Source organism: Pongo abelii, chromosome 5 (genome assembly GCF_028885655.2).
Source record: "Pongo abelii isolate AG06213 chromosome 5, NHGRI_mPonAbe1-v2.0_pri, whole genome shotgun sequence".
In the NCBI taxonomy this organism is placed as follows: domain Eukaryota; kingdom Metazoa; phylum Chordata; class Mammalia; order Primates; family Hominidae; genus Pongo; species Pongo abelii.
In genome coordinates this window covers 115,029,262-115,172,124 of record NC_071990.2, presented here as the reverse complement: position 1 = coordinate 115,172,124, position 142,863 = coordinate 115,029,262, and the positions used below count along the sequence as shown (strand labels likewise).

Here is a 142,863-nt window from a genome sequence, read left to right as displayed (position 1 = left end):
CAGCTTGTTGAACATGGAGAAACCCTGTCTCTACTAAAAATATAAAATAAGCCTGGCATGGTGGCGCATGCCTGTAATCCCAGCCACTCGGGAGGCTGAGGCAGGAGAATTGCTTGAACCTGGGAGGCGGAGGTTGCAGTGAGCTGAGATCACGCCATTGCGCCTCCAGCCTGGGCAACAAGAGCAAAACTCCGTCTCAAAGAAAAAAAAAAAGAACAAATCTGGTGCTTTAGTCGGTAGCTGTTAAATCTTCGAGGAAGTCTGGGTCGTTCTTTCATCATAAGTAAACTCATACCAACAGATTGTGAACCACAAGAAGGATTCTGCAGATGATTGTCCTGCAGGGCTTTTTGGCTGAATTTATTTTCCACAGGTTTACTCATAAAGTTGCCTTGTCATCTTAAATATTCTGTTTATGATGGATTTTCTGGTTTAATGTAATTTCATTGCCTTTAACTTCTTATGTTAAATTTCTTTTCTCTCAAAAATAATCACTACAGATTAATTGAAAATGGTTCTTGTATGCTTTACAAGCAGTCTATAAATATTGGAGCATATACATATTTGTTGTTTATTATTTCCTTTCTCAGTTTGATTGTTCCAGTCTCAACTTCTAAGATGAATTCAAAATTGGATCCTTCATAGTCTTTCACTCTTTTCAAAATGTAGTAAACAAATGCCAAACTTTTTATTATAGAATATTCTCTAAGATCAGTTTAATTATGTATTTTAGGATATTGGTGCTGGAAAAGGCAAATACTATGCTGTCAATTTTCCAATGAGAGATGGTATAGATGATGAGTCATATGGGCAGATATTTAAGCCTGTAAGTATTATTATTTTCAAAATTGGAATGGAATTTCAGAATGTTATTGGAATGATGCTAACTAACATTTGTTACCTTGTGTGTAGATTATCTCAAAGGTGATGGAGATGTATCAACCTAGTGCTGTGGTATTACAGTGTGGTGCGGACTCATTATCTGGTGATAGACTGGGTTGTTTCAATCTAACAGTCAAAGGTAAGCATTTCAGAGGGTGGTATTTCCAGAAAAAAATGGTTTTTCTTCCACCCAAGAACTTCCCGTAAAAGTTCTCATTGTAGTTTCTTGCCTGCTGTTTTAACACTGTACTCTGCATTTTTCATGGGGTTTTGTCTGTTGTATGTATGACTAGAGTTATTCTTGTTTCATTATGGCAGATTTATATATACATTTATACATGACTAGTTTTTTAAGGTTTATTGTAGTTTGAACCCAAGGCAGCTATTTTTGAATGGTTGTTGACTCAGTGTAAATAAAACTTGCATACTTTGTTACTTAATTGGATTATTTATTTCTCATTAAGGAAGAAGAGGGTTTAGCTCTCCTCACCACTTTGCCCACAACATACTTGTACCCTTCCCATATCTCTATTTTTACAAATCAGAATTTGATTGTGATACTTGGTGTTTACAGCAGCATCTTTAAACACTTTTCAGCTTATCCAGTTTTTCTTTGCCACATAATTGTTGCTGAGTTTCTCATTTGCTTAGTTTTCTCTCCACTTATTGCTAAACTACTGGTGTCTCAGTATCTTCATGTGTTCAGATTCATTGAATATTCTGTCACTTTCACCTTCTTGAAAAACAGCCTTCTCATCTGTTCATGTTTGGATGACTATCTTTGGTAGACCTGGCAGGACATATAGCTGTTCTCTGCTTTTTTTCTGTTGTATTGGTTCTCCCTGGTGGCTCTGTTCTCTGTCCTTAATTTTTTTCTCATGTTTTGGTGGAGCGCCTTCTCAAGTAGCTTCCTGATAAAAAGTGTGTGGGGGATTAGGAGTGCTGCAGTACATACTAAGTTTTGATCATGTGTTGAAATCAGCATATGATTGAAGGCTAGGCCAAAGCAAAATATCACCATTCTGGAATGAACTTCTGGGGTGTAAGAATAAATCTGAAATTTTATTTAATAAGGTATTATAACTTATATGTAGATTAGAAATGATTTTTATCATGAGTGTTTGTGTATGATTTTAGAGGTTTTTTTTCCACGTGAACTTTTAGGTAGCAAGTTGATAGTGTGCTTTGTATTCTCTAAGATGTGGAGAATTCTCAAATAGAACTTTTTCCAGAACAATTGCTGGTCTTAATGGAATTGGATAACTAAATACAGATATTAAAAGCTTATTTATTAATGTTATGATTGCTACTATACCAGCTATATTAGAATTATGGTATAATCTGTTATTCTATATTAAGTGGAATGATATTAAATTAATCGTCCCTTTGTAGGTCAACAGTGGTTGAACCGCAGTTTCATATTGTAACTTAATGTGTTAATAACCATCTTTTGCCTCAAAATGTTTATAAACTTTCTAAAATGATCTACCTAATGTACTCTTAAAAGTATATATTAACTATCAGTTTTCCTGTTTGACTTGAAAGTCCTTAATGTTTTTGTACTTAATATTTTTTATAATCATAAACTGCAGCAGTTCACTCTTAGAAAAAAATTTACGTTGTATTTCAGCTAATAGAGTTTCGGTTGCATAAAGCGTGTAAGGATATTTGTAATTCCAAATTTTAAACTTCATTCTGAGTTTCTCTACTGCCAACTTTGATTCAGCTTTTTCAGATCTGCTGAAGTTAGTTATCTCTTTTCCATCTCCTTGCTGCCATCAGCTATGTTCTTCTTGCTCTTGTATTCTCTCCCATTCTTCATTTTTACAAATTTTGGCCTTTAAAAAAATCGCTTTCCAGTCATTTTTGTCAAGTTTTGGGATGAAGGAAAAGTAAACATCTTTGTTTAGCCAGCTATCTTTACTTGGAAGCCTGTAAGTTAACTTTTTGTATATTTGTTTTGTCTTTAAAAATATCCAAATGGTTTTTATCTGTTATAAGAAACTTTTCTAGTAGCAGTAATAAAAATTGAGTGCTAGAATTATGTAAATCACATAGTGCAACTATTGAAGAATGCTTAATGAAAATTCCCACAGTATACAGTTACATGAAGAGAACAGATAAACTTTGTAAAATTAGCTCTGAAATGGAAGGAAATATAGAAAAACGATTTTTGAATAATGTCGTTTTTATAAGGTTAGTTTTTTCATTGTCCCTTTTTAATTTTTTCCCGAATACTCTTCAGTATGCACAAATGTCTTTTATAATTGAAGGATTTTCTTTTCTTCTTTAAAGGTTGAGTTATGTGCCTAACTGGTAATATTCCAGGAAAGGAACTTACTGGTAACTTATAAATGATTATTGAATTATGACATTTATCCGCATAAAATATTTACTTTTATGTTAGGTTTACTATTAATATTAAATTTCTACACGTAGAAGTTGAAGTTTTTGAAAATATTAATAGATATTTTTAACTCTTAAGTTATGAAAATTACTCAGTACCACTACCTAAAGTTAACTCAGGGTTAAACTATGTTGTTTAGCTTTCCATAATTATTTTACACATGTCCATAGGGAAAGAAATGTTAATAAAAATTAATTTAGATTATACATAATGTTTTATTGTAACCTGATTAATTTCACCATGTAACCCTACATGAACATCTTTCTATGTTAAAATAGGTGTATATTCATATTATAATCTTAATATAGTTGTGTACTTGACTTTTCCATCAGGGACACTTGCTAAAATGGCTAGTTATATCTTAATTTTTTAGTATGTATTATTGTGTAACATGTTCGGAAAGGAGTTTTAGACTTGAAATTTTTTACATTTTTATTTGTTTTTAAAATATTTAGAAAACCCATTTTGGTTGATTAAAATTTGCACTTATTGTCTTTTTAAAATCTATTTTTCAAACTGTTGCAGTATGCAGATTTTGTTGTTACCCAAATCTTCTTGTCTTAGGTCATGCTAAATGTGTAGAAGTTGTAAAAACTTTTAACTTACCATTACTGATGCTTGGAGGAGGTGGCTACACAATCCGTAATGTTGCTCGATGTTGGACATATGAGACTGCAGTTGCCCTTGATTGTGAGATTCCCAATGGTAAGTGTTCTCATTACAATATCTTTATTACATGAACTGTCAATACAGATGCTCCTCCACTTATGTTGCAATTAGGTCCTGATAAGCCCATCATAAGTTGAAACTATGGTAAGTAGAAAATCGATACAATACACTGAACCTACCAAACATGACTTAGCCCAGCCTACTTTAAACGTGCTCAGAACAGTTAGGTTAGGCTACAGTTGAACCAAATAATCTAATACTGACCCTGTTTTATAAAAATAAAATGTTGAATATTTCATGTAATTTATTTGAATACAAGACATTGAAGTTGGGACAAAAAAGCCAGAAAACTGTAAGTCAAGCTGTTGAAAGTCAGAGACTGTCTGTATGTAGAAATAGATGGATGAATGATTAGAGTAAGCACTATTCTTTATAAATAGGAGAACATTCACTTTGTGTTCACTTTTAAACGTTTTCTTTGGAAATATTTCACCACCTAAATCTGGATTCTGTGCATGGATTTTTGTGAAAACTGAGCTTGTAATATGTAATTTTATTGTTTTCATTAGAGTTGCCATATAATGATTACTTTGAGTATTTTGGACCAGACTTCAAATTGCATATTAGTCCTTCAAACATGACAAACCAGAACACTCCAGAATATATGGAAAAGATAAAGTAAGAAATCATTGAATTGTTTTGATAAACATTTTATCTTGACAAAGATTTAGGATGCTTTAGAGGGCCAAGTATGATGGGTCTTTTTAACTTTATTAGATATTTTGTTTTTTTCTAAAGGATTTGAAACGTTACTGATTATTCTTTTTTTTTTTTTTAATTTTTAATTTTTTTGTCAGGATGAGGTATTGCTTGGTTGCCCAGGCTGGTCTCGAACTCCTGGCTTCAAGTGATCCTGTCACCTCTGCCTCTCAGAAGTGCTGAGCTTACAGGCATGAGCCACCATATTCAGCCATTTAATTTCTTCAGTTAATGGAAATAATATTTTTTATTAGTTGAAATGTATTTTAAAATTGCAAGGTGCACTATAAGTTATTTTCGTTGTCTGAAACATTTTGTTAAGGCTTTGTCTCCACAAGCAAAGTAGAGACATTATAGTACATAGCATGGGTTTGAGTCACCTCTGTACCACAAACAAGCTGTATGATGTTTGATAAGTTCACTTGCCTTTGTGCTTATGTTTTCTCATCATTCAAATGGCAGGCTAAAATAATGCCTCCTTGGCCAGTCAAGGTGGCTTATGCTTGTAATCCTAATGCTTTGGAAGTCCAAGGTGGGAGGATAGCTTTAGACCAGGAGTTTGTGACCAGCCTGGGCAATATAGTGAGACCTCGTCTGCAAAAAATTTAAAAATTAGCCGGGCATGGTGGCGTGCACTTGTAGACCTAACACGCAGAGGCTGAGGCAGGAGGATTGCCAGGAGTTCAAAGCTGCAGTGAGCTATGATCTTGCCACTGCACTCTAGTCTGGGCAACAAAGAGAGACCTTTTAATTAATGTATAGGTTTAGCTAGACCAAAGATGAAATTTTTTGCTAAATATTTTCTCTTGCATGTAAGAACTGCAAAGAAATTGAATTTTGTCTAATAAACTTTGCATGTGTAATTTAGACAGCGTTTATTTGAAAATTTGCGCATGTTACCTCATGCACCTGGTGTCCAGATGCAAGCTATTCCAGAAGATGCCGTTCATGAAGACAGTGGAGATGAAGATGGAGAAGATCCAGACAAGAGAATTTCTAGTAAGATAATGCCTTTATTTTTCCAGTTTGTCAAAATGATACTTGAAATGGAAGGTTTTAGTGGCCTAAGAACTTCAATATAAAGTCATGTTCACGAGCACACTATTATTATTGTCATTTTTGCCACTTTCAGAGGTTTAGCTTCCTGATGTCTCAAAACCTGATTTGAATGTCAGCAGTTTCAGTTTGTATGGCTGGATATACATATATGATTGAAAGTTTTCAAAAATTAGCCACTTTAGTATATTTGGAAATTAATAAGACATCTCATTTATCTAAAGTAGGGTGAACTAAATAACTAAACATCTGTTTGATTTTACAACTTGTCATTACACTTAATGTGATGATTAGATTGTAGCATAATGGTATGTGTAATGGTATAGACTGTCTAACATATTTGGTATTGGTACTTTTTTTTTGGTCTACTTCACCTCTCAGCTCTGAAATAAAATGCTACTTTTTAAGTAATGACATTATTCCCATCCCCATTAGAAAAACACACTTTTTTCCTTCAGAGTTTCAGCATTTTTAAAGAAAAAGAGATTCCCCCAGTTTTTATTATGTGTTTTTGAGCCATTTCTTCATACATGAAAGCAAAGTTTTCAATATTTAGTAAACCATTCATTCCATTCAAATTTTAAAATCATTAGGCATGTTATCCTTTATCTTCAAATGTGGTAACTAACTGCTTAGTGCATTTGTATAAGTATGCTGTAATGATTATAAAACCTGTGACTGTTTTTGTCAAAATTTATTAAAATCTTTTGTGCAGTTCGAGCATCAGACAAGCGGATAGCTTGTGATGAAGAATTCTCAGATTCTGAGGATGAAGGAGAAGGAGGTCGAAGAAATGTGGCTGATCATAAGAAAGGAGCAAAGAAAGCTAGAATTGAAGAAGATAAGAAAGAAACAGAGGACAAAAAAGCAGGTCAGATTTGTTTCTTGGTTTGTGTTTTAATTGTAAATTTTAAAAATTGAGCTGCATTGTAATGTTTATGCTATCGAGAAGTCAGTTGCACAAGTATCAGGAGGAAGTATGCTAGGTAGGTGACTCTTTTTTCTTACATATAAGTGGTACTTAGCTCTTAAAGCTTTTATATAAATGTTATTGTTCCTGTTTGCTTTAGTAATACAGGAAACCTTATTTTCTTGATAACCTAAGTTTAAAATAGTGAACATTGCACTGTGATATAGATGGGGTAAGAAAGAGGACAAAGTAATTATGAATCTATTGGTAGTGCGTGGTCAGAACTGAACTTTTAAGGTAATTTTTAGCTACCTAAAGCTTATTTAATGGGAGAAAACACAAAGAAGAGTTACATAGACCAGTTTTGCCATTTTGAAAAAGGTCAAATAATGGATTTTGTTCAGAAATTGAAGAAAACATTAAAAACTCTGAGGAAAGCTAGGAGGGGATTTGGGACCTGGGTTAGGGGGGAAAAACATACTTTGATACATTGCCTTACTTTAAAACGCTGTGTTAGCTTTAGGCAATTGAATTTGCTACCGGAATCTGTTACCTTTCATCTGACTTCCCAGAACACTTACACATGCCTCTGCCATTTTATTTAACACATCACATTATAGCACCTCATAGGATTTTGTCTCCCTACTAGATTGAGCTGCTCATGGCTAGGGAACACAGTATCTTAAATATTTGTATTCTCAGCACTTGATGCATTTCCTAATGCAAGTAATGGTGATGAGCACACGTTTTAGTTAACCTGTTAATTTTGATCCTGTAGTGTGTGAAAAACTGATTTAGAGATAGGGATCCAATTTTTCCTATATCTATCAAATTAAAGTTATGTGAATAAGCTGGCTTTTTTTTTTTTTTTTTTTTTTTTTAAACTAGAGAGTTGGTAATCTATAACATCTGACACATTTAGTTCTGTTCTTTTACTTGTGGATTCACTCCTCAATAAGCTACATACAGAAATGTATAATTTTAACTTCCCAATGTATTACAATGATGGCTTCAGTCTGTATTTGTAACTGATTGACATCCAAAAATTCAAGCCATGACTGAGGTAAGAAGGACTTAACTTTAGCTGTAGGATTTTCCTAACTTTTTTTCTTTCATTTTCACTATGTCTTCTTGTCTGTTTTTGGTGTTCTCATTTTTAAAAGCTTTATCTTTTCTGTGCTTAAAAAATAAACCCTCTATTTGGTGATGAGGCTCTTCTGATAGGGCCTTGCAGTTGTTAAAATTCTTCAGCCTACAGAAAAATGAAATACTACCACAGAAAGCTTTTTTTAAATCTATAGGTCAAAACCCAGAGTTAGGGCCACCTTTTCTCCCTCCCCACCCCAATCCAGTGACTATTCATAGCTTGTACTGCCATCGTTTAGGAAACACCCAACACAAAGCTTATTTGGACCGAATTCATTAATAATAAGATTGCATAACTTTTTATATTTTAAAAATAAAGTATATTTTGAAATAATATATACATTTTATATTTCAAAATAGGTTTTAATCTTTTCCCAATCTTTATTTTTAGACGTTAAGGAAGAAGATAAATCCAAGGACAACAGTGGTGAAAAAACAGATACCAAAGGGTAAATGATGTTCCTTATCAAGTACTTTTTACGTACTATAAAAATACTAAACATGTTTATTGGTGTGTGTTTGTGTACACACTTCAGAAATACTAGACTGAACCTTAGAACATCATTATGAGGTGCTCTGAATTTTAGTTTGTATTGGTACATAAGACAACATATGCCATCTTACCTATTGGTTTATCAGTATAACTAAATCAGTCAGTTTGTATTCTTGTACGTAATTTATCTGAGACCCTTTTTTGCTATTGTCTTTTATATATGCACTTAATGGTTTTCATGGTGTTCTTATTTCTGTGTACATGTTTTTTTAGTGTTGTGAGATAGGTGAATTTAAGAAACAATTTTAAGTAAAAACAGTTGAGGATTTTATTGTCAGAAAGCATGTAAATGTTTGGGCACACATAATTTTGTGCCAGCCTTTACAGGATAACTTGGCATAGTTTATTAAATCACTAGAAAAATTAAGGCATTAATTACTCCAGAAACACTTAAGACATTATCAATTAATGTGTTTCTTAGCATGAGCCTACAGGACCTGATCAATATGATAGGTCAGTGCATTTAAACCAAGATCGTGCCATTTTTAATATTTCACATTGCCTCTTTTAACAGAACCAAATCAGAACAGCTCAGCAACCCCTGAATTTGACAGTCTCACCAATTTCAGAAAATCATTAAAAAGAAAATATTGAAAGGAAAATGTTTTCTTTTTGAAGACTTCTGGCTTCATTTTATACTACTTTGGCATGGACTGTATTTATTTTCAAATGGCTTTTTCATTTTTGTTTTTCTTGGCAAGTTTTATTGTGAGTTTTTCTAATTATGAAGCAAAATTTCTTTTCTCCACCATGCTTTATGTGATAGTATTTAAAATTGATGTGAGTTATTATGTCAAAAAAACTGATCTATTAAAGAAGTAATTGGCCTTTCTGAGCTGATTTTTCCATCTTTTGTAATTATCTTTATTAAAAAATTGTACTTGGATTGTCTTTTGTCTGTTTATTACTACAATATGAAATCTTGTTTCAGTGGCTAATAACATCATTTCTGTAGACTTACAGTACACTCTAGATGAAAGATAATGATTACAGCTTGAAAGATAACTATTTGCTGTTTCTTTGGGAAGAGTATTTATAGTAATTATTACTTATTTTTGCAATAGAAATTCTACCACCTTGCCCTCTATAGCTTAGCCATTTAGTGAAGATTAACATCCCATTACAATTTATGAAATAATAATACAGACGCTGCAATTGAGATACATGAGTTCTTTGAGCTGACCCAAAGATTCTCAGAATTGAAATGGAAATTCTGAATTGAAAGAAGAAACTGACCAGAACTTGTGTTGACCAGACTTGCCTATAGTATATTGCTGGTTTAAAATGGAACCTGCTATTCAGACAAAACCTGTTTCTTTTACTGCATTTACATGGCATCCAAGTTCCATTATTATTTACATGACATCCGGATTTCTAACTCAAGGAAATAAATGCAAGTGATTTATCATTCAACAACTACTTATTGTGTGTCTGCCCATTTTAAGACTGTAGGAGTGTAACTGAATATAATGGAAAAATGCTTTCACTCAGAGCTTACATTCTAGTGGCAGGAAGCAGACAAGTGGGGCTAACTCCTGCTACTAAGATGTGCAAAGAAGACAAAACATTTTAGGAACTCGCCAAAATCAGTGAAATCTCCCTTTTTGTCAGGCCCACATTGATTCTTTTGAGATTAAAGATTACAGAATGCTAGAAGATAATCAGTCAAAAATATTTCTCTTCAGTGGAGTAAAATATTAAAAGAAAAAATATTTCTCTACAAGCCTCTTAAATATTTCAGACATTCACAATAGCACCGAGACTTTTGTAATGAACAGCTGTGCACCCATCCAGACTTAACAAATATTTTAGCTTTGCTATATTTGTTTCAGTGTTTTTTTCTTATAATACACCGAAATTGAAGCTCTCTTCATGTACTTTGTCGTTTGTAATCCTCCCTCCCTCCAAGCCTTAAGTAATCACCATTGTGATTATTTTATCCATGTTTTTGTGAATATTTTACCCATGTTTTTGTACTTTTTGCTACATATTTGTTATCAATCTGTAAACCTTTGTGACATTAGGAACTAAGGAACTTAGTCCCTTCGTTAGGAGGATAATGAAATGTATTTAGCGTTTGTGAAACACATAGATGGTATGTATTTGGACAATTCTGTAACTGCTTTTTTTCTTTTTATTATTTTTCCATAGCTTATTGGGGAACAGGTGGTGGTTGGTTACATGAGTAAGTTCTTTAGTGGTGATTTGTGGGATTTTGGTGCACCCATCACCCAAGCAGTGTACACTGCACCCTATTTGTAGTCTTTTATCCCTCGCCCTCCTCCCACTGTGCCTCCCGTCCACCATGATGATCCTCAGTTTTAAATAAGAAAATACCATTTCCCAGGCTCCAGATGTTCCGGCATCCTCTCTGTGGATCTCCCAGTACCTGCAGCTCACAGGACAACAGGGGCTGTGGTAGAGTCACCTAGGAGATCCTGGAGTAGTGGATGGAGGAGATGGAACAGTAAAGACAGGAACTGAGCTCAGTACCCGGGTGCTAGGAGACAAAGGCCCTTTGCTTTTTTTCATTTAATATTCTGATCTACCCCTGTTGACATGTGTTAAGTATAGTTCATTTTGACTGCTATGTATTATGTTCCATTGTGTGAACATACTGAAATTGTACACTTCAATACTATACTGAATCTCCTTGGGTGTATTTAAGAGGTTTTGTTTTTCTCAGTAGTTGATTATATACAACTAAAACCTCAAGAGAATTATCTAAAGCAATTTCAGCAAGGTGATTTGGTACAGCATTAATATACAGAAATCAGTAACACTTAGTGACCAAGTCTGTTGGAAGAACAAAGACCCCCATTTGTAATAACAAAAATTTTTAGAAATAATGTGTAAAGAAACTATGGTTCTGGTGTCTAGTAAGGTCAATGTAACATAGTAGGATGTCAAAATACCCTAATACTTTAAAAAATTCATGTAGGATAAAAATGATATTTGAAATTGGCAAGGAAAGACATTATTTTGTAAGCGGAATTGGGACAACAACTGGTAACCAAATGGAAAAAAAACCAGTTTTCTGCCCTCCACTAGAAGATTTAAATAGGAAAAGATGAAACTACTAAAAACCTAAACTCTTAAAGCAAATGGATTGGAGAAGGCCTAAGTGTGACACCAAACTCATCTATAAAGGAAATGATATATTTGATAACAACAAAAAAAATTAGTTCAGTGGACCAACAAAAACTTAGAAGCCAAGTCAAGAAAAATGACAAAAGACAGAGTGGGAGGCAGATTTGTAACTCATCCAGGTCAAAAGTCTCATATCTAAAGATAGTAGAGGAACAAAATGTATAAGGATGTGAACTGGGAAACAAATACATATAAATTGTAAATATGAAAAGATCTTTAACCTCAGTAAATAAAAAGCTATAGAGTTATTTTTTAACCTAGTTTTTTAAACCTATTATGTTTATTTTTTCTTTTTTTGAGACGGAGTCTGGCTGTCGCCCAGGCTGGTGTGCAATGGCGCAATCTCGGCTCACTGCAACCTCCGCCTCCCGGGTTGAAGCCATTCTCCTGCCTCAGCCTCCTGAGTAGCTGGGATTACAGGTGCCTGTCACCACGCCCAGCTAATTGTTTGTATTTTTAGTAGAGACGGGGTTTCACTATGTTGGCCAGGCTGGCCTCGAACTCCTGACCTCATGATCCACCCACCTCAGCCTCCCAAAGTGCTGGGATTACAGGCGTGAGCTGCCGCGCCTGGCCGTTTATTTCTTTTTTTTAAGAGAAAGGATCTCGGTCACCCAGGATGGAGTGTGGTAGCATGATCATATCTCACTACATCTTAGAACTTCTGGGCTTAGGGTATTTTCCCACCTCAGCCTCCCAAGTAGCTGGGACTACAAGTGTGCACCTTCACACCTAGCTGATTTTTACATTTTTATTTTGGAGAGATGGTGTCTCCCTGTGTTGCCCAGGCTGGTCACAAACTCCTAGACTCAAGCAATTTTCCTGACTCAGGCATGAGCCACTATACCCGGCCTAAACCTATCATGTTACAGACTTAGAAAGCAACTATTGGCAAGTGTTCGAGGAAACTCATGTCAGGTTTGGTAAACTAAGATATTAACTCAAGTAAAGCTCTTTAATTCATTTAATGAAGGTGCCACATTGTCTCAGTTCTCTATGGCATGGGTGAACGCTGTTCTAAGTCAGCATTGGTACTCTAAGCTAGTTACATCATATCTAAGCTTTGCCCTTCTACCAGAGCTACTAGCATTCTGTCAATGGGTGATTATTTGGAGTTCTTACATTGAAGTTAGTCACCTGCATCTTCTGTTTTTTATGGTTTTGATATAGTAATACTGCTGAAGTTTTTTTGATAACTGCAATTCATAATATTTGTTATTCATATTGTGATATAAATGATAGGGGCTTTTGAAAACAAGTAGTAATCATTTCAATAGCTTAGGGTCTCTCCACCATAATCTTAGGAAAATTACTAACCTCTGTGCCTCAGTTGCTTCATCATTTAAAATGAGGAAAATAATAGTCCCTACTTAATAGGTTTGTTGTGAGGATTGAGTTAATAACATAGTTAATGCTCAGTAAGGGTTAGCTGCTATTTTTTTTTCTTTTTTTTTGAAACAGAGTCTCACTCTGTTGCCCAGGTTGGAGTGCAGTGGCATGATCTCTGCTCACTGCAACCTCTGCTTCCTAGGTTCAGGTGATTCTCATGCCTCAGCCTCCCAAGCAGCTGGGAGTACAGGCGTGCACCACCACACCTGGCTAATTTTTGTATATTTAGTAGAGACGGGTTCTCATCATATTGGCCAGGCTGGTCTTGAACTCCTTACCTCAAATGATCCACCCGCCTCGGCCTCCCAAAGTGCTGGGATTACAGGCATGAGCCACCGCGCCTGGCTTGCTATTGTTATGAGGTAAAGGTGGATAGATGGGTGAGAGTGGTGCCAGGGGAAGTTTTAAATTTTTGAGTGTTCCTTTAGATGCCAGATGGGTTGTATCTGAGCCTTTTATTGCAGTTTGATGCCTACTAGTGTGAAGACTACTAGGTCATAGTGGATAGAGAAGCAATCTTGGAGACCTGATTTTAGCAAGGATATGAATAATATTTGACAACTTTGGGGGGATCTTGATGCCTCCGTAATTTACTCAAGGATAATCTCAAGAAAAATGGCATTAAGTAGATTACAGAAAAATAGAACTATCATATTGTTATTATTGGCTATTTACATGAGCTGTGTGGAGAAATGTTCAGGATTACAGCATTTAGAAGCTTCTCAATTGCTGCATTTCCTCACTCTACCACAAGATGGCAGATACTGCATTAAAAAAATTTTTTTTCTGTGTTTTCTCTCATAGTCACTTGGTGGCCATGTAACAAGCGCAGCAACATGTATTAACAGATTCTTTTTGAATGCATTATTGGATTAAAAACTATTTGAATTAAACTACAATTAAGGATACTGATTTAGGTTTTCCTATAAGAATTATAACACTAATTTCTAAGTTTTACATCTGCAAAACACAGTAGAGTGTATCTGGTAGTCATTGACTAATTGTGACTTTGCTAGTCAGACAAAATGGAACTGAATATTAGAGCCAGAATAATTTTCTATTTTGACTGGTGGTAAGAGTCAGTTAGTATACAGAATGGGAAAGAATTGAAATTTATTTCTAGGAATTATAGCTTAAAATAGTGAAGTTAATATTCAGGGGCATTGGGTGCTTGTTCCACGACTTTTGTTTACTGAACTAAGTACCTAACCCCTTTGGTCTTTGAACACTGCAGAGTTATGATTAGGATTATAAATGAAAAATTCTTTTTTAGTAGAATAAACGGTTAAGGACAGAAGACACTTTGATTAGATTCTGCTTATTTGCTCTTTTTATTAAGATTGTTTTTACTCTAAATGTTAAAGAAATGTATAATTATTTCTAAGGCAAAATGAGTAGCAGGATTCTGAAAAGGAAATTTTTTTGGCCAGACCCATTTTGCAACCAGTGGTTTGTATTTAGGAGTGAGTTGAACAAAGAAGACTCTAATCTGTTTTTGTGTTGTGGATTTTTTATTCTATTGATAAATCAGTAGCTTCCAGCTTCTCTTGTATCCTCTACTAGTCATCTTTTTTGTTTCTTCAGAAATAAACATCCAGGGTCACTTCCCTGCACTTGCCATATACTTGCTAGGATGATGTACAGGTAAAACTTTTAAAGGAAAGTACAGACAGGCAATTCCTAAAGTAAAAGCACATTATCAAAACTGGTTGTACTTAACAAATACCAACAAAAAGTCATTACACTTCTGGCAACAAATAATGTTTGATTTAAAAAGACAAGAATTTCCCCTTTTGCTCTTATTTTTTTAATATGCTATGTCCTTAAGTGAGAAATGCACTTCAAAAATTTTCTTATTCTGAAGTCTAGCCGGAAAGTTTGAACTTGTGTTGCCTTTGGCTAGACTAGGTGAAATTAAGGTGCTCAAGAGGGCACTGTTGTGTGGCCCCGTGGTAGATAATAGCCCTCCAAGCATGAGGATGGGAGATCTACCGTTCACCAGTATTTCCAAAGTTATATTCTTAAAAAGGCTAGATTTCTAATTTCCATAGAATCTAGGTATGTTCTTTTCAACTCAGCATCTGGTAAGAAAGTTTGGGCAAGTGGGTGCGAAAAATTTACTCTAAATACCATTTTCCAGGAAAAAATATAATTCAAAGCCCAACTTATTACTAGCTGTCACCTTCCCCAACAATCAAATAAGCATTATTATTGTCAAACACATTTATTTGTATAGTTCAGTGTTTATATGTAATGGGCTTAGGTATAATTCCTGTGCTATTCCCTTTTGATGCCAAACACCCTTTTGTAATCCGTTTTGTTTGAAATCCAAATTAATATGTCTTAAAGTAAATGACAGCATTGGGCTTTCTTAATGTAATGACTCTTCTGCCATCCTATTTCTAGAGTTAGGCAGAAAATTCTGTAAGTCTATCTTATTTCCAGTCTGTTTGTGACTATGGTGGGCAATAAATCTGATTTCCTAGAAAAACACATCTGGACCCCAATAGGTAAGTTAAACAAGCCTCATCTTAAATTGTTTGTGCTTCCGACCTGACCTCAAAACACCATCATCATCTAGAGCAGCAACAAGTTAAAGAACAATGCACTGGAAATCACATATATGGGTCTAGCACCAGCCTTTACATTACACAACTTTGCTTTGGGCAAGTCATTTAAATTTCTGTGCTTCAGTTTACTAAATCTATGAAACTGACTAGGTAACAGCTGACATGCTTTTCCACCACTCTGTCTTTTACCTGTCTGATGTCACAAATTGATCATGCCTTTCTGGCCTTGAGATGCATATCAACCAGATAGCCATTAACCCAGATAGTAAGAGTTGGCATTAAGAATAAAATGTTTTTGCCTTTCCTGTCCTGCAAGCTCTTTGAAGTCCAAAATATGCCTTTATATCTTTATGTGTAATAGGTATGAAATCTATTTCTTGGTTGTTGAATAGGATAGGCTTATTAGACATTCTAAAGTCAACTTTTTTCTCATATTTAAACATTTACCCATAGAAATTCATTTTTTAAAAGTTTTAAATCAGTTGATTATACCAAACATTACTATTAAAAAAAAAATCAAAGTCAGAGACCAGAATTTCCCTGCATCAGCGTTCAGTCAGGAGACAGGAACTATACTAATTTGAACATGTAAAGTTAAATATAATCCTTAATAATAACAGGATTGGAATAAGGGATAAAAGAAAGAGAACTCCTTCTATATATATATGTATACACACATATATACACGTGTATATATGTGTGTGTGTGTATGTATATTATATATATTATACATATATACATATATAATATATATAATATACATATATACATATATTATATATATTATACATATATATTATACATATATAATATATGTATTATACATATATAATATATGTATAATACATATATAATATATAATATACATATATAATATACATACACACACACACACATAAGAATGTCAGACAAGGAGCAGCCACCATTCCCAAGGCTGAGGAGCAGCCACCATTCCCATTCCTTCTACCCAAGGAAGAGCCTACCTTACCTTCCCTGTCCAGCACTGAGATAGAAACTCTAGAGAATCCACATTCATGGGTCACTGGGTGGCAGAGAAGTCCTCAGGGCATTGCACAGGTGTAACTTGTTGAAAATTCACTCTCCAACATTTGCTGGATATCTGCCCTCTAGAGTGTTAGGGAAAGCTGTTCATTGAAAGGTGTCTCACAGGAGGAACTCTATCATGAAACTCCCCGAGCTGGTGCAGGGGAAGTTACCGAGTGCTGCTGATCACACAGCAGGAGCCAGATCCTAGAGAACTGGCTGGAGATGTTAGAGTAAGGAGCTAAAGAAGCCATGTGTGTTTCAGGGACCTGATGAGAAGAGCACACCTGAAAGTGAGAAAAGAAGCTTCTTCCTCCGCTAGCAAAGCAGCTTGACATCATGCCATCTGGCAAAACAGAAATATTTAAAGGGTTCAACTCCAACACTGCAGTGCAAGCAATAAAGAAGATACTTGAAATTGAGAGGCAATAAAATGTTAACTAGCCTATTCCCCTTTCCAAAGGACTCTGGTGTTAGCTTTTGTGTGCAATGAAGTAGTATGTCAGCTATTATCTCTGGCCTGGGCTTAGCTAGACCTGAGTCTTTTGCTTTGCTCTCCATTCCCTAAAAGTGAATCCATTCTTCCTTCCCGCACAACTATCAACATCTCTCCCAGACATTATCACCACTATTCTAAGGGTGAATTTGTTGATTTTTACCATAAAGAACAGAGGGAGCTCTAAAACAAAATGTGATTTTGAACAGTGAAGTCAGATGATATTCAGGCAAATTGTGTGTACTTATTCTCAGGGAGGCTATATAGGGTAATATAAAGACCATTGAAACGAGGCTCCATCACTTATTTGTGACCTTGGACAAGTTTCCTACACCTCAGTTTCCTCATCTATAAAACGGTGAAAATACCAACTTCAGATAGCTATGAAGTTAAATGAGATATGAGTTTATCCCTGGTCCTTCCCAAAGCCTCACTAGTGTATTAACAGGAGGTAAAAATTCAGAAGGAAAATGGAAGAGGAAACCACAGCAGAAAAGGGAAATGACCATTAAGGAAAATTAACAAGCAAGTGGTGACTAAAACCACCTGCAAGGGGAAAAGCCAGGGAGCAATCAGTTCCCAGGCCAGAACTCCGGAAAGGTCTAGAAATGTGAGGCATCATAGAAAACCAGTGCAGATTGGAGTTGAAAATAGGAAGACTGACTCATGTCATTAAGAGGAGTATTTGGACCCCCAGATACCCTCCCCTACACTGAGAAGCCTAACAGGCACCCTCCTCCACCCCAATAGAAAAGGTGTACCCTCTGCTGAAGTTGAATCAGATTGGCTCTGGGCTCAGAGACAGAAAGTGAGGCAACACACTGAGAAAAAAATAGTCTTCATGTTGAACTGTGACACCTCATTGAATCTCAATATGGATCTCTTTGTGTTTGTCCTTGGATGTTGTTGCTCCTTAGCTTTGTAGATTCATGTATTTCATCAAACTTGAGAAGTTCTTGGAAAAGATCAACAAAATTGACAAACCACTAGGCTAAGAAAAAGACTATGTAAATAGCTAAAATCAGAAATGGAAGTGGAGATATTACTACCAACATTACTGAAATAAAGATTATGAATACTATGAAGAATTATACACCAACAATTCAGTAGCCTAGATGAAATGGAGAAATTCCTAGAAACACAGAAGTTACCAAAACTGGCTCAAGAGGAAATGGAAAATCTCTATGGACTTATAACAAATAATGGGATTAAATCAGTAACCACAAACCTCCCAACGAAGAAAAGTCTGGGACCAAATGGCTTCACCGATGATTTCTACCAAACATTTAAAGAATTAACACCAATCCTTTTAAAACTTCTGAAAAATAGAAAGGAATATTCCTAACTATGAAGCTTTCCTGATACCAAAGATAGTCAAAAGCACCACAAGAAAAAAACAAAACAAACAAACAAACAAAACCTACATACCAATATCTCTTATGAATATAGATGTAAACCCCCAACAAAATACTAGAAAACTGAGCCCAACAGCACGTTAAAAGGATTATAAATCACAACCAAGTAAGATTTATCTCAGGAATGCAGGAGAAGTTAAATATAAGATAATCAATCAATGTAATACACAGCATCACTAGACCAAAGAGAAAAAAACCACATGACCATTTCAAGTGACACAGAAAAGACATTTAATAAAATCCAGCACCCTTTCATGATATATTTTTAAATGCTCAGAAAACTAACAATAAAGAGAACTTCTTCAACATAATAAGGAACATTTATGAAAAACCCATAATTAACATTCTCAATGGTGAAAAACTGAAGTTTCTCTTAGATCAAGAAGAGAGAAGGATGTTAGCTTTCATCATCCCTATCCAACATTGTATCGGAATTCTAGCACAGCAATTAGACAAGAAAAAGAAATAAAAGCCATCTAAATTGGGAAGAAACAAGTGAAACTATCTTGATTTGCAGATTACATGATCTTATATGTAGAAAATCTCAATCCACAAGAAAACTACTAAAGTTAATTAATTCAGCAAAGTTGCAAGGTGCAAGATCAGCACACGAAAATCAGTTGGTTACTATATACCTAACAATCTGAAAAGGAAATTAAGAAAACAATTATATATACAATAGTACCCAAAAGAATAAGGTAACTAGAAATAAATCTAACCAAGGAGGTGAAAGACTTAATACACTGAACATTACAAAGCACTGCTGAAAAAAATTAAAGATCTAAAAAAATGGTAAAACCTAGATAATACCAGGCTCATAAATTAGAAGATTTATAATTAAAATGACAATACTACCCAAAGCAATCTACAGATTGAGTGCAATCCCTGTCAAAATTCCAGTATCAGAAATGGAAGTGGAGATATTACTACCAACATTACTGAAATGAAGATTACAAAGAATACTATAATATTTGCAGAAATGGAAAAGCCAACCCTCAAATTCATATGGGAATTGCAAGGGATCCTGAACAGTTAAAACATCATATACATGACAAGATAGTCAACACCATTAGTCATTAGGAAAATGCAAATCAAAACCACAGTGAGATATAACTTCACACATGAAGTGTGTAGTAAGGAAAAATATGTAAATATAGAAGAATTGAAGAAAATACACCTAAATGTTCATGTGAATGAGATTATGAATACTTTTTGTTTTACCCGTATATTTATCCAAATTTACTTTGCAAGCTACTGCTAAGAGAAGCTTAGAAAGGAGGCATGGAACAGGCGTGGACAATCATTAGTCCTACAGGGAGTGACTGGGATGAAAGGAAGTGATGCTTTTTATTGAGTAGTTCAAAAGCCCTGAAAAAATGATTTTTCTGCAACATTATATATTTGTCAGCAAACTTGTAAAATCAAAGCTTTGGGGAAAATTATGGAATAGGGTCACTCTTTATGCTTCACTCTCCCCTTAATTCCTTCTACATTTCTGTTTGTACCCTAGTAACAATTCTATCCTCTATATTCAAACTGATTATCTGTCATTGAAGATGATAGCATCCTAGTTATCTATTGCTACATAATGAATCATTCCAAAACTTAATGGCTTAAAATGACAGTAATCACTTTATTATCATTTTTCATGGTTCTGCATGTTGACAGGGTTCAGTCACGTAGTCTGATTCTGAGTCTCAAGTCTTTTTAGCCTGAGGGTGGCTGGATATGGCGTCACATTGAAGGCTTCCTCACTCACAGGCAGGTGGTTGGTGTCTGGCTGATGACTGGGCCCTTAGCTGGGTTGCTGGCCAGAACACCTAAATATAGCCTGTCTATATGGCCGGCTTTCCTCATAGCTTTGACAGAGGTGTCTAGGTTCCAAGAGCAAGCATCCCAACAGAGAGACCCAGGAGGAAACTGCATGACCTTTGCTGGCCTAGCTTCAAAAGGCATGCAACTTCCATCACATTCTATTTGGGGAAGCATCCACAAAAGCCCACCCAGCTTCTAAGGGAGGGGACATGGATTTCACTACTCTATGGAAAAAGTCAAAACTTTTTCAGGCAAATTTTTAAACCACCACTGATGGTAAGTAATGTAAAATCATATTACAAAGCTTAACAAATACCTCATTTTTATTTACTCTGTGGCATTTTTTCAATTTTTAAAATTAGCTTATTTCTGTATTTGTGGAATGTCTGCTTACTTCCACTGGATAAAGAGTTTCATAAGGGCAAGGGTTTTGTTTGTCTTACACTCTACTGGGGATTAATCTCCAGTGTCTAGAACAGTGCCTAACACATAAAGCCTCAATTATTATTTGTGGAATGGAATGGAATTTGAGTGAAATGGAATGGGAATAGAATGGACTGGAATGGAAATAGAAGTGGGAAGGGGAATGGAAGGGGATAGAAGGGGATTGAAGAGGATAGAAGGAGATGGAATAAGATGGGATGGGATAGGATCGAATCTCAGGTCCAGGAGTAAGAATAACTGAATCTTATTCCAGTTCTGCCATCAACAAGTCCTGTGAAATTTGGAAAGTCACTTAACCCTCTGGCCTTGTAGAATATCTCAGTTTGGGCATGTCTGATGTTTCTTCATGGTTAGATATAGGTTGCATGTTTTGGGAAAGAATATCATGAGAATGATGCTGTGTTCTCAGTGCACCCAGTCAGGTAATGCATGATTTCAATTTCTCTCATTACTGATGATGTTAACTTTAATCACTTAGTGAATGAGAATATGAGCATCATTTTGAAAGCAAACTGCAAAGTTTTGATGACAACATTTTAGCAATTATGTATAATTTCCCCCAAGGATATTGGCTTTGGGGTAATGTAAACATACATGGAAAAGACAATGCTCAAATAAAGGAAAAAGACCCATCTCTTTTCCTGCTGATCACATGTGTGAAGATGGACTATTGCTTCTCTCTTCTCCATGCTTCCTCAGAGAAAAGGGTGTTTGTAAATATGGAGGATGTATGGAACTGTAAATTTTATAAGCATATTTAAGCCTAAGCCTAACTTTAAAAATTGTTGACACACACACAAAGTTAGTTTCAAGATATTTATTTTAGTGTTGTTTACAATAACAGCCTAGATATTTACCTTCAAAAATTTCTTTAACCAAAATGGCAGGGTAGAAGCAAGCTGGCTTTACTCCCCCTAGCCCACAGAAAAACAAGGACAAATACACAGTGCTTTGATTATCACCAGCAATATCCCACTACTCATATGTGAGGATAAGCCAGTTCTTGAGGCCGCAGAGAGGTGAAAAATTCTGAGCAGATGGTGATAGAATTAGATGTCCATATCTACAATGCCCCTCCCCTCATTTTGCTTGTCACCAAGCACAGGGAAAATTTTCTCCAAACTCAGAATTTCTACACTTGAAAAAGTGAGATTGAGGTGGACAACCAGCTTCCCCCAACCCCATATTGATTTTCTTGGCAGGAGACCTGTCCCTGCCTCAACCCATAGAAAGCATTAGGAGTGCTTGAAAAGAGAAATATCCCCGAGGACAGCCAGAAACAAAAAGGAGAGGCAGGACTACCATCACCAGCCCTGAAAACTCTGCTGTGTTACTCAGCCAAAGGAGATGCCAAATCAGGGTGCCTCAGCAGCACCACACTGTAGGAAGTTCATTCCACAGGTGCCTTAGGTACAAATTCCAAGCCAGCCTTTCCACACTATCAGGATATCCCCTTTGGGACCTCCTCCATTTGGGACAGGTGGCACTCTGATTGTTTACTAAAACCAAGGCAAACCTGGGCTTAAGGTCCTATCTAGTGCCAAAAAGGAGGTAGCAACCTAGAAAAGAGAGAGAGAGAAAGAAAGAGAGAGAGAGAGAGAAAAAAAAATAGAAAGAAGAAAGAAAGAAAAGAAAAAAAGAGAGATGAAAGAAAGAAAGGAAAGAAAGAAAGAAAGAAAGGGAAACAAAGGGAGAAAGACATGGTTTGGCTCTGTGTCCCCACCCAAATCTCATCTTGAATTGTAATAATCCCCATGGGTCAAGGGTGGGACCAGGTGGAAGTAATTTGATCATGGAGGTGGTTTCCTCCATGCTGTTCTTGTGATAATGAGTGAGTCTCAAGAGGCTTATAAGTTTTTATAAGTGTCTGACATTTCCCCTGCTGGCATTCATTTTCTTTCCTGCTGCCCTGTGAAGAGGTTCCTTCTGCCATGAATCTAAGTTTTCTGAGGACTCCCCAGCCATGCAGAACTGTGAGTTCTCTTTTCTTTATAAATTACCCAGTCTTAGGTATTTCTTCATAGCATCATGAGAATGGACTAATACAGAATGAAATAGGAAAGGGAAGGAAAGGAAAGGAAAGGAAAGAAAAGGAAAGGAAAGGAAAGGAAAAAAGAAAGAAAATCAACAGGTAAATTAGAAAGAATCTCTAAGTAAACATATCCAATAAAAACCAAAACAAGCCAGAAAATGAAGACTGAAATAAATAATCAACCCTTCGATGCAAAGACATAGATGTACATCCACAAGAAACAACAGCCAACAGGGAACTATGACCTTTCTATACAGAAAAAGCAAGGAACCAGTGACTGACCCTAAGGAGATGGTGATATGTGAGCTCTCTAACCAACAATTTAAAGAAGTGGTTTTAAAGAAACTCAGTGACCTCCAAGATAACACAGACAAGCATTTGAGAAATTTATGAGAGAAATTTAACAAAGAGATTAAAATAATTTTTAAAAAATCAGAAATTTTGGAACTGAAAAATATATTTGCTGAACTGAAAAATTTATTAGAGACTCTCAAGAGCAGAATGGATCAAGCAGAGCTTGATAATCAATGAGCTTAATGACAGGCTATTTGAAAATACACAGTCAGAGAAAAAATAACATAAAAAGGAAAAAAGATCGCCTACAAGATATAGAAAATTACCTCAAAAGACCAAATCTAAGATGTATTAGTGTTCAAGAGGGAATTGAGCAAGAACAAGAGGTGTAAATCTTATTCAAATAAATAATAACAGAAAACTTCCCAAAACCTAACTTACATGATCACAAGGTCCCACAATAGGCTGTCTGCAAACTTGAGGAGCAAAGAGAGCCAGTCTGAGTCTCAAAACTGAAGAACTTGGAGTCCAATGCTTGAAGCAGGAAGCATCCCGCACAGGAGAATGATGTAGGCTGGGAGGTAGGCCAGTCAAGCCTTTTCATGTTTTTCTGCCTGCTTTATATTTGCTCTCAGCTGATTAGAGTGTGACCACCAGATTAAGGGTGGGTCTGCCTTCCCCAGTCCACTGACTCAAATGTTAATCTCCTTTGGCAACACCCTCACAGATACACCCAGGGAGAATACTTTGGATCCTTCAACCCAATCAAGTTGACACTCAGTATTAACCATCACACTGAGGCAGAGATACATATCTAGGTACAGGAAGGTCACAGAACACCAAACAAATTTGATCCAATAAGACTATCCAAGGCATATAATAATCAAACTCTCAAAAGTCAAGGACAAAGAGAGGAAGAGCGAGGGAAAAGAAACAAATAACTAACAGCTCCCATTCACCTGGCAACAGACTTCTCACCAGCAGCCATACAGGCTAGGAGGGAGTAGGATGACGTTTTCAAAGAACTCAAAGAAAATCTTTCATCCAAGAACACTGTATCCAGCAAAGCTGTCCTTGAAATACAAAGGAGAGATAAAGTCTTTCCTAGATAAACAAAAGCTGAGCAAATTCACCACCACCAGACCTATCTTACAAGAAATACTAAAGGGAGTTCTTCAATCTGAAAGGAAAAAAAAAAAAACAAACAAAAATCAAAAAGCAAACAAACAAAAAAACCCACCAACATGCAAAAATAAAACAATTGAAGATAAAAAAAAAAAAAAACCCCACTGATGGAAATTCAGTATATTGACAAAGCCAGAATACTTTAAAGTCAACATCTGGTGGGGGATGAAGTTTACATTTAGAGTTTAATTTTTTTCTTTATTTTTATTTTATTTGTGATCTATGATAAGTTGTCATCTTTAAAAAATAACTGTATATCTACATGTTGTTTCTTATAAGTATCATGTAACAACAATATAATATAATCACTAAAAATGAAAACAACAAATTAAAACATGCTACCAGAGAAAAATCACTTAACCACGAAGGAAAATAGTAAGAAAAAAAGAAAGGAAAAGAGGAGATACAAGACAACCCAAAAACAAGCAACTAAGTGGCAGTAGTAAGTCCTTATTTATCAATAATAACACTAAATGTAAATGGACTCGGTTCTCCAAATAAAATGCACAGAGTGGCTCAATGGATAAAGAAACAAGACCTAACTATATGCTGACTACAAGAAGCCCACCTTACCTGTAAAGACACAGACTGCAAGTAAACAGGTGGAAAAAGATATTCCATGCAGCTGGAAACCAAGAAAGAAGAGGAGTAGCTACATGTATATAAGATAAAATAGACTGCCAATGAAAAACTGCAAAAAGAGACAAAGAAGTTCCCTATATAATGATAAAGGGACAAATTCAGCAAAAGGATATAACAATTATAAGTATCTATGTGCCCAACACCAGAACTCCCAAGTGTTTATAAGTAAGCAATAGATCTAAAGGGAGAGACAGACTACAATACAATAATAGTAGCGAACTTCAAAATCCTACTCTCAGTAATGGACAGATCATCCAGACAGAAAATCTATAAAGAAACACTAGAGTTAAAATACACACTGAAATAAATAGACCTAACTGACATTTACAGAACATTTCTCCCAACTGCTGCAGAATACACCTTTGTTTTATCAGCACATGGAATATTCTTCAGAATAAACCATATCTTAGGCTACAGTACAAGTCTCAACAAATTCAAAAAAGTAGAAATCATATCAATATTTTTTCTGACCACAATGGAATAAAACTAGAAATCAATAACCAGAGAAACCTTTGAAAATACACAAACACATGGAAATTAAATTATATACTCTTGAGTAACCAATAGGTGAATAAAGATATTTAAAAAAATTAAAAATTTCTTGAAACAAATGAAAATTGAAATGCAACATACCCAAATCTATGGGATACAGCAAAAGCAGTACTAAGAGGGAAGTTTACAATACTTCCCAAAGCAATTTACAAATTCAATGCAATTCCTAGTAAAATACCAATGAAACTTCTCACAGAAATAAAAAAAATTTGAAATTTATATGGAACCATCAAAGATCTGAAATAGCCAAAGCAATCCTTAGCAAAAAGAACAAAGCTGGAAACATCACATTACCTGACATCAAAATATACTATAAAACTAAAGTAACCAAATCAGCATGGTACTGGCAGGAAAACAAACACAGACCAATAGAACAGAATAGAAAATCCAGATATAAACCCACCATTTATAGGCAAATAATTTTCAACAAAAGTGCCAAGAACATACTATGGGGAAAGGACAGCATCTTTGATAAATTGTGCTGGGAAAACTAAATAACCATATGCAGAAGAATGAAACTAGACTCCTATCTCTAACGATTTACAAAAACCAAACCAAAATGGATTAAAAAATTAAATCTAGCTGGGTGCAGTGCCTCACGCCTGTAATCCCAGTACTATAGGAGGTTGAGGCGAGCGGATCACCTGAGGTCAGGAGTTTGAGACCAGCCTGGCTAACATAGTGAAACCCCATCTCTACTAAAAATACAAAAGATTAGCTGGGCATGGTGGCAGCCACCTGTAATCCCAGCTACTAGGGAGGCTGAGGCAGGATAATCACTTGAACCCGAGAGGCAGAGGTTACAGTGAGTTGAGATCACGCCATTGCACTCCAGTCTGGGCAACAAGAGTGAAACTCCATCTCAAAAAAATAAAAAAATCAGTCAATCAATCTAAGATCTGAAATTATGAAACTACTAAAAGAAAACACTGGGATAACACTCCAAAACATTGGTGTGGATAAATCTTTTTTTATGTAAGACCTCAAAAGCACAAGCAACAAAAGAAAAAACAGACAAATGAGATTACAGTAAGCTAAAAGCTTCTGCACAGTAAAGGAAAAGTCTTCAGTAGTATGAGAAGACTACCCACAGAATGGGCAAAAATACTTGCTAACTATCCATCTGACAAATGAATAATAAGCAGAATGTATAAGGAGCTCAAACAACTCAATTGCAACAAAAAACATTGGATTGAAACATGGGCAAAACATCTGAACAGACATTTCTCAAAAGAAGACATACAAATGGCCAACAGATATATTAAAAATGCTCAACATCACTAATCATCAGAGAAATGCAAATAAAATCTACACTAAGATATTATCTCACCTTAGTCAAAATGGTTTGTATCAAAAAGACAATAATACATACTGAGAGGATGTGAAAAAAGGGAACCCTTGTGCACTGTTGGTAGGAATGTAAATTTGTATAGCCACTATGGTGAATAGTATGGAAATTCCTCAAAAAACTAAAAATAGAATTACCATGTGATCCGACAATTCCATTACTGGGTATATATCCAAAAGAAATAAAATCAATTTATCAAAGGGATATCTGCACTCCCATGTTTATTGCAACACTATTCACAATAACCAAAGTATGATTAACCTAAGTGCCCATCAATAGATGACTGGATAAAGAAAATGTGGTACATATACACTATGGTATACTATTCAGCCATAAAAAAGAATGAAATCCTGTCATTTGCAGCAACATGGATGGAACTGGAGGTTATTACGTTAAGTGAAATAAGTCAAGCATAGAAAGACAAATATTGCATGTTCTCAATCATATAGGGGAAGTAAAAAAGTGGATCTCATGAAGATAGAGAGTAGATTGGTGGTTACCAGAGGCTGGAAAAAATAGAAGGGAAGAGGGAATAAAGAGAGGTTCATTGATGGGCACAAATATATAGTTGGATAGAATAAATAAGACCTAGTGTTTGATAGATCGGTGTGAAACTGATCTATGACTATAGGTTACAATAACCTATTGTATATTTCAAAATAACTAGAAGATAATAATTTGAATGTTTCTAGCATAAAGAAAAGACAAATATTTAAAGTGATGGATATCCTAAACACACTGATTTGATCTTGACAAATTATGTAAATGTATTAAATTATCACATGTACCATGAAAATATGTATATTATGTATCAATTTTTAAAACATTAAAAATATCTTTAAGAAAGTATAGTTTATTAATTCAATTAAATACTTATTCCATAAAAGTTATAATGTAAAACTATATTCTTGACATGGAAATATATTTATATATATATTAATTAGTGAGGGAAAGCAGATTATATAACAAACATATAAAGTGACCACATTGTTGTTCAGATGATAACAAAAAAACAAATACATACACTGAAAATAAACTTGACAACATTTAATCTATTAATAATACTTCCCCAAATTCTTTGAGCATAGAACTCTTTCCTGTTTTAGCAACTGCTAATAAAATTGGGACCTAGTATCTGCAGACCAGATTATGGAAGATTTGAGCTTAAGTGGTGATCCAGACTCTATATATGTATATCAACATAAATAGAGTCTAGAGGGTTAAAAATCAGAATATTAACAGTGATTTTTTTCGGTATGATGGGATTAATATGTTTTTTAATTTCTTCTATTTATTTCTCAATTTATCTTCAGTGAAAACATACATTACTTTGATAGTTTCTTAAAACAACTCATTGGTTGCAAAACGTGATTAAGTTTCTACCACTGGAATATTGTTAACATTTTCTAACTTCCAGATAAGAGGAAAGCTGGAGATGAAAAATTTACACAAAGAAGCAAACTTTGGGATTCTCTGTATTTTTGTCCTTTTTTTCCAACTAGAATCTTGAAGAGATCCAAAACTACAACTATAAAATACTTGCTGACAGTGTACAACCTGTCATTAAATAAGCCTGATGGAGACCTACCACAGAACAAAGGGAAATATTAGATTACTGACCTGTCTCTTGGAGAGATTCCAAGGGAGTCTAGGAACTGCACGTATTAGCTGGTCAAACTGAATTTCACTCAAGAAAAGCTGAAAACTCCATAACAAAGCACTGGATCACCATTTAAGCTCATGTTTCTCATAATCTGCTTTGCAGATACTAGTTCCATGGTATGTTAGCAGTTGATAAAACAAGAAAATAGCTCCCTCCATGCTCAAAGAATTTGGGGAAGTATTAGATTAAATGTTGACAAGTTCATTTGCAGGAGCCCCTTCACAGATACTTGAATGTGCAAGTGTGATTGGTGATCTCTTAAAGTGAGGTATCACATTCACAGTTCTCTAACCTATTGACCACACAACGCTTTTTCTCCACAAAGCACCTCAAAGGACAACACCAGTGACTTTAACTAATGCTAACTAAAGAGCTAGGTAGGTCCAATCAGTGAGACAACCTGCAGAAAGACACCCTGAGGCTGAGTAAACGGCCTGCAAGTGGCAGAAAGGATTCAGTGTGGACCAACAGATAATATAAGAATATAAAGTCACAATACCAACTTCAGTAGTATTCGTTCTTTTCTAAAAATACTTTGTTTTTGAAGTGATACATGATCATTGTAAAAAAAAAAAAGTAATGTAGAAACGTACAAAGAAAAAGTAAAACTCACCTTGGATGCCATCGTAGGTAATTGTTAGTAGAACTCAGAAAACAATTTTAAGGACTTTCTCTACCTACTCCATATGTATTTATGTATTCATTTTTATAGGATTACATTCTACACATGGTGTTCTTTAACCTATGGTTTACCATTTGTTTTAAAATATTTTCCATGTCAATGAATATAGATCTACCATTCTCTAAAGGTTGCATAGTTTTCCTTTATGTGGCTGTGCTATAATTTGCTGAGCAAATCCCCCTTGATGGGCATCCATGGTCCTTCCAATGTATTGACAATGTAATAGTATCAATTATCCATTCATTGAGACTTTCCCATTGGTTTCCATGGATGAAGGCTTACCTAGATCTCCTCCTAAGTTTTTAAAAATTGATCTTCTAACTTCTTTTGCTTTTCTCTAAATTATGGATGTTCTCCAAGGTTCTGCTATTTGTCTCTAGTGAGTTTGTCTGTTCTCATGGATTCAAATATTATTTCTCAGTACATGATTTTAAAATTCGTATCTCTAACCCTAATACGTAGCCCCCCTGTAACCTCTCACATATGTTTCAGTACTGTATTTCCAACTACGTTCTGCACATATTTACTCAGATATCCTGCCATTGCTTCAAGCCCAATGTGTTCAATGTTAAATTCATTAGCTTTTACTCCAAATTGACTCTCTTTCCCAACTACAATATGTGTGTCAATAACCTAGTTACCTCCCCATCTTTGAGTATCTTTCTCCCTGGTTTCCTATATTCAGTCCATTATTCATTTGTTTCTTCCTTTATAATATCTCTCAACTAAGTCCATTTAAAATCATATATTAACATTGAACATCTATTATATACTAGGTGTTATAAACTGAACGTTTTTGTTCCCTCCCATAAAATTCATAAGTTGAAATTCTAACCTCCAATGTGATAGTATTAGGAGAAGCCTTTGGGAGATAATTATGTCATGAGGGTGGAGCCCTCATGAATGAGATTAGTGCCTGTATGAAAGGGACTGCAGATTGCTCTCTTGCTCTTTTTCTGTTAGGTGAAGATAAAGTGAGAAGATGGCCATCTATAAACCAAGTAGTAGGCCCTCATCTAACACCAAATCTCTTGATGTCTTTATCTTAGACTCTCTTGCCTTTAGAAGTATGAAAAATAATGTTTGTTGTTTAACACAGTCTATGGTGTTCTGTTGTAGCAATTCAAACTGATTAAAACACTAAGCATTTAAAAACCTTTATAATTTAGTCTTTACAACAATTATGTATGCTGATTTCACATCCATTTTATAAGTAGAGAAAATGAGGTTTAAAGAAGTTGGGTACCTTGCTTGAGGTCACAGAGTTTATGAGTTGTTGGGCTGGGATTCAACTCCAATTTTTCTGATTTTAAAGCCCATGCTTTTCCCAGTAGCACATGGTTTTTTTTTCACTGAATTTTACAGCAGTGATCTTCCTCATTTCCTCCATGCATGGTGGCCAGAGCCTCCAAGTTTGTCTTTCCCCCTTACAATGTCTTACTGCTTCAATCAACCCTTCTCAATGTATCTCCCCTGCCAGGTTAATTTTGCTTAAACGTGTATATCTCAAAGATATAGGTCCTCAAAAAAAAAAAAGCTTTTTATTGAAACTGGCAGGAGAGGGAGCGGTGAGTTTCCAGTGGCTTCACAGAACTTCAATTATTCTACTCCCAGTAACATTTTCAAAAAGAAAAAAAGGAAGTTATAAATAATCAGAAGAGGACAAAACAGTTAAAATCTTCGAGTACTTGAAAGAGACCTCAAGTCAGGTGAAATCTAGAGAGGAACAAGATGTGGAGAAGAGACAAGCCCATGGTCCAGATGTTGCTTCCTTTCCCCTCTGTTCCTTCCTATGCACCAAGAGGAGGAGGGTCCCTCTGCACAGCACAAGAGAGCTGGTCTGGGAAACCTACCAACAATCCACAATGGAAACTGGAAAAGGAAACTGATGTTTTGATTAAGTGAATACTTGAAATTATTTCATTTCAAAGAAAAATATCCCAATGAAAGTGCCAAGCATTCAATATTCACAAACAGAAAACAGATGCAACATGTGTTCAGTTTGAAACTGAGTTGGGAATAACTCTCATGAAGCTGAGTGAGGACATATTTAAACAATATAATTCATAATAGCTTTGGAGAGGTTTCATAGAGGATACAAAGGGGTACTATACACACATTTAGCTATCCCTAGAGCATGTGCATGAACCAAATGTAATAAATATATGTCTGCTATTTAGCTTTGCAATTTCCACATGCTTTTTAAATGATGGATTTACACTTACCATATAAGACACTAAAATATTTTTTAGCAATATATATACTGGTAATGTTTTTAGAACCAAATTATCAAAATAATTAACCAGTGGAAAATATTTTTTTCTGCTTCCCTAGTTCAATCCTTTCCTGAAAAAATTTCCTACTTCCTGATTTGGAAAATGAATTTGGAGCCAAGATTTACATTCTCTTAGAAAGAAACCTTCAACAAAGCTTTCTCACCCTTTGATCCTCTTAGAAAAATGAGGCTATCTCTCTTCAGAAAACAAAATTCTTTGATAATTCATTTTTCAGTAACTTAAAAGTGTGTTTGGAGTGCAAAAATAAAATCATAGTTTTAAAGTGGTAACAGAATGGCTAAATTTTAGCTAATCTTTCATCCAAGTAGATCAAAAAGTTTTAACAGGCCTGTAAAATGCTTCCACATGTTTCTAAGAAGAAAGCTGAGGATGGATACTAAATTGTGACATTTTACAGTTTATACTGTCATCAGTATTTTGTATGTATTTTTTATTGTTGCTGTTGTTCTTTATTTCAAAAAATGAGGTTTTCCACATTTTGAATGTGTTGTTTTAGCAACAGTTCCCACATTCAAAACAAATTCACATAGAGTCTATTCAACAAACATGATTGAGGGCTTGCTATGTGCAAAACACTATACTGTGCTGTTATGAAATTTTCCATTTGAATTAAACTTTTATATTGGTTTATTTATGTGTTAATTTTACTGACTAATTTTTTGGAACAAATTTTCAATGTGATTTTCCTTATTCTAGTTCCTCACTATCCTACCGTGCAATTGACCATGCACCTCTGAAGTCTCAATTAATATATATATTATGCATTTGATAAAATAAAAAAATGAATTATGTTAAAAATGTGACATAAGATTAAATATTGAGTGAAATTGGAAATATATAGTTACAGTATGTGGACTAAGAATGCTGCAATATAAACAGATATGTGAACACTAAGGTATCATGGTAGATTATATCATTGGCCCCACTCTCCCTCCCCTGCATCTACACTCTTTACCATGCCACTTTGCAATGCTTTCCCATAGTAGGCACAGCATAATTCTCTATCTTAGGCTTAGTCATGTGAATTGCTTAAACCAATAGAATGAGACAGAAGTGACAGTGTGCTAGCTCCAAGATTAGGCCTCAAGAAATTTTGCATGTTTCCACTTTCTCTCTTGTGTTCTTGCCATCCATGAGAAGGATATGCCAGAGCTTGAAGTTCACAGGTGCTTGAAGAAGAAATTTAGACATTTGGAGATGAGTTGCCCCAGCTAAAGTACCCTAGACAAATCTAGCCTAGAGCAGATCTCCTAGTCAACCCAATGTTGACTATCAATGTGAGCCCAGTTGATAGCAGCTTGTGAGTTTGCTAGGGCTGCCATAACAAAGTACCAGAGACTATGCAAGTTAAAACAACAAACATTTATTTCCTAACAGTTCTGCAGGCTGGAGATCTAAGATCAAGGCGTCAGCAGGTTTGATTTCTTCTGAGGCCTCTCTCTGTGCCTTGTAGATGGCTGTCTTTATGTTCACATGGTGTTTTCTCTATGCTCAGGTTTGGGTCCAAATCTCCTCTTTTTATAAGGATACCAATCTTATTGGATTAGAACCCACACTTATGACCTCACTTTACCTTAATTACCTCTTTAAAGACCCCATCTCTGAATACAGTCACATTCTGGGGTACTGGGGATTTGGATTTCAACATATGAATTTTGAAGGCCATAATTCAGTCTATAATGTCAGTGAAGCTCAACCTAAGTCAGTCAATACTTAGTCCTCAGGTGTCCCACAGATTCATGGGCCATAATAATAAATTAGTACTTCAAGGCTTTGTTATAAAACATTAGCTAACTTATACAGATAATATGAAAAGGTATTTAAATAATTATTATATGATGAGATTTTTAGTAATTAAAATTTTTTTAAGATTGCTGCTACATATTATTTTAAGCTAGTTACATTTATTTCAGAATGTAAACTAATACTTTTTCATTACTATAAAAACAGAAAATATAGTAATATATAAAATATAGAAACAAATATCACTTATCATCTGCCTCCCATCTCATCCATGGAAACCTGTGTTGAATATCTTCCAATTATTTCCTATTTACAAACACACACATATCCATACACATTTTTACACATATACCCATACATATTTTTTTAAGAAAGGCATTATGTTAAACATATTTTAAACTGTTTCTATTTTTTAAATAAGTTTTTTTCCCAAGGATAATGTTCTATGTAAATAAGTATAGAGCAGCATCATCTCTTTAATGACTGCATAGTGTGCCATTTTACCATAATTTACTTTTTAATGACTATTATTTAGATTGCATTACTTTTTCAGAATTTTCTTTTTTCTATTTTTTTTTAAAAGATGAAATAGTGTTTCTTCCTAAAATGCTTTGAGGTTTGGAGTTGAAAGAAATAACACATGCAGAGACTATTACCATCTCTTGTTTACCGTACAGTTCGACTTCAGCCAGCTTTACATAGGTGGCTTTAACAAAGCCTAAAGTATAATGTATTTGGCTTTGGTGCAAAGGTCAGTGAATCAAAATGAGGATGATGATAACAGCAGAGCTGGTGTTCTTGTTTTATTAAACATCAATTCAATCAAAATCTATGAGTTACCTACAATATCTTTGAGTTACCTACAAAGTATATGACACTGCCCTACCCGTGACAGAAATGAAGTAGACACATGTGGTTTCAAATCTCCTCCTGCCTAACAGGCGGAGCAGACAGGGATGTTCCTGGGTAATCCTAAGGACTCTCCACCTTCAATCCACAAGGTTGCATATGAGATGATGAAAGAATCTCAATGTAAATGGTCAAAAGAAACATTTGCTTTTCAAGGTTTTCTAATTTTATAATGGATAACATTAAAATAGCTTTTCTTAAGAGCACTAATTTTCTTTTTGTTTTTTCTTTCTGAGTAAGAGAAAGATAAAACTCTCGTTTTCCTAATAACAGGATATGTTTAACAACCCTGAATATCTTTCCAAGTAAGAGCTTCCTAGGCAAGTATTTTCTGAGAAGTCTTTGGTGTAGTCTCTGTCCCTTCAACTTTGGCCAGCCATCTGTCAGTTGCAGCTCTGGTTTCTTTCCTGCTTTCTGCCGTCTCATCTCTGCCAGCGTGGCCAAAACAGGAAGTCAGTGCTGATCACACGAGGACAACCTCTACTTCTACAGCCCACCTGAACCAAGGCTGGCTGCATGGCTGCTGCCATTTGTTCTATAGTTTTGGAACCCCACCTTGGTTGTGATTTTGTGCCAGAGAATCTTTACCTCTGGAGAATGCAGTGGAGACATTCTTGTGTCATTTCACTTCCAGAATGCAAGGCCACCCAGCTACCCATTGTGTTAAGTAATGAACTAAACAGAGGTATTCTTCTCTGCAAAATTGGAAACCTCATGGGAGGAAACAATATTTTTATCTGAGCACACACTGTCTGAATTCAGATCAGTGTGATCCATAAATTGTATAAACTCCATGCCAACCTGCTTTCTTCACTTCCATCAGTAAATTTAGAAAGCACAGATTACTGCAGCTATATTGAGTCTTTATTTCATTTAATGCTTTTAGCAGTGCTAAGTGTTTTCAATATTAGGTTTCTAGGAAACCAATACTCATGCCGACAGATAATGTAAATGACAAGCATACTTACCACATACTTACCTCTGGATACACACTCAGTGGATCTGAGGTTCAGAAGAGTGAGGCTAGGGACCAACAGGTAAACATCTTTTCAATCAAAATGACAAAGGTCTGAGTCAAGGAGCAGGATCAGATTTTATATTGAAATATTTGTTGACAGATGAAATACAGAAAGTTGTAGATGTTAGTGTCATAATAACAATAATAGCAACAACAATAATGATAAGCCAACCACAACTAATTATTGAATGCTTCCTGTTGCTATGATACTATGTTGGCCTGATACTATGATAAGTAGTTTATCTATATTAACTTGTTTCTTCTCCACAAAAACATCACGAAGGCAAACATTATTACTGTTATTATTACCAGTATTATTTCCACTTTTTAGAAGATTGAGGCACAAAGCTATTAAGTGATTTAGGTTATTAAGTGACAGAGTTGAGATTTTTACCAGGCTCTTAATTACTGCATTATACTACTTATGTGCATTTATCTTTCACTGTCCTTTGCCGTACGGTCAAACTATTATCACTTTTATAATAAAATAATGACTATAAACACTTATTTAACAGGAAGGGTGGATTTTTGGCTCAAGATTTCTTATTTGAAGAGGATCACCATTGGAGGGAGCTAAGACCCAGCACTGCCAGCGGGGGCTTTTAATACCCGTTACAGCTGTTGCCACATTTCCATATTTGAATCCTTCTAAATTAATAATGAAACAGGATCTAAAGAGTTGCTTTAAGACTTTTACATAGAGCTTTCTGTTGACAAAATGCATTGCATGCGCGGAGTGCACCCTCTATAATGTAGGCCCTGGGTTGTGCAGTGTGGTGTGCTCACCACAGGTAAGAAGAGATCCAGCTTCACCATCCATACCTTCTACATAAGTAACCCCCCATGCTTTTTCCTAGGCCCATGACTAAGGCTCCCTTTCCTCCTTTCCTCATCTTCTCTTGGCTCATTCTAGGGGTGTTGCTGGTACTAGCTGTGCATACACCTCTGCCTTCACCCTCCTTGAGAGTGGTGTCAGCTTCAATCCACAGATATCAAACGCAGCAATGCAGGCAGCCAGGGAACTGGAGGCAGATGACAAAAGACACATTGCTACTCTCTTACCTGATCTATCAGGTCAGCAGAAAATACCTTCTTGGGAGCACAGCAAGATAACCAACCATTCGGGAGGGAGGGTGCAGTTTCTGTTGCAGCTGAAGAAACTTGAGAGTGATGAACAAACTCGACATTTCCTACTGAAGCCATGTCCACACTCATCTGTATCCACATTTGCTTTTCCAAGTTGTGAATAGAACAGAGTTTGGTGTAAGTGTTGCATGTCCCAGTAGTTAAATCCCTCTCAGCCTCCTCATTAAGGCCAGTGAAGTCTGTGATAACTGGTATTTTAGTTGACTGTAGACGAGTCTTTCAAAGTGCATTGTAATTTGTCCTTCTGTGAATCCAGGCAGCGATCAACTACAAGTAGAAACTATGTCAATAACCCCATGTTTTCAACAGTAACCAATGCCTCACCTGCTAAGGGCCAAGAGTGCACAGTAAGGTGGGCTTGGCTGCCAGACACCAGAGCTACTACACGATTCACTGAATGAAGATGTGAATTCTAAAGCCACAGCCACTGCTCCTGGCCTGGATCTGTGCACATGTCTAAAGCCACGTGTTGGGGCTTGGAATCTTAAAATTCCCTAAAGGAAATTCTCTACAGAAATCAACCTTTCTCTTATTCTGAGAGTTGTTTTCATTTTGCTTTTTTTTTGAGGCAGGGTCACATTCTGTTGCCCAGGCTGGAGTGCAGTGGCGCAATCTTAGCTCACTGCAGCCTCAACCTCCTGCGCTCAAGTGATCCTCCCACCTCAGCCTCCAAAGTAGCTGGGACTACAGGAAAGTGCCACCACACCTGGCTAATTTTTGTATTTTTTGTTGAGATGGATTTCACCATCTTGCCCAGGCTAGTCTTGAACTCCTGAGCTCAAGAGATCCAGCCAACTCGCCAACTCGGCTTCTCAAAGTGTTAGGATTATAGGCATGAGCCACTGTGCCCAGCCTAAGAACTGTTAACAATTGCTTCCTCAATTAAATATGCAAATTGTTTTTCTATTGATTTATAATACAAGCCATTATTTTAATATAGAACTTCATTGTTTTTACTCAATACTTTGAATGTAGTACATAATATATTCACATTGTCTAAAAATTAAAAAAAAAAGAAATATATAAACTTTCTTTCCTATTTTGCTTTCCCAACTCTTCCTTACCACCATGGCTAAGCATGTTTTTCAGATCCTTGTATTGTTGCAGAGAGTTTTAATGTGTAGAAAAGTAAATACAAATACATAAGCACATAAGCACATAATCTTTAAGAACAAATAAGGTAGAATTCATTCATTCATTCACTTGTTAGTCAACAAAAGTGGCATCATCACGTGGCTAAGAGCATGGACTTTAAAGTCAGGTAGACCCAGGTTTGGAGTCTGGCCCTCTCCCTTACCAGGTGTGCAACCTCAGTCAAGCTACGAAGCCTGTCTGTGGCTTCATTTACTCAACAGAGAAATGAGGATAAGAATATCTACTTACAGGTATGTGAGGATAGAATGCAAACAAAAATTTGAAGCACTAATCACAGTGACTATCAAATAATTGGTCTCAGAATGTTACTAATTATTGTTACCAAATATTTACAGGTGCCTGTTATATGCTACATACTTCAAACACGTAAGTCACAATTTCCAACCTTAAGGAGCTTGCAAAAATAACAAGGAAGATGGATGTCATTTCAAAATTTTAAAAAATTCTTAGAAAAGCACAGTTAAGAAAACAAAAAGGCAAGCCATAGAGTTGTAGAAAATGTTTGCAAAACATCTGACAAAGGACTTGTAACCAGATTTATAATAAATCCTTATAACTTACTAAGACAAATAACACAATTAAAAAGAAGGCAAAACATTTAAACAGGTATTTCACCAAAGAAGATATAGTAATAGTTGACAGACACTGTGAAAAGAAGCTCAACACAATTAGTCAGTAGGGAAATGCAAATTAAGACCAAACGATACACTACTACACACCCCCTAGTATGGCTAAAATTAAGAAGACTGACCAATATTAAGTGCTAGTGAGGGTGTAGAGCAACTGGAACTCTCTGATATTGCTGATGAAATATAGTCTGGCATTTTCATGTGATCTAGCAATCCCACTGCTAGGTATTTACTGAAGAAAAATGAAAACATAAGTTTATACAAAGACTTGTATGCAAATGTTCATAGCAACACTGTTCATAGAAGCAAAAGAGAAGCAATGCAAATGTCCACTGACTGGAAATTCAATATATTATAATAAATTTTTATACAATGAATACACAGCTGATATAGACAACAACTTGGATGATCCTGAGAAATGTTGTGCTAATTGAAAGAAACCGTATAAAAAGACTACCTGCTGTAATTGATTTCACCTATATAAAATTCCAGAAAGGACAAAACTATAGCAACAAAAAGAAAATTAGTGGTTGTCTTTGGCCAGAATTTAGACGGAGTTGATTGCAAAGGGGCATCAGGAAAGTATTTGAGATGATGAAAATGTGCTACATCTTGGTTGTGGTGTTGATTATATGACTGTATGATATAACAGATATAATCAAGTTAGGAAGAAGTCATATTGGATTAGGGAGTGTCCTTAATCCATTGACTGGTGTCCTCATAAGGAGAAAATGATTTGGAACAGAGAAGACACACCCAGAGGGGAATATGGCCATGTAGAGACAGAGGCAGAGATTGAAATGATGCAGCTAGCTACATTGCCACCAACCACAAAAGCTAGAAGAAACAAGGAAGAATTCGTCCTTAGAGCCTTTGGAGGGAGTATGGTCTTACCAATAACTTGATGGTAGGCTTTTAGCCTCCAGAACTGTAAGACAATAACTTTCTATTGTTTTAAGCCACTTGGTTTATGATAATTTGTTATAGCAGCCCTAGTACACTAATACAGTAGTTGTACTGAATTCTATTCTCAGTAGCCTTGTATGAATATTTCTTTTTATTTGCAACTCATCAATAATTGGTATTATTGAACTTTTTACTTTCTGTAATTAAGACCATACACAACTGGTCAGGAATAAAACATCAGACCAACAGAACAGAAAAGAGGACTCAAAAATAAACTGTCACATTTATGAACACGTGACTTATTATAAGAATGTACTTCATAGCAAAGGGAAAAGTAGACGGACTTTTCATCAAATGTTGCTGAAACAATTATATATCCTTATGGGAAAAAAATGTAATTGGACCTCAATCTTACTCTATGCTCAAAAATCAATTCCACATGAATTGAAAACTTAAGCAAGAAAGGCAAAACTATAAATCTTTGAAAAAAGCATAAAAGAATATCTTCATATCTTAGGGTAAGCAAGAAAAGGGTTAACAAATTTTAGTACTTCAAAATTAATTGTTTCAGTCTTCTGCTTCCAACCAAGATGGTATAATATAGTGCCAGATTTACCTTCTCCCCCAGACCAACTGAAAACTAGGTAAACATATGAAACAATAGTTATCAGACATTGGGCTGTGCCGAAGAATGATCCATGGGAGATAGCAAAAACAGAATGAGAGCAGCACTACTGTTGTGGACTGAACTGTATTCCTCTATAATTAGTATGTTGAAGCCTTAACCCCCAGTACCTCAGAATGTGATGGTATTTTGAAATAGGGCCTTTAAAAAGATGATTAAGTTAAAATGAGGCCACTAGGCTGGGCCCTAGTCCAGCCTGACTGATGTCTTTATAAGAAGAGAAATTTGGACAAATAAGGAGATTCCAGGGGTGCACACCCACATACAGATAAATGATTATGTGAGGACACAGTAAGAAGGTGACCATCTGCAAGCTGAGAAGGGAGACCTTAGCAGAAACAAAACCTTACATCTTAATCTTGGGCATCTAGCCTTCAGAACTGTGAGAAAATACATTTCTGTTATTAAAGTTGTGGTTTTAATACCCAATCTGTGGGTATCTTTTTTATGGCCACCCCAGCAAATGAATACACCTATGATTGCTCCAGCTTACTTTCTGGAGAGAGTTTGCAGGCCACAGTGCATGGAAGGAGGAATTCAGATGAAACCCAGTGGTCTTTCTGAGCTGAGGAGATGCAGCTGGGAGTCTGAGAAAATCAAAATGGCTTGACTTCATAGAACAGAGTACTGGAGAGGACAGAGCTATACAGAGAGAGAGTTTCAGATATCTGTAGCTAAATCTTCGACTATATACTGATCAGCATGTACATGTAACCTAAAGGCTGAGGTTGGAGAAAGAACCATCCAAAAGTATCAGAGGGAACAGTACTTGGATCTCAAATAGGGCTGGAAGTAGTTTGTGTTTTTATCAGTCAGATTACAAAACCACATAATTAATGTGGCAACAGGTAGAGTTCTCAGAAAGGCATTGCCTATAGTTGGAAAAAATCAGCTCTAGACTAATGGCTGCTTTGATCTCATATAACAAAACTTAAAAGGAGGTCTAGAGAACGTCAAGCTGTTTCTGTAAATTAACTGGCTTTTGGAACAAAGCTTAAGATTTTTTATAGATATACAAAAATCTAGCCTCTAACAAGATAAAATTCACAATGTCTGGCAAATAAGACAATGAAAAAATAAGACAATTTTCTTCTTATTTTGCATCCAAAATAAGGAGAAAAAAAATCCAGTCAGTAGAGACAGATTCATAAATTATACAAGTGGTAAATTAGATGTGTAAATAGGGACATTAAAATAGTTATCATAACTATATTCCACAGGTTTAAGAAGATAGAAAATGGCTTTTTCAATTCAATAAGTGAAAAAAAAGTAGAAGCAAGATTGAACATGTTATATGATGACACTAAAGACATAAAAAAGATCCAAACATAACTTCAACAGATGAAAAAATACAATGTCTAAGATAAAATAATAATGGATAGGACTAAAATCAGATTAAATATGGCAGAAGAAAAGATTAGTGAACTTGAAGATACAGCAATCAAAACTACTCAAAATGTGACAGAGAGAAAGACTGAAAAAAGATAAAAGAGAGCATTATTGAACTGTGGGATAACATTCAGTAGCCTAATACTGTGGTTTGGCTTTGTGTCCCCAACCAAATCTAATCTTGAATTGTAATCCCCATGTGTCAAGGCAGAGACCTAGTGGGAGGTGACTGGATCATGGTGGTGGTTTTCCCCATGGTGTTCTTGTGACACTGAGTGAATTCTCAGGAGATCTGATGGTTTTATAAATGGTAGTTATTCCTGAGCTCTCACAAGCTCTCTCTTTCCTGTCACCATGTGAAAAAGGTCTTTGCTTCCCCTTCGCCTTCTGCCATAACTGTAAGTTTCCTGAGGCCTCCGCATCCATGCAGAACAGTGAAAAGAACATCTTCTCTTTACAAATTACCCAGTCTCAGGCAGTTCTTTATAGCAGTGTGAAAATGGACTAATACACCTAATAAACCTGGAATAATAACTCCTGAAGGAGAAGAGTGAGTGTAGAAAAAATAATGAAAGAAATATAATAACAACTGAAAAAATTTAAAATGTGATGAAAACTATGGGCCTACAGACTGAGGAAGCTCAAAGAATCCCTAGCACAAGAAACCTGAAGAAAATTTACAAGAAACATAATGATCAAATTGCTTGAAACCAGTGAGAAAGATAAAAATCTTAACAGCAGCTAGAAAGAATATACATCATGTACAGAGAAACAAATATTATATGAAAATGACACCAGATACCACTTTAGAAGCAATGGGAACCAAGAGACAGTGAGGCAGCATCTTTAAAGTATTGAAAGAAAAAGACTATCAAGCTAAAATTCTCTACCCAGTAAAAATAGCTTTCAAAAGCAAAAGGCTACATACTTTTTTAGATGGTAAATTTAAAATGTCTGTTTCTTTAAAAAATAAAAACAAAAACAAAAATAAAAACAAACAGAACAGAGAAAATATTTATAGCACATATATCCAAAAGAGCCCTGGTCTTCAAAATATATAAATACTAGTATAAATCAATAAGCAAAATGGCCAGAAGACCTAAATACGTATGGTACAAAAGAAGAAATCAAATGGCTAATAAATATATAAAAGACACAAAAATCTTTTAGTAGCCAGAGAATTACAAATTACAACCATACCATTAAATACCTATCTTATTGGCTAAACAATGAAAAGCTCACATCTTACCTTTTCTTTTATGATTTATAAGGAGAGAGTGACAGCGATATTATTTTAAATACGTTTCTATTCAGTAAAAATAGATTCTTATTTATCTCCCTGATATGGGATAACAATGTACTGAAATGATTGAGGCAATTTGTATAAAAACAGTTACAAGTTGGTTTTCTTATTAATGAGTTTTCAGATGTCTTAAATTAGAACCAATGAGTCAGAATATTATATAAATTAAATTATGTTAACTTTTATTAATAATGTTAGCAATCACGGAACTAGAATATCCAAAGGAATATTCTTAATCTGGTAATTAAATTTGAAAGAATTGTTATAGAAATGCTTTTGTATTTTTTAAGCTAATTAATTTTATGAGACTAGAGAAGATTGTGGTTTCATTGTGTGAGTTTATCTTATCAAAAATAACTGTCACTGTTGGAATGCAAAAATTTCTCATTTAGAGTAAGAACTATATATTACTTATTTCTTTGTCCCTTGTGCTTCTGGGAGTGCCTGGGAAATACAAAGTTGCTCACAAATGTTTTTTTGGATAGAATTTTGATGTTCTAAGATTTTTTTTGTAACCTTTAGGATAGGTTAAATTAAACTCCTACTAGAGAACTTAATTCTCTCCTCTCTCCCTTACATTATCCAGTATGTTTATCAATATTGATCAACATATATAATTAAATGCTTGTCTTCAAAGTTCAAATAAGTGAAGCTATAATTAAAGTCTAGCATGTGCTCATTTAAGCTGAGATTCACTTTAGAAACCCCAAGTAAGAACAATTCTACTCAGCAAGATGGAAAACTAACGATCAATGTCATAGGGTATGAAGTTGTATTAGATCATTCTTGCATTGCTATAAAGAAATACCTGAGACTGGGTAATTTATAAGAAAAGAGTTTTAATTGGCTCATGGTTCTGCAGGCTGTACAGGAAGCATAGTACCAGCAACTGCTTCTGGGGAGACCTCAGGAAGCTTCCAATCATGGTGGAAGGTGAAGGGGAGCCGCTTCTTACATGGCAGGAGCACGAGCTAGAGAGAGAGTGAGGGGGTAGGTGCCATACTCTTTTTTTTTTTTTTTGAGACGGAGTCTCACTCTGTCACCCTGGCTAGAGGGCAGTGACGCGATCTCAGCTCACTGCAAGCTCTACCTCCCGGGTTCACACCATTCTCCTGCCTCAGCCTCCCGAGGAGCTGGGACTACAGGCGCCCGCCACCACGCACGGCTAATTTTTTGTATTTTTAGTAAAGATGGGGTTTCACCGTGTTAGCCAGGATGGTCTCCATCTCCTGACCTCGTGATTCGCCCTCCTCAGCCTCCCAAAGTGCTGGGATTACAGGCGTGAGCCACCGCACCTGGCCGGTGCCATACACTTTTAAATGACCATAACTCATGAAAACTCACTCACTATCATGAGGACAGCACCAAAGGGATGATGCTAAACCCTTCATGAGAAATCTGCCCTCATGACCCAAAATCATCTTTCACCAGACCCACCTCTAACATTGGGGATTACATTTCAACATGAGATTTGGAGGGGACACATATTCAAACCATATCAAAGTTGATTGCTATTCAGTGGAACCACCCATGAAATGCCAACTAGAAAGATGGAAAGAAAGGTGGCCAAATTATTTTCTACAACTTTAAAAAATGTGAATAAGGGCTTATGAAACAAGATTCAAATCAAGTACAGGAAGTATTTATTGACCATCTACCATGTGACAGAAGCTGTGCAAGTTATAGCTCTTGTTTGATTCTTACAATAGCAACAGTGTATCTGTCCTAAATTAGTGATATGGTTTGGCTGTGTCCAGACCCAAATCTCATCTTGAATTGTATGCCCATAATTTCCAGGTGTTGTGGGAGGGACCTAGTGGGAGACAATTTGAATCATGGGGGTGGTTTCCCGCATGCTGTTCTTGTGGTAGTGAATAAGTCTCATGAGATTTGATGGTTTTATCAAGGGTTTACACTTTTGCATCTTCATTTTCTCTGGCTGCTGCCATGTAAGAAGTGTCTTTAGCCTCCTGCCTTGATTCTGAGGCCTTCCCAGCCATGTGGAACTGTAAGTCCAATTAAACCTGTTTTTCTTCCCAGTCTCAGGTATGTCTTTATCAGCAGTGTGAAAACAGATTAATACAGTAAATTGGTACCAGTAGAGTGGGGCGTTGCTGAAAAAATACCCGAAAATGTGAAAGTGACTTTGGAAGTGGGTAACAGGCAGAGGCTGGAACAGCTTGGAGGGCTCAGAAGAAGACAGGGAAATGTGGGAAAGTTTGGAACTTCCTAGAGACTTGTTGAATGGCTTTGACCAAAAGCCTGATGGCGATATGGACAATAAGGTCTAGGCTGAGATGGTCTCAGATGGAGATCAGGAACTTGTTGGGAACTGGAGCAAAGGTGACTCTTGTTACATTTTAGCAAAGAGACTGGCGGCATTTTGCTGCTGCCCCAGAGATTTGTGAAACTTTGAACTTCAGAGAGATGGTTTAGGACATCTGGCAGAAGAAATTTCTAAACAGCAGAGCATTCAAGAGGTGACTTGGGTGCTATTGAAGGCATTCAGTTTTATAAGGGAAGCAGAGCATAAACGTTTGGAAGATTTGCGGCCTAATAATGTGATAGAAAAGAAAAACCCATTTTCTGAGGAGAAATTCAAGCCAGCTGCAGAAACTTGCATAAGTAATGAGGAGTAAGAGGCGATGTTAATCCCCAAGACAATAGGAAAAATGTCTGATGAGGGTGACCCCTTTCTTTAAGAAATGATGGGATCTAGATGGGAAATGTACATCTTTGGAGTTGTTTCAACTTGAACTAATTTTGAGAGAATATGCATTTATCAATGAGGACTTTTTAAAGTGTTTATTTATTTAGAGACAGAGTCTCACTCTGTTGCCCAGGCTGGAGTGCAGTGGCTTGATCATAGCTGACTGTAACCTCAAAATACTTGGTTCAAGTTATCCTCTCTCCTTAGCCTTCCAAGTAGTCAGGGCTACAGGTGCACTAACATGCTCAGCTATTTTTTTTTCTTTTTCTTTTTTTTTTGTAGAGATGGGGTCTCAGAATGTTACCCAGGCTGATCTTGAACTCCTGGCCTTAAGTGATGTTCCTGCGTTGGTCTTCCAAAGTGTTGGGATTATTGGCATGAGCCAAGGATCATGGACCAGTGAGTACTTTTTATAGTGATGAATAATATTACTTCCTTGGAACATTTATAGTAAATTAGCTGATACATTAATCAGGTGATAATTGCATTTTGGTGCAGTCAGAAACTCAATAAACACATTATTGAAAACTGATAATTACTAATTATAACAATAATACTAGATCCTAGATGTTGAGATTCATCATGAATATTATGGAGCCTATTTGGTAACATGGAAGAAAAAAATTGAAAGTGTGAGTTCAGTTGTAGCGGAAGATAAACTACTCATCAAAATAAATATAAACGCGTAGCAGATTTGATAAAGCAGTAAAGATTATTTTTGGCCACTAGAGGGAGCTCATACTTTAAAAACTGTTTGGAGCATCCATCGTGTTTCAAGGATCACTGCAGGTTTTAAAAATCAGTAATGATTTGCCCTCAATTGTTTTTGGAGGCTTCTTACACTCTAACATACCAGAGGGATGGGTAAGTAACAAAAATTGTAAGTCAATGTGACTATTTCAGAACTGGCTATAAATGTTCAAAAAAATAATCTCTGATCATACTTATTTAAAGTTAGGGATTTAATTTACTCTTCTCCCACTAAAGTATTTCTTTGAAAATGTATTTTCTTTGAAAAGCCACATTTCTCCCAAAAGTAAAATCTGTGGAATTATTTGTTTTCACTTATTCAGGGAATAGGAGAATATGGGTTATAATTTTGTCATTATGTGTATTTCACAGTCTTATCTACCTCTGGAATGTCTCTCAGGCCTCCTCCCTTTAACCTCAGTCCCATGGCCAGCCTTATTCATGGGCTCATTGCTTCTCCTCTGGTCTGTCATGATAGTTTCTTCACTGGTCTCCCCATCCTCACTGACCACCCCGTCTAGTGTCTCCCAAATGCAATTGCCTTTTACGTCCATCATTTTCAGAACAATGTTTTCATGAAACATATTTTTGATCACATTCTTTTCTGCTCAAAACTTCTTAGTAGCTCCCTACTTCTACAAAACAAGTCCACAAACTTCTACTTGGCATTCAAGGTCCAATTCATTTATTTTCTTTTATTTTATTTTTTGAGACGGAGTCTCACTCTGTCGCCCAGGCTGGAGTGCAGTGGTGTGATGTCGGCTCACTGCAAGCTCTGCCTCCCGGGTTCACACCATTCTCCTGCCTCAGCCTCCCGAGTAGCTGGGACTACAGGCGCCCGCCACTCCGCCCAGCTAATTATTTTTCTTTCTTTTTTGTATTTTTAGTAGAGATGGGGTTTCACCACGTTAGCCAGGATGGTCTCGATCTCCTGACCTCGTGATCCACCCGTCTCGGCCTCCCAAAGTGCTGGGATTACAGGCGTGAGCCACCGCGCCCGGCCTCAAGGTCCAATTCAATGCTACCTCCTTTTCAGGCCCACTGACTCCAGGCTGGAATAATTCTGTCCCTCTCTTTTCTGAGTTCTCATGGTAGCTATTTTCTGTACAGACCTTGTGGCATACCTCCTTACTGCTTTATTTTATAGTTGCTTATGAGCATGTCTTATATCACCTCTATGGCCAACTTCCTTAAAGCATGCCTCCTTGCTCGGAAACCAGAGAGGAAGCTTTGCTTCAGCAAGGAAATGATGTTGAAGGGCAATTTAAGAGATCCAGATTTTGGAGAAATTCTGATGTGGAATTGATAGAACTGGATGCTCTGGCTGCATAACAAGCCACCGCAAAATTTAGGAGCTTCAAATGAAAGCTTATTATTATCTCTGAAGCTTCTGAGGGTTGACTAGACTCAGGTGATTCTCACTTTGAGTTTCAAGTCTGATTGCAGTCAGATGGTGGTTGGACTGGGGTCCTCTGAATGCTCAGCCAAGCTCAACATCCAACATGGCTTCTTCACTTACGTGTTTGGACCCCTGGGCTGGGATGGCCAAAATCTCTGGGATTTGGCCAAATATCTTGCTTTCTCCACGTGTTCCCTCCATGTGGCTAGCTTGGGCTTCCTTAGTGCATGGTGGTCTCAGGTTAGATGTCTTATGTGGTGGCTGACTTTCCCTAGAATAAGGAGTGAAAGAGCCCTATTCCCTAGAATAAGGGCCTTTCAAAAGGCCCGGGTAGAAGCAGCAAGGTTTCCTATGTCTTAACCTTGGAAATCCCACAGCATCACTTCCTCCAAGTGCAGCCCAGACCCAGTGTGGGAGGAGACTGCACAGGAGCATGGGTGCTAGAAAGGGTGCTTCCTCAGGAGGCCATCTCTGAAGCATGGCTACCTCGCATGCTAACATTTTCAACGGGAAAAACATCCTGCTCTGAGGAACAGAAGGGATAAGCTAAAGACACACCAATCAGAAGAATGGGAATAGATCAGGGTGACAGAAACTTAGTTTCAAGAGAAAAAAAGGTGGTCATTCACTACTGTTTAACATGTCTGCAGACCTTTTTACACTCTTCTCACCAAGAGGTGGGGCTATGTTTCCTCCCTTTGAAACTGGGCAGGCTTTTCTGAACGTTTTATCCGGTAGAGTATAACAGAATTCATGCTATGCAGCTTCCAAGATAAGGTCAAAACAGGGGATGCAGTTTCTACCATGCTTTCTGGACTATTTGTTCTTGAAACCTTCAGCTGCTATGTGAGCAGTCTGATTTTTCTGAGGCTGCCATGTTGTGAGAAGCCCAAATTAGTCCATGTAAAGACCACATGGAGAGGTTTTGAGACTACATGAAGAGAGAGATGCACAGCCAACCCTTTCCAAAAACCCTGACCCACACAGAGGCCATGAGAGAGAGCGTGACTGTAGCTGTTTTAAGCTGCTATGTTTGGGGGCAGTTTTGTTGTTGTATTTTGTTTTTAAAAGACAGGGTCTCCTCTCCCTCTGTTGCCCGGGTTTGAGTGCAGTGGTGCAATCATAGCTCACTGCAGCCTCAAACTCCTGGACTCGATTAATCCTCCGGCTTCAGCCTCCCAGGTTGCTAGGACTACAGGCATGCACCACCACAGTTGGCTAATTTTTTTAGTTTTTAATTTTTTTGTAGAGAAGGGTTCTCGCTATCTTGCCCAAGCTGGTCTCAAACTCCTGGGCTCCAGTGAGCCTCTCACCTCGGCCTCCCAGAGTGTAAGCTACTATGTTTTGGAATGACTTTTCATGCTGCAAAGTATAATTGGAACAGGTGAAGACTGAAAAAACCTTATATATAATAACTATGTGATTGCCTTCCTGTCCTTCTTTCTGTCTTTGTTTTTAACAAGACAGAAGCTTCTCATGATGTTGCTGTCATTCCCCACCTGCCTCCTCCTAGACAGGGACTGGGGCCCTCCACATGAGGCATGCTGTCCATGGGCCCTCCACGTGAGGCCTGCTGTCCCCCGGCCCTCCAGGTGAGGCCTGCTGTCCCCGGGCCCTCCACATGAGGCATTCTGTCTGTGGGCCCTCCATGTGAGACCTGCTGTCCCCGGGCCCTCCACGTGAGGCCTGCTGTCCTTGGGCCCTCTATGTGAAGCCTTTTGTCCTTGGTCCTGTGGCTGCACCTCCTGGCGGATGCAACCATGGCCACGCGTCCATCTCATCTCTACCACATCTGAGTTACAGTTTCCAGAGCAGAAAACTCTTGCTAACATTTAGGATTTAGACGCATCTCTTTGCTTCTCTTTTCCCATTTTAGACTTCCCTTGTAAGGAATGAAAACCATTATAATTCTGAGAAACTCAGGCCAGACAAAGCCTTCTGAAGCCTCATGGCCATTTTCCTCAGCTCATAGTGCCCTGCTAGGCCAGGGGTAAGGTCACTCTCCCCGCAATCCACCCATCCTGCTCCAAGTCAGGAGCCCTCACAGAGTTTTTCAGCTTCCCACTAGTAGGTCTTTGTTCATCCCATTCTCCCACATTGAAGCAAATTGGAGCTACCTTCTTTTTTCCCTCCTCTTGGGAGTTGCTTTATTTTGGGTTTCTTTGTACAAATTGTTGACATAGCCCTTGATGGGAAGGATCAAGACGGATCCTCTCATCCTTCCCCTTACTGAGCAGAAGTGTCTGACCCTCTGGCCTTCTATGAACCACTGGGACCCACAAACAACATGTCAGATCCAAAGAGCACTGGCCTCCGAACACGGAAGTAGGTGGGCAACTGAAGGAAAGGTGAATAGTGAGAACAAGGGAGGGGAGGACAAAGGGAAGAAGGGAAGGGCCGGGAGATAAGACATTGACATGTGCAGTCAGCTTAGCTGGGCATGGTGGTGTGAGACTGTAGTCACAACTCCTTGGGAGGCTGAGAGGAGAGGATTGCTGGAGCCCGGGAGTTCACGTCTATACTGGGCAACATAATGAGACCTTGTCTTTTAGAGAGAGAGAGAGAGACCAGAAGTCCTGGACATAGCCAGGCTGTGGGCAGCCCACGGATGAGGTGAGATGTCAATGTGATCATCCCTGGAAGTGTGAAGGAAGGTAGGGCGGGGTTATTGAATACACTGTGTCATTCAATTACTGTCATCATCTGGATTTTATATGGGATGGGGGCTGGGAGTTCCTGGTCTACTTGTGCTGGAGAGATGTTTAGGTTTTCTCAGATGGTTAATAGAGGGCACCAGCAGTTGTTTGGTGGCATTGGAGGAACAGCTTTTTGAATCCCAAATGACCCTTTTCAGATAAAATTGAAGCTGAATTGAGACTTCGGGAGGATAAGTATAAAGTTGTAAGTGGGTGGGATAGAGAACAGCCATGCGAATGTCAAATCTTCTGCCTTTTCACTCCTGTCTTAGGCCGAATGTGAAGTGCCCCGTTCTTTCCTTCGGTGGAGCCTTTGAAGATTTTTCTTTTCTTTAAAGCTCACTTAGCGGTTAAAGACTTGAGATGGGCTGTAAAGCTGTGAAAAGCCTGGGAGGAAATGGTGTTGGCATGAAGGGGTAAAGCCAAGCTTGGAGGGGTGCCAGTGGCAGGGACCCACACTAATTCCTCTTGTTCTTATGCCCTTCTAAATATGTCTCTGAAGCACAGGAGAACATTCCTAGGGAAAAACAACGTCCACTCACCTCATTCCAAGAAAATCTGTAACAACATCCAATTGTCTTTGAGAGGAAAGAAGATGACATTGGGAGACATGGCATCTAGAGGAAAAGCGAGAACCACCAGTCTTCCTTTCAGACTTCACAGTGGGATCTTGGCGCCTCAGATAAACAAAGGCACTGGCAGGAAGGAAAGCGAAAATCAGAGGAGAGGTCTGGCAGGCCACAGCCAGAGCAGGGGCAGTGGGTGAGAAAACCCTGGGTTTGAGGATCCTGATTCTCTTCCCTAACAGCCTTTGGGTCCCTCTTTCTGAAACAAGGTTGAGAGCATGTCCTCTGGCCTGGGGTACTTGGGTAAATCTGAGGCACCCCAGGTAGCAATGATGGCAGATTTTGCACTTGAGCTGGGGAGAAAGCCAGTGGTGCTGAAAGCAATGGAGACTGAGGTACAGAGATCTTCCCGCCAAACCCATTCCCAGGCTTTCTGCCTCTCTAGGAATGGAGAGAGAGAGAATGCCTTGGCTGGTTTCCTGAAATCCAGTTCGTGGAGCCACAGCCCCAGTGAGTGCTCACTCAGGAAACAAATGCTCAAGAGAGGACAGGCATCAGCTAGGAAACTCCACTCCGAAAGGGATCAGCTGTTGCTCTCACAGGCACACTGCTTTGGTCCAGGAAGTCAGTAAAACGCAAACAGGATCCCAGCGAGGTCATTTGTTTTGGAAAAGACAGAGGGAGGAGGAGAGAGGGGCAGCCATGTGAACGTGCAGTTATGTCAGGGCCTCCCCAGATCCCTGGAACGTCCTGCCTGAGCACACCAGGGAAAACCTCTCCTTGCTCACTAGCCCTCGGGAAGTACAGCTCTCACTGAAAATCTGTCAGCATAATTAAAAAATGAACACCCCTCCAATCACAAGATCAACGCCAAGGGTTACCTTCCTGGGGAGCTGCCCAGGGGGAGCATGGTTTCCTAAGACAACTTTTGTGATCTGCATAGAATATTTTTGCTCCTATTTTTTTTTTTTTTTTTTCTGAGACAAGATCTGGCTTTATTTCTATCGGGACATGTTTGGATGTTCTTCCAAAAAGTCTACTGGTAAGAGAGCTCAGTTGGTCTTCTAGGAGAGATAACTGTTGACATATCAGGGGCCAAAGGCTCATCTCTTTATTCCCTGAGCTTGGGGAAGAGGTGGCATCATTTCACCCTTAGAGCACAGGATAAATATTATGATCATTCAAGCAAAAAGACATTCTACTGGCTACTTTTGATTTAGCATTACAGTTTCTAATTTATCCCAAAGATATACTGACAGAAATGGAAAGATGTATTCACAAGGCCACCTATCAGAGCATGATTTGTGTATTAGAAACAACTCAAATGTCCATCAATAGGGGACCCTCAACTATGGTACATTCACACAATGCAGTAGTACACAGCTGTAAAAAAAAAAGAAGAAGGAGAATATCTCTACATGCAAGTACGAAATATATAGTTGATAAATATTAAGATATAATCATTAAAACTCAAAACAAAATGAAAAAAGTCAAACCTAACTAGATATTGAGTTGGTGGCACATCCTCTTGGGAGAAAGTATTTCAAGTGACATTAAAACCTGGGAATTGACTGTAGACCTCAAGTGGGATATACCCTTAGAACAAAAGGAACTGCAAAAACACACACACACACAAACTTCAAATGTTTCCAGTAATTACATTTTCACGGAAAGTTTTCCTATTGTTATTCTGAGACTATTGTATATGTTTCCCGGTATAAAACAAGTGAGTAATATGTAGGTGTTGTTGGGAACCAGAAATTTAGGTTGAAAAGAGATGTAAATTTAAGTGAGATCAAATAAAAGCCCCATAGTCCTGAATCAGACTTTGAATTGGAAACATTCAATTATAAATATGATGTTTTATCTACATTATCTATCTATCTATCTATCTATCTATCTATCTATCTACAGATCCATTCATTAACCTACCTCTAATCTCCTAGCTTTGTTCCCTGAAAATGCCTAGAAACAAAGAAAAACCTGTTAGCAGTGATCATCCCTAACATACAGATAATGCTCCCCTAAGAGTCGGGGCTCCTTAGAGAAATACCGAGCTCCAGGTCTTAGCGAAAGATGTGCAAGATGCACCTTTAACACGTGGTCCTACCTGAAAACAAGTATACTGTTGAAGACTACCATGGTTGTGTCATAAAGAGTCAAGAGCCAATTTTCAGGGATTCCCATTTGAATATCAGAAATAATAACTGCAATAAGTTAAAGCACATCAATTAAATTTAAATTTATGGGTTTACAATGAGTTTATTAAAAAAGAAGTTCCCTGGGATGTGATATCCGTGTGTCAGTGACAAATCGCAATGATAAGTCCAGAGTAATAGTGTGACCACAGCAATACCAGCAGCAAGGCAGCAGAGCAGGATTCAGGGATTGACACTGGTGTAGCTGTGGCAACAGGAGCCTGAAGGCCTTGAGGAGAATGGGTGCATGATGCTGGGGTCTGGCCAGTGGACAGGAAGGCCGAGAAGGGCACAAGTGGGACTGAGGTCCAGGGAAGACTGATGGAGACTGCAATCTACAGGGAGGTCTCACTATTACATTCACCTCCACGTTGTTGCCTTCCTGGTGCTATGACCCAGGAAATTTTGTGTTAGCATTAAGGAAATTGAAGTCTGTCACCCCAAGAATCTCATATTATTGTAGAAAAATCTAAACTCAGAGTTTTATTATTAAAATCAATCAATTTTATTAGAAACCAAAATGTTTTTCTGCTCTTTTATTTCAAGTAGAAAATTTGTTTGAAAACTAAGATCCTCTGCAGCCATCTCACTGGGATTCATATCTGCAAGAGGGTTTTCTCTTGTAATTTAAACTCTCCACAGTCCACCAATAATTCCTCTTTGCTCCTGCTCTCCAAGAGCTAAGTGACTGAATTCAGTTTGGCTTTAAATTTTCTGTAGATACTATCAGGTCCTTCTGTGGGGGTGTGCCTGAGCAGTGATTGAGGCTAATCTTTCTTGGCTTAGGAGGCCTGATGTTTTTCCTGACTGAGGTGCTATGATTGAATTTATGTATTTTTATGACTGTAGGCTTATTTCCCGGTTTTTCAGGTTTAAAAAGTACATTTGAAATAATAAGCTTCTTTGTTTTCTTTTGATTGAATCTATGGTGGTAATAAAAAAATAAAGAACAGCTATGCGGAGAGGTAACAATGACTCCATAACTTCTAGCCAACTTTGGATAACAACAAAGGCCTACAATGCAAGAGAATGGAGATCTTCCTTGGGATAAACATTCTGGAAAAACCTAACCCTAACCTTTGTGGTTTCCGTAATGTTCTGTATTTGTAAGAGAGAAGTGATCCACAGAATTTAAAGCCTGGAGACCCAGGAGCTGGGGGAAGCAATTTGGTAGATTTTCCTCTTACTACCTGGTCTGATGTACTGGTAAATCTAAAACCCATCATTTCTCTCTCATCTTCCTCTGTCCAGGTTACACTCCCTTGGTCCCCCAATGCAAGTGAACCTTTCAACAGCTGGCCTCACCTCAGACCCAAAGCAGAAAGGGGTTGAACATTGACTAAAGGATTTAGATTCCTTATCTTAGGTAGGGAGATGCAAAGTGCATAAAAACAGACAGTTTTGTTATTTGATATAAATACTCAATTTGACTTATATCTAGTGGTGGGCTTTATGTTATACTGCCACGTGAGTCTTAAAAACTAGGTTCTGGAATGTCATTCTGGCTTGCATGTTTGATTCTATGAAAGGTGTTTGGGAACTGAAATTCTATCTCATTTTCCCCACTAAATTTGCATGGTTATACATAATTTTCTAAAATTGTGCAGGGCCAATTTCTGATGCCTGCATATGGTTCATATTTATACAAGGACTCAGGAGGTTGCTGAAATGGCTGTACCCTGGGAAAGCTTTATAGGATAGATGATTTATGAGAATTGTTTGAAGAAGGAAAAGGGTAGGCTGGTGGAAAGGAGAGGCCAGGGAAAAGTTTGGAGGGGAGTAAAAGGCTTGGAATTGCCAGAATAATGTCAAGCGATGTGGAGGGATAAGAGGAATTTACTGGCTAGAACAGAGAAATCCAACTTATGTAGGTGGACAAAGGGATGCTGTGGAAATAGCCATTGGTAACTAGCTTTATTTAACTAAGCGTAATTAGAAACTTTAATTTAAAGTAGTGGAAAATTGGTAACTCGGATTTGTTGAATGATTGAGTGGTAGCTGTTGGTAAGTTTCTGCGTGGGGATATATATTTCAGAGTGGTGAATTATGTCATTAAAAAATATATGAGGGGCTAGGTGCACTGACCCATGACATAACCCCTGAACTTTCGGTAGCCAAGGCAGGAGGATTCTTGAGGCCAAGAGTTTGAGACCAGCCTGGGCAACATAGGGAGACTGCATCTCTACAAAAGATTAAAAATGAGCAGGGTGTGGTGGTACACACCTGTAGCCCCAGTTACTGGGGAGGCTGAGGTGGGAGGATGGCTTGAACCTGGGAAGTCAAGGCTGCAGTGAGCTGTGATCATGCCACTGTACTCCAGCCTGAGTGACAGAGCGAGACCCTGCCTCCAAACAAACAAACAAACAAACAAAGAAGAAAAGAAAAGAAAAAAGGGATATGAGAAAGTTCCTTCTTAGTCTCAATAAGGGAATCTGGAAGAAAGGCATCTAGAGAAGGTTGAGGAATCTACAATGAGGTCCAAAGGGCCTTGAGTCAGGTCAGTAGTAAGTCAAGGGCTCAAAGTGTTGTATGTAGGAAAAAGAAGTATTGTGAGAGGGCAGCTCCAGGGCTAGGTATGAGGCAGAAGAAAGTTTTGGTTGAGGGGAAACCCAAGATAAAAAGTCATGAAAATGTGAAGAACATAATGCCACTTCTAACAATGAAGCAAATGAGAAGAAAGAGGGATTGCTACAGTAGAAAGAGTGATTGCTGTGTGTAGAACATGGCATGCAACAGCTTTTTGAAAGGTAAAAGTTAGCAGAGAGTTCTGGTGCATAAAACATTTTGCAGATGCCTGAAGATTATTTTTAAGTTTTATTGGGATGGTGTAAAAGAGTTTTCAGAAGGATATTTATTTTGGTCTTTGCCTTACCGATGGCAGTTTGGGTTCTTCCAGTGGCCTTGGGGAGGCACAGTAGGAGACCTGCAAGGAGTGCACCATGCGGGCACTGAGGCACATCCACAAAAGTAGAAGAAACTGGGAAAGCAGGCCAGTTAGAACAGAGGGAATAGACCACACCAGGAAGTTTAGATTTTACTCTACAACTAATGGAGGAGTTGCTGCAGTAATTGCTAAGATGAAGGCAATTGATGCTTTTTCAATCCAGAGAATGAATGGCATGGTCAAATGTACATGTTAGAAAAATCCAACTGGCAGCAGTAAGGATTACAGACTGAAGGGGAGGAGACCCTACAAGTGAGACTGTCACCTAGAAAGGAGTTATTTAAAGAAGGACCAGAAGTCCCATTTACTAGAAAATGTTAGTTATGAAGATGCCAAGATGAGGACAGTTAAACGACATAGGCTAAATTCCCATGACATTTAGACTTCATGTCATGGCATCTATTGTACAGCTAGAATACTGAGGGTTTTGAAACAGCTAGGGGTTAATTTGCTGCAGAAATTGCCAAGATGAAGGCAGGAAAGCATTTGAGTGAGCAGAACCTTAAATGGGAAAAAGGTAAAGAGTATTCTGGTTAAGACATAAATTACAGAAACTGCCTGTATCAGTCAGGGTTCAGCCAGAGAGGCAGAATCAATAAGATATATATGTATATAGGAATGGATTTGACTTAAACATGCATGAGGGCTGGCTAAGCAAGCCCAAAGTCCATAGAGCAGGCAGCTGGGAAGGGAAGGTCATAAGCTAGCTGGAATCCCATGAGCCTGAGCTGAAGCTTGGAGTCTCTGAACTTTAGGAAGAGTCTAGTTGCTCCTTAAAAGGGCTTTGGCTTGACTAAATCAGGCCCAACCAGTATGATGCCCCTTTTTTATTAACTCAAAATAAACTGACTTGGGACTTTAATTATGTCTATATAATCTCTGCTCAGCAGCACCTAGATTAGCATTTGGAAAAACAATTGGGATAAGGTGTGGATAGTCCACAAAATGGCCACTGCCCCCATCCATCCTCCAACTCTGAAGAGAGAATATCCTTGTGGTCCACCCTATCCAGAAACATGCTAGAGACGGAATTCTGGGGAGTACAGTCCAAGCCATAACACTGCCATTCTAAGACCACTTTTCAGGTGGAGGATACAATTCTTAAGATTCTGAAAGTTGAAAATACAAATTATATTCTGTCTTTAATAGTCATAAGGTATAAGTTTCTCCATGAAGTATTGCAGGACTTTATTACTATTAAATGAGAATGTCTTATTTCAGAAACCATTCACATTTTAGTTATATTTTATTTTGTATTAAGTAATATACACATTTAATTTAACAAAGTAGAATATATATTTATAATTCAAATAAAAGGTATTCATAAATAGGACCAAACTTACAATCAGGACACTAATTTTATAAGGAAAACTCAAAGGACCTCTGTTTTCATCCATGGCTTAGCTTCTAATTAGCTTAGTCTCCTTGGCCAAGTCAGTTACCCCATATCTGAGTTTTCTCATGAGTAATATGAGGTAGCTGACTAGACTCACTCCAAGGTCTTTCAAGATCTAGAAGTCTGTTGGCAGCATTCGCAAAACAAATGATAAATTCTTTCTTAAAAACTGTCTATTTGACATTATTGACTACTTACATGCAAATTCACTCAAATGATTCAATGTCTCCTGCAAAATTAGCAAAAGTTTCTATTGTTTTTTGTATTCACTACTTTCTAGAAATCTGTATTTTATCATGGACCATCGACCTTCTTCAAGCAAATCCTCTTAGGCAAGCTTCAGAATGCGTCAGCCTTCACTGGATGGAAAATTTGGACTGCAGTGGGCTCCCTATATCAAGGTTGAACTGACAGGCTGGTTGTGGTGGCTGACGCCAGTAATGCCAACACTTTATTTGGGAGGCCAAAGTGGGCAAATTACTTGAGCCCAGGAGTTCAAGACCAGCCTGGGCACATGCAAAACCTCATCTGTACAAAAAAAAAAAAAAAAGAAAAAGAAAGAAAAATTAGCCAGATGTGGTGGCACACACTTGTAGGTAGACATGCCTGTAGTCCTAGCTACTAGGGAGGTTGAGGTGGGAGGATCTCCTGAGCCCAGGGAGGTGGAGGCTTCAGTGAGCCATGATTGTACCACTGCACTCCAGCCTGAGTGACAGAGTGAGACCCTGTCTCAAAAAAAAAAAAAAAAAGAGAGACAGAACTGACATGTATTAAAAATACCCTTTTCTTTTTCTACCATCAGCATTCCCTGATTCTGAACCCATGCCTCAGAAAGGCTGTGAGGTCGGCAGAGCTGTGCAGGGGAAAGGCGCCTGCAGGTAGAGTTTGAGGAAGAGAGCTCCAGTCAGGTCCCTGCCATGACCCTCCTCTTGGTTTGGTGGGTCATAGCACCTTAGGAAACAGCTAGGGGGGCAGGAAGTGTGTTGTCTTGAACTCAGCCCTGGTTTTAAATTCTGGCCGCAGCTCCTACTAGCTTTGTTCTGGGCAAGCCATTTAAGCTGCAAGCCTCCCTCTCCTCTTCTGTAAAAGTGACAATGTAATCCCTATTTCCCATGGTCACAGAGCTCATCCTGGTAAGTGTCCTCCTGGCCTCCCTCTGGGCCTCAGTTTCACTAATAATGAGCCCCTCTGTAATTTGGGGGCTTCTAACCATGGCAAGAGAGCCTATAATCCAGGTAGAGAACCCTTCAGGGTAGAGACACCAGCCAAACTCTCTTCAAGTAGAAAAGGGAATCTAGAGACAACGACATTCAGAGAAATGACTGCTTTGGCTTCTGGAGCCAAGGCTCCCAATCTCTATTTGAACTATTGAGCTGCCCTGGAAGCTCAGGGAGCAGGAAAAGAGGATGTGTTGTACTATCTGGTGTTAAAATAATCCAAAGGTCCATGCAGAAAAACAGGTGAGCAAAGCAAGCTGGCTGGCTGCCTTCAAGGACCCCAGCCCTCCTGCATCATGCTGGGCACTATTTCTACCTCCTTCCATCCCTGTTTTTTCCGTGTACCCCCCACCTTGGCTGTGTTAGGTCTCACACTTGTAGGCTGATGCACTATGATTTAAGGGTGATCCTCCCTGGAGGATTCCAACTCAGAACTGTGACTGCTCCATACACCTTCCCCTCCTTTCCTCTCCTCTTTTACAGCTGCCTTTTCCCCAAGTGTTTATACTGTAGTCTGCCAAGAAGAAGTTCTCAGCAAAGATAGTGGCCTGGTTTGGCCCTGCCTGTTGTATGAAGACACAACAACTACTCCAGGTACAAATGTCAGATGGGGAGCATGGCCTAAATGACCTGCTGTCCTGGCAGTGGGAAGCAGTGTGCTGCTTTCTTCCTTCTAGGATGCAGAACAGGCCTCAACAGGTACCACTTTACATTTCTAAAAGATGAGGGAATAGTAACTTAAATTCTTGGACCAAAAAAACTGTGCCAGAGAGAGGAGAGAGAGTGAGGGAGAGAGAGAGAGAGAGGGAGAGAGAGAGAGAGAGAGAAAGAGAGAGAGAGATTAATTCATATCAGAAGGGCTCCAGGGAGATATAGAGAATGCAGAAGAAATCACTGATACATGTAGATGTTCTATTCTTCCAGCCACTGTTCTCCACCATCACTCAGAAGCCTCATTTTCTTTTTCTTTCTTTCTTTCTTTTTTTTTTTTTTTTTTGCAGTTGCAAGATTTAATGGAGTGAAGACAGAGCTCCCATACAAAGGGAGGGGACCCAAAGAGGGTAGCCATTGCTGGCTTGAATGCCTGGGTTTATATCCCGATCATTGTCCCTCCCGCTGTGCTCTCAGGCAATAGATTATTGGCTATTTCTTTACCTCCTATTTTTGTCTAATTAGCATTTTAGTGAGCTCTCTTTACTACCTGATTGGTCAGATGTGAGCTAAGTTGCAAGCCCCATGTTTAAAGGTGGAAGCAGTCACCTTCCCAGTTAGGCTTAGGGATTCTTAGTCGGCCTAGGAAATCCAGCTAGTCCTGTCTCTCAGTCCCCCATCTCAACAGGAAAACCCAAGTGCTGTTGGGGAGGTTGGCCGACGACTGCTCTAACTGCTTCCTGCTGAATTGGGGTGCAGTAGGGGTTGTGCAGTTGAGATTTCCTCAGGAGGGGTGCCTTCGATGTCATTAACATTGGAGCATGGGCTAGCAGGCCGGTCCAGTGGTCTGTGGTAGATCTTAGTCATGGACTGCATCTGGGGCTCCATTTGAAGAATGTAGTTTTACAGCTTTAATTCTAGAAGAGACAAATTTAACACGGAGGTTAAAGATACAGGGATTGACATGTATGGCCTGCAGTGCAGGGGATTATTTCTTTGGCACACTTCACAGGCCCTATCTGCTTGATGGTTTTGAAAAGGCCTGGTCGAATAAATAATAATTTGGCTATCTGATGGGTGCTATCAATGCCTAAGTGGAAGGTTTGGTGAAGGGTTTTAAGTAATTTCTATTGGTTAGCTGCAGGCAAAAGTATTTTTCCTTCTTTGGTGGCTAGCCATCCTGAGGGGAGGAAAGTATGTCCTTGTGAGGTTCCCTATTCTATTTCTCCTGCTGAGTACTGGGGCTTGGTTTCTCAGAGGGGATTACCCCATACTAGGGGTCCTTCTGTAAGCATTTCTAATGGAGGGTCCTGCCTTGCAGCTCTTTTGGCTTCAGTATCCGCTTGGTGGCTCCCTTCTAGTTCCCTTTCCTTTCCTTTCTGATGACCCTGGCAGTGTAAGACTGCCACCTCTTTAGGTTTCTGTACAGCCAATAATAATCTCCTAAAGGCTTCCTGATGTTTGATAGGTGTTCCCTCAGAAGTTAGGAATTCCCTTTCTCTCCATATTGCCGCGTGGACATGGAGGACTAGGTAAGCATACTTAGAGTCTGTATATATATTTACCCTTTTTCCTTCTCCTAATTCTAGTGCCCAAGTGAGGGCTATTAGTTCTGCCAACTGAGCGCTAGTTCCTGGAGTTAGGGGATTACTTTCAAGTATTCCATTATCACTGACCACTGCATACCCTGTTTTTCGAAGTCCCTTTTCTACAAAGGAATTTCCATCAGTATACAAGCTGAGGTTGGGATCAGTCAAGGGAACCTCTAGAAGGTCCCCTCAAGTGATGTAGGTTTGAGCAATCACCTATTGACAGTTATGTTCTATCTTTTCTTCATTGTCTGGAAGAAATGTGGCTGGGTTAAGAGTTGCACAAGTGCGCAGTCACAGCACTGGCCCTTCAAGTAATAGAGCCTGATATTTAAGTAAACGGTTGTCTGACACCCACAAGTCTCCTTTAGCAGTGAGTATGCCATTTATATCATGAGATGTCCACACAGTAAGATCTCTTCCCTGTATCATTTTAACTGCTTCAGATACTAAGACTGCTACTGCTGCCACTACCCGTAAACAATGTTGCCAACCCTTTGCCACTACATCAGTTTCCTTACTCAGGTATGCCACGGGTTGCAAGCTGGTCCCTCAGACCTGCATAAGGACTCCTAGAGATATTCCTATTTTTTTCTGTGACATATAAAGAAAAGTCTTGCCCCATTGGCAAGCTTAACACTGGGGCTTGGGTTAGGGCCCTCTTTAGGGCCTGGAAAGCTGCTTCTGCTTCAGGTGTCCATCTTACTAAATGGGTATTGGCTTTCTGAGTTTCCTTAATTAGTGTATATAATGGTCTGGCTATTTCACGGTACCTGGGAATCCATATTTGGCAGAAACCTGTTATGCCAAGGAACCCTCTTAGTTGCTTTAGGGTTTTGGGATGAGGATAAGCCAGTATAGGCTGAGTACAGTCCTCACTGAGGGCCCTGGTACCTTTGGATAATTTTAGCCCTAAGTATTTAACCTGCTGTGAGCAGAGCTGAGCCTTTGGTTTGGAAATCTTGTAGCCACAGGTGGCGAGGAAATTTAAGAGCACTTGGGTGGCTTCATGGCACAAGGTTTCTGAATGGGCAGCTAAAAGTAAATCATCCACGTACCGAAGGACAAGAGTGTCCAGGTATGAGAACTGGCTCAAGTCTTGGGCTAATGCCTGGCCAAATAGATGGGGGCTATCCCTGAACCCTTGGGGTGAAACAGTCCAGGTGAGTTGAGATGCTTGGTTTGAAGGATCTTCAAAGGCAAACAAGAATTGAGAGTCCGGATGTACAGGTATGCAGAAAAAAGGCATCCTTAAGGTCCAGGACTGTAAACCACTCTGCTTCCTGTGGTATTTGGGAAAGCAGAGTATAAGGGTTAGGTACAGAGGAGTATAGAGGAAACAACAGCCTCATTGACAATCCTGAGATCTTGCACTAACCTCTGCTGTCTGTTGGGTTTCTGTACTCCTAAAATTGGAGTATTGCAGGGGCTATAGCATGCTTGTACTAGGCCTTGGGCTTTTAGGTCCTTAATCTTTTGGAGTCCTTGTTGGGCCTCGGGTCTAAGGGGGTACTGCCTTTGGTAGGGAAAGGAGGCGGAATCCTTTAGTTTAACTTGAACAGGATGGGCATTCTTTGCTCATCCATATTGTCCTTCTGTTGCCCAGACTTCAGGATTAATTCCTTCCTCAAGCAGGGGACAACAAATGGGTGTTCCTTCTCCTATGTTCAGGTGTATAATGGCCCCTGCTTTTGCTAGAATGTCTCTCCCTAACAAGGGAGTAGAGAAGCCTCATTTTCTTATTTGAAGTGTAGGCTGCCCATGTCTATAGCTGGCTCTCCATCCCGTGTCCTCCATAGTCCTGACACTCCACTCTTTGTCCTTTTATCGATCACAATTTTTTTTTTATCTTCACTTACCTTAAAATAGAAATATCCCCCACATTCCTCAACTTCGCCAGTAACAAAGATTGTCCTCTCCACCTTGGCCACCATACATATCATGACTCTCAATGACTCTACAGTCAAGATCTCCAACTCCAAACATCTGCTTGTTCACAGTTACCTGTCACTTTGCCTTGTCCTTCCCCCCCCATGCACATGCATGAGCACAGATGCACACACCCCTACAGGGAAAGACTCGGCCTTCAACTTCCCTGATAAAGTTAAAATGATCCTTCAGTTCCTCTCCACCCCTCAAATTTCTGAGTGTCCTCATTCTTTTATTCTTCCTTTCTTTCTATTTAAAAGATGAAGTGTATTTCAGTCTTATTACATCATCCTTTTTAAGGTTAGACCTGTTCCCTTGGTGCCTCACAACTTGTCCAAGATCTGGCTTTACTTATTAATCTTCTTTCTGACACCTTCATTTTTCTCTTGTCCACTCATCCTTCCTCTTAGAACTCCAAATATGATAAAAAGTATCTTCTTAAACACCAAGATAGCATTCCTATAACCACACTGCCCCCTCAAGCATCTTCCCTGTCCTTCCTATCACCAAACATCTTGAAAGAATAGTTTGTACTGTCTTCCTGTCACCCACTCTGGCCTTTCCAATGAGGTCTCTACCTCTGTGCTGCAGGTTTTTTTCCTAACAGCTGGGTTAATTCCATCTGTCATATTCAGTGGCTTCTTGCCTTCCTCTGACCAAAAGTTTTATGTTAAACTCTGTTTTCATTTTGCATTGTCTTCCTTGACAATTTCACCCTTTCCTAAGGCTTCTAACATTATCTCTATTTCTATAATTGCCAAATCATATCATCATCCCTGAATTCTCTTCATAGAACGTAGGCATGACTCACAGACTGCCAAAATGCAAAAATGTATAAAACCCTGAAATGAAAGTGGAGGCAGATGGTCCTAGATGATAGATGGCAGGTATGATTAAAGCTGCCGGGGATGACAGAAGTATGGAGGGATCCCAAGCCCTTCCTCCCCAGGTCAGCTTTTCCCAGCTTTATATTATCTGCCAAGATGCTCATGCTGTGCTCACATATTCTTTTCTCATCAAGACTATTCTTTCCTCTATTCCATCATGTTCTTCCTCAGTTCTGAGTTCAGATACCTCTTAGACACAATTCTCAATATTCTTGGCCTTGCCTCTTGTTCTAACATCCATTTCCACAAAGGCTTGGACTGACTTCAGGCAAGAGCAGGAAAACCCAGTGCCACTACCTGGGATGACTGTGGGGGAATGGCCAGCATAGTGCTAGGGCAAAATGTGAATGACAGAATGCCCTGTGGGACAGTTGTTGACATGTGGAGGATGGAAGCTGATGGATAAATTCTTCCCTTGTCTTCTTCTTATTTAGTAAGTCTTCTCAGAAGGTTCCTGTAGAATTGAGCCTCCACAATGGTGGCTACCTGATAAAGCATCTTTGTCCTGGCTTCCTGCTTATTCCCTTTTGCATTTTCTCATTCCTCATTCCTACTCCCTGCAATCACATTACCAAATAAACTACTGTCAAATGACAAAATTACAACAAATTTAGTTATAAATCGTATGGGCTTTCATTTGTGATTCATGAATCCAGTCAGCTTCCACTCTCAAAAATAGGATGAGAGTTCCCACTGGGCAATGACAAAATACTAGATTAGGCAGAAACAAGGAAATAGAATAATAGGGGGAAAAAAAGCTGATTGGTTAACATCAGGTTACTTCAGGCTACTTTTTTTGGTGAAGGTTAAAGCATAGGGAACTTTCCAATTACACTGACTCAGCAAGACTGGAATCTCCTGTTTTCAGGAAAAACTGATCTGTTTGGGGATCTGTCTGCTTCCTTAAAGTTTCCGTTCAACTGTGTGGCATTTGGTTTGTTCTGTACCACTGGGGCCTCATGAAGGAGCTCAGTAGAAAACAGTGGCTTCCCACAATTTTTGTTTAACATCACCCACATGTAGGTCTTTCTTTCAGGCTCTACTTTGGGGAAATCCAAGCTAAGATTTGGAAAAACAGTTAATCATATTATGTAGCCTGTAAGATACTTTACAATAAATATGTATTACAGTGAAAACACAAAGGAAGGCACCAAAACTATACATAGGAATTGGGGAACTCTTCCCAGAGGAAGTGATGTCCACTTGACAGTAAAGGGTAAATAGCCAGAGGGAGTGGGAGGAAAATATTGGGGGCTGGGGGAGCAAACTTACAAGACAGAAAAGGATGTGTAAGGGCCTGGAGGTGATAAAGAATATGACACACTTTTATTAATGGTGTCACAATAGTCCCAGTAACCCAGGCTCAAAATCCCCTTGTGACCCTTGATTTTTCCTCCACCTGGGACCTTGACTCCTGATAATCACCAAGTTCCACTGGTGCTGCCTCCTCCACATTCGTTCCACTACCTTTCCTTCTTAGTGTGAAATCCTCGGTTCAGGCCCTCCTCCCTCCCTGTTGGCCATTGCTACAGCCTCCTAACTAGGATCTCATGCTCATCCACCAATTCATACTGCACTCTGCAGTCAGAACAACATTCTGAAAACTCTGAACACACCTCTTTCCTATTTGAACACCTCCAGTAGTTCCCCCAGTTATGACTGCTTTCCCCTCAAGTTTACTTTATTGCTAAAAAATGCTAATAATTATCTGAGCCTTTGGCAAGTTGTAATCTTTTTCTAGTGGAGAGTCTTGTCTTGATGTTGCTGGCTGCTGATCAGGGTGGCAGTTGCTGAAAGTTGGAGTGGCTGTGGAAATTTCTTAAAACAAGAAAATGAGGTTTGCCTCGTCAATTGACTCTTCCTTCCACAAAAGATTTCTCTGCAGCATGCAGTGCTGTTTGATAGCATTTGCCCACAATAGATTTTTTTCAGAATTGGAGTCAGTCCTCTCAAACCTTGCTGCTGCTTAATCACTAAATTTATGTAGTATTCTAAATCCTTGGTTATCATTTCAACAATGTTCATAGCATCTTTACCACGAGTAGATTCCACCTCAATAAATAATGTTACTTGCTCATCCATAAGAAACAACTTCTCCTCCATTTAAGTTTGATCATAAGATTGCAGCAATTCAGTTACATCTTCACATCTTCATCTTCACTTCTAATTTTAATTCTCCAGCTATTTCCAACTCAGTCTGTAGTTACTTCCTCCACTGAAGTCTTGAATCCCTCAACATCATCCACGAGGATTGAAATCAACTTCTTTCAAACTTCTGTTAATGTCAATATTTTAATCTGAATCTAATGGCATCTAGAATGGTGAATCATTTCCAGAAGGTTTTCAGTTTAATTTGTTCATCAGAAGAATCACTATCTATGACAGCTATAGACTTATGAAATGAATTCTTAAATAATAAAATTTGAAAGTCAAAATTACTCCTCAATCTATGGGTTTCAGAATGAATGTTGTGTTAGCAGGAATGAAAACAACATTCATCCCCTTGTATATCTCCATCAAAGCTCTTGGGTGACTAGGTGCATTGTCAATGAACAGTAATCTTTTGAAAGGAATTTTTTTTTTTCTTCTGAGCAGTAGATCTCAACAGTGGACTTAAAACAATCAGCAGACAATGCTGTAAACTGATGTGCTGTCATCTAGGCTTTGTTGTTCACTTACAGAGCACAAGCAGAATAGATTTAGCTACTTTTTAAAGACCCTAGAATTTTTGGAATGATAAATGAGCACTGGCTTCAACTTAAAGTCACCAACTGCATTTAGCCCCAACAGGAGAGTCAGCCCATCCTTTGAATCTTTGAAGCCAGGCATTGACTTCCCCTCTCTAGTTATTAAGTCCTAGATGGCATCTCCTTACAATACAGTATAAGGTTGTTTTGTCTTCACTGAAAATCTGTTGTGTTCAACCTGAGAAAGCTGATTGAGAAAAAAAGAAGGAAATGTATTGTTCAGTGTAGTCACCTTCATTAGTGACCCTTGGATAACTTGCTGAAGCTTCTATATCAGCACTTGCTGTTTCACCTTCTACTTTTATGTTATGGAAATGGCCTCTTTCCTTACACTTCACAAATCAACCTCTGCTAGCTTCAAATTTTTCTTCTGCAGCTTCCTCACCTTTTCTAACCTTTATAGCATTAAAGAGAGTTGGATTCTTCCTCTTGATTAGGCTTTGGCTTATGGAAGTGTTGTGTCTAGTTTGAACTTCTATCCAGACCACTAAACCTTTCTCCATATCAGCAATAAGGCTGTTTTGCTTTCTTTCTTTTTTTTTTTCTTTTCTTGACAGAGTCTTGCTCTGTGACTCAGGCTGGAGTGCAGTGGCACAATGTTGGCTCGCTGCAACCTCTGACTCCCAGGTTCAAGTGATTCTCCTGCCACAGCCTCCCGAGTATCTGGGACTACAGGTGTGCACCACCATGTCTGGCTAATTTTTGTATTTTCAGTAGAGACAGGGTTTCACCATCTCTACTAAAAATATGGAGTTTCACCATGTTGTCTAGGCTGGTCTTGAACTCCTGACCTCAAGTATTCTGCCACCTCGGCCTCCCAAAATGCTGGGATTACTGGTGTGAGCCACTGTGCCCAGCCTTTCTTTTCATTCTTGAGTTCATTTGAGTAACACTTGTAATTTCCTTCAAGAACGTGCCCTTTGAATTCACAACTTTGCTATTTGGCAGAAGAGGCCTAGCTTTGGCCTATCTTAGCTTTGGACATGTCCTCCTCAATAAGCTTAATCATTTCTAGCTTTTGATTTAAAATGAGACACATAGAACTCTTCCTTTCACTTGAATACTTAGGGGCCACTCCAGGGTTATTAATTGGCCTCCTTTCAACAGTGTTGCATCTCAGGGAATGGGAAGTCTTCAGAAGAGGGAGAAAAATGGGGAACAACTGATCAGTGGAGCAGTCAGAACACAAAACATATATCGATTTAGTTAGCTGTCTTCTATGGGTGTGGTTTTTGGCACCCCAAAACAATTACACTATAACAGCAAAGGTCACTGATCACAGATCACAGTAACATATATAATAATAATGAAAAATGTTTAAAAGATTGAGAAAACAATCAAAATGTGACACAGAGAAATAAAATGAGAACATGCTGTTGGAAAAATGGCTCTGATAGACTTGCTCAATGCAGGGTTACCACAAACCTTGAATTAGTAAAAAACACAGTATCTGAAAAGTGCAGTGAAACAAGGTACGCCTGTATATATACGTGTGTACACAAAGACCCACACACCCCACTTTTCTGCACCTTGGATTTTCTCTAACAATATACCTTGGACACTGTTGTGTTTATTTTATTTTATTTTTATTTATTTACTTTTAGCGACAGGGTCTTACTCTGTCATCCAGGCTGGAGTGCAATGGTGTGATCGTAGCTCATCTCCTAGGTTCAAGCGATCCTCGACTCAGCCTCCCGAGTAGCTAGGACTACAGGCATGTGTCACCATACCCACTAACTAAAACAATTTTTTTTTTGTGGAGACAGGGTCCTGCTACGTTGCTCAGGCTAGTCTCAAAACTCCTGGCCTCAAGGGATCCTCCCACCTCAGCCTCCCAAAGTGCTGGGATTACAGTCATGAGCCACGGCACCCAGCCTATTTTTTTAAAGCTATCTAAACAGCTTAATTTTATTGATATGCCATAGTTTGTAAGCAATTACCTCAAGATGGTTAAGTTTTTTCTGATCTCTTGCTATAAAAATTGTGCTGTAATGACTATTGTTGAATCTACATCACTTTGCTCATGAATTAAATTTTTTTTTTTTTTTGGACCGAGTTTTACTTTGCCGCCCAGCTGGAGTGGGAGTGCAGTGGTACGATCTTGGCTCACTGCAACCTCTGATTCTTGGATTCAAGCAATTCTCATGCTACGGCTAATTTTTGTGTTTTTAGTAGAGATGGGGTTTCGCCATGTTTTCCAGGCTGGTCTCAAACTCCTGGGCTCAAGTAATCCACCTGCCTCTGCCTCCCAAAGTCCTGGGATTACAGGCATGAGCCACTGCGCCAGGCTGAATTGAATATTTGATCAACAATTTAGTGACATGGAAGAATTGCATTTGAGATTCTGTTCAAGCTTTATGTTTTGCTGAGATATCAGAAGCTATGAAATTCTCACTGTATAACGCTACTTTTTTCATCTTTTGCATATGCCTGACTCATACAACTAATTGTTTAGATCCTAATATAGCTTTGACAGATACAAACATGTTGAATATCTCCAGCATCTTTCTCCTTATCCAGTTTTTTTGATGAGGACACACTATAAAGTTCAGCTTAAAATCAGTGAAATAAAGGAGAGGAGAAATCACAAAGTCCCATGACTCCATGACTCCAGGGTGCTTCCTACTGAGTGGCCCTTCTGGAACATAGCAACCACATGTGGTTTTCAAAGTGTTACTTTTCAGATGTAAGAAAATAGAAACACATGAAAACAATTACACAGGGAAAAAAATCAAGAAAAGTTGGAAGTATTTTTAGGATAACATAATGCAGCAAAAACACAAGTTTAGAAACATCTTTGAAATTCAAACTAGAATTCTTAGGTTATTTTTGAGTAGCTGAAGGCAGTTGAGAACAAACAAACATGTAAGACACCAACAAATCCCATAATTCTGTCACTGCGTGGTAACGGATAGGTGTGTGTGTGTGTGTGTGTGTTGCATTTAAGAATACAGTGTTCAAGAAAAAATGTCAGGCCAACCATGTGTAAACTAATCTCTCCAAGTTCCAAAAATTTCCTGATGGAATATCTTACAACATCTCAGAATTTCAAAGTCCCTGAAAATAAGCTAATTAGTTGAAGGCTGACCTAAGAGGTTACTCTCTAGGCCAAGTGTTTCAAATGCCCATTGCAAAGTGATGGCAATGGATGTCTGAAGGCCATTTCTGCACTCGTCAGGGTATTCATCCCTTGGTAGCCTCTTTAAAAATGCAATCTTAGAAGAAGCAGCTTCACCTTTGAAGGTTACTTACTGATCTTTCTCCAGACTTGGTCCATGCAGAAGAAAAAAGTCAGATGCACTTCTGGGTTTCACTTGGAAGAAAAACTGAAGTTGTACCTGCTCTCCTGCCTCTCAGATGAATGAATGTGGCCCTATAGGCTCAGTCTACCCTACTACTTTGGATCTTAATCACGAGTCATAGTGACTTACTAGGAAAAGCCTCTGAGCTCCTAGATTGCAAGGCATATAGTTCCCCAGTTTGAGGTGAGGCTGGACACCTGTCTGCATTTGAGCACACATCATTTGTGGTTCACCTCCTGATGTTCCTGGACTGGGACCCTTTCTCTAGGTAGAGCCAAATACGCAATGCCTGCTTTCTTCCTGCTCCCCTTATCACTCACCTCCTCCCCTCACTTAATTTTCCTCTGACCTTTAACTCCATATCTCTTCAGTCTGACACAATGGACCAGATACCAGCTTTGGAAACAAACAAATTTAGTTCAAATCTGGCTCTACCACTGAACCAGTGTGTGAACTTGTTGTTGCCTAGAAGAGTTAGCTCCTGCCTCCCCTCCCAATACCCTAAGCCTAAAGAAACCCATGTTACTGCAAAACAGATCTTAACCTTACATGTGCACATAAAACCAGTCCAAAATTATATTTAAGACACTCGAATACAGATTACTGGAGAGGGCATAGGAACTAGGCTATTGTGGGGCAAAGACGGGAAGTATACTTTCTGTTGCATATCTTTTTAAATTTTAAATATTTGAATCATTTGAATATATTATCCACAGAACAAAAGTATAAGAAGAGAAATGAATAAAAATACATCTTAGAAAATTTGTATGTAAATCAAATGACTTTCCCATAGATAAAATATAATAGATTTATTTTATTTAATATAGAGTTTGACAAATAAATTTACTGAAATAGCCACAAATATGAAATGTAATGAACTGTATTATATTTGAATTATAATCTAAGGCAATGAACAAAAACTGTATTATTTCAATTCTCTTTCCTTATTCCACCGAATGTGTGATAAAAATTTATTGAGTAAAATGCTAACGTTTATAGAGCACTTAACAGTTTACAAAGTCTTTCATGCACTCCAATTATGATCTTCCACTCACAGAAGCATCCAGGGCAAGCATGATTACTTCACTTCCCAGCTGATGAAATAAAATCCCATTTGTCCAAGGCCACAGAGCAAATCAAACAAGTGGCAGAATTGGAATGTGAATCCAGTTCTCCTGGCTCTGAATGAGGCCATAATGTTTCCCCTAATTTCAGGCAGAATTCATACTTTAACTGTTTAAATTTAACTTAAGAGACTGGAAAAAGAAAAGTAAAATTTAAACAACTATCCTATTGACATCACCACCATACTCAAACATACTGTGTTTTACACCTCACTAGTTCAATTTCTCTGTTCTGAGACCACCAGTGTATTGCTCAGGAACACCTGACAACTTCTCAGACTGCAAAGTGGACATATTTATGGTGCATCCCTACTTTGAATGGAGTCAAGAGTAGAGAGTTGGAAACAGATGGTCTAGGTAAGAAACGCAAACCAATGCTGGGAGCAGTGGCTCACGCCTGTAATCCTAGCACTTCGGGAGGATTAGGCGGGTGGATCACGAGGCCAGGAGATCGAGACCATCCTGGCTAACATGGTGAAACCTCGTCTCTACTAAAAATACAAAAAATTAGCTGGGCGTGGTGGCACATGCCTGTAGTCCCAGCTACTTGGGAGGCTGAGGCAGGAGAATCACTTGAACCCAGGAGGCGGATGTTGCAGTGAGCCGAGATTGCACCACTGCACTCCAGCCTGGGCGACAGAGTGAGACTCGGTCTCAAAAAAAAAAAAAAAAATCAAGACTTCTCTTACCCTGAAGAGCATGATGAACTAATACTGATACTACATGATGACAAGATATGCTATGTTGCACATTGGAGAAAGAGTATTTTTACATATTTAATTTAAAGGAAAACGGTAAATTGAATTATGTGTGCACCATGGTATGAAAAAGTGTGAAAAAGGAGAATTTCACTCTTTTGTTTTTTTCTCCCACTCCCACAAGCAATTCTCTTTTTAGCAGTAACTAAAGAAAGCTAAACATTTATTTTTATCTTTTAACTGTTCCATTTTGTCTTGTCATCATCTTTTGGTTGCATATAACCGAGTTTTTTTTTTTTTAATCAGAAAGTTTAGGGCAATCTAACTGCAGGGATGAAGTGTGCACATGCACGCATGTGCACAAACACACACACACACACAAGAACTATTATTTCATAGCATAGTTGTTGAAGGGCTTTGGAATCAGAAGGCTGGGTCATGCCCTGATATTTAATACCTGTGAGACTTTGGGCAAGTAACTCAGTCATTCTAAAAATGACTTCCTACCTTAGAATGATGTGACAATCAAGCTAAAAAACATAGGTAAGTAAAAGTGTAGTTCTTGGAACATGACATTCATTTGCTCACGTATTCACTCATCATTTGTTCATGAATTCATTCGATGACTAGTTACTAGCACTTATTTCATGCAGGCCCTGAGCCAGGTCCTGGAGATAGAGCAGGGAACAAAACAGAGCAACTCCGGCCCCAGAGTTTATATTCTCTGAAAGGAGACCAACAATAATATGTAAGGTAAAATTTTAGAGTGGCAATTAGTCTATTAAAAAAGTAATAGGTATAGGAGACAGTGTTAGGGGTGCAGTTTTAATTTGATTGGAGAAGGCTATGCTAAGAAAGAATGGGTTTAATTCAAGTCAGTTGTTAAAATTATTATAATTGTTGCTGGGCACAGTGGCTTCTGCCTGTAATCCCAGCATTTTGGGAGGCTAAGGCGGGCAGATCACTTGAAGCCAGGAGTTGGAGACCAGCCTGGACAACATGGTGAAACCTCGTCTCTATGAAAAATGCAAAAAAATGAGCCAGGTGTGGTGGCGCATGCCTATAACCCCAGCTACTTGGGAAGCTGAGGCAGGAGAATCCGTTGAACCTGGGAGGCGGAGAATGCTGTAAGCTGAGATCGTGCGACTGCACTCCAGCCTGGGTGACAGAGCGGTACTCTGTCTCAAGAAAAAAATTATTATAATAGTAATATATTCTATATTCATATATCATATTTGCAAGTCTTTGTGAGTAAACTAATGACTGTGATATAATTATAATAGCAAGCACAGAAGATCATTAAACACACATGGACAATGGCCACGCTCAGCTTTCCTCTCTGAAAAGAATTTAACATCCTAGAATTGTTCTGTGGCTCCCTATTATTAAACACTTAGTTTACATAAAATTTTATAGCAGATCTTGTATACAAGTTATAATAATATTATGGTGAAAACTAGCCTGAATTTACCAAGCAAATGAAGAAAATAGATCTAATTCTTCAAAATAAATGCTTTCTGAATGGAGTGTCCATTTTGCAGTTCCTTGACTTGGCTAAGTTACTTGCTCTTGGTCTGAAGCTTCCTTTGAAGCAGTTATTACATCTGGAGAAAACAGGCCCCTGTACCTGGGGTCAGGACATAGGGAAAGGTATTTTATTACTCTTCAGAAAATAGAATCTTTATTCAGATTCCTTTTATTCTCTTGGCCCCACTAGTTCTTCCCTTTATTTCTTACCTTTTAATTTTTTTCTTTCTACCTTTTCCTTTCTTCTTTACTTTCTTCTCTCGATTCCTCCTCTTCTTCCTCTCTTCCTTCCTTCTTTTTGTTAGTTCTCTTCTCGTGCAAGCTAAGTAAAGAAAAGGAAGCATTTTACCATCAAGTGAGAACATTTCAGACTACACAGAATGAGAATCTTCATAGTCGATAGGCTCCCTTCACTCAGGAGAGCTTGAATCACCTGAAAGCCTTGCCCAAATCTCCAGTAAGAGGAGTGGTGCCATGCACCAGCTGTGTGTCTCCGAGAATTCAACCTCTCTGAATTTCAGTTTCCTCAACAACCGCAATTACACATTTTGGTGGAAGTTTGTTTTATCCATTAGAAATACTAGATGAAAGTGCTTGGCCCTTTGGCATTGCAATGTGGCAACTGCTGAGTGATGTCAATGCATGAAATTTGAAAGGATGGTGATCGATTTATTACATGTTCCAAAAAAATATTAATAAGTTATTTTTAAAAAGTGCTTGGCATTCTATAGGCACTAAAAAATAAGAGTTATTGTTTCCGCACTCGGGGGTGTTCTCTGCCGTTTTCTCTTCGAGCCCAATCCTTCCTTTCTGTCCTCTCAGGTGTGTCTGTTCTTCTCAGTCTAATATAAGCTTTTCCTCAGTTTCTTTGGGTTACCGAAGCAGCAGGTCCTTTCTCTCTGATTCTAAAGACCTTTGCCTAGGTCTGTGCATGCATGAGCTGATCACTGTCTTCCTCAGTTAGTTGTTGGCAATGCCCGGGCAGGAACTAGGGCTTCTTGACTATGGGTGTGTGGCTTTTCCTTCATGACACCATATGGCCTCTGAGAGCTGGCATTTGATTTTCATTTAATTGAAATTCTTGTAGAAGATCATCAACAATACCATTAGCAGGAACCAGCTTTTTAAATGGTCAGAATAATCCTTGTCTATTTTTGGAGATGTTGTCTTGCTCCTAGAGCAGCTGTGAGTGTGTGAACTCATCAGTGATGTGGACACTGCCCAAATAGTAATCAACAAAGAAATCTTATAAAATTACCAACAGATTACTGCTTCAGCCTGCCAGCACTTTCAATGCCAGCCAGCCTGTTTTTGTTTTTCTTTGTTTGTTTTCCACTGCAATAGGTTGCAATTTAGAGTAAGTCTTTGTGGACTATGAATGAAAATAGAGTTTCACACTCAATTGATAAGCTTTGACAAATGAAAAAACACATACGCGGTATATTTGGGAGAATAAACAGGAACATAGAAAACTAGGGATTCATCTCTCCCTTTCCTTTATCTTAATAATATGAGACAAATGTAATAAAACTCTATCTTACCCCCATCATAATGCTGTACATGTAAGTAATGCCAAAGAAGTATATGATATTTCTTGCCCTTCATGGATAAATGTCAGAAATTGTATCACAATGACCATGGTACAAATAATTCACCAGGACGGAAAAGAAAAAGAGGTTAAAAGTTTCTATTTGCATATATTTCAATGCATTTTGAAGTCCAAAGGATACAAGTTACATAACATATAAGTTAGATGCATTTCCCCAAATGCAAAAGTAAATATCTTAGTGCTACCTCTGCTTGCTGTTGCTCACATTCTCAATTTTCCCCAGTGCCTCCTTCAGCTATTGCTCAATGACTTCTCTAAGTTACATTTTATAGATTCTTCAAAGAATCCTTGCTTCTGTGAGGTTACCTAAACCAGGATCCCATAAAATTAAGACAATGAGACAGGAACCACTGAGAGCACCGCAGGCAGCAGAGCAGCTCTCAAATCACCAGAGGTTGACGCCACCAAATGGCTCCAGGCCTGAGTTTCTTCCATGTGCTCCTACCTACTTTCTACCTCAAGGGAACTGTTCATTTTTTTTTTTTAAAAAAACAGGTTTACTGCTATTGCTATCCAAACAGCTATGCACTATTTTTTCTACTCTATTCTATGTCCTTCCTCTGGATGCATTTTGAAATTCTGTTTTGAAAGCATTTAGATATTTGGGGAGCATAAATTTTTTAAGATTTAAATCAGTTTTGTCTTCACTAGTGATTATTTGCTTTTATTTTTAATTGACACGTAATAATTGTACATACTTATGGGGTACCATGTGATATTTTGACATGCCTACACACTGTGTAGTGATCAAATCAGGGTAAATAGCAAATTCATCACCTCAAAACTTTATTTCTTTGTGTTGGGAGCATTCAAAATCCACTCTTGTAGGTTTTGAATACAAATTATTCACAAAAATTGAAAGTAAATTTTTGTTAATTGTAGTCATTCTATAGTGCCATAGAACACTAAGATTTATTCCTCCTATCTAGCAGTAACTTAGTATTTGCTAATCAACCTCTGGCTAGCTCCCTACCACCCCACCCACCACACACACACCTTTCCCAGCCTCTAGGAGCTACTATTCTACTCTCTACTTCTATGAGGTCAACTTTTTTGCCTTCCATAAATGAGTGAGAACATGCAGTATTTGTCTCTCTATGCCTGGATTATTTCACTTAATATAATATCCTCCAAGGTTCTCATTTTAACCAAACAACATGTCCTGGTATAGGATGTGAATTTAGATTTAGCAGGTCAACTTTTATTTCAACACTGTGGAGTTTGGAAAGCACCCAAGAAGTCAACGAGAAACCAAACCTTTTAAGAAGCCTGGGGCAAGTGCATTTAAGTCCATTTTCCCATCTATTACCAGGGCACTGGGCGAGGCCACACAGGCTCTGTCCTGCACAACTTCAAGGAACATGCAAAGAGGCAGCCTGTGTATAACATGACGAAGGATGGACAAATCAACTGATCTTCAAAGTCCCTTTGAACTGAAATTTAATCATTCTGACAATGGATACTCCAGTATTTCTCTATATCTTCTTCACATTTGCTTTTTAAAATGTCATTTTTTAACATATATTGTTTTAATAACTGTTCTGGATTAAATTTGGTTTAGAAATAATTTTCAATTTGTTTGTGTGCTGCTTTATGTAATAAAATGAAATAGTAAATATTGAAAATGTTAATGAGTTTTAAAACGTTATAAACCAAAAAAAAAAAAAAAAGTCATAAACCTCAGGAAAATCAAAATCAGTAACTCATCTGTCAGGCCATAGGCACGGTGATTTAAATTGAGATCACTTACAAATGTAAATGGATTATCAGATGTCAAATACTTTTACTTTCCATTGTAATTCAAATTGAACATGGGTAAGGCTTAAACATCACCATAAACACTATTTGCTCTAGAGTGAACCTCCTTGTAAGAATTACTGGTCTTGGAACTCAACCAAGGGAACTTAGTTACTGAATTGCTAACAGGAGACCCAGGGTGAAATGATTCTCCCTGTTAAGTGACTCTAATAGTGGTAGAATCCAGCTCTTTTGTTTTAGGCAGTAGTATATTTATGTCAAATCACTATACTTCATATCCAGAAAAGATGCAGGGAAGCTTCCAAGTTTACTAATGCCATCTTGACTGACATTGAGTAAGTTTTCCTTTCTTTGCAATTTTCAGCTCAATAGTATCTTACAGGGCAATGTGCCAGGAAGTCTACAAACTTGAAACTAAGCCTTTCCTGCTATAAATTAAACCTGTTTCCTCCTTGGTACAAACCAAATGCTTAATTATCTCTCTCCTTTTTCACAATCCCTTCATAGAGTCCAGGACTCTTTGATCTTCCTATTTTTTTCCACCTCTAGAAATGGGCATTATTTTAAAACTTCCACCAGTTTTATGGTTCATCTGGAGTCTACACTAACTTAAAAACTGGGCAGAGTATTCACTTTGATATCTGAGTGCTTACTATGTGCCAGGATTAATGTTCACAATATCTTGTGATACATATATTATTACCTCATGAATCATCACAGCAGTCTTAAGAGGTAGTTCTGTTATCCTCCTTTTACAGGTGAGGAACTTGGGGCAGAGAGAGGCTAGGTAAATTGCCCAAGATCACGTTGTGCAAATTCCCCAAAGCAGAATGTGTGCTCATAACCATTGCTCTGCACTCCTTGTCTGTTACATTAAGCTTGCTGGTTTGGTTACCCAATTCCTAAACACTGATGACCAACATATACTAAATTGCCTCTGGAACATTCTTCTGGTAAGTAGTATCATTGAAGTCTAAAAGCAGGTTTACCCATGAAACACATTTAACTAATCTAAGAAATTATGCTCTAGGCCTGGCGTAGCAGCTCACACCTGTAATCCTAACAATTTGGGAGGCTGAGGCTGTAAGATCACTTGTGCCTGGGAGTTTGAGACCACCTGGGGAACATAGCAACACCTCATCTATACCAGAAAAAAAAAAAAAAAGGAAGCCAGGAATGGGGGTGTGCACCTGTAATCCCAGTTACTTGGCAGGCTGAGGTGGTAGGAGTGCTTGAACCTGGGAGGTCGAGGCTGCAGTTATCCATGATCGTGCCACTGCACTCCAAACTGGGTGACAGAGCAAGCAGAGACTCTGTCTGAAAAAAAAAATAGAAAGAAAGAGAGAGAGAGAAAGAAAGAAAGAAAAAAGTAAGCTATGCTCTAAACACATCTCCTCATCCAGTACAATCTCCTCCCAGACCACTCCCACCCAGTTTTGTGGATTTCTTTTTTCAAATGATGATTTTGATATTCAACCACTTTTTCATGTTGAAAATATGGTATATATACACCAAGGAATACTATATGGCCATAAAAAAGAAGGAGTTCATATCCTTTTGCAGAGACATGGATGGAGCCAAAGGCCATTATTCACAGCAAACTAATGCAGGAACAGAAAACCAAATACTGCATATTCTCACTTATAAGTGGGAGCTAAATGTAGAGAACACATGGACACACAGAGGGCAACAAGACACAGGGGCCTTTGAAAGGGTGGAGAGAGGGAGGAAGAAAAGGATCAGGAAAAATAACTAATGGGTACTATGCTTAATACCTGGGTGATGAAATAATCTCAACAACAAAACCCCCAGGATACAAGTTTACCTATGTAACAAAGCTCCACTTGTACCCCAGAAGTTAAAAGTTAAAAAAAGAGAAAACATTGAATTCTACTTGAACTATCAGATATTGTCTGTGCAGCATTTAAAAATGTACTAAAGCAGCCAAGCCAAGTGGGAGATAAAAATAATAATAATAAAGGTAAAAAAAGTAATGTACTAAAAATATGGAGATTATATAGAAAACTATAGAAAATTTAGACTAGCATTGGTAACTGAAAAGTAAAATAACAATCAATAAAATGATAAATATAAAAATAATATATTATTCTGAATTGTTCATAAGATAGACGAAAAAGACTTCCTAAGGAACAATTTTCTACACATTATACTCATCTCAGCCACTGCATAGTATAAATGTGTGTTTTCAGATAATTGGGACAAACCTAATAACTTTGAGATAATAGAAATCAAAACAAACTGAAATCCTAGTTTGAAGGCTAAGACTATAATTTCAGTAAGTCTAAATTTAGTGCTTAATCCACTAAGGAGTGTCCTTGGCAGTGAAATTGAGATACAGTACACACCAGTGACCTCTTCGTGTCACTGGTGAGCTTTCCTTGGCTCCCTTCTACCTATCTCTTCAACGGGTTCCCACTCCAGTGCTATCGGTGTGCTGCTAGAGAACAAGTTTTTTAAAAAAATTTTAAATCACAGCTAATCTTTTCCCAAGACAAACAGTATTCAGTGTGAAAAGAAAGCTCCTGGTTAATTTATGTCGCTTAGAAAACCGAAACAGATAAAGGAATATCCTTTAAAAATCACCACCAGACTGTAATATAATCAGGAACTGGGTAAATTCAACAATAGAAGGAAGTCAAATAGACTGACCTTTCCCAAGTTGTTTTAAAACTGACATGTGAGTGGAAGTTACTGGTGTGGTTTTGTTGCCGCTTCTTGTTTTCCTAAGGAATTTGGAATCTGAGCAGGGAAGTCGCCTGTTCTTTAAACTAGCAGTAGAACAAGAAAGAATATACTCATCCTTCTAGGGGACAAAAAAATAAAGTTATTCTAGCTGGAATGCACCTCCCCAAAAGAGATAGATAGAATCACCAACCAAGAATTTAAACAAGAAGTATTATTTATCTCTTACTATTGGCCCGTACTGTCCTAAATATTGGTAGTGATGAAGGGAACAATTGTGCAAAAGGAGTATTGAAACACATGGAGTTCATAAATGGTCTCTTCTCTCAAGTTTACAGTCTAACTCAAAATTGTTGTATTTTAAGCATGTTTGGAAGTATTTAATTTTTTGCATCATTGTTGTTTGTCATTCTAAAAGTTACTGCTATAATGGCTACAGAAACTGTGGTTCCTGAGTTTTCTGACATAGAACCAATATATTGTTATATGTTACATATTATTTTGTCTTTTCATATAAATACATTAACAAATTACCAAAATGTAGGGGCTGTTGCTAAGCCATCTGCTTTAATTTGGGTTTATAAAATATGATCACTAGAACTATGCCCCAGGTTTTTAAGGGTGCCTATCCAATTTATATTTGTCAGTCAAAAAGTAATGTCTCCAAATAAAACAGCATCAATAGCTTTCCAACAGCCAGTATTAGAAGCAGAACTCCATGGTCAGTCATTCCAGTATAGGTTGTATCTTCACCCAGAATTGTTTCATGTTTGAAATCTTCAACTTCAAACCAATAATCAAATTATCCTCTATTCGTCTAACTTCACCACCTTCTCTCCCATTACCATCTCTGAGTCTGTATGGGTGCTGCTGAATTTCCATCGTCTCCTGTTTCTTCTTGGTTTCCATGCAGGACTGCATGGTCAATGGCTTTTAACGTCTCTCACATCAGTGTCCTTTCACATTCCTTCATCCTCCTCCCACACCTGTGCTGTTCATCCTCAACCCTGTGTCAGTTCATGATCTGTTTCCTCTGTAACTGAGTAGGCAGAAAAAAATCTCATCGCTGTGTTGATGACAGTGTGGCAAATTCATGTATTTTTTGACCTGGCTATTCTACTTGTTCTTACTTTTTAAATTCATTTCCTATGGAAATGCTGTTAACCTTTTTCATTCTCTTCAAGTCTTCCTCTTTATTCTCAAAAAATCATATTTAAGAGATAACTTTGCCTCTTCTTTCACATAAAAAATAGAGGTTATGTGAAATGGCTCATGCCTATAATTTTAGCACTTTGGGAGGCCGAGGCGGGTGGATCACCTGAGGTCAGGAGTTCAAGACCAGCCTGGCCAATATGGTGAAACTCCATCTCTGCTAAAAATACAAAAATTAGCCGGGGGTGGTGGCACGCTCCTGTAGTCCCAGTTACTCAGGAGGCTGAGGCAGGAGAATTGCTTGAACCTGGGAGGCAGAGGTTGTAGTGAGCTGAGATTGCACCACTGTACTCCAGCCTGGGCGACACAGCGAGACTCTCTCTCAAAGAAAAAAAAGAAAAGAAAAAAAAAAGAAAACCATCAGGTTTGATCCTTTTCAGTCTTCTTACTGTAACTTGCCAATATTTATAGGTCATCATTTCACTCTTCAAGACCTAGCTGAAAAGCCATCCCTTTGTTGTGGCCACCCTGTATCATTCTCTTCCTCTGTCAGTCACATTGTGAATATAATCACTATCAAAATGACAGATATTTTAGGAATGTATTTCAAATTTCCTGCTTTCTACCAAATATCTCTTAATTTTTAGTTCAGGAAATGTAGCCTATAATACTTGTTATACTTTTTAGAGTTTAACTTTTAAAATAAGGTAATACATTCATATTATTCAAACTTCACCAGGCACAAAGATGAATTAGTGAGCATTCTTACACTCTTGGGCTTAACTACAGTTTCTTGTGTATTTTCTAAAGATATTAATATAATATGTAAGTAATTAATCTTGCATCTTCCCCTGTGCCCATACTTTTTGCATACATACATAGTATATTATAGTATGTATGTATCACTATACTGTACTGATATACACCCATCACTTAACAATAGGTACTAGAAATTATTCCAAATCAATACATAAAGTATTACCTCTTTCTATTTTATAGATACATAGTACAGATTAGAGACTGCCACAAATTCCTGGCCACTTCTCTAATTAAGAGGTAGAGTCCACTTTTCTCCCCTTGTATCTGGGCTGGCTCTGAAACTTATTTTTCTCTATAGAATGAGGTAGCAGTGATGCTGTATAATTTCTGAGATTTACAGCTTTTGAGATTTTAAGATATCTACAACTTTATGTCCTGAGAAAACTCTCTGTTGGAAGCTAGCCACTATGCTGGGAGAAGCCCAAGCTATGAAGAAAGGCCACATGGAAGAAAGCTAATGCTAAAACCCTCCAGTTCAACAATCCATGCTGATTTCCCATCCAACAGCCAGCACCAACTAACAGGCATTTGAGGGAGCCATCTTGGATATTCCAGCTGATTTAATTCTCCAGATGACCCTGTGATGACCCTAGTGGACATCACACAGAACAGAACTTCTCAACTAAGCCTAGTCACCCATGGAATTGTGAGAGAAAATAAATAATTGTTATTGTTTTAAGCCACTCTGTTTTGGGTAGTGTGTGACTATCAATAGATAACCAAAACACATAGTAATCCATCATGTGGGTATATGCTGTTTTATTTAACCCAACCTCTACTGATGGACATTCAGGTTGTTTCTCCTCTTTTGCTATTATAAACAATGTTGTAATTAATAATGATGTAAATATGTCACTTTTCATGTGTGACTGTATCTGTGGGATGAGTTCCTAAAATTAGAATTTCCGGATATAAGAGAATATGCACTTACAGTTTTGATAGATATTACAAAATGGTTATCTGGGAGATTTCACTAACCTACACTTCCAGCAGTAATCTATGAAGTCACTATTCTCCTACACCTTGACTAATACTATGTTATTAAACTTTCTGATTTTTGCTAATCTAATTGGTAGAAAATGGTATAATTTTAATTTGTATTTCCATTTTTAAAATAACATTTATCATATTTTAATATATTTAAGAGCCATTTGTATTTTCCTTTTTCTAAATAGTCCATATTCTTTGCTCAGGTTCTACTGGGATGTTGGTTTTTTAAAAAATTGATTTATAAAAACTCTTTAGGGAGTTTAATCATTGATTTATGAGTGGCAAACATTTTTTCTGTTTGTCATTTTTCTTTTGGCTTTACTTAGAGTAATATTTGCCATGCATAACTTTTCACTTTTATGTTGTCAAATTTATCAAAATTTTAACTATTTTGATAGAAATTCTGCCTTGGATTCTTCTAACACTTTTTTTCACATTTAAATTTTGTTGTATCTTTTAACATTTAAATCTCCTCTGAGATATGAATTTCCTTTTTTAGGTCATTTTCTGTTATATTTAATTATGTTTCAAATCTTGCCTATTGCCTGTGTGCTTCTCAAGGGCAGGAAACCTCTCTTTTTCATGGCTGTATCCTGAAAACCTAGCACAATGGATCATATATAAAACAGTCTCAGTAAGTATTGATACCATATGAAATAAACTTTAGGCCTGCACTGGGTTCCAAAGATAAAGCCACTCTTTCTGACATCATCTGGGAGGAATTTGTTGACCACGAACAAAGAAGCTACATTTTGAACAAGCATGTTTGAAACTCTAGAACTTAAGGCTCAGCAATATAGAAATATTTTTGAGTCTTTTTTCTCCAGCTGTGTTTACTGTCTACGGTGTGTGACTTCTCTCTCTTCTGATGCTAATTAATTAATACCCCAAATGCCAAACCTTTATTTACCACCCTGCACACACAGATCTCTATTAGAAGTCTGGAATGTTGATGGTTGGGTAGGTATTTTAACCTAGCTTAACCTCTATCACAATAATTAATTTTAATTGCTTTTCACCTTGGTTACATGATCCCCCAACTCCATGGAAATGATATAACCTTGTAAAAAATTTAAAAAAAAAACCTTGACATGAGCTTCTTAAAGAAACAGAAGTGAGATTTGACTTGAGCATTCAGTAACCAAAGGTATAAGATACCCAAAACAAAGGAAATGTGGTGCTTTCACTGCTTGTTTTTAGTGCTGCCACTGCTCTCCCAAGGAATGTTGCTGCCTTAAACTCTGTTCTGTGGCAGATACTTCCTGCCCCTATACATCACCTTCAGATGTACTAAATGATCAAGATCTTTACCATCTGGCCACTCCTCTAGCTCTAGTGTTCCAAATGACTTACATTTTTAATGGTTCTTTGTGATCTCCCTGATATAGAAATACATGTATGCAAGGACATGTGCACTCAAAAAGAGTCTACCTTCCTTCTTTGCATTCCTGTGTGCTTTAGCCAGAAGAGATGTTTTAGGATGGTGGTACAGTGAGGAATTTATGAAACAAGGGCCACTGGGCCACTGAGATGACTATTTGTGGTTAAGTGGAATCCAAAAGGATGATATGGGGTATCTCTTTCTTTACAAGTAGTAGCCACTGTCATTGAACAAATATTTAAATAATACAAACAATTGTTAATAATTATTTAGCTCCTCTTAAATGAGTCACGTGTCCCCTTTCCATGTATAAAAACTGTATTTATACTTTGTGTTTCCCTTATGCTACTCAAAAGATCACAATAAAAACATTCTCTTGAAAAATTTAGTTTATTTCATTGACTTAGAAAAAAAATTTTTTTACTGCATTTTATGCTAGATTCACACATTTCACATGGTGGTTGAACATATAAGGAAAGATATATTTTTACCACAGCTTGATAACATTTCTTCAAGATGCTATCCTCACAACAGATTATATTTATTCAGAAAATTTGAAGCCATCTATTTGAAATTACCTCTAGTAGTTTGTTAAAATGTAACAGATCCATTTATAGACTTTTAAAAGATGGAATATTTATAAAGGTACAGTTGTTTGTTTGCTTGTTAGTTTGTTTTTTAGATGAAGTCTTGTTCTGTCATCTCGGCTCACTGCAATCTCCACCTCCTGGGTTCAAGCGATTCTCCTGCTTCAGCCTTCCGAGTAGCTGGGATCACAGGCACGCGCCACCACACCCAGCTAATTTTTGTAAAGATGAGATTTCACCATGTTGGCCAGGATGGCCTTGATCTCCTGACCCATTGATCCGCCCACCTCAGCCTCTCAAAGTGCTGGGATTACAGGCGTGAGCCACCACGCCCGGCCAAAGGTACAGTTATATGTCAGTTATACAATAGATTCCCAATAGGGTAAGACCCTAGGGGAGTAACATCACTAGAATCTGATGTGTCCATCTCAAATAGTTTTTTACTGAATTGATTATGTCTCAATAATATTTTGGAATCTTGATAAAAACTTACTTGGCTAAAGTATACCATTAATATGACAATATTCTATAATAAATAAACAATGGTATTTACCATATTACCTTTACCATGTGTATTTGTATCCAAAACACACTCATTTATACCATATCAAGGCATAGCAACTCCAGCTTGTTTGAAGAACGTTACTTGATAAACAGCAATGAAGACAGAAGAGTTGATGGAAATTCTGATATTACTACCACCTCCTTCCCCTACTACTGCCCTTGTAAAATACAGAAATAGTTTGTTCATGTGACCAAATTGAAGTCTTCTTTCACTCAGGAATATAGAGTATCCAACATGCATTGTGGTGCTTTAAAGATGGTCAAAATTCTTTGACATTATCTCATCAAAAGGTGGTGTCAATGTCCTTCTTTCCCAGAATCTGGGTGGGCTCTGAGACTGCTTTGACCAATAAAGCATAGTGGAAGTGAAGCTGTGCCAGTGTCTCGGGCTCAGGCTGAAAGAGACTGGCAGCTTTCACTTCCTGTCTCTTGGAAGTCTCTTGAAACTTCGGACCTGGGGGAAGCCAGCTGCCGAGTGAGAAGTCTTGACTATCCACAGATGGCGGTGAGTATAGAGAATTTCTGCTAGGTCTCCTGCGTTTCAGCCATCCCAGCCCAGGCACCACGACACATTATCAAAGGACTATCTCGAAACTTCTCATCCCAGCAAACATCCAATGGAGAAGAATGAAGACTCCAGACATATGATCCCACTCTAGCCATCCCAGGAGCCCCCAGCTATCCAAACAACTACAGCTGTGGCCACAAACATCGTGTATCAGGGACAAACTCTCTGCTTATGGCTGCTCTAATCCTTGACCTACAGAATCATGAAATTTGTGGACACGGGCATGATCTTGATTTTGGTGATGGTTTCACAGGTGTGTACCTATGTATGCTTATCAAAGTGTGCATTTTAAAATGTGCAGTTTATTATATGTCAATTATATATAAAGCAGTTCAAAAATTTAAAAATAATTGTTGTTTTATACCACTGAGTTTTCAGGTGGTTTGTAATATGACAACAGATAACCTGAACATGCACTTCCTATGTTTTATGTTTATTTCTTCCTGATATTTATTAAAATAAAAATATTATTAAAATACAAACTTGGCATATGAAACTTTATTAGGTATATTAAGTACTTTTTTTACAATATTCAATTTGTTTTTATTAAATGTCTATAATCTAGACTATAGATTATACAGTCTAGATTATAATCTAATCTATTATATTAGATATAATAGATTAAATGAGTTGGCTTTAAAAAATCACATTATGGATTATTATTGATAATATTAATATTGTTTTTTACTGAAGTGAATTTCTTACCAGAACAGATTCTAGGCATTTGCACATTCACTCTTAAGTTTCTAGATCCAAGTCCATTCCCTAGAACGTATTAGATATTCAATAAGTGTTTGGTAAAAATATAAATGAAATACGGAATAAAATCTAAACTTTTTCTTTTGTTTTAATATCTTTATCTAGTATATCTTAGTTTAAATGTATTGCAAATGATTTCAGGATACCAGTGTCTACCTGAGCTAGATTGCTCTCAAGTTTTAGTTTAATATTCAACCAAAAATGCACATTATAAAACAATGTACCTTCTATTACAAAAAGTTTGCATGTGATGGAGCCAGGTCCCTTTGAGTCCAGCACCTAAGTGTCTAATCACTAATTCATCCTCGTGACCCCATCAGGAAATAACATGACCACAAGTCTAACTGACAGGAATGAGACCTACAGAAGAACAAAAAAGGAAGAAAAGTTAATAATCTTTTTTCTGTCCATTTTCTTCTTTATTGTAGGTCAGATGTACGTGATGGTTACCATTATAACTACATACTATGAAAGATTAATCAGTGGAAAGAAAACAAATTAAAGACACACAAAAAACTTCAGAGAATCAACTTCTGGTCAAAAAAGTCCTCCTTTAGCCAACTCTAAACCTCATTCAATCATTATTCTCTATACTCTTAGAAAGCATTCAGAAGATATAATATTTTTTAAGGACTTCAAGCAGCAAATGGCAGAAGTGACAAGAATTGAAAATAGAAGAAAATTTTGTTTTGTTTAAAGAATTCTAATTTTAATATGGGAAGAATGCATTCATATTTATGCCAGATTCATATATATGAAATATATATATATATATATTTCTTGTAAATGTACTTTTGCTAACAAAATAGGAATTCAGGACAATAAGAAGGTCTAGAGGAAGCACCCTTTATGAGTAATTGGTTTCAATGTTCGTATTCCGAATCTAAACAATAAAAAATCAAAACTCTGCATTTTCTCAATAAATATGTTTTTCTCTGTGTTTTAAGTCTCAAGAAGTTATGGTAGAAATGCTTTACAGAAAATATTTTTCAAGCCTGGCGTGGTGGCTCATGCCTGTAATCCCAGCACTTTGGGAGACTGAGGCAGGCAGATCACTTGAGGTCAGGAGTTCAAGACCAGCCTTTCCAATATAGTGAGAACTTGTCTCTACTAAAAATACAAAAAAAAAAAATATTAGCCTGGCATGGTGGTGCACACCTGTAATCCCAGCTACTGGGGAGGCTGAGGCACGAGAATCACTTGAACCCAGGAGATGGAGGTTGCAGTGGGCTGAGATGGCACCACTGCACTACAGCCTGGGTGACAGAGCAAGTAAGACTCTGTCTCAAAGAAAAAATATTTTTTTTCATATGATAATACTACAGCTAGAAAGCTAGAATTCTTTTTTACTGATTGTTATATTAAGTCGTTTCTGTTCACTAAACATTACTAAGCATGAAAAAAATCTTTGTGCTGTGGTAAGAATGCTGAAAAATGTATAATTAAAATTCGGATATATGAATAACAACTTCTCACTATAGTTTGGAAAATAAACTAGTATTGGTATATTTTTTGTTTGTTTTAAATAAACTCATCACTGGAGTTCTAATAAATTTTGCTTCTAGACCATGTGAAAATTTTAAATTAGAAGCTATACAGCAACTAATTTTTAAATTAACATAAAAATTCTCATTTAAAATGTTCTGAAAATTTTTAAACATATGCAGTTGCTATAATTTAATACATTCCTCTGTCTTTTACTGTCACTTAATACATTTCTCTGTCTTTTCTGTATCCCTTGTATTTCCCAGCAGTAACTCATGCTTTCAAAATATCAGGAAGCAAATGAGAAAAGGAAAAAAAGACATTCATTATATATGGTAAGCCAAATAATGAACTAGCTAGATAGTGCCTCAGAGACTGGAGGAAAATGGCATTGTTAACATAACTGTTTTTCCAGTTAATAATTAATATTGTATAATCTGACCTTAATCTATAGGCTTCTTTTTCATTATAATCTCACCAGAAGTCCTTAATTCTATTCAAATGTTACCTATTTTAGATGATCTATTGCCTCATCCAATGGTTCCCAGTTTCTCAAATACACTAAAATAAATAGCTCTAGTTGGTGGTTTACTTAGAAAGAAATGTTACCCCGTGGTCACTTAAATCCAACATCCTCAAAAATTCTTTTTTTATATAAAGCTGTGAAGTAATCCTGCCAAAGGACACTTTGGGCTCCGCAGTGAGTATAATTTTTCCTTAAAAATTGCCAATTTCTTGATCTATATTCTATGATAAAAGTTTTAATATTTTGATGAGTTAATTAGTATTGCTTATTGACCAACATGTTCTATTTAGTGTACTGCTTCACCAAGTGCCAACATATACATCTCCAGTGACTGCTGATGGCTGAGTCTCATGTTAGTAAATTTCTAAACATTTTTCTTAGTACATGGAGTAATGTGTTATGTTGATAAATGTTTGATGACACTTATATGTAACTACATTTCAGTAATTCGAAGGTAAGAAAAAGTTGCCATGACTCCCATTTCTTTGAAATTGTGTACAATGAAAGGCTTCTCAGCATGATACCCCAACTAAAATTTAGGGGTGTGACAGCACTTATAAGTAAATCCATTTTGTTTGAGTAAATATTGAGTTTCATTTACCTTTTAGCAAATTCCCAAGTAGCATCTCCATAAATTTAAACTGATTTTACTTATTGAGTTCTATTATTAACTTTAAAAGACAATCTACTTTGGATCATTTTGAGCATCACATATTGCTTACATAAAATAAGTTTAAATCTGAGTCAATAATGATACTAAGCAAACAAATAAAATCATTGGTCACTGTATTAAGTCTGTTTTCATGCTGTGGATAAAGACATACCCATGACTGGGCAATTTACAAAAGAAAGGTTTAATTGGACTTACAGTTCCATGTGGCTGGGGAAGCCTCACAATCATGGTGGAAGGCGAAAGGCACATCTCACATGATAGCAGACAAGGGAAAAGAGCTTGTGCAGGGGAACTCCTTTTTTAAAACCATCAGATCTCGTGAGACTTATCCACTATCAGCACGGGAAAGACTTTCCCCCATGATTCAATTACCTTCCACCAGTCCCTCACATAATACATGGCAATTCAAGATGAGATTTGGGTGGGAACACAGCCAAACCATATCAGTCACCTTTGGAGAATACTAGAGAATTAACTAACTATTCCGAAAATCAGTAAATAAAGGGAAAAAAGCAAACATTTTTTCTGTCTTTCCATAAAAAATTGTACTTTGAACAACCAAATGGGTGATAATGAAAGAAAGTTCCTCTTTATAAAAGTAACTGAAGAGGCCAGGTGTGGTGGCTCATGCCTATAATCCCAGCACTTTGGGAGGCTGTGATGGGCAGATCACTTGAGCCCAGAAGTTTGAGACCAGCCTGTGCAACATATCTAGACCCTGTCTTTAAAAAGAAAGAAAAAATTTAAAACAGTAACTGAGCATCAGCTATTGTGGGCACACTGCCTATGGGTAGCCCTGCTTCACAAGGAGCAGTTAAAAAAAAAAGTAACTGAGTAGATAAATGAGAAAGGAATGATAATTACAATAACAAGATGTGGCAATCCTGATTTAATTAATGAATCTAAGCAAAAAGCAATGGCTTTGAATAGAACACAGAAAAGAAACAACTAAATATTATGTGCCTCCTGGTTGAAACATACACAATTATCTATGATTTCATCTTTTGAACCTGAATCTGATCAAGCCTCTGGATCTATTCATCAATTTATATAAAACACAAGAGACACAGAAAAGACAAAGGAATGTACTAAACTACAGCATGAGGTACAATCAGCAAAATTCATACCATGGAAACTATAGAACAAACAATTTAGTTTCTTGCAGAAATAAATTGCAAGGGAAAAATAAAGACATCGTTAAAGACACTTTGGAGATATGCTTACCAGATGCAATTTATGGATGTGTATTAGCATTCCCCAGAGAAACAGAACCAAGAGGATATATATGAGTATATAAGAGGGAATTTGTTATGGAAGCCAGCTCAAATGATTATGGAGGATGAGAAGTTCCACAACATCCCATCTGCAAGCTGTACAACCAAGGAAGCCAATGTTGTAATTCAGTCTGAGTCTGAAGGCCAGAGAAACTGGGGTCATTGGTGTAATCTTGGAGTCTGAAAGCTCAACGAAATCAGGAGAAGACGGATGTCCCAGCCCCAAGAGGGAGAGAATTTGCCCTTCTTCGTTTTTTCTTCTATTGGAACCCTTAATAGACTGGATGATGCCTGTCCATATTGATGAGGGTAGTTCTTCTCTACTCAGTTTAATGCTTCAAATGCTAGTCTCTTCCGAAAATTCTCTCACAGACCCACCCAGAAATGTTTTACCAGCTATCTGGCTATCCCTTAACCCAGTCAAGTTGACACATAAAATTAACCATCACATAATGTTATTTGGATTCAGATTTTAATCAACAAAGTGTGAAAAAATAATAAGATTATTGGAGAAATTTGTGTGTTGGCTGGATATTTAATGACAAGAAAGTTTTCATTTTTGCAGGTGTGCTAATGGTATTGTGGGTTTTATTGAGTCTTTATCTTCTAAAAATACTTCCTAAAACAGTTACAGAAGGAAAGATTTATAATCTGAAATTTGCTTCCAAATTATCCAAGAGTCTGGTGTTGGGGTTGGGGACTGAGTGGAAGTATAGACAAGGCAATCTTGGCCATGGGGTTCATGTCCAAATTTCTTATTCTTATTACAAGGACACCAATCAGATTAGATCATGGCCCACTCTAATGGCCTGATTTTAACTTAATCACCTTTAAAGTTCTCTTTCCAAATACAGTCACATTCTGAGGTACTGGGGGTTAAGGCATTAGTGGGAATTTGTGGGGACATAATTCAGTTCATAACAAGTCCATTCAGAATCTTGCTCTGTTTATTTGTAATATCAATGCCATATAAACTGCTTAAAATGGTTACCTTCAATATTGGCTCAAAAGCTAAACTTTGTAAGCTCCTGGCATTAATCACCATGCTATACTTTGCAAAGTCCACAGCCCAACAATCCTAAGCACTCCTTCACTTTCAGACTAATTCTATAGTTCTATTTTCTCCAATATGGTAGTCATGCATGAACTAGTAAACACTTGAAATGTGGCTGATCCAAACTGAGATGTGTTGTAAGTATACATTACACTGGATCTCAAAGACTTAGCAAGAAAAAAAGAAAGATATCTCGTTACTAGTTTTTGTATTGATTACATGCTGAAATGATAGTTTGGATATACTAAATTAGATTATTAAAGTTAATTTCAGCTGTTCCTTCTTCCTTAAAACAATATGGCTAGTATATAACTTTAAAATTATGTGCTCACTTTATATTTCTATTGGATGGCACTTTTCAAAAATACAGGTACCTGTCATTTGACCTAAGATTCGCTTCAAAGACTTTCTTAGACTTCCAATTTATAACTCTCCCCAATAATCCCTTTCCTTTTTGCACCACACATTTAATAACCTAGGTGCAGAATTCTAGCGCTATATGCAGTCCTTAATTCACATTTCAAACCTGAAGAACATGTGCCTACTTCTTAGGCAGACAACATGTAATGCTAACTTAAAAAATGCCACTGAAATTTGTTATATTTATTGAAATCCTAAGTGATGGATAGTTCTGCTGCCTTTTACCATTTCCAAGGAAAAAGAGAAGCTATAATAATAGCAATTGACAAAGATACTCTCATTTTTCCTTTACCAGTGGTACTAGATATTCTCAGGCTGCCGCAGTGGCTTACACCTGTAATCTCAACACTTTGGGAGGCCAGTGTGGGAGGATCACTTGAGTCCAGGAGTTCAAGACCCCTTCTCTACAAAAAAATTTAAAAATTGGCTGGGTATGGTGGTACACACCTGTAATCACAGCTACTTTGGAGGCTGAGGTGGGAGGATCACTTGAGTCTCAGAGGTCGAGGCTGCAGTGAGCCATGATTGCACCACTGCATTCCAGCCTGGGTGATAGAGTGAGACTCTATTTCAAAAACAAATAGATAAATAATGTAAAAAAGATACTCTCATATTTCATTTATAAAGAACACTAGAAAAAGTCTTATGCTCCAATTTTACCAAAACACTAGAACTGGGCTTATACAGATTTCTAGAAATTTTTGCAATACTTACATATTTGCAGCTGCTAAATTTTGTGACAAAGATAAATGTTTCATTTTGCTTAAAAGTTGATGCTGAGAGGAGGAATTGTAGTTAGGAGTATTTCAGCATCAGTAATTTTTTACTTTTTCAGCAACATAAAATATGATTAACATCCACTGCTTGTACTTCTTGGCAGGCTCAGTTGTATCTTACCCAGATTTTCATTTTAGTACAATTAATCTATACAGGTTTAATTAGGTAGATTTAAATGCCATCAAATGAGTATACTTATCTGGCAGCACAACAGTGGCTCAAAACCTACAGGATTAAAAACTTTGCATTTTGGCTTACCATCTATATCCCTGAATGATAGTTTCCACAATCATCAAAGTAATCTTTAAGAATTGCCAAGAAATCAAATAATGAAAATGTCAGTTTTAAAAATAATTTTAAGGCATTGAAATAGGAAAAAAAAGGTTTTTGGAAAGTCAAATTTTTATCAAGACTCCTTGTAATTAGATCTCTTTTTCACATCCTTAATTTTGGTTGTCTCCTGTAAAATTATCTTTATTAAGTAAAGTCAACACAGAATCTCAGAATAATTATTTTTATAGTTGAAGTATCCTTCCAAACATTTCTTCAAGCAGTAATTTTGCAGCATTTTGGGGTGATTGGATTACCCATTTGGAGGATTGAGATGGAGGAAAAAGGGGAGAGGGAGAGTACCCTGTTACAGAGAAAGCAAAATACTATAGAAGTGGATTGCTGAATATCTTGTTCCTTGAATGCACTTCAACACTGCACATTAGTAAGCACTATAAAGAATCAATGCAAACATTAATTTAGCTTTCTCAACATTACAGTCTGTAAATGAAATTCTTTAGATTTAAATTGATTACTATAAAAGATTTACTTTTTTTCCCTTCTTATATTTCCGAGGGCATACTATGCCACTTAGCTGTGTATTTAACTTCATTTAGCCTCTATCAAGGACCTGAAACAAAATGCTTATGAAGAACGCTATTTTGTCTTGGCGCAGTGGCTCACGCCTCTAATCCCAGAATTTTGGGAGGCAGAGGTAGGTGGATTGCTTAGGCCGGAAGTTCGAGACCAGCCTGGCCAATATGGCAAAACCCCGTCTCTACGAAGAACGCAAAAATTAGCCGGGAATGGTGGTGCATGCCTGTAATCCCAGCTATTTGGGAGGCTGAGGCACAAGAATTGCTTGAACCCAGGAGGTTGCAGTGAACTGCACTCCAGCCTGGGCAAGAGTGAGACCCTGTCTCAAAAAAAAAAAAAAAAAAAGCTCATATTTTGATACTAGGTGGTTGTTAACTTTGTAATGTGGAGTTTGAGACCATAATTACCCCAGAATTCTATAAAGAGTTAGTTTATTTTTGAACATTCAAATTTCAAGTCTCATAAGCAAAAATTAAAAAAAAAATGTTTCATTCACATTTTCAACACCAATCTATAAAGAATTTTCTTTCTTAAGAATGAAACACAACTTATATATCTAAATATGGGGCTTCCCTTACAGTGGTCTTGAAAGGTTTATTCATTAATTTAGTTGATGCTTTTAAGATTCAAAGTACTTTTAGAATTTAACAAGAAATGCCTATTATCCAGAAGACAGTTTTTCTAAATGATGCCAAATCCTCATCTTTTGAGAAAAGGTATGGCTTACAGTAAGTCATTATCACTCAAAGTATTAGGCAAGAGATCAAACTATGTATTATCATTTTTTCTTAAATATGAGCCATAACTATAAATAAGGAGTGATTTCCATATGTCTCTGAAAGAGGAATTTCAGAGAACCTTTTGGGTTGAATAAATTCCAGACAAAAAATTGATCTCAGTTCCACCTACCTACAACTTAAATGAAGAACATATGTAAACAAGTAACACTGAAAAGATTGCTTTTTATAATTCATTAGTGATTGGCATGTTACTAGAATAAAGGTAAAAGAGAAAAAAAGATAATCTCATTAGTTTTAGTCAACTACACCCAAGTATATCTATTGAATACTTTTAAAATATTGAAAACATATAGGAAATCCTAAAGTTGTTGAAATTGACACCTAACATTTTAAAAGTATTTATTTTCCATTTTCAGAATAGCATTCTTGAGTATAATTTAAAAAGAGTGCTGGAACTTGAATCCCCAACAGGGGGGACTGGAACATTTACAGATTAAAAGCATTTTAAAATTCCTGTGTGGCACACTCTACTTTCATAGGATGTGGAGAGGGGAAAAAAATGCTCAATTTGCAGTGAATGATTAAACGGAAGTTAAAATCTAATAGATGTCTTACTTAAATACTTTTAAAAATTTTCAAATTTGACTGAGGCTACATTAAACTATACTCCCCTACCAACTGCTAGTCAAGGATCTATCTAAAAAATATGACTGCATGTCCAGGGATGTGTGGTGGCTCATGCCTGTAATCCTAGAACTTTGGGAGGCTGAGGCAGGAGGATCGCTTGAGCCCAGAGTTCAAGACCACCCTGGGCAACATAGTAAGACACCTGCCTATAAGTAAATAAATAAACATATATAGATATGGCTGTGAAAAGTACCTTACCCCAAATCCTTAATTTTAATTGAAAAGATATATTGTTTATATTCATATGATTAAAAAAAATTGCATTGTTTCTCAAACATATTATCAAGTTCTATCATTAACATTTTTAATTGGCTTGGGGGCATACAACTCGCCCTCAATGGATATAATTTTATTTGTTAAATATAATGCCAAGCATATCATTTAAATCTCTTAAACTGAATGCTTACCTTTAACACTTAAGATTTAAAAATTTTCTCTAAAAATATTTGCATTTTAAAATAAAATTTGTAAAAAAAATCCTATTTTAGCAGGCTTGATTATATCAACTGGTAAAACTTTATTTTACAAGCAATAGGAATTGGATCAAATGATTATTATAACCCAGAGGAAGTATTTTGTAACCACAGCAAATGCCATTATACATACTGCCAATACAGATTTAATAGACAATACTGAACTGTACAAGAGTTATTTATTTTTCCTTAATCTCAAAGCTATTTTTAGTAATACAAAAAAGCCATATTAACATTTTTTTCCGTTAGAAAACATGATGTACAAAACTTTGGATGAAAAGATACGTCAAATTTCATTTAATCACTTGGAGGAAAATCCACCAACTCCATCAATACCACCCAAAGTGTTTTAGGCAGTGAATAAAATCAAAATAATGCATCTTAATAAATTCCAGCTGTTAAAAAGAACAAACTTAGCAATATATAACAGTTTGCTACACAGGATTTTTGACTATTCACTTTGGGAGTTATTTTTAAAAATCCACTTTTTTATTGAGTCCTACTACATACCAGGCACTGTACTTGGCCATCTAGGTAACTAAGAAAACGTTGGTTAAGATAGGAAAGACCCATAAATCAGTCCTTTGGTTACCAAATTCAATTTTTAACTTTCAAACATCCTCCAAGATCAAGAAACCCCAACTAAAAATACACACCCTTCTAAGTGTTATTTGATTTTATTAGTAGCAAGGGTGTTTGGTAAGGTCATGAACCACTATTTTTAATCCATTATTCCAATTAAGAATGCGTATCGAAAGCTAATTTGTTATTTTTCTAATGAGTTTAAGATTTGGCATTCAGTTGTTACACATGTGGTTCAATGATTGATCATGAACCCTAAACTGCACACTGCTCAAAAACAGCAAAACAGATGTGCATTAAATGAAATAATAGTTTTTGATACATATCTTAAATTTCAATCAGTTTAGGGTCCATTGAAGAAAAAGATATCCAGTTATCAGGTGGCAAAGAGCAGAGGAGGTAAACGAGTAAAGATTATTAATATTCAATGAAGTATTATTGTCTATCTTATCCTTTGAGTAACAAGATGCTAACACACTTTCAAAAAAAAAAAAAAAAAAAAAAAGGATGCTTAAAACTATGCTAAAGGCCCATGAACTGACATCATCCATTCAACACCATTACTTTGTTACATAAACCTGTTTTCTTAAGGTAGAACATATTATGCAATAATTTGGAAATTAGCCAAGCACTAAGCAATTACAATAGCAGGTAATACACCATCAATTTGTGAAACACATTTGGCCACATTTCATGACCCATCTGCAGTATGGATTCTATAGACTCTCACTCAGTTTAAAATTTGTTTCTGGACCTGAATGACAAGAGAATGGCTTTATGAAATTTTCTCATAAGACATTTAAATAGTCTTAGGTTCACACCCTTTTTGTTCTAAATGATTTAATCTGACATGCTATATAACTACAATAAAAATAATTATGTTCAATTCTTAAATGAAAACTAAATGCCAATAAATGGTAACAGATTTGACATGGAATGTTGTAAGATCTTCCTCTACGTAATCTGACACTGCGGATTATGAATTTCAGAGCTTGAAAACTTCAGATTAAGAACCACAAGAAAATTTACTCCTGATGGCATGCAAGATCTTCCTAAAAATTAACCTAAGACCTAGAAGTCTCAGTATTATTAGAACATAAAAAAACACAACAAATTTGTACATTTTATTCACATTTATTTTTCGCTTTTAGTGTGCTCACAGAAAATTAGAACACCTTAAGCAGGAGTTTAATAGCAATTTTTGTAAGCAAAGTTACATTCCATCTCTAAGTCAAATTGGTCAAAGCTTCTCCAGTATTTACAAAACATGATAGACAAGATGCTACACAAAACCATTGCATCTGAAGATTTTTTTTCCTTTATTCTCAAAGACGACTGGAAAAGAAAGCATTATCTGCTGTAATCAAAAACATACCACAGTATAAACAGTAACCATTCCACTTATCACAGCTTGGTTGAGTTTAAAATTTGTGTTTTAAAAGGTCCAAGATGACTGCAGTTTTACAAAAATGGGCAGGGTGGAAAGTTGCAAACTTCATGTGCTTCTGGATATCAAGATTTGTTTTTATACAATAGTCACAGTTAAAAACACCCTGCTGGTAATACATAATTACACTTTATTAAGGTCATAAACCAGCAATAAACAATAAAGCCTATACAACTTGTAGTTCTACTTAATCACTGACTGGTACAGCTAACATGAGATAAGTGAAAAGTTCCTATGGTTTAAATGAACTCCTAAGACTATGATCGTTTTTTTTTTTTTAAATCTGGGTATTGGTGTTTTTCTTTTTTCCTCTTTCCTTCTTAGTCAAGACTTGTAGTGTTGTAAACCTGCCTCACAAAATACATGGTAATAACTTTTCTTAAAAAAAAAAAAAAAAAAGACAACCTTTACACCATTTCTAGTGGCACACTATTTTGGCAATGTTATGCACCACTTCAATTTTCCCATTGTGACCCCTATCACTTCATTTGATATCCCTTTTTTGACCCACCCATCTCCTTCATATATGGGCATGTCCATAGATTGACAAAGAAAGTTTACATTTTTGAATAAAGATGCAAAGTATGCAAAAACATTAATACTGATGCGAAAAAATAAAAAATAAAAGAGAAACAAGGCAGAGGAAGAAGGTGTTTAAGCTCTCCTCGACCTGTTGGAATGGTGGTTAACAGAATGATTTGAGATGGGATCTGTGGGGAGGGGAGAAAAGAAAAACAAAATTTGGTGCTTAAAAAAAAGTAAAATAAAAAAAGACATCTTTAAAATCAATCCCTGGTTGTAGACAAGTTCTCCAAAACCAGTACCTGGCACCACTCCAACAAACAAACAGGGGAGAAAAGTTCTTCGATTATCTCACAAAAGCTTGCTCCTTTACTCTGCCGCCTCCGCTGGGGGGGCTTCTGGACTGCACTCGCGCTGGGCCTCCTGTGAGGTGGCTGCGCAGGCTGACGAGGCGGCGGCGGCCGCGGGCTCCTCCGCGGGGGCGGCCTCCTGCTCTGGGGGCGCGCCAGGCCCGGCGGCCGAGGGGGCCTCGCAGGCAGCGGCGCTGGCCCCGGCCTCCTCGGCCTTCTTCTCCTCCACCTTGCTGGGCTCCTCGGCAGCCTTGGTCTCGTCGCTGGCGGGCGGCTTCTCTGGCGCGACAGCGGCCTCCTCGGGCTTGGCCTCCTGCGGGTCGCCACCCGCCGCCCCCTCCTCGCCCTCTGCCGCCTCCTCGCCCGGCGCCGCTGCCTGCTCCCCGGAGGCCGCGCCCGCCTCGGCGGCGGCCGCAGCTGCGCCCCCGGCGGCCTCGTCCTTGCCGCCTTCGGCAGCAGGCGCCTCAGCCTCACCGCCCTCTCCAGCCTCCTTCTTGTTCTTCTTGAAGGAGAAACCGCTCAGCTTGAAAGACTTCTTGAAGGAAAAGCGCTTCTTTTTTTTTTTCGGGGTCTCGTTGCTGGGCGAGGGCGTGGCCCCGTCCTCGGCCTTGGGCGAAGACGTCGAGGAGGCGGCCGACGCGGCCTCTCCCTCCGCGGCCGTGGGCGAGCCAGGCTCGGCAGCCTCGCCTTCCGCGGGGGCCTCCTTCTCTACCGGGCTGGCCCCCGCCTCGGGGGCGGCGGCGGCCGGCTCATCTTTCTCGGCCGCGGAGGGCGACGCCGCCCCGCTCCCGGCGGCCGCGGGCTCCTCCTTGTCTGCGGCCGGGGCGCTGCCGTTGGCTTGCAGCTCCTCCTTGGCGCCCGACTCGGCGGCCGCGGGCGAAGCGTCGCCGTTTACCTTCACGTGGCCATTCTCCTAAGGGGCAGAGAAAGCGGGAGCGTCACTGAAGCGGCCGGGGCGCCGCCATTCCCGCCCCCAGCCCTGGACCGGGAGTGCCCCGCTTCCCCCTAAGGCCCCTGTGGCCATCGAGACCCCATCCCCGTCGTTACGGGGAGGGAGACGCGGGTGGATGCCCAGACGAGAGCCCCCACGAACGAGGAAATGGGCACCGCTGCCTGGAGACCCCCCCCAAAACGCAACTGTAGCCCCCAAGTACGGCAATGGCCTCCCAGCCGTTCAGCAAGTGCCCTAAAGACGAAGTCCGAAACGTAGCAAGCAAAGGCTAACCATGCCAGCCCTCGCCTTATGGGGGGCTTGAGGGAAAAAAGGTGCCAGGGAATAGTTGACACAGCAAACGCCCTTTGGAAGAAGGCACAGAGCCAGAGCTGGTGGTTCGCGCCTACGTTTCACATCCCTCTTTCTCCCTAAATACATAAAGGCCTTTTCGAAATACCAGGAATTCCCAGGGGGATCACAGCACTCCAGCCAGGAGCGCCCGCGCGGGGCCCTCGGAGCTCCTGCGCCCGCCCAGGCCTTTGGGACCGGCAGGGGGCGCTGTGCCTCCACCGCGCCGCGTTGGGCGCAGGCAGCTGAGGAGGGGCGGAGTCGCCGGGCCACCCCGCCCTGCCCAGCCGGGCCCTGCCCGCAGGCCGAGGCGCCCCCGAGCCCGGATCGCGCAGCCCAACAGTCCGCAAACAAAGCTCAGGTGGTTTCCTGGCCTGCCGGTCGGGCTGAAACCAACAAGGCAGGGGGAAACCCATTATTTCTGAGGTCTCGCCTCTGCCTCCACGCCCACCTTCCCCTGCGATTCTGCGAAGCCTGGGCGCGCCTCGGCGGCTCATTTTGCATTTTTAACGGGTTTAAAGCCTCTTGGCAGACCTCGCTTTCCCCAGTAGGTTAGAGCAGGCGAAGCGACACGATCTCTTCTCTAGGAAAAGAGGCGTGGTGGGTGCCCAGTGTTTGCGAAGCAGCCACCCATGGCCGACCTCTCGGGTCCACCCAACCGTGGCTATCTGCCTGGGTCCGGGTAGCGCCGGGCGGCCCCCCGCGGGTGGTCGAGGCGCCACGCACAAGAACAATCCCAACCGAAAGGCACGAATCGCCTCTTTTTGACCATCTGGAAAGGTTCTTAAAAGACCCACCGAGTGTTCCCACCCCACAGATACCATTTAAAAATCAAATGGGTGTGTAATTCCACAGACAGCTACGAATAAAGATTTAGGACAGTGGGAAAGCCTCATCAAAAGGTACCGAAGCCCTCTGTCTAGCCCCAGCCAGCCACCTTTCCAAGAACCCAGGGCACGCCGCCGCGGCATACAATAAGACAGCCCTTCCCTCCTCGCCTTTCTCCACCACCATCCCCATTGCGCCCCCCTTTCCCGACTCCCCCCCGCCACACACAATCACACCACCAGTTCAGAAATCTCGAAGACAATCCAGCTTCGACAACAAACCCGAGAGCCACCCAAACACCATTGTGCCCCCAAACACAAATGCAACCTGGCTGGGGGCGGGGGAGGAGGGCACCTAGCTAGTCACGTTCTGCCAATCTCCAAACCACGCCATTTTAGACGATTTATCACTCCTTTCCTCCTGTCTGCTCAAGAATTCTCCAGGATTCTAAGGAACCACTCCTTTGGTGTGGGGGGAGACCCCGGCTATGAAAAATCCACAATTTAGGCTATCCATTTCCATTCAACTTTCAGACTAGAATCCAGCCACACTCCTCTCCACGAATGAGCCTTGGGAGCCACCAGGAGGGAAGGAGAGAAAGACACCAAATAAACGACCACAACCACAGGTAGAATTTACCTGCCCGTTCGCTTTGGAAGGCGACGAGGCCACAGCCGCCTCCCCGGGCCTCTCCGCGGCGGCTTCTCCCTTCGCTGCGGTCTTGGAGAACTGGGCACCCATGCTGGCTTCTTCAACAAAGAAACTCAACAGATCCAGGAGGGGAAACAAAGAGCCTCGGGTTGGTGTAACGACGGGGCGAGCAGCAGCAGCAGCGGCGGCGGCAACAGCGGCAGCGGCACACACACCGGAGGGAGGGGGGTGGGGGTGGTGGAGAAGACAGAACAGAACCGATTAAATACACTCCGGATAAAAAAATTTTAGTCGAAGAGATCAAAAAGCAGCAGCACAGGAGGGAGGGAAAAAGGGTGGAAAAGTCGAGCACAAAAAAAGGAGCCCAAGTGTAGTTCGAAAAAAAAAGAAGTAATAAAAAAAATCCCAGATTTGTAGCCGCACTGTAGACAAGAGGAAAATGGAGAAATCTCCCTGGTTGCTAATAAGATGCGGGGTCCAACGCCCAAGTGCACAGATGAATGGGCTCGCGGGCGCTGACGCGGCCCCCGCGCGCGTCGGCCAATCCGCGCGCCGCACAAAAAGCAGGGGGCGGGGTCTGCGCGCCTGGCGAACAATGGAGCCGCGCTTTGCAAACGGTTTGAAAATCAGCCTCAGACCGAGAATTAATGTCCTCCAAATAAATAAATCAATTAAAAAATACATGGCACTCGCCTCTCTCTGCTTGAAAATAATAATGCATTTCTTGATTGGCTTGCTTTGTTTGGAATTAATTAACGCGGGAGGGGGGTACTTGTGCATCGGGGCGGAGAAAGCGTTAACTTGACTCGCATTGACTCTCGTCGGTCTATATCCGTGTGTCTCTCTCTCCACTCGCTCCCCTCCCCCATCTTTCCGTGTGTTTATGTGTATGTGTGTGTATGCGAGTGTTAAAGACAATGGTTGCGATTTGTGTGTTTGCAGCATGTTTTCTTTCTTTCTTTTTCCATATTGGTTTTACAGATAATGCTCAGGGTTTGTTTTTTCAACTGCTGCAATGGTTAAATCGTCCCAAATTGAAAGGTATTTAAACCACGAAGATCGAATTTCATCAAGCGAGATCGCAAGTTAGAATTAGGTCTGTAGGCCAGATGTGGAAAATGCAAAAGCGGCGAACAGCGAAGCCACACTCCCTTCCCTCTCCCACATTGGCATGAAATAAAATATTTTGAGATTGGCTTTGGGCGCTCAACAAATTCCCCCTTCTCTGGCTATTCCCAATTAGTGATTTTTTTTCCCACAATTCAAAGTGAGAGCCATTTACAGAAGATCGAAACTCTTCGCGTTTTATCACTGTTTTAAATGACATAATTTTCCTCTATGGTGAAATGAGACACAGCCTCGAGTAGACGAATCCATATTTACAGTTGGGATGTTATTCGCGTCAATATGGATCGTTTTCAGCCTACTGCCAGAATCGAATGGACTCTTTTTGAACGTGTGAGTGTGTGAGTGTGCACGCAGGCGAATGTGCTCCTGGAAGGAAGGGAGGCAGCAGCAACGATGACATTCTAAACAGGATTGCAGTTCTAAGGAGAAATGTTCTGCATGTTGAGAGAGAGCAAGATCCCTGAGCTCTCCAAGTCTAACTTGGGTTAGAGGAAAAGCTTCTATAATGGTACACAGGATACCTCCATCTGTCACTGCACTCCTTGCCACCGAAGTACCAGACGCTTTTTGTGCGTGAGAGACAAGGCACTGACTTAAAGTATGGGGGGTGAGGGGGACCAAGGAAACAGCTTAATAAGCATTTTCTTCCCAAAGTTTTCACTCGTGGCAAAATCACACCACCTTTTCTCGTTTACATTTGGTGATCCTGCAAGGAATAATCTTTCGCTTATGAAGGTGAGAAGCAGTCGAGGGAATGGTTCATTTCTCCTGGTGCTGGCTCTGAATTCTCAAACAGTTTTATTTTCTGCTCATTGTAGGGAAATAGGTCACACTCTGAGTGAAAAAGACGGTTGGTTCAAGCCAGTAACTCTTTGTTCAAGCGTTGCTTTGAAAATCACCAAGCTGAACATTGTTACGTGAAGCTTCGTCTTCTCACTGTCCAGTTCCTTCAGATGCATTATTCGACCACGGTCATATTCCCCAGAGCTGATGTAAAGACGTTTCCGTAGAAATGCATCTTGCCAGCAAACGTGTTATTACCCTTAAGAGAGCCTGCTGGCCTGGCCCACGACCCCAGCCGCCAGGATGGACGCGAATCCCTTGTATTAGCAGTTCGAACTTGAAAAGCCAACTGGGCTGATCCGACACCACCATCCAGGCGATTCCCAAAAGCCCATTTAAGGCTCTTGATTTCCCCCCACCCCCAACGTGAATCATGCCCCTTCCTCCGCATCCCCCTCCTATTTTAAATTGGGGTGACTGCTAGCTCGCTTTCAGATTTTCTCCCAGACGCGTCCTTAGCCCTCCATTTGGGGGCTGCTTTTATTGCTCCTTTGTTACCAGGCTGCCGTGTAGCTTTCCCCCCTTTTCTTTCTGGTACGCCTATTTGCCTGGTATCGGCTGGTCTCCCTGACAACGGCCGGGGAAGATTCGGAGCACGGGGCCGGGGAGGGGGAAGAGGCGGAGCCGGCGCTGGGGGTGACGGTGGGGGAGACGGGAGCTGGGAGTGGTGGAGGGGAGAGGGGCCGAGTGAGAGACTGGGAGACAGACTGCGAAGCAGATGGCCGCGCGAGGGGGCGGGGTGCGGGCGGGGTGCGGGCGGGGCGGGGCGGGGGACAGTCCCAGCGTCAGGGGCGCAAGGGAGCCAATCAATTCCCGCAGCAGCTCCGGGGCAAAAAAAAAAAAAAAAAAAAAAAAAGTGTAAACACATAGATTCCCTCCCCACGAGCGGTCTCGGTCTCTAGTTTACAGTAGAAAGATGATTTCTTTTTGATACGCAAGCGCATTCTACGGTAGCTGGAAAGCCGACGGTCCCCAGCAAGTGGCAGGCGGAGGCTCCTTGGGGGCGCTGCCGGCGGCCGCTGAGGGCTGGGCCACCCTTTCCCCAACCTCCCCCAGCGACTAGTGTCGTCCAAGCAAGGGATTTCTTTAGCTTATAGGGAAGGGGGTCCCGGCGGTGGATGGGTGAGGAAGAATGGGCCGGGAAATGGGAAACGGTTGTGGTTCTTCTTGAAAACCTGCATAATGACAGGGAAGGAAGGCCAAGAACGTGGAACTAGTAGGGAAGCAGTACAGTGCAAGTGTGGCTCCTCAGGAGTTTGGTGTGCTCACACGCAGAGTTAAAGGTTTCAAATAAAGCGCCAAAAGTGTTTATATAAATATGACTAAAGAACCCAAGAGTTCATAGTGAAAATGTAAAACCGGTGTCTGTAACCAAATCAGCAGGAAGAAACGGTCATTTATTCTTTATTTGTACTCCCCTTTCACCCTGCCCTAACATATTTGCAAGATAATAATAATCTGTATATAGGTTTTTTTTTTTTTGAAAAAAAGAGCAATTTATTTAAGAGACCTGTTATTTTTCTGCAAAATGTTAGCGTTGGAAAGAATTTTAGAGACCATTCCACAAAATCTTGAGAGCCCAGTGTGCCAAACACAATAATCTAGATCTTGTTTTCATATCATTGAACAAGATAAACTCAGTCTCTGACCTCAGGGGGCTTCCAATTTAGAAGATCATCTGGTGAAGTTGAACTGGAGCACCTGGCTTCCCCCTCTCAACGATGAAGAAATAGGCACGAGAGCGTTGCCGGATTTCTCAGATGGTAGAGCCACGAATAGAGCTCAGCCCCCTTGATGATTCTGAGTCCTGGCTTTTTCCGCCACTGCCAGTGCTGCCATCTTCCGTTGATGGCACAGATTCACTCAGTAGGTCAGTCATTCATTCTTAAAGTATTTATTAAGGTCCTCCTAAGTGCGAGGAAAAAGGCTTTAAACATCAGCTTACACCAGGGACAAATATGGACATGGTCTTTCTTCTCGTGCAGCTTACATTTGTATTATTATTTCTTAAAACTTCTTAATATGTGAAGAAAGAAAGGAAAAACAAGATTAACTGTGTGTTTAAAAAACAATACAAAAGATGACAGCCACTTTGTAGATTCCAAATTAAATACGCCTTTTTCACCTGGAAGCATTCATGCATTCACAACATATGAAATCCCATTGTGCAGGCAGTGTTCTGCTCCAACCTTCATCTTAGATTTTATGCTACTTGAAATTTAATTCCACATAAATTGATTAGCTTGCAGTGTGGTGGGGAGGAAAACAGACATAGCCCCTCAGTTCATTTGGCAAGTATTTATTGAACTCCTATCATGTAGTAGGCATTTGGGATATATCAGTGAACAAAACAGACGAGAAATCTTTATAAAGCATACATTCTTGGGTGGGGAGAAAAGCACAAGTTAAAAAAATGTAAGTCAGCAAATTATATGAAATGTTAGAAGTCTGTAAGTGTTGTGGGAGGGGCGGAGTGGTGGGGGAAACTAAAGCAAAATAAGGGAGATGGGAGTTCAGGGGAGAGTTGAGATGTAATTCCATATAGGCCGGGAAAGGCCTCATTGAGAAGACAAACTTTGAGCAGATTGGAAGAGGTGAGGGAATTAATAATGCAGATGGTTCGCTCGGGGAGAAGCCAGCATTTAACAATGAAATCACAGACTGAAATATAACTTTAAACCATCACATGTACTCTTAACGAAAATAGGGAGTACATGTGACCATTTGAAGTTCTATTTTGTGCTATAAGATAGTATAATTTCATTAGGAGGGTTAAAGAAGGCCTTTTGAAATAAGTAACATTTAAGTGGAAACCTAAAGGAAGAGTAGGCATTAGCCAGGTAAAGAGGTGAAGAGCTGTGTTCAGATGGAAGAAATAGCAAAGCCCATGAGGAGGAAGAGTTCAGCATGGATTTGGGAGGAAGGTAGAGAGATGAGTTAGAACATATTTTCAGATTCCTATAAAACGTCTTAGTAGAAGAGTGAAGTTCACAGATGTAAGTCTGAAGTTCAAACTACAGTTTTGAATGTAAATACTGATTTGTGATCATTCCACATGAAAATATTTTTAGAAGCCAAGTCACAGGAAAATGCAAAAGATAAGAGATTACAGAATGATGCCCTGAGTAATTTCTGCTCTCAGAGGATCCGTAGAAAAGGAGCCAAGATGGCAAAGAAGACTGAGAAGGAATTCTCAAAGAGTAGACAGAAAGCCAGGAGAGTGTGGGGTCAGGAAAGTCAATAAAGACAGTGTTTCAAGGGGGAGTAGTGAGTTTTGTCAAATGCTGTTGAGTGTTCAGATGAAATACTGAGATGTTTCCATTGCATGTTGTAGGACAGAAACTACTGGATACAGGCTCCAGAGCAGTTTTTGTAGTATGTTGATAGTGGAAGCTGGATTTCGTGTGTTGAGGATAAAATGGAAGACGAAGAAGATGATGGCATAGTCACCTCTTTATGAAGCTGGACTCAGTAAAGGTTTAGGGAGACAAGGCAGTAGCTGGAGAGGGCTGGGACAGGTTGAGCATCCCTGATGGGAACATCTGAAATCCAAAATCTGAAATTTTTGAGTGTTAATATGACACCACAAGTGGAAAATTCCACACCTAGCCTCATGTGAGGGGTCACGGTAAAAACACACATGCAAGACACACAGTTTATTCCGTGTCTCCAAGGAGAAAAAACATCCCCCCCGCCCCTGTCAGCTGCAATATATGTTTTCTTTGCACATCCAGATTCCCCATGCAAGCACACCACAAAGGGTAATAAAGTAGTTCAATGTACACAATTTTTTTTCACAGTGTACATAAATTTCAATGTACACAAATTTTGTTTCATGCACAATATTATTTAAAATATTGTATGAAATTATATTCAGGCTATGTTTATAAGGTATATTTGAAACATAAATAAATGTCGTGTTTAGACTTGGGTTCTCATCCCCAAGATATCTCATTATGTCTATGAAACCATCCCAAAATTCAAAAAAATCTGAAATCTGAAACACTTCTGGTCCTAAGAATTTCAGATAAGGAATGCTCAACCCACTTAATGATTTTTTGGCTTGTGTTATGCTGTCTTGGATGGAAGGCATCAGAGCACATTTAACTCATCTGGAAACTAATACAGTAGAAAGGAAAATGAAGATACAAGAGGAAAAGGAATAAAGAATGGAAAAACATTTCTGAGAAGGCAGGAAGGGATGGGGATATAGGGCACATGCTGAGAAATTGGGTTTTAAAAGATATTCTGCTTTTTAAAATATTCTGTAATGAGAGAACAAGAGGATGGCTATAGATTTGCTGGTGGGAAGATGAGAAAGTTTCCCTCTGATGGTTTTCTATTCAGCCAGGAGGAAAGAAGAAAAGGGAGAGTTGAGGTTTGATGACCTTATAGAAGGTGTGGAATAATGACTGGGAGGCATAGGATTGAGACTTTTGGGCATGGTAAGAGTTTAGAGCAGTAATGAGGGCCCATTTGAGGTTGATAAATCTCAAGGATGCTTAATCAATATATCAGATATATCTTTCTACAATCCTCTTTAAGATTACCAGCCATTCACTCTTTCAACCTATGCCCAATTTGTGTCATATCTATAAGTCAATATTCGCACAAAAATAGAATATAGATTAAAAGGCAGTGCTATTACAAAGCACAATGTCAGTTAATACTGTATCATTTCACACAGATATGCATAAAGAGAAGGAGGGAGGGAAGATAACCTACTCTGTACCAGGGACAGCATTGTGTGAGTCCGCTAGGCTTGTTTCACCCTTCCAACAGAACCTGAACTTGTATCATTTTCCCATTTTACAGATTTGGAAATTGATGTTCAGGAAGGTTTGGAAAATAAAGTTCAATAGTGTGTTAGCCATTGTTCATTGAAGTCTATCTGGCATCTAGGAATCTAATAAGAGCTCAAATTGTTGTTATAGGCACAGAAATTTATATGTAGTTGGAGCTTTTTTTGTTTAATTAAAAAATAGAGACAGGGTCTCACTATGTCGCCCAGACTGGTCCCGAACTCCTGGGATCAAGTGATCCTCCCACCTTAGCCTCTCAAAATGCTGGGATTACAGACATGAGCCACTGCCCCCAGCCTGTAGTAGGAGCTTTATTAGTTTTTAAAATTGATACAAAAACTGCAAGCTTCTTTACTTTTAGACTCTGCTTTAGTGTTCTTTATTAACTATCCAGTAGTACTCAAATAGAAAGATTCTTTCATAATTAGGAAACATCAGAGTCACTGCTTATCTGTCTGAAGAATCAAGAACTAACACATCTACAACAGTAGTGAAGTTTCTGGCATGTTAGATCTCCATATGGTCGGAATAGGTGATCACTACAAAACCACTATAAACAAGAGTGTATTTTTTGGTCACTGCTATTCAGGTACACCAATTGAAATAACCATACATATATATATACACACACACACACACGCGCATATGTATATACATATATATACACACACACATATATATACATATATACACACGCATACATATATATACATATACACACACATACACATATATATACATACACATACACATACACACACACACACACACACACACACACACAAATATATATTCTTTTTTTTTTTTTTGAGACAAGGTCTTGCTCTGTTGCCCAGGCTGATCTAACTCCTGGACCCAAATGATCCTCTCACCCCCTCCCCAGCCTCCGCAGTAGCTGGAACTATAGGCACATACCACCATGTCCGGCTAATTTTTGTATTTGTTGTAGAAACAGGGTCTCCCTATGTTACCCAGACTGGTCTCTAACTCCTGGGCTCAAGCAAATCTTTCATCTCAGCTTCCCAAAGTGCTGGGATTACAGATGTGAGCCATTATGCCTGGCCAAGATTTTTTAATATTTGAAAGAGAAATCAAAGAGTAGGACATAATATTAGAGACAAATAAACAAAAAGTAGGAAAATCTTTAAAGAAAAAGTTTTCTCCAGAAATTTTGAATCAAAGCTTATCCATAGTAGCATTTCTCAAAATTTGCAATATTTATCCTTCAGGGACAGGCTGAAAACTTTCCATATAAGATTTTGGAAGAACGGAATGAAGGTGGAGGATTGGGGAAGGCACAGGGATAATTCCCTTTCCAACTTTGTTCTCAGAGATAAGAGGCAAGTAAATAAAGAAAAGCAATCAAAGTTTTCATTAAAAGGATCAGGCGATCAGGTTCCTGGTCTTATAGAGTTACCTAGTCACTTTTCTCATTGTTCTTAACTGGCGGACCAGAAGTGGAGGTAAAACATTCACATAGAAAAAAGTTGAATCTTCAGCATGATGAGTATAGGGACCATACCAGGGGTAATTTTTCATTGCTTCTTTAGTCATAAATACTTTCTGATATTAAAAAGGAGACTTAAACAGTGGCTGAAATGAGCTATTTGAACTAATCTATGGTTCTAGAAATTAAAGTATAAAATCAAACACTTACCTTTATTCCAAATAACAATGCAGTTTTAAAAAAAGATGTATTAAACTCTTAGAAATAACTTGTTGCAGTCAATAAATAGAAAGTTTTTATTAAGCTACTGCTAAAGTAGAACTTTAGTAAGGGACCCTCCAGTCTAATGGACTTTTCAGTGCCTTCAACACTCTATTAGGTTTTGTGATGAGATGACTGGGAAGGACTTCATTTGCTCAGCAGATATTTATTAAGTACCTACTTTATACCAGGCACTGGCGTACAGTGATTTGCCTCCATTAAGTATTTGAATCCCTGCAGCAATCTTATAAAATAGAAACCACTACTCCCATTTTCTTTGTAAATCAAATCCCTGAGGCATAACATAACATGCTCAAGTTTATGCTGCTCATAAGTGGTCTGGAATGGGTTCTCAGTCCAGCTCTTGATGATTCCAAAGCTGTGACACTGTTTCCCTGACTATATCATACTGTCTCAGATAAAGTTAAGAATTTTATGGGATGTTTCCAGTTTTTGTGAAGATTACAAAAATGATCAAGATACACTAAAAATTGTCTGAAATATATTAAATATTAGACTTTATCTGTTGTAAGAGAAGTATTTAGGGCTACATCTGCAAGGTGGGAATTAGCATTCAAAGAAACACACACACACACACAAACAGAATCTGACTGGTCAGATTCTTGAATCTGGAAACAACCTTAGTAACTTTATCCAGAATATTGTCATCACAAAACGTATTTTTGGACAACTGAATAAAAACATAAATGGTTAAGTTGTGCCAAAAACTTACCTCTACCTTTCCTGGGGCAAAAGTGTGAGTGTTGCTTAGAGCAGAGTGAAGCTTTTTGGAATGTAGGTAAAATAGGGTGTAGAGAAAGGGAGAGAATGTTACAGTTGGAAAGAGAATCCAGATGTGAGATGCGGCTGAGAGATGAGATCAGAGATAAGAAGGTACAGCCCTTCACAGCGCCAATGTGAGAAAACTGTAAGGATTCCTGGGATGGAGGGGACTCATGGCCGAGAATGCAGGGAGTGATGAAAATGTGACATTCTTCCATTAAGGCTACAGTTGGAATTTGATTTACATTTTGATTGTAGGTGTAAATACTTGACAGTTTTAAAATTTCAATCACTATTGTATATATTGTTTTGTTTAATACCCACAGTAAATTCAGAGATCAATTAGATCAATTAGGTGAATTTCCAGTTATAAGGCTGTTAAATAATTTGCTTAAAATCCCAACTACAGGCTGGGTGCGGTGACTCACGCCTGTAATCCCAGCACTTTGGGAGGCCGAGGTGGGCACATCATGAGGTAAGGAGTTCGAGACCAGCCTGACCAACATGGTGAAACCCTGTCTCTACTAAAAATAAAAAAATTAGCCAGGCGTGGTGGCACGCGCCTATAATCCCAGCTATTCAGGAGGCTGAGGCAGGAGAATCGCTTGAACCTGGGAGGTGGAAGTTGCAGTGAGCGGAGATCACACCACTGCACTCCAGCCTGGGCGACAGAGAGAGACCTCATCTAAAAACAAAAAAATTCCCAATCTCAACTATAGCTACCCAGACCAGCCAGTATCTTGTGGTCTGCTGGGACAGACAGGGACTTTGTCACTGCCCTATCCTGAGGTCTCTGCCTCTTCTACATGTCTTCCACTCCCCTTCCTCTCCAGTGTGTGTGCGTGTGTGTATTTTTTTAGATGGCTTTTCGCGATGTTGCCTAGCTGGAGTGCAGTGGCTATTCACAGGCCTAATCATAGCTCACTGCAGCCTCAAACTCCCGGGCTCAAGCTACTCATCTTCTTGAGTAGCTGGGTCAACAGGCATGCATCACCACACTCAACTGGTCTCCAGTATTGAGGAAAAGATACTTAAGGCAAGTTTTCAATTGACTTTGGATTTTTTCTCATTGCTTTAAATATTGCTTTTATGCCAATGACACAACAATCAGAATTTCCTATCCTAATGGCTAACTGAAATTCCAGCTCTGTATTTTCCATTGTCTCCTTACTGATCTGGTAATTGCTGCTTGTATATTTCTCACCACTTTCTTAAAGTCAGGTTATTGTTTTTCCATCTAAACCAGCTCATCTTATGAGTGATCTAGTGTACCATGTCTTACACTTTCCACTCAAGATATTTTATAATGAGTCCAAAATGTCTCCAGGAAAGCCGATGATTTCCTTCCCTTCCTTTTCTTCCCTTCCTTCTCTTCCTTTCTCCCTTGTTGATTTCTTCAGCTTTCTTGGAGACATTTTGGACTCATTTCTCTCCATTTTTCAGGCTAAGAATAGAACCAGGTATAAGGCCTCCTTAGGTTTCAGCATGGCTAAACACTACACTACCAATTAGAATGTAAAACCAAAAATAAAATAAAACAAACCCTGAAGGTTTTGCCCATTTGTTTAGTTTATAAACCTCTTTTCACCTCCATCATCTTTCACATCTCAGGCACATATTACATTATGTTACGTTTTCCTCTAAAATTCCTATTGATTAGACTTTACTAAATACAAAAATAATTGAGTATCAAGGAGAAGACTGGAATTCTCACTGTATAATTTGTTATCAGCTCAGAACACCTCATGGATTATCCTTGTCAAGTTGTGTTGATTTATTTTGCTTTCAAACATCTCTGGTATTTTCTCCCTTCCAAGGACTAAAACTCAAGTCAAAGTTCTTGATATTTTCTGCCTGAATTACCTCCTAGGTCATCGTTCCCCTCTCCAGGGCATTCAATGCCACAAATATCTCTCTTGTCACATCTCTGATCAAAAATTGGCTTCTAGTTGCCTGGGATCTAACCCTCCCTGCCTGACTTCCAAGGCTGTTTATAATCTGTCACCATAATCTCTAGAGAGAGGACCAGTTTGGATCACTGAATGATGATTTATTAAACTCTTCCTTATAATTGTTTTAATTTGCCTCCCAATAAAGAACTAGTAGTTACAAGTTTTTAATATAGACCCAATAAATACACTTTATAGAGAAAAGACTGAAGAATTCCAAGATATTTTATAATTAAAAAAAATTTAGGAAGCCAGTTTTCCACCAGCGTCTCTCCCTCTTTCCCTTCTTCCTCAAAAACTAAGCAGATTTCAAGGAGGTTGTGAACTGATCTCCCTTTTTACTGATAAGACAGCCTTGTCTTTGAACTTCTCAGGGTCCTGTCACAGTCTTTTATGTTTGTCTGACTCAACCATAGCAACAGTTGCATCAGTAGGGGCAAAATGTCCTCCTAAGAAGCAGAGAAGAGAAAATGACAATTGATAAATAATAGATATTTCCTCCTGATTATGTTGACAAGACCAGTTTTCCTTCTTGATCAAAATATTTTTTCATGTCCTTAACATTTTATTTCTTAACATTTTATTTTCTAACACTCTTGTCTCAGTCACCCAGGCTGGAGTGCAGCAGCGCAATCTTGGCTCACTGCAACCTCTGCCTCCCAGGCTCAAGCGATTCTTCTGTCTCAGCCTCCTGAGTAGCTGAGATTACAGGCATGCACCACCACGCCTGGCTAATTTTTGTATTTTCAGTAGAGACAGGGCTTCACCATGTTGGCCAGGCTGGTCTCAAACTCCTGACCTCAGGTGATCCTCCCGCCCCGACCTCCCAAAGTGCTAGGTTTACAGACGTGAGCCACTGTGCCCAGCCTCTACTGTGGCTTTAAATGTCCTGAATACTTATAGAGTGGCCATTAATTGAATAAAATGGGTAGTAAGTTTCCCTGCATCTACTTTTATATTCTTTTCACCAAATGACCAAAAAAAAAATTTTTTTTTACAACTTTTCATTTAAAAAATCCATATTATTGTAATTGTGGTGTTTTGAAAATATCCAATAACAAGCAGGATAAAGAATTATTATAGTCTAGGCATCATCACTACTTTTTGAAAATAATTTGATTTTCATTTTAACTTCATTTTATTAATACAATCAAAAGATTCATTCAATTTACCGGGGGAGAATTGTAAAAAAAATTATTGGATATCAAGTAGGCAAATATCTAGATAAATTGTTTGGTCCATATCTTTTTATTTAATGCTTTATTAAAAACTTTTAAAATTCTTAATGAGCCCCTCAGGACTATTTCATGAAACATATTAAAATGCAGCTTATGTCATTTTATACATAAATACATATATATAATTCCTTATCACAGTGTATATATGTGTGTATATATATATATGCATGAACATGGCAAGAATATAAAGTTGAGAATGTTGATTTCCATTGTCATTGTATCAGAACTCATGGGAGCAAGCAATTATCCTTTGTAATTATCACTTTATCAGAACACCCGTCAGACCCATGCCAATCTTCAAATCAATTTAGAGGGGGCATTCCTCTTTGGGACTGGCCCCAGAAGCCATATAACAAACTGTTTCAATACTTTATGATTATATTTTATGATCACTTTTATTACTGGAAACTGTGTTACCCACTTTGATCATTCTTTAATAATAGTAACACCGCCCAGGTGCATTAAACATTTCAGTGTTCAAAGAGCTTTCAAAACACAATTTTATTCACTGTGCTTTTGGCTGTTGCTAAAATAATACGGTACTTGTCTTTGGGGAATTTGCTCCCCTGGGGTGAAGGAGCTGCAGTGTAGTAGGACTACACTATTTGAGGACATGGGTTCAATTTCAGGTTCAAACATTTGGTGGCTATGTTGTGAACTAATGCAGTTGACTTAGGTTCTCTAAGCCCAAGTTTCTTCTTTTGTAAAATGTAGATAAAAGTTTCATCTTAAAGAAAGAGTTCTAGTTCTAAGATTTAATAGAGATATCTAAAGGTAAGGTATGGTGATATTGTTGTTGTTTTAGGTGTTCTTTTAAAAAAAATTATTTATTTATTTTTGAGACAGAGTCTTGCTCTGTCACCCAGGCTGGAGTGCAGTGGGGAGATCTCACTGTAACCTCCGCTTCCCAGGTTCAAGTGATCCTCCTGCCTCAGCCTCCCAAGTAGCTGGGATTACAGGTGACACCACCATACCTGGCTAATTTTGTATTTTTTTTTTTTTTTAGTAGAGATGGGTTTTTGCCATGTTGGCCGGGCTGGTCTTAAACTCTTGGCCTCAAGTGATTTGCCAGCTTTGGCCTCCCAATATGCTGGGATTACAGGCATGAGCCACCGCTTTAAGCGTTCTTGTAAGAAGTTTTCTGGTGCGATTTGGATGAAAATAGGCAGAAGCTGTAATGAAAGTTTTGAGATTTAGTAACCCCAGGCCCCAGCATTTAGCAGGTCCTCAATAAAAGCTGGTTTTCCTTTCTATCTTATCATCCTGGAATAAGATGGGTTTGGTGAAACCCTCTGACTAGATTTGAAAGTGAAAGGAAAATAAGAAAAACCTGTAACAGCAGAGCTGTAATAAAGTACTCACTTGTAAAGTAAGCATTTGCAATGAACCCATTTTTTGACTCCTCCCTTGGGAAGAATTCCCAAAGGAATTCCGAGACGCTGACCAGGGATTACTGAAGGCGCTAGACGGCCTGTAGGAGAATTGGTGATTCCAAGTTGTCCTTTCCTTCCAGTAAGCCAGCCTCTCTCTTGAGGGAGGTGGGATTATAGTTCTTAATTAATGTCAATTTTAATTAACGTTTAGACTTTTACGTGATTAAGCAAATGCTGTGTCCCCACATTTTGCATTTCTTAAGCTATCTTTTCTTAGTCTCTGCTTCTCCTCAAATATTTTACAAGCCAGAGCTGTTTAATGTAATTGGACATTTCATCTGCACTTAGCTAGGAGAGCCAGCCTTGCTGTTTATCTGGGGGTAAGCAGCACTTTGAAAAAATTTACATTAGATTAAAAAAAAAAGTCTCATCCAGCCTGGTGCAGTGGCTCACGCCTGTAATCCCAGCATTTTGGGAGGCCAAGGCAGGAGGGTCACTTGAGGTCGTGAGTTTGAGACCAGCCTGACCAACATGGCGAAATTCTGTCTCTACTAAAAATACAAAAATTATCCGGGCATGGTGGCGCATGCCTGTAATCCCAGCTACTTGGGGAGCTGAAGCACAAAAATCACTTGCAGAGGTTGCAGTGAGCCAAGATTGCACCACTGCACTCCAGCCTGGGCAACAGAGTCAGACTCTATTTCAAAACAACAACAACAACAACAAAACAAAAGAAACCTCATCCTTCTCACAGAAAGTCTAGATAGATAAATGAGCTTTCTTCGGGTTCTCTTGCTCTCTCTGTTTTTTCTTAAGTGCTAATTACCAATCTTGTTAGCAGCAGCATATTAATAATTTATTTACACCCTGAATTTCTTTGGGCAATATTTTGTTAATACCTGTGCAAATTTTATTTTTGCAGGCTTGCTTTTCTCCCAATTTTGAAGAAAAAATTGTTGAAAAGATAATTTATAGCAATTATAATTCTCATAATAATTATTATCCTCATGGTATTAAAAGATATGAAACAATATACTGGGAGGCAGTGCTCTGTTAGGAGCAGCAGTTAATAATTTTGGAATCAAATAAACAGCTTTGAATTTAGGCTCTACTATTTCCTGGCTTTGTGACTTGGGGTTAGGTACCTAATCTTCTTCCTCATCTGAGATATGGGGGTAATAGGAGCATTGCCTTCCAGAACTGTTTTGAGACTTTTCCTGAGGACCTGAATATAGGAAGTTCTCATTAAATGATAACAAATCTGACTCCAGACCATAGAAGGTTAAGGGTGGGGGTAGGAATATCAAATTGATTTGTGGAAGATCAACTGTTCATATATTGGTAAAAACAATGTTTTACAGCAACTTCATAACTTCCAAAGCATTTTTGGATTCCTTGTTTTACTTAATCTTTATAATAAATGGCAGGTGAGAATTAGTTTCATTTGAATGATGAAATAGATACCAAGGCCTGGAAATTTTTCTCTAGATTATACTGCAGATAAGTTGCAGGAAGTGATTTCAGATGCCTGGTAACTGCGTTTAAAAGAACCCTCAAGAATCTTAGAACTTCATAGATCAGCCGTCAAATTTGAATGGAATTCTCATTATGTGATCACCAGTATCATGCGTTTCAAGGTTGATGTCCTGCCCAGTGCATGGCTGCACTGCATCATTTTGACACAGCATCTTTTCCACAGTGGTAGGTCCTCTGGAGGCATTCAGTCCTCTGGGAAAAATTATGGACTTTTAGATCATGCTTATATTAAGAAGCCAGCTTTAAACGTTGGCTTTGTGTATATTCAAAAGGGGTACAGAAAAAACTTTGATAAAATTTTTAGTACCTTTGAAGCTGAGCTTTATAAAAGCTATAGTTATTTACATAAGTACAAAAATTAAGGAGGCAAAATGAACATGTAACAAAAGAAAGTTCTGGACTTTGTAATTCTGCTGTTTTTAATATTACCAAGTAGTTCTGGATAAGGTAGGAACAACATTAATAGCACAGTTTGCTAACTCCTATTTTTTCCATGAAAAATTTTAATGAGAAAAAAATGCATTCTTGTAACGTTTTCAAATAGAACAGGAGTGTATAAAATAACTGAAGTAAATTCCTTTTCATTGATCCTTTTTAAGAATTCTACCTCCTGTTAGCAAGTTGTAGTATATCTTTCCAGGCTTTATTTTATTCCCATGCTTGCTCATGAACAGATATATACATGAGTTTTACAAACGGGATGAATGACATTATTGTATGCAGTCTATCTGGATTGCTTTCTGATTTCTTTTTTGAACTTTATATCTTGAAGAATTCCCCTAGGAGTATATATAAAACAACCTAATTCTTTTAAATAGCCATATAGTGTTTCATTGTTCATATGGAAATATTAAAACTTACTTAGTCATTTCTTTCATTGATGAATGTTTAGGTTGTTTAAAATTTTTCTCTATTGTATCATTAATATTCATATATATATTTGTCCACATGTGTAAGTATTTTTGTAGGATGGATTGTTAGAAGTAATATTGTTCCATCAAAGCGCATAATCTTTAACATATTGATGAATGTTGCCACACTGACCCACAGAAATGCTATGGTTGTTTATATTCAGACGCATAATGATGAAAATGCCCTTTTCCTTATACCCTTACCAAAACTACATACTATCAATTGTTCAATTTTCTTTAATCCGGTGGGAAATCAGTAAACAGTTACTGATCTTTATATTCATTGATCACTTTTTTCTTTTTATTTTGTTCATTTTTATTCTTTTACCTTGTTATATTGGATTGTCTTTTCATTATTTAATTGAAGGAACTCTTCAGTTTTTACATGTTATAGCGGTTAATCCCTTTCTGTTATATGTTACATCTATCTCCTTTCAGTCTGTTTTGTCTTTTATTAAACATGGTTTATGTGATCTTTTCCTGGGCAGAAAAATTTAAAGCATCATGTAGTTATATCTGTCCATTGTTTCCTTGTGTTCGTTGTGGCTTCTGAGTTTTTTTTTCCTCCCCAAGTTCAGGTCAGATGGGTAATGAGCCAAGATTGTAGTGCATTTCACAGATGCATGTGAACACCCAATCATCATCGCTCGTGAGCTACAAAAGGAGCAGGCTTCTAAGTTTTCTATCTTGTTTAGGAATGATATTTCCTTAAGAGTACATACATATTTGGGTTGGGCGAGGTGGCACACGCCTGTAGTCCCAGCATGCTGGGAGGCCAAGGAGGGAAGATCACTTGAGGTCAGGAGTTAGAGACCAGCCTGGCCAACATGGTGAAACCCCATCGCTACTAAAAACACAAAAAATAAATAGCCGGGAGTGGTGGTGCACACCTGTAATCCCAATTAATTGGGAGGTTGAGGTGGGAGGATTGCTTGAACCCAAGGAGGCAGAGGTTGCAGTGAGCAGAGATTGCACCTGGGTGACAGAGCAAGACTGTCTCCAAAAAAAAAAAAAAAAAAAAGGGGGGGTACATACATATTCTTATGCTTTCCTCATATTTGTTAAAATTCTTAATCTTATGATTAATTCAATTGGAATTTATGGCCGCGCGTGGTGGCTCACGCCTATAATCTTAGCACTTTGGAAAATCGAGGCAGGTGGATCACCTGAGGTCAGGAGTTCGAGACCAGCCTGGGGCAACATGGTGACACTCCACCTCTACTAAAAGTACAAAAATTAGCCAGGCATGCTGGCATGCACCTGTAATCCCAACTACTCGACGGGTTGAGACAGGAGAACCGCTTGAACTCTGGAGGTGGAGGTTGCAGTGAGCCAAGATTGAGCCACTGCACTGTAGCCTGGATAACAGAGCAAGACTCCATCTCTCTGATGGCCAGTGATGGTGAGCATTTTTTCTTGTGTCTTTTGGCTGCATAAATGTCTTCTTTTGAGAAGTGTCTGTTCATATCCTTTGCCCACTTTTTGATGGGGTTGTTTGTTTTTTTCTTGTAAATTTGTTTGAGTTCATTGTAGATTCTGGATATTAGCCCTTTGTCAGATGAGTAGGTTGCGACCATCTCACACCAGTTAGAATGGCGATCATTAAAAAGTCAGGAAACAACAGGTGCTGGAGAGGATGTGGAGAAATAGGAACACTTTTACACTGTTGGTGGGACTGTAAACTAGTTCAACCATTGTGGAAGTCAGTGTGATGATTCCTCAGGGATCTAGAACTAGAAATACCATTTGACCCAGCCATCCCATTACTGGGTATATACCCAAAGGACTATAAATCATGCTGCTATAAAGACACACGCACACATATGTTTATTGCGGCACTATTCACAATAGCAAAGACTTGGAACCAACCCAAATGTCCAACAATGATAGACTGGATTAAGAAAATGTGGCACATATACACCCTGGAATACTATGCAGCCATAAAAAATGATGAGTTCATGTCCTTTGTAGGGACATGGATGAAATTGGAAATCATCATTCTCAGTAAACTATCGCAAAGACAAAAAACCAAACACCGCATATTCTCACTCATAGGTGGGAATTGAACAATGAGAACACATGGTCACAGGAAGGGGAACATCACACTTCGGGGACTGTTGTGGGGTGGGGGGAGGGGGGAGGGATAGCATTAGGAGATATACCTAATGCTAAATGGCGAGTTAATGGATGCAGCACACCAGCATGGCACATGTATACATATGTAACTAACCTGCACATTGTGCACATGTACCCTAAAACTTAAAGTATAATAATAATAATAATAATAAAAGAAAAAAGTGGTTAATAACCATAAAAAAAAGACTCCATCTCAAAAAAAAAAATTGGGAATTTATTTTGAAGTATGGTGTGAGGTAGGAATCTCATTTGATTATTTTTCCCTTATGTTCTACCACAATTGATTTGAAATTCTTTCATCAGTATGCACTACAGTAGTATGCACTACAGTTCCCATGAAAACATGGGTCTATTGCTGGATTCTCTCTTCTGTTTACTGAACTATCTTTTTAGTCCTATGCTAATACATTTTTGTTTAATTACTATAATTTTGTAATGTATTTTGATATCTGGCATAGAAAATCATCTTTATTTTTCTTTTGCTTTAAAAGTCAGCATTCTTACTTATTTACTCTTCCAGATAAAATTAGGATCAGACTTTCAATTCTAAACATATTTTTTCTCTGAGTATTTGATGCGATTATACTTAGTTGATAAATTGGCATAAAATTGATATCTTTATAATGTATTTTTTTAAAAAAAAAAACAAGCTTGGCAAGTTTTATTAAAGGAAAATTTTGCATGGTTTACTTTCCACCAGTCTGTTCTGGCATGCTTCTAATGATAGCAGAATCACCTGGATCAGTGAGCGCCAGTGTGCATACTCTGTAGTATTTTCCACATGCTGTGCCCAGTTCAATACTATTGCCACTGTAGTGATGGACACCAATTTTGGCCAACATTGCATAGTACTCTACTTCTGATTTCCTCAAAGCTGGGCAGTTGTAAGCAAGGATGACCAATTTTGCTGTGCCTTGTCTGATCATCTTTAGAGTCTGCTTGTACCCCAGCATGTACTTTCCGCTTTTCATGAGTTGGAGCCGAGAATTAATTGACTCCAGTGAGTTTTTCATCTCCTTGGTTGGGATGGCCCCAATCAAGAGCAGCTGCCAAGATGGCTGGGGAGTGAGAAAGGTGATATCTGTATAATATTATATATACAGGTATTCAGGTCTTTTTTTCATCCTTACATATAGGTTTAGAGTTGTCTTCATTATGTGTTATGCAAATTATTCCTAGATAATCTATTATTTTATCTTCTTGCTGTTGTTTTTAAATAAGTTACCTACATATGTGCCACATGCAGGAGCAGATGGCAGAAATAGTAAGTGATTTGCCCAAGTGCAACTAGTTAATAACAGAATTTAGATTAGAGACCAAGTCTTCTGACTGGGACTCCTCCCACAATAAGGCAGATTCTTTTACTACTGACCCATTCTTGTTGCTATCTTTCTCTCTCTCTTTTATTTTTTATTTTATTTTATTTTATTTTGAGATAGGGTCTTGCTGTGTCACCCAGGATGGAGTGCAATAACGACATCTAAGCTCACTGCAACCTCTGCCTCTGGGGTTCAAGCAATTCTCCTTCCTCAGCCTCCCTAGTAGCTGGGATTCCAGGCACCTGCCACCATACCTGGCTGTTTTTTGTATATTTAGTAGAGATGAGGTTTCACCATGTTGGCCAGGCTGGTCTGGAACTCCTGACCTCAGGAGATCCACCTGCCTCGGCCTCCCAAAGTACAGGATTACAGGCTTGAGCCACCGCGCCTGACCTCTCTCTCTCTCTTTGAATGTAGCTTCATGTTGAATAACAAATCTGCGTCAAGAAAATATAGGCCTAATCCCATAAATTTTAGACTCATAAGAAATTGGAATAAATGTGTAAGGTTCATTTCTCAAATTCTATTCATGTTCAAAGTAAGTAATGTTTCTGTTGATGGAATTTAGGGAGTCTGTTTTTAACCTAATATTTCTTTAAAGGCTTCACACAAATGAAACCTAAGCAAAATTTCTTAAATAGTAATCTCAAATTTTATCTATGAAATAAAGCTCTAAAAGGTCATCTTATTCATAAGTTGTATATCTCATTAAAGACTGAAAAAACAATCTCATTATAATTAAACTTTGCATTTTGTCTTTTATTTAGTGCAGTTGCAAAACAGAATTGTTTGATCACTGTCAACAGTTGAAAACATGATGGTAGTTTCAGCAATTATTGGTACATTGTGAGTCTATCATCAAGTGTTTTAATACCAGTGCAAATCAGTGATTTCAATAAATAAATTTTGAAATAAATAAAACCAGAATGTTTTAACAAAACTTAAACTAAAGGCACAAAATGTATAGATGCAGGCTTAATGGTATACCCTAACAACCGTTTCTGCAGGTGGCTTGTCAGGAGGAAGCTTGATGCATTCTGTCCCTTGAATAGGCAAAAGTCTCCAGCCACTTTCTTTAAAGTTAGTAGGTGTGCCGACTGATTCCATTTCACAAGGAGAACCCTGAAAGATTTAAACTGCATCTTTCTCCCCAATTCTTAAGCACAGTGCCTCAAACAAGATGCTAGTTATGCCTGTGAGATCAGATCAAATACATAACAGTGAGAAATTGAAATTCATAGTCAGTCCACTTAAATGCTCATCCAGTCAAAAATAGATTTGGTAAATTATAAAAACATGGTTTGTTTTAAATAGAAAACATTTAGAAAAGGAACTGACTGAGAGGATCAAAGATGAGCGGAACCAAGTTTCATGGTATGGAGGCCAGTTGAACAAGTAAAGAACACAAAATAAAATACAGACAGTTTTCTTCTTGATTCGGGAGGTAGCTGAATTTCCTGCATTTGTGGAGAAAGTCAACCATGCTTGAAAAGGTCTAGGTGTCCTGGTTGAAGCAGTATAAAAGCTGAGGATTCTGACACTCTTGTTTTCATGGTAGACTCCTGACTTGATAATGAGCCAGTTGGATATGAACCCTCTTTGACATCCATTGGTATGCAGATGCCAGCTGTGGAGTCTCCCACAAGTGAAGAGTAGGACTTGAGTAGGTCTTACATGTTAGTAAAATCTTTATGTTACTATTTACAGAGGTCTCACAGAATATCTTTGCCTTCTACTTTTAGTGTTTGTTGCTCCCTTCTGGTGAAGAGTCCTGGGAAGACATAGTGCTGATAGTGATCCAGTACATCAAATACCATGACTGTTCTTTGTTTGTTGTCCTCAATCCGGGTCCTCTTAACAGAAAATTTATTATTTTTTAAAATAAAATGTCTTCATTTTAAAAATGAAAATATTTTACACCATTACATGTAAACTTCAATATCTTTATTATTTGTGTCTCATTCTCAGTGTTGCCCATGTGAAACCTGCAAGTTCTATCAGACAGGCCTCCTGTCATCGTTCTTGCACAAGGCAGCCACACCTGGAATGAGAGCCACTGGGATCTAGTGCTCAGCCACAGGGGCTGGAGGTAGCTGTGTTAGGAAGATGGTGCCTCAGCTTTTCACCGAGGCATTGATGCTTCCTTGGCTGACATGAATCTGCTCTACTGAAAAACATTTGGAAAGGAGCTTTGCAGAGTGTAACTTGCCTGGTTGGCAGTCTTGTTTCTTTCTTAGCCAAGAAGAAGCAAGGGGCTCATCAAACCAAATTTCAACCTTCAGCTTCACTTGAAAAATCATGGTGGTTGACATAGGGATCAGCAAAGTCTTTGAAGTTCTTTGGCATGCAAGGCAAGTCATAATTTGGTTCTTAAGAGAAATGTTTTTCCTTTTGTGCTGTTTGGTATCCTGGACACAGAATTCCTTCCCAGTTTTCCATAACCAGCATCCTGGGTATTTTTGTATTAAAATTATACCTTACGTTTTATCCTTCTCTTACTGGATATGTTACATCTTTTTTACTTGAATAATTAGGCCAAGAGAATAAAAATCTAGTCTTGAGTCAAATAAATTAAAATTAAGTGGTTATTGAGAAAGAGGCATTTCAATTTCTTCGTTTGTGTTTTTATTTCCAGTGGAGCACCAGCAATAAAGACTCTTACAATCAAATATGATAGAAATTCAGGACCAGGTGAGGTGGCTCATGCCATTAATCCCAGCACTTTGGGATGGCAAGGTGGGCAGATCACTTGAGGTCAGGAGTTCAAGACCAGCCTGGGCAACATGGCAAAACCCCATCTCTACTAAAAATACAAAAATCAGCCGGGTGCGGTGGAGCACACCTGTAATCCCAGTTACTCTGGGGGCTGTGGCATGAGAATTGCTTGAATCTGGGAGGCGGAGGTTACAGTGAGCTGAGATTGAGATCGTTCCACTGTACTCCAGCCTGAGAGATAGAGGGAGACTCTATCTCTCAAAAAAAATATGTTTTGGTGAATTTCTATGTTATATATAAATATATATATTATTTTATTTATTTATCATGTACATATAACAGAAATTCACCAAAAACCTGACTTTTCTTTAAATCTTACCAATTAATAGAAATAAGTGTTTAATTAATCAATCAGCATGTATTTTTGAGCGCCTCTGAGTTTAAAGATATTTAAAGTACTGCTGTTAGACTGTAGTGATGGTAACAGTTCTTCCTAGAGCCTGGAAAGAGGTGGCATTCTTCTTGCACCAGGTTCAGACTTAGCTATTTTGGATCATTCCTTACTGAGAGTCAGCTAATCCCTCCTCAGTTCCCTCCTTATCACTGGTCTCAAATACACTGACTGTCTATTGCACTTATGGAAAATAGATCAGTGGGGTGCTCCTGAACTTCTTTATAAGTTGAAGTGCCATTGCTGAAATTCATGCAATGCAACATAATAATGTGTGATTGACACTAAAATAGGTGTTCAGCATTTTGCATTTCTATAAGTTTTAGAAAAACTGTAAGGTTTTTTGTTGTTGTTGTTGTTGTTGTTTTGTTTTGTTTTAGAGACAGGGTCTTGCTCTGTCACCCAGGCTGGAGTCCAGTGGCATGATCACAGCTCACTGCAGGCTTGGTCCACCTGGGCTCAAGCAATCCTCCCATCTCAGCCTCCTGAGTAGCTGGATTTATAGGACCATGCCATTAGGCCTGGTATATATATGTGTGTGTGTGTGTGTGTGTGTGTGTGTATGTGTGTGCATACATATATATATATATATGTATATTAGAGACAGGGTTTAACTATATTGCCCAGACTGGCTGGTCTCGAACTCTTGGGCTTAAATGATTCTTCCATCTTGGCCTCCCAAAGTGCTGGGATTACAGGAGTGAGCCACCATGCCTGGCCTAGAAAAACTGTAAATTAAATGAGAGCATGTGTGGTAAGAACTGCCCTCTCCTATAATTCCCCTATGGTCTCTTAATGCTTTTATACCTTACCAGGCCCAGCATTGCCCTGGTTTAGTTGACCTAGGGTAACTCAACTCTGTGTGAGTTTTCTTCCAGTATGCAATCCTCTATACCAGGGGTCAGCAACAGTTTTGGGTAAAGTGTCAGGTATTTCAGACTTGGGGAATGAATTAGTTTTCTAGGCTGCTGTAACAAAATGCCACAAACTATGTAGCTTACAGTAACAGAAATGTATACCCTTGCAGGTCTGGAGGCTCTGAGAGAGAACACATTCCATGCCTTTTTTTTTTTTTTTTTTTTTTGAGACAGAGTCTCATGCTGTCACTTAGGCTGGAGTGCAGTGGCATGATCGTGGCTCACTGCAAGGCCTGACCTCCTGAGTCCAGGTGATCCTCAGGCCTTAGCCTCTTAAGTAGCTAGCACTATAGGTGTGCACCACCATGCCTGGTTAATTTTTGTTTTATTTTTTGTAGAGACAGGGTCTTGCTAAGTTGCCCAGGCTGGCCATGCCTGTTTTCTAGCTTCTACTGGTTGCTGGCAATCCTTGACTAGTAGATGCCTCACTCCAATTTCAGCCTCATTACAGCATGGCTTTCTTCCCACTGTATATCTGTGTTTTTGTATGAGGACACCAGTGATTGGATTTAGGACCCACTCTAATCCAGTATGGCTTCATCGAAACTTAATTACATCTGCAAAGATCTTATTTCCCGATAAGGTCACATTCTGAGGTTCTGGGTGGACTTGGGAGACATTATTACTACTACTCCTGCAGAAAGTCATCCAGTCTCTAGTGTAGCAGCAAGGCAGTCATGGGCAATGCATAAATGAATGAGTAGGCTCTGTTCCCATTAAAGTTTTGTTTACGAACATTGGAATTAAAATTTTATGCAGCAATTTAAAAGATGATTCTTAGTTTGTGGGACTTACCAAAGGAGGGATGGGGTGCAGGGGGAAGATTCAACCCAATGCCTGTAGTTTGCTAACAGGTATGATATAGTAATGCTGAGGAGGTAGATGTAACTTTAGGGTAATTTTTCTTCTTTCTGCTCATAAACAAAAGAACCACATTCTGAGGAAACCTGTTTGTGATTTGCATCAAGAAACTTTCAATGGCCTCATGTTTTAGCAGAGAGGAAGCCAGACTGATGCCTGTTTGGCAGCATCATTCCTGGTGTGCTTGCCAAAATTTTGGTGAGGATTTTGCTGTCAAGATTAAGAGGTGATGCAGACTTAAATGAAGAACATGACCCGGAGTCCTTGTGTTGAAGGATTAGGACATTTCCCTCATGGGATCATAGCATTCTCTGTGCCAAAGGTTTGAGAATACTTTTGAGGTGATTTTAAATTAAAGGCATTTTATGACTCAATACTACGTGGCATTCTGGTAAGATGTTGTCATTCCCTCAGTACTCATTGAAGACTAGATATTAGATAATATTCTGCACATCTGAACAGACTTCATCTTCTAATGCTAAGAACTGCTATTTTATCTTGAGGCAAAACAAATCTAAATTTTCTGATTTATTATGCATATGCTTCTAATGAGATTTATGTAATGTAAAATTTGAAGTTATTGTTAAAGATTGTGATTTACTTGTTTTTTCTAATTACAAAACCAAAACTTGCTCATTGTAGAAAATTTAAATAATGCCAAAACAGATAATATAAAAATAGGAAAATTTCCCATAATCTCAATTCTCAGAGATAATTTCTGAGATTTTGGTATGTATTTTTTCTTTTTTTTTGAGACGGAGTCTTTCTCTGTTGCCCAGGCTGGAGTGCAGTGGTGCGATCTCTGCTCAATGCAGCCTTCACCTCCCAGGTTCCAGCAATTCTCCTCCTTCAGCCTCCCCAGTAGATGGGATTACAGGCACGTGCAACCATACCCGGCTAATTTTTGTATTTTTAGTAGAGACAGGGTTTCACTATGTTGGCCAGGCTGGTCTTGAACTCCTGACCTCAGGTGATCTGCCTGCTTTGGCCTCCCAAAGTGCTAGGATTATAGGCGTGAACCATCAGGTATGGATTTTTTCAAACATTCCTCCTACCAAGTAATTATAAAAGCAAATGAAAAGGTAAACACTGAACAGACATTTTACATGTTTTTAAGAGATTTTAATACAAAGTATATGAGCAAAGTATCATTAGTTCTTATACCTAATTATGCATTAGACTCATAGCATGCTAATAATAGAATATGAAATAGTTGTACCTACTAATGTTAAGGGATATGTCTTTGTTTTGTTTTTGTTTTGTTGTCAACAAGCAGAGACTGACCTAGTAGAAACAATAACACCCATATACATATATAGTAAAGTCCTATTATTCAGAAACTCACTAAGCCGTGGGTTGAACAATGAGTCTTTTCTCCTTACTAGAGAGACTTGAAACAGGTATCCATCTTCTTCAATAATAACATCAATAATTTAATAGGGTTTACCATCCACTGCATGTTATTAGTAGAGGCTTTATCTGGCTGAGAACTGAGAAAATTCTGGGAGCCTGTTTCATTTAGGTAGGAGTTCACCATCAGGATCTCAAGTGGATATCGTAATGACTGCTGTGGTTTATGCCCTTAGCAGCCCAGAACAGAATGGTTTAATTACTACCCTCCTTAGACAACGTGGAAATCTTGTGTATAAAAGTGGATAATCCTCCACTTGTATACAAAAGTGGCTAGATAATCTCAACACTTGGGTTATGCCTACAAGATGCCAGCATACTTTAGTGTCTTGGGAGGTAATATGGGCTTTGGAAAGACACAGACCTGGACATGAATCTTACCTCTATTTCTATCATCCATGGGGCCTTAAACAAGTTACTTAAACTGCGTTTTGGTTTTCTCATCTACAAAATGGAAATAAATAGTAATGTGTCTGGAGTTGGTTCCTTCTGGTGGGTTCAGTGGTCTCGCTGACTTAAAGAATGAAGCCATGGACCTTTGGGTGAGTGTTACAGCTCTTAAAGATGGCACGGACCCAAAGAGTGAGAGGTAGCAAGGTTTATTGTGAAGAGTGAAAGAACAAAGCTTCCACAGTGTGGAAGGAGACCCAAGTGGGTTGCCGCTGCTGGCTGGGGTGGCCAGCTTTTATTCCCTTATTTGTCCCCTCCTGTGTTCCATTTCTGTCCTATCAGAGTGCCTTTTTTTCAATCCTCCTCATGATTGGCTACTTTTAGACTGCTGCTGATTGGTGTGTTTTACAGAGCACTGATTATGCATTTTATAATCCTCTGGCTATCTACAGAGTGCTGATTGCTGCATTTTTACAGAGCACTGATTGGTGCATTTTACAATTCTCTTGCTAGCTACAGAGCACTGACTGGTGAGTTTTACAATCCTAGCTACAGAGTGCTGATTGGTGCGTTTTACAATCCTCTTGTAAGACAGAAAATTCTCCAAGTCCCCATTGGACCCAGGAAGTCCAGCTGGCTTCACCTCTCAGTAACATTTTGCAGGAATGTTAAGGATTAGTGTTGATGTGTGTGTAAAGCACTGCACCAGTATCTCATATTTAGGAGGAGCTCAAAAATACTATTTTTTATTGTTATTACTTGAGGTTTTTTTGTCTTTTTTTTTTCCTTTTTGTAGAGAACAGTATCTTGCTGTATTGCCCAGGCAGGTGTCAAACTCCTGGGCTCGAGCTCTTCTCCTGCCTCTGCCTCCCTAAAAGCTGGAATTACAGATATGAACCACTGTGCCTGGCTTCAGAGAGATCTTTAGATGACCCAATCTGACTCTCTTATTTAACAAATGAAAAAAATTGGACTCAGAAGGCTTACTGCTCTTAGGTTATTCAGGTAGTTGGCGGTAGACCAGAAAGGACAATTTTGACACTATGTTTCTTACTCCAGTCTTCCTTCCATCATTCATTCTTTCTTTTAAAATTTTTATTTAATAGTCCCAGACACTGATAAATTCATTCATGTCTGTAATTTCTTTAGCCATACTGCTTATTACATAACAAGTTCTCATTCAATAAAAAGTCTGAAGATCTATACATTGCTTTTAAAGAAAAATGTCTATATAAATGATGTCCTCATTAAAGACTCAGTGAATTCTCTTTTTTTCTGTCTGTCTTCCATTTCTGGTGTTTGCTAAGATTTATATTCAGTTTTTTTCCACATTATACTTACAGGTTTACTGAATTTCATAAGACTGGCTCAATTTCACAAATTTGTCTGGGCTCTAAATATTAGCAACTGCTGTGTTCATTGTTGCTGCAAGAAATACTTTTATCTTATATTTTCATATACTTTCAGTATACTATATATATGCATATATATCCATGTGTACATACACATCTGTGTATTGATGAAATCTTATATGTTTTATTTTACACTGCACAAGCATGATTCTCCAACAGAACATGTAGATTTTTCAAGCACCCTAGGCATTAAATTGACACATAGGGTCCCAAAGACTTCTTTAACAAGAGATCAATATTCCTTAAGCCTATACTTTTTACACAATAATTGGAGAATAATGGTCCTTTCTTATCTGGTTTTCACTGAGATCTTCTCATACAACGACTGGTGAGATGTGCAGTCCTGGGCACAGGCACAATATGCAGCCAGCAGCTAATATGTTCCTTGGCATAATAACTCACCTTGCCAGAACGACCCAAAGAAGCTCTGCCTGGTGAATTCCCCTGAGCCTTATGGGCTGTTAGTTGACCTTGGACTGGCTGCTTACATTTTCTTAGCTTCACTAACTTCCCTTACATAGTTGGGGAAGGTTCAAATGAGGTAATCCAGGTAAAAACCATTTGTAAACTACTAAAAGCTACAGAAACACGAGATATTAATATAAACACTCTCTAATAACGTACCAATAGGAGAAACCAACATAATTATTTAAAATTTTTAATAATTAGGTTCATAAAAATTCAAGGATTTTGGAATCACTCTCTGTACCTTTTCTGTATCTTTAGGTTTAGCAATACTCAAGAAATATCCCAATTATGGGAAAAATCACAAATGCTATTGACTGCACAAAGCCAGGAATTCAGTCTAGTGGTGAAATTCTTATGGTTAAACTTTTGTCCCCATTACTAAACCTCACCCCAAAAGAGAATGGAGAGAGTGTGTGGAATCTCTTCAGGAGTCTATTCAAGAGGAAGTAACATTCCTACTTGTCCATTCTCTGCCTGCTTCCCCACACTGTACAGTATTTAGGCTCCTCCTCATCCTTGGTCTGGATTCTTTTAGTGATTCTAATTATATGCATGACCTTGGCTTTCAGGCTAAGGTAACCTTTATGGCCAATTTGTGGGCTATTTTCAAAGAAGTTTCCTGGTGTTTTACAGGGACTTTATTTACTTTCACAAGACCTCATCCATGTATTCATTACAAAGAACCATATTGGTTTGCTTTTCTACTCTTTCCTGCTCTGCCACCTCCACAGGAAATTACATTGCAGGCAGAGGCATCACGCAGAGAAAAGACGCCTCCTTATTCAGTGGAAGCAATTTCTGTCTTATGTGTTACTTCAACTGTCATAACATTCTCAGGCATGAACTTCACTCTCTTGATTAATATTTATAACCTCCTCTTTAGACACCTGTAATGTCAGTGCCTATTGGGGTAGGAAGCTCAGTACATGGCAGGCAGGAGAGTTAATACAGTCTGTTAATACTTAAAGAGATGAGGGTTTCTAAAGGTTCCATTGTCAAAGGAAGCCCGGGATGGATTCTGGCTACAAACCAGGGAGGGACATTTCTATCCAGCCTTGCACTAGTCCTAACTGGAAGTGGCATGACCCACTGGACTCGGAGCAGGAGTATCTACTTGCTGCTGGCTTGTTCTGTGAGTTGGGGCAATTCCCTGATGTCTGATACCTTTATTTCCCCAACTGTAACATGGACTAACTGAGTGATTGCCTACCTAGGCTTGTTATAAATAGGACAAATGGCATGTCTGTGCAGCTGCTTTCATTCTCCTGCTCTCGGAATGGTTAAAACCAGGGTATTTAATTTCCCTTGGAAAGAAAGATTTTTTCAGGAGCAGCTTGGAGTTACAGGCACTGAAAAGGGAGGATCAGTGCCCATCACTCTATTGGCTCTCAGACACTGCCCACCTCTGGAGCAACACAATATCACACAACTCTGGTAGATCGTGATACAGGATCTGAGAAGACTTGAAGATTAAAGGAAAAATTAAAGCTGGGAATGTCTATTTGGAATGAAAATGGTTCATGGGGACTCCTATCAGGACTAAGCTCCAGTCCTGAACATTTAACAAACTGTTTTCTGCCTGCATCTTCTGTATCCAAACATTCAATTGTATTTTCAATCTGAAAATGCCTAAAATGGAATGCATTATTCTATAAGCTTTTGTAATCTTTGTCATTAAGTTAGTGAATGATTTTTGATAACTTACATTGTTTCTTTGTGTCCGTTTTTATCATTCATTAATTCATTTATTGTGATTTATCCAATCAATTTGTATTCCTGGAGGGTCTAATATGTCTAAGACATAGAATGTTATCCAAACATAAGGGTGCAAATGCTGCCTTTTCCACAATTTTTTTTCTCTGGTACTCAGTTTCAGGCAATCTTCTTTCCTTGGCTTCACTACTTTCTAACTTTCTTACAATACTTATCATGTGGTGATACATATAATGTTATTTGTGTACATGTTTTATTTCCCATACTATAAGTTTTATTATCTTAAAACCTTTAAGCTGTCTACACCATCCCCTTGTACTTTACAGATAATAAATATAGAATGGAAGACATATACAAAAATAACAATAATGTAACACAATATATAATGACATATGGGCATATGGGTGGTAGACATTAAAAAAGTGCTCTGGGAATGAAGAGATGAATTGATCAGGGAAAAGCACTTGGAAGTAGGGTGGTTGATATGGTTTGGCTCTGTGTTTCCACCCAAATTTCACCTCAAATTATAATCCCCATAATCCCCACGTGTCGAGGGATGGAACAGGTGGGAGGTGATTGGATCATGGGGGTGTTTTCCCCCATGCTGTTCTCATGATAGTGAGTGAGTTTTCACAAGATCTGATGGTTTTATAAGGCAGTTTTTCCTGCTCTTGCTTGCTCTCTCTCACCTGCCATCATGTAAGATGTGCCTCTTACCCTTCCTCCATGACTGTAAGTTTCCTGAAGCCTCCCCAGCCATGCGGAACTATGAGTCAATTAAACCCCTTTCCTTTATAAATTACCCAGTCTTGGGTGTTTCTTTACAGCAGTGTGAAAATGGGCTAATCCAGTGGTCATGGGAGAGGTGGGGTGAAGTCATTCCAGGTAGAGAAAAAACATTAGCAACTGGTGTCCATAGGAAAGAATATATCTTTGGGAAATCAGGAGCGATGATGATGGACAGTAAATAGCCACTAGAGGATGGGACGTTGCAAATGCCAAACTAAGATGATTAGGCTCTTCTATAAGCAAAGATTAGATACAAAAATTTTTTGAGCAGTTGAGTGCCATATCAAAGAGACATTTTCAAGAGATTTCTCAGGTAATGGCATGCGAGTTGGTGAGACAGCTTGGAGGCAGAAAAAAATAAGAATTAGTTACTTGTGCAAGAGTATGTGAACATCTTGGAACAGATATAAAGGCGTAAGGCAGAGAAACTAGAGCAGAAGAGTGGAATCCTCAGATTATAAAGAGATGATCAATAAGACATTGCAATTGAGTTTGAGGATAAGGAAAGGGGTAAATAAAAACCCATTTCTAGGTCTTGTGTTTAAATTATGTTAAAAATTGTGATACCATTGATAAATGGTAGAAAATCAATTTTGGAGGAAAAATAATGCATTCAGTTTTAGGCATTTTCAGGTTGAAAATGCAATGATGGAATGTTTGGGTGCAGAGGAGGCAGGAGCTAACCAGTTTGTTAAATGTTCAAGACTGGAGCTTAGAAGGGAGATCAGAGGTTATAAAGTAAATACAAGGCCTGCATGTTAGGTCACACCTGTAATACCAGCATTTTGGGAGGCCAAGGCAGGAGGATCACTTGAGCCCAGGAGTTTGACACCAGCCTTGACAACATAGTAAAGACCTATCTCTACAAAAATATAATCAAAAAGTTAGCCAGGCATGTGGTGCATGCTTGTAGCTCTAGTTATTCAGGGGGCTGAGGCAGGAGGATTGCTTGAGCCCAAGAGTTTGAGGCTGCAGTGAGCTATGATCATGCCACTGTACTCCACCCTGGATGACAGAGTGAGACTCTGTGTCTAAATAAATAAATAAATAAAAAGGAAAGTAAAAACGTATAGATGAAATGATGAAAAAGAGTCATCCACTTACTTCCTTTGTTGTAATTTCTCTGTTATAAGCTCCTTGAAGGTAGGACCAAGTCCTATTTGTTTTTGTTATCTGGCTTTGCGTGTGAAGTACCTGGTACATAATCTGCATTTTATGAGTCATTTTTCTGGAAAGCTACCTAGACCCATATGCAACCCTGTGTTACTTGTGCTAACGAGATACAAAGAGAACACTTATGTGTAAAATTCACAAACAAGTGAAATTTCTAGGTAATAGCCTCAATCTTCCCTTTCTCCTAGAAAATAATTTATTACTATAAGTTACCAAATTAAAATTTATATATATCTTTTCATCTGATGATAGGTTGAAAGGCTTTAAGCCTATTACAGATAGGAAGACTTAGTTAATTGCTATTTTGTACTTGCTGATTTCTCAGCTCCCTTAAAAGTTTAAGAAATCTAAGTTTAAGTCAGGTGAGAAGGAACTAGATAAAGCTACGAATCCTTGACTTATTAGGAGTGCACATTACTCTAAAACCTCTATTTATTTTTTTCTCCATGTTTCTCTATAAATTAGCCCAGCACTGAGAAATCATTGCTGAGCCTTGTAAAAGAGTACCTTCTGCTTCAGCTTCTGTAGCTTAATCTGCTTCTCCCCTCCCAGCATGGGAGAGCTCAAGCAATGTATGTTTCCAAGCGTGGAGGGAAAAAGTCAGGGCCCTGTCTCCGCCAGCCCAGCAGTTCTCAGAGGAGCTGGAGCGATGCCCGGTTGCTCCTGGGAATTGTGCGGTCGCCAGTGCAGCTGCACTCCTCATTACATGGTGGCCAAGAAGAGTCTCTTTCTATGCGCTGATTTTTCAGCTCATAGACATTGAGGCACCAGGATGTTGTAGGGGATTGGGGAGGCACTCTGCCCTACAAATATGACTTTCCCAAAGTTGCCCCTCCTTCTCCTCACTCTGGCCACAGTTTACACAGGAATACAGCAGAAAGATTGCATATTTAAGTCTTTTCTTCCTTCAAAGGAGAGACAGTCACCCCTGCTTAGGTGCAGAGAAAGAGAGGAGAGTGGAGAGACAGAAAATAGGCCTCCTTTAGTCTCCCTTCAGTAGCTGGAGGAGATGTGGCACAGTGGGAGAGCCCCAGACTTGGAGGCAGTCAGAGATCTGCTACTGGGACTCTATCACCCTGGACCTTCATTTCCTCTTTGCAAAATGAGGGGCTCTAACTAGATCTCTAAAATCTCTTTCCTGGCTGGGCATGGTGGCTCACGCTTGTAACCCTAGCAATTTGGGAGGTGGAGGTGGGTGGATCACATGAGGCCAGGAGTTCGAGACCAGCCTGACCAACATGGCAAAATCTCATCTACTAAAACTACAAAAATTAGCCGGGCGTGCTAGTTCACACCTGTAATCCCAGCTACTCGGGTGGCTGAGGCACGAGAATTGCTTGAACCCGGGAGGGGGAGGTTGCAGTGAGCTGAGATCGCACCACTGCACTCCAGCCTGGGCCACAGAGTGAGACTCTGTCTCAAACAAAAACAACAACAAAACAAAACAAACAAACAAACAAAGAAACAAAAAGAAAAGTATCTTTCCTGTCCTAATATCCTATTTTTTTTTTATTTCATGAGATGAAAAATAATACACACTCCAAGTTATTCTTGACGTAATTCCACTAGAGTACCGGGCAACATCTAGCTCATGTATAAACACTTCTCCATGCCTTTTGAAATACTTTGGAGGAGAATACGGAAAAGGTAAATCTGAGATAATACAATTAATTCTGACATTTCTGTTAAATTTGGAAAACTACAATCTTGAACTAGAGTTTGTAGGTTGGCCAGAACCTAAAGTTTTGAGGAGGTATCTTCTAGGCTGAACTGATTTATGCTGGCCTTGAGCATGCAAGGACACCCAGCCTGAAGGACTGCGATACAGTTTGGAGGCAAACTGTCTTTGATTAAACTGTTCCATCTAGTCCTGCTCCTGGTTACTGAGGGTGTGCTGTTAGTTACCACTGTGAGTGAGAAGTGGAGTCCACGTAGATACTTGGCAAGCGTTGGCATCTATGTGGTCATGTGTGTTGTTTGTGCTGAAATCCCATAATACCTCCAGGCAGTTTAATTCTGTGGTGGAACCAACTTGAAAAATTAAACAAAGCTAAGATTTGACAACACTGCACTTGTGGTACAACACAGCTGTGATTCCATGAGCTCAGCAGGGAGAAGGAGTTGGGGGAATCTGTCATAGCAAAAGCATGCTTTTTAACAAATAACAATTTAGCAGACATCCACAGTGCTATGGAACAGAGGCTGTAAAGAGTATGGTCTGTCAGGAGTGAATGGGTCATGGTGTCTGTTCTTGGGGGGTGGTTGATCACGTCTGCTTGAATCATGGGTGTCTTATGAAATGAAACTTCTTGCCAGAGATGGATCACCCCATGATGCTCTCCTCCTATAAACACTTTTGCCAACTGATTTATAAATTGTCAGTAAGTAAACATTTTTGGGGAGAAAAGATCACTTTTGGGAACAACTAAAAATTTGATACTTTTTTTTGTGTGTGTGTCTGGGATAGTCCTAGAGATTAAGGAAGACTAAAGACTCTTTGTTTATTAGATACAATAGAAGTTTGTATATTTGAAAGGATTTCTTTCCTGCTGCCTTATTGGGTAAAGCTTAAAAAAATAAAAATACTTTTGAGAAGTAACTAATTTTCCGATGCTAGACTTTGGGATCTCTATTGCAAAAGGGTTCTTCTTTATTTTATCCTGAGTGTGATGGCTTTTTGTGTTCCCAAGTCGTTCAGGGGATGCTTTTCAATGGCTGTTTCCTCGCCAGTCACATTTAGTCCTGCAGAAGCCATTTGTGTAGCTAACATGATCCACTCAGCAAGTGAGAGCTGGAACATATTAAGCACTGGAATCATTTTACTGCAGAGCAGAAAAGATCTTGGATTTCAGTGTTTAAGACTTTTGAATTGTGGGGCTCAGCTACCCAAATAGATAAGTATGTGATTCTAAAGAGCAGTAAAATTGATATGTGATTTGCATGCTTTGACTTCAGAAGTCTTCAAAATAAGTTAAATTACTATTATGCTTTTGTTTTGTGATTAATGTAACTGCAATTGCAGATGTTTTCTCAAAAGATCAATTTACCTCAGAATTCTCTTTTCTCTCTCTCTCTCTTTTTTTGAGATGAAGTGTCACTCTGTTGCCAGGCTGGAGTACAGTGGCACGATCTGGGCTCACTGCAACATCCCCTGCCAGGTTCAAGTGATTCTCTTGCCTCAGCCTCCCAAGTAGCTAAGACTACAGGTGCGCACCACCATTCCCAACTAGACGGGGTTTCACCGTGTTGGCCAGGATGGTCTCGATCTCTTGACCTCAGGTGACCCACCCACCTCGGCCTCCCAAAGTGCTGGGATTACAGGCATGAGCCACCGCGCCTGGCTTCTTTTCTCATTTTTAACATGGGCAATTCATTAGCTTAAAATCATAATAAACTTCTAGAATGATGTATTTCAGATTTTATAGAAGATGTGTAAAAACAAATATTAAACATTGATTTATAAAAAACTCTTTAAAATCTTTCTTTTAATCTGATGTGTCTTGGCATTTTTTTTTTCTGCTTCTGTTTCCATTAATTTTTCCTGTCTTGTCTCCGGATTCTTCTTCTTTTCTGTTTTTTAAATACAGAGACAGGGCCTTGCCATCTTGCCCAGGCTGGTCTTGAACTCCTGGGCTCAAGCAGTCCTCCTGCCTTGGCCTCCCAACGTGCTGGGATTACAGGTGTGAGCCACCATGCCCAGCCTGATTCTTCTTTTGGAGACATTTCCTTTTTGTTTTCTGAAAGAGATTCCACTGAGAATCCACCCCACTTTCCTGTTATAGTTTCTTCACTGTCCAGTGTCTTTATACTCTTTTTTTTTTTTTTTTTTTTTTTTTTTTTTTTGAGACAGAGTCTCGCTCTGTGGCCCAGGCTGGAGTGCAGTGGTGTGATTTCAGCTCACTGCAACCTCTGCCTTCTGGGTTCAAGCGATTCTCCGGCCTCAGCCTCTGGGGTAGTTGGGACTACAGGCGTGCACTGCCACGCCCTTCTAATTTTTGTATTTTTAGTAGAAACGGGGTTTCACCATGTTAGCCAGGCTGGTCTTTAACTCCTGACCTCAGGCAATCCACCTGCCTTGGCCTCCCAAAGTGCTGAGATTCAGGCATGAGCCACAGTGCCCGGCCCTTCATACTCTTCTGATGACCACCGCACAACCCAAATGTCTGTCCATCACTCCAGTTCCTTCCTTCGTCAGACTTCCGGTGTCCCTGCTACACAATAGCTGCCTGAGAGGTCCGCCTACACAGAGCCTAAGTCATTTTCTTTATAAAGTACTTCTCTTCACTCAGTTCCTACTGTTAGTCTCCCTTCTCAAAACCCTACTCTGTATTCTAATTCAGTCACTTAGAGAACTCTGGCATTTCTTCTGATGGCTCACCCCCCCACTTCTCAGGTATCTCTTGCCTGTATATCAAGCTTGTCCAACTCACAGCCTGCGGGCTGCATGTGGCCCAGAATGGCTTTGAATGTGGCCCAACACAAATTTGTAAACTTTCTTAAAACATTATGGGATTTTTTTGGCTTTTTTTTTTTTTTTTTAGCTCATCAGGTATCATTAGTGTTAGCATTTTGTATGTGTGGCCCAAGACAATTCTTATTCCAGTGTGGCCCAGGGAAGCCAAAAGACTGGACACCCCTGCATATTTTTACTTGATTTTCCTGTCTGAAGTTTCTGGATTTTGGTCACCACAAAATGCTTCAGTGCAAAAATTTCTTTGCTTTCTGGTATGTTTTTAACTCACTTTGCTTCAAATTCTTTCATCATGTTTCTTTTATCTTTACCTGTAATTTATCCATTGGTAATTTTTAGAATGAAGCATTCAGCCTCCTGTTACTTGTACCCTTTCTATAAAGTCTTGTCCATTGTCAGACACATTCTTCCCACAGCCTTATTTCCAAATGTGCTTAACATCTTTTCCTGTGTTCTGGAATACACTCCTGTCTCTTCTTTGCCAAACCACCTCCTGTATGGGGTGGTGGTTTAGAGTATGACCACTGGCACCAGAGTGCCTGGTTTCAAATTCTAGCTCTGCCACTCACTAACTGATTCATGGTTGTGTGGGACACTTAACCTCTCCAAGTCTCAATTTCTTCATTTGTTACATGGAGATGTTAACGATAGACCTGATCATTATTGATAGACCTTAGTAAGGCTGTTGTTAGGATTAAACGAATAGATACCAATGGTCCCCAACTTACATGGTTTGACTTATATGATTTTTTGACTTTATGATAGTATGAAAGCAACACACATTCGAGTAGAAACCATGCCTTGAGTATTCATACAATCATTTCATTTTTCCCTTTCAATCCAGTATTCAATAAATTACATGAGATATTGAACACTTTGTTGTAAAATAGGCTTTGTGTTAGATGATTTTGTGCAACTTAAGCTAACATTAAGTCTACTTAGCACGATTAAGGTGGCTTAGGCTAAGCTACGACGTTTGATAGATTAGGTGTATTAAATGGATTTTCAACTTATAATATTTTTAGCTTATGGTGGGTTTATTGGGATGTAACTCCATCATAAGTAGGTGAGAAGCTATACACATAAAGTGATTAGAATAGGTTCTGACACAGAGTAAGCATTTAAGTGTCAGCTCTTAATCATTTACTCACATTCAGTGTTTCCAGTCCAAAGTCATCTCTCTCTCTCTGAAGCCCCTTTTCATTCCTCTAAGGACCTACCCCAAGAGTCTGCACACAAAAGTTGCCCAATAAATCTTTGTTGAAATCATCTAGACAGCATTACAAGGGAACTGAATTCCATGGACCTCGAATGTGACTCAGTTGCCTTAGCACAGTCCGAGGCACTGTCATTTGTCATATTAGCTTATGCTGTATCCAAGTCCCCTAGAAGAGCGCCTAACATATGGTAAGTGCTCAAAAATTGTTAAATGAATGAATGATTGAATGAATTGTCAAACTTCTCAAAGCTTAACTTATAAGCCTCTTGGGTCAAATGAAATAAAAAATATAGTTTATTTAAAAAAATAACTTTTTAAGTTAGTAAAACTATATATCTACATACAAAATACACTTAAATAAAATATAGAGTATATCTGACGTGTGTGTATTGTACACCTATATGCATATAATTTATATATGCTTTTGAAAGTTAGCAAAACTAAAATATAAACAATCACATCATCAAATACTCATTTGGGGTATAAGTGTTTTCACATTTTTTCTGTGCAGTATGTGTATAAATTAAAAAAAATTTGGATCATATCATACCTAACATTTAATAAACTCTACCATTTTGTTTACTTAAAATTATAGTGTGAATTAAATGTCTACTTTATAATAAACACCAAAAGTAGGTTTAAAAGGCCATCTATTTTTGTTATTTTCTTCTTTCTACATATCTATTCTTTTGGTCTCACGTTCTTATCCTTATGATAAGGTTTGCAATATTACAATTTAAAATGCCGTTTCTGAAGGAAGAAGGTCTTATACTAGAACATGTTAGCATTCCAGAAAATATGCTGAATAACTTTGCTTTATACTTTATTACTTTGGTTTTCCTTTTAGATTGATTTTTAAAAAAATATTTTATTTTACATCAACTCACAGGTGAAATTCCCCATTAGTTTTTAGAACAAACACTGAAATTAAGGATTTTATAATAAAGTATAAATGTGATGCACATTTAGGTTAGGAGGTCAAAAACATTGTTTTTTGATTCAGGGACTCCACAGTTCACCAATATTACAGGACCTCACTACTGGCTCTCTCCTCCTGATAGGTGTTGAGAGAGAGTAAGGACACTGCTGTTTTTCCAGATTCCATTTTTATTTAGAAACAACACTCAATTTTAAAAGTCAGAATAGTGGCAAAATAGGTTGGCAAAAAGGGAACAACAATTGACCAAAAAGAAAAATGACAATAGTTTAAACCAAGTAAATTATTGGGAAAAAAGTAGTAGAAAATGTGCTGAATCAAAATAAATCTGATTAGATCCTTAAGTGGTAACTCCTTTCCGGAGCATACACTTTCCTCCAGCGTAGCCCTGTCCAGGGGCAAGGCCACATCTGTGCTATGAACCAGAAAGTCTCAGGTTGTCAATAAACTGTCTTTGCTTTCACAAATATTTACAAACCACCACCTTCTTCTCCTCATTGCTATAGAAATAAAAAAACAAGGGGAAAAACAGATAGGATCATGAATTTCAGTTTGAGACTTATGAAATATTACAAATAAGAAAATATAAAGAACTATTTTATTTAAAAAAAAAACAGGATTTTTGACTCTCGATTCTCTAGCACAGCATAGCAAGTAAATGTTTAACCAGAACTCAAGATATAAGAAATGAATTTCATGTGGAACCTATAAATGAAATTTGTCTAAATATCCAATCTATTTTATAAATTTTGCTGAGTCTGGAGATGAGAGGATAACAAGGGAATAAGTAATAATATTGTTATCTTATTAAGAATTATTAGGGTGCTTAATTACATCTACAGAGAAAAATAATATTTAATGAAACGACAAAGGTAACTAAAATAAAGTTTCTACACAATCACTATACTAAACAATACCTTTAATCAAAAATTACAGCATATATACCAGTCAGAGTGTCCATGTAAGCGTTTTGAATAATTATATGTGGCGTATTTTCTTAGTTCAATGGTTAACATCACGCACAAGCCAGAGATACTTCATTATTCCAAAGCTTCGCTAAAAGAATTTTTCAGCTGAAGTGAATCTGTCACTATTAGTGCTCTAGTCATGTCCCTATAGCTACTAGTAGAAAAGTACATTTTTGTGACATTAAATTTTATTTGCTTGGAGTTTGTCTTCCAAATGAGTAATGTCTAAAGAGAATCACAATCTGAAAAGACAATGAAGCTTCAGCTGGTCAGTTTCATTTCTCCCTCCCTTTAAATCTGTCTTTGTCTTATGCAATACCAACAGGATGGAGTAATTTTTGAAGTATTTACTTTGTAAAGATAGTAATTTTCTAAACAAACTTTTTATGTATCAGAGGGTGTATGAAAAATGAAGCCTTATCTTTCTCTTTCTTTCTGCCCTCCAATCTCCCATTTAGTAAAACTTGTAGAGCAAATTGTTTCATTGACCTTGAACATTTTAATCACATCCTCTGAAGAAAGGCGGGAATACAGAATGTTTTTTTATAAGGTACTGTATTACAAAAGAAAAAGAGTGCCTGATAGTCAATGTTCCAGGTAATAATACTTCTCAGGCTTCCGATTTGGGAATGCACAGATAACTAGACTATTACAGCTAGGAGGAAAGACTCTTAATGATAATGTCAAACCCTTTTGATTTAATATAACTAGAAGAGATTTAAGAAATACCTAATGCTAAATGACGAGTTAATGGGTGCAGCACACCAGCATGGCACATGTATACATATGTAACTAACCTGCACATTGTGCACGTGTACCCTAAAACTTAAAGTATAATAATAACAAAATAAAATAAAATAAAATAAATAAAAAGAAGAAAAACACTGAAAAAAAAAAAAGAAATTCCTTATTTCTGCTCCAAACTCAAAATACTATCCATTTTTTTCTTTTATGATTGTTACTATTATTATTTCGAGACAGGATTTGGCTCTGTCACTCAGGCTGGAGTGCAGTGGCATGAGCTCAGCTCCCTACAACCTCCAACTCCCAGGCTCAAGCAATCTTCCTGCCTCAGCCTCCTGAGTAGCTGGGACTCACAGGTGGGAGCCACCACACCCAGCCAACTTTTTCTTAATAAAAAATAATATAGAAGTTTAATGTAAAAATTAGGAAAAAACAACAATTACAAATACTTCTGTGCATTCTATCCAGCTTAAAATACAGAACACTACCCTAATCAATATAATGTTGAGTTTTGTATGTTTTTTTAAACTTGATATAGATGGGAATCATGATGTACAATAATTATATGACTTGCTTCTTTGGATCAATATTGTTTTCATGAAGTTGACCCATGTTGATACATGTGGCTGCCCATAGCTTATTTATTTTCATATCTGTATGACATTCCATTGTGAAAGTGTACCACAATTTATCTATTTTCCTGTGACTGAATGTTACTTCCAAATTTTGCAGCATAAACATTGCTGCCATGAACACATGACTACTGGTGGACATGTGCAAGAGATTCTTTACATTATATATCTAGAAAGAGAATTGCTGATCATGTATAATATGCATTCTTCATTTACTGAATATTACCAAATTGTTTCCCAAAGTGTTTGTACCAGTTTATACATACATACAAGGTTCTATCAACAGGGTTTAAATTCTGATTATTCCCCATCCATGCCAACACTGGATAAGGATAAACTTTAAAATTTTTGCTTCCCTGGTGGTTGTGAAATGGTATCTTTTGATCTTAATTAGGATTTCTGTGATTACTAACAACATTGAACATCTTTTTATGTGTTTTCTGGAGGGGGGTCCATTCTTGTTTTCTTTTGATTGCTTTCCTGTTTAAGTCCTTGCCCATTTTTTTCTATTGAGTTGTTTGTCGTCTTCTTAAAATTTATAGAGTTTTAAAGTGTATTTTGGGGCTGGGTGCGGTCGCTTACGCCTGTGATCCTAGCACTTTGGGCGGCTGAAACGGATGGATGACCTGAGGTTAGAAGTTCGAGACCAGCCTGACCAACATGGTGAAACCGCATCTCTACTAAAATTACAAAAATTAGCTGGGTGTGGTGGCACATGCCTGTAATCTCAGCTACTCGGGAGGCTGAGCTGGGAGAATTGCTTTAATCCTGGAGGTGAAGGTTGCAGTGAGCTGAGATCCCACCACTGCACTCCAGCCTGGGTGACAGAGTGAGCCTCCATCTCAAAAACAAACAAACAAATAAATAAATAAATAAATAAATAGTTTGGATACCAATCTTTTGTTAATTATGTTTTGCAAATATATTTTCTCACATTTATATTTTTACATCATTTGCCTTTAATTTTGTTTTTATTATGGAGGTCTTACCTACAATCAGCAAAGTTAATAAACCTGTGTACAGAATTATTATATATGTGTATATCCACACAGCCATCCCCTAGATCAGTGTATAAAACACTTCCAAGACCACAGTAGCCTCTCTCATGCCTCCGTTCCAGGTAATGTCTCTGAATCTCCCACACCTCCAGTATTTTCTTCACTCCCACTCGGGATTAATTTTGCCTTTTTTGAACTCTTAATGAATAGAATCATAAAGTAGGTACTATATCATATTTAGTTTCTTTCACCCAATATTTTATGTGAGGGATGTTGTGCATAAAACTATTGTGTTCTTTTCATTGCTGTGTAGTATTCCAATGTGTTAACATTTTATGATTTCCCATTCTACAATTGATGTGTGTGTAGGTTGTTTCATAGGTTAGACTCTTATACATCTCTGTACTCATCCTTTATTGTACAGCAGCCCTCAATTTCCTTCAGCATGTATCCAGGAGCAGAATTTCTGGGGTAATCTGAAAAGATTACCCCTTTCCCACTGAATTGTAGTGATACCTTTATCATAAATCAGGTGACTGTAAATGTGTTGGTCTCTTCTGGGCTTTCTATCCTGTTCTATTAATCTATTTGTATCATCTCTATGTACCTTTTGTGGATAGTAATTCCAAGATTAAATCTACACAAATATATCAATCTTTTTCTTCATAGTTTACACAATTTTTGTCTTCCCTAAGACAAGATAATACAGATATATTTCTATATTTCTC

At 38.4% G+C, this 142,863-nt stretch overlaps 3 protein-coding genes, 2 long non-coding RNA genes and 1 pseudogene across 5 annotated transcripts; 1 reads left to right on the top strand and 5 right to left on the bottom strand.

Annotated features, from left to right (window-relative positions):
- Positions 1 to 36,168: 36,168 nt before the first annotated feature.
- Positions 36,169 to 50,826, bottom strand: LOC100938570 (uncharacterized). Its single transcript, XM_003776904.4, has 3 exons — positions 50,381 to 50,826; positions 38,123 to 38,232; positions 36,169 to 36,483 (listed from the first exon to the last, which is right to left on the bottom strand). Exons 1-3 carry the CDS (start codon positions 50,824 to 50,826, stop codon positions 36,413 to 36,415), a joined length of 627 nt encoding a protein of 208 aa, XP_003776952.3. The 3' UTR covers positions 36,169 to 36,412.
- A 6,103-nt stretch (positions 50,827 to 56,929) lies between these two features.
- LOC129060041 (uncharacterized) lies at positions 56,930 to 77,904 on the bottom strand. Its single transcript, XR_008526375.2, has 3 exons — positions 77,171 to 77,904; positions 61,458 to 72,935; positions 56,930 to 59,727 (listed from the first exon to the last, which is right to left on the bottom strand). It is a non-coding gene; the product is annotated as an uncharacterized LOC129060041 (long non-coding RNA).
- An 18,271-nt stretch (positions 77,905 to 96,175) lies between these two features.
- Positions 96,176 to 102,773, bottom strand: MARCKS (myristoylated alanine rich protein kinase C substrate). The gene is made up of 2 exons (XM_002817264.6): positions 100,130 to 102,773; positions 96,176 to 98,293 (listed from the first exon to the last, which is right to left on the bottom strand). Exons 1-2 carry the CDS (start codon positions 100,229 to 100,231, stop codon positions 97,400 to 97,402), a joined length of 996 nt encoding a protein of 331 aa, XP_002817310.3. The 5' UTR covers positions 100,232 to 102,773; the 3' UTR covers positions 96,176 to 97,399.
- Positions 98,760 to 100,459, top strand: LOC134761543 (uncharacterized). The gene is made up of 2 exons (XR_010140323.1): positions 98,760 to 99,564; positions 100,024 to 100,459. It is a non-coding gene; the product is annotated as an uncharacterized LOC134761543 (long non-coding RNA).
- Positions 102,774 to 116,989: 14,216 nt separating the features above from the next.
- On the bottom strand, positions 116,990 to 117,078 carry LOC112134093 (small nucleolar RNA U13; annotated as a pseudogene).
- Positions 117,079 to 119,234: 2,156 nt separating this feature from the next.
- On the bottom strand, positions 119,235 to 119,561 carry LOC100447067 (large ribosomal subunit protein eL30-like). Its single transcript, XM_009242170.3, has one exon. The coding sequence runs from the start codon at positions 119,559 to 119,561 to the stop codon at positions 119,235 to 119,237; it is 327 nt and encodes a 108-aa protein (XP_009240445.3).
- Between the last annotated feature and the right edge of the window lie 23,302 nt (positions 119,562 to 142,863).

What these genes read in the sequence shown, in the direction of transcription:
- LOC100938570 (XM_003776904.4), bottom strand. Translation starts at nt 50,826, where the DNA reads ATGGGTTTGGCGGGAAGATCTCTGTACCTCAGTCTCCATTGCTTTCAG. An exon ending in ACAGATTTTCTTGGAATGAG is followed by an intron (nt 38,233 to 50,380) that starts GTGAGTGGACGT and finishes ATTTTTCTTCAG; the next exon opens with TAAATACCTAGCAGTGGGAT. An exon ending in CTCACTAGCACTTAATATTG is followed by an intron (nt 36,484 to 38,122) that starts GTCAGTCTTCTT and finishes TTCTACTTGTAG; the next exon opens with TTGATCGCTGCCTGGATTCA.
- MARCKS (XM_002817264.6), bottom strand. Translation starts at nt 100,231, where the DNA reads ATGGGTGCCCAGTTCTCCAAGACCGCAGCGAAGGGAGAAGCCGCCGCG. An exon ending in CTTCCAAAGCGAACGGGCAG is followed by an intron (nt 98,294 to 100,129) that starts GTAAATTCTACC and finishes TCTGCCCCTTAG; the next exon opens with GAGAATGGCCACGTGAAGGT.
- LOC100447067 (XM_009242170.3), bottom strand. Translation starts at nt 119,561, where the DNA reads ATGAAAAACTCACTGGAGTCAATTAATTCTCGGCTCCAACTCATGAAA.